The 144,179-nt window shown below is 36.9% G+C and overlaps 1 protein-coding gene across 2 annotated transcripts; it reads left to right on the forward strand.

The window, feature by feature from the left end:
* Positions 1-10,670: 10,670 nt before the first annotated feature.
* ZBBX (zinc finger B-box domain containing) lies at positions 10,671-115,544 on the forward strand (the record flags this gene model as incomplete). 2 transcript variants are annotated; one of them, XM_082839129.1, is made up of 19 exons in its annotated part: positions 10,671-10,738; positions 14,744-14,857; positions 17,522-17,612; positions 24,340-24,388; positions 25,260-25,369; positions 31,202-31,297; positions 61,901-62,059; positions 67,226-67,400; positions 74,965-75,085; positions 84,080-84,189; positions 84,570-84,670; positions 85,861-85,940; positions 87,714-87,853; positions 92,869-93,176; positions 96,849-97,002; positions 97,743-97,859; positions 103,636-103,893; positions 113,002-113,140; positions 114,903-115,544. In XM_082839129.1, 19 exons carry the CDS (start codon positions 10,671-10,673, stop codon positions 115,027-115,029), a joined length of 2,517 nt encoding a protein of 838 aa, XP_082695255.1. In that variant the 3' UTR covers positions 115,030-115,544. The 2 variants fall into 2 exon arrangements, with proteins under 2 accessions (XP_082695255.1, XP_082695256.1); XM_082839130.1 differs by having other exon boundaries at positions 92,872-93,176.
* Positions 115,545-144,179: the final 28,635 nt, after the last annotated feature.

The following is a 144,179-nucleotide window of genomic DNA, read 5'->3' on the forward strand; positions in this document are numbered from 1 at the left end:
GTCTGCCTTGTGTCCCATCTCCCTTCAGAAGAGGAAGGCTTGGTACCTACTATCAAAATATAATTTCAAGAGTTACGAACATGATGTTCTATGAATATAGAATTTACATGTTTCTTTTATTCATTGAGGACGGAACTACCAGGATGGTTCAAAAATCTAGATGCAAATGATGTGGAAATTGTAGTTGAAAAAAACCCTACCGATTAACATGTAACTTCACAGAAACAGAGCTTTATGATTAGTAAAAGATGATCACACAGAGGTACATTTTCCTAGAGGATAAGATAACCTTTGAGTGGGCTCTTAGAGTGTATCTGAAAAGACACGTAATTATTCCTTTAACTTATTTCCAGGTTTTGGATAATGTCTGTTGACAGTCCCTGACTATCATTTCAAGCCTGGTAAGATGTACATCAATGGGTCCCTGCAGCTGGGGACACAGTTGGCTGGTTTTTTACTCCATCTGAGGAGTCAGAAGTGCAATTGTTAGGCTGGTGGGTTGCTGGTGTTTGAGCCAAAGAGAGGTGAGCATGTGGCTGTCCTGCGTTCCCACAGCGTGGCAGGGCAAAGGATGAAAGAGCGTTTCTATAGGTCTGACATGGGACATGCAAAAATGTAAGAGAAAGTGGGTCATTTATAACTCTCTCCAGGAGGACCACTGATATCCTGTAGAGAGAAGTGAGAAGGATCACTTGATGCCTAGGGGCTCATAAGCAAATGTCTGAGGAGAATGTGCCACCTGCATCCAGAGCAATGCTGGTAAGAAGTCCCCACTGGATGGAGTGGACTGGTCTTTAGAGAATGGGCTGCTTTAAACACCTGGGAGGCGCATATCAGGCAAGTTAAGACTGTCCTGTTTTAATCCCCATCCTTTCCTGTGATCCTAACATAGGCAATCAATAAGACTGAAACATGAATGGATGATGAGGAATGAAAACGCAAGCTTTTCTTAATGGTTGCTTGACTCCGGGCTTCCCTGCATTCAGGAGGCCCAACCACTGTGAAACGGAACAGCCTTAATGTTAAGTCACATGCAGAGTTTTGACAATTATGCAGGACTGGACATTTTTATTACTCATCTAAGAACTATTACCTGTGAGTGACTAAAAAGTCCTGAGACCAGCCACAGTTTTCCTCCAGGTAGTGTCTACCAAGTACAAAATAAGGTTACTTGATGAGCTGGGCTTACTTAATGGAAGTGTGTGTGTGTGTGTGTGTGTGTGTGTGTGTGTGTGTTTGTGTGTGTGTGTATGAGAGAGAGAATGTGTCTTTTTAAGCATGACCTTGCAGTTATTTTTTTGAATTCAGTAAGTCTGTGCTCTCAATTTCTTCATGGTTAGTTTTTATCTCTTTAAACTGAATTTCTAGTTCAGAAAACTTGCATTCAGATCTTGTCTTCAGACTGACACAATGAAGCATGGATTTGCCCAAACTCTCAGGAATACTGTCCTCCTGATACAGACGTGGTAACCTGTTTGCACAATTGCTGGTGTGCCAGTTACATGCATTCTGCTTCAGCAGAAAGGATATTTTATCTCTAGAGGTGTTACTGTTTCTACATGTTTCATTTCATTTTGTCACTAATCATGGTTTTGAAAAACAAGCACTTCATATTTTTCACTTTAATATGTAACTTGGCATGGGATTATTTTTTGGCTCTGCTTTGTTTTGCATAAGTATGCATAAACTAAGATATTTCCCTAAATATAAGTATGATAATGTCCATTTAAGGCTTCTGAAAAGTGCCAGAATAATTTATACAATATTTTTATGAGTTTAATTTTCTATTGCGCCAGTCAATGCATTGTAAAAATTCTTCTTTGAAGTAAAAAAAGTGCTGTACAGAAGTGATCAGAGTTTTTATGCAACATACTGCTCTTGATTGAGTCAGAATTGAAGTTTGTTTACTGTTCCCTCTGTCTGGAATGTTCCTTGCTCTGACTGCCCCACGTCTTCCTCTGTCCCTGCATTCAGAGACCTCTCTGATCATCTAACCTAAATTTGGGCTCAATTATTTTCTATTTCTTGATCCTTATTCTTCAAAGCCCCTGACCTATAATTATATGTTTGTTTATTGTCTTTCTGCTGGCAGTAAAATATAAGATGGACAGCAGGAGGGGCTATGTTTTCTTCACTGCAGTATTTTCAGAACCTGGAACAGTGGACTCTCAATAAATATTCATTGAATAAATGAATCAAGGGATGCATACTGGAAATACCATTCCTGATCATTCAAAGAGCACAGCTGTCTGAGAAACACAGTCTTGCACAAGAAACTTCTAGTAGTATTACACATCCACTTGAAAGTTTTCATTGTATTAGATTTAAAGGAAAGACTTGGTGAATTTATACCATGAACAGTAAGGTAACCACCATAGCCTCAAAACCACCATATTTTTCAAATATTTAGCACCTACTGTTGCCCTGGCTTAGTGCCAAAGACTTAACATACATTGTTTCATTTACTCTTCCATGTTACACCATGTGTGAACTAAACGTATCCTTACCTCATTTAACCAATTAAACTGGGTCTTACAGCTTACCCAAGGTCGCACAGTAGGTGATTTGTGGCAGGACCAGGACTCGAACTCAGGTCTGCCTTCATTTCAAAGCCCAGTCATAGCCACATGACTATCATTGTCTTTTCTTATCCATGCTGGTTATAATCTTATATAGCTGACTGCCAAGGGAAAATATTTGATGTGTTCTTAAATGAGTATTGGCAGGCACATTAATGTGGAAAGCAGTGGTGCAAGAGTTAGTGTCATAACGATAATACTTGAGATTATTAGTCCAGTAACAAGATAGATTCAGTGTGGAGAAGCATAGAAATTTTTTTGACTGACTGACTGCAGAACCAACCAGACATCCTACTTGCAGCATATATATAAACAGAGATTAAAAACGACAGCATATTTAGGAAGCCAAAAATAAGTTCACCACAGGTGACACTCTGGAAAAGTTGGAGAAGTGCGAGTTGATATTCTCTTTCTCTCCCCCCTCTCTTTATCTCTTTCTCTCTCAACTCTTAAACTCACATACCCCCATGGGTCCTGTATTTGATATAAGGAAAAGAGAGTTCTAGGCTTGTCAAAGACTTAGATTCTAGTCCTGACTTTGCCTATTGTGACCTTTGATGAGTGACTGAACAGTATATATGTGGGAGTTCTGAACTACTTGGGTTAATTCTTGCGTCTGCCATTTGCTAGCTTTGTAATTTTGGGCTGTTATTCAAACTTTCTGAAATATGGTAGGGGCTCAGTAAGTGTTAGCCAAGTGTTACCCACTCCAGCACAAAGCTTCCGGCACCTGCCCTTTCCTTCTCTTCCTCTCCTCCTCTCCCTCTTCCTGCTTCTCTGCAGGGCTCCCTTGCTCCCTCTGCAGGCCGAGCGCCGCAGTACCAAGCCTTCTGGTTGCTATGGGTACCGAGGTAACGCGGTAACCAAGGAGACCAAGGCGACCAAGGCGGAAGCTCCAGACAGCTCTATGCGGCGGGGATGGTGACGCACACGTTTGGGGGCTCCAGGTGGGTCGGCTGGCTGCGGTGGCGGCGGGCCTCGCAGTCGGCGTAGCGGGCAGCGCGCCGGGTCTGGGTGGTGCGGGGAGCGGGCCGGAAGGCGGGAAAGGATACTGGGCCGCAGGGGAGGTGGGGGCGCCGGCCCAGCGGGTGTTTGTTGAGCTCCTGCCTTGTGCCCGACACAGTACCAGGCCCGCGGGCTGCAGGAAGCGGCCTGGACTGCCGGAGTTGGGAGTCGTCTTTTTTACAAAGCAAAGACTTCCCAGCCCTTAATGCTAATGGAGACATGAACGAGGGTGAACCCTAAACAGTGAAACCGGGCCTTCGTCACATCACTTGTACCCCTTCTACAAGCCAGCCTTTTCGAATTAAGTCTTTTTTTTTTTTTTTTGCGGCCTCTCCCGTTGCGGAGCACAGGCTCCGGACGCGCAGGCCCAGCGGCCATGGCTCACAGGCCCAGCCGCTCCGCGGCATGTGGGATCCTCCCGGACCGGGGGACGAACCTGCGTCCCCTGCATCGACAGGCGGACTCTCAACCACTGCGCCACCAGGGAAACCCTCGAATGAAGTCTTTTTGAGTCTTACTTGAAAAATTTGGTGCCCTGACAAACCATTATCACACCTTTTGTAGCCTTCTTTCTGCCTGGGCGGCCACATGCATACATTTCATTCTAGAATTCCACTCCTCCCTAAAGGTCACGGTGAGGGGTGCAGATTCCTGAGAAATCTGAAGCTGTGGAAGTTTTTTATTCTACCTCCCATCAGCATTAGAGGAGCTTAGATATACTGTATAAGTTCAGTTATGTATATTTTATTTGTGGAATTATCAAGACTCATTAAAAAAAATCCTATAAAGTTGATCGCTACCCAGGATTAAAACTATGTAAACTGTATGCTTATGGAAGATGAGAAAACACACGCAACGCACACACCTCTACTTCCCTTTAGCACCTTATCTTAGAGGCTACTAGAGGTCTGCCCTGACCTCCCATAATATTGCCAGTTGTATTACAAATTAATTATTTGAAAGAATCTCGGTCCTTTATTTCCTTCAAAACATTTAATACTTTCTACAATTATTTTATTTGCTTTTAAATTTTTTCCTACTTCTTCACCAGAGTGTAAGTTTAGTGAGGGTTAGTACTATACCTGTCTGGTTCACCTTGTTCCTCAGTGCTTAACCTGATACCTAGCACATGGAAAAAAGAAAACAAAAAGGTTTGTTGAAGTGGGTGTGTTTGTTTTAAATTCTTTTTTCATGGAGTTGATTATACAGTAAATTCAAAGCAGTAGAAAACTATTAAATGCTAAAACCTAGAACACTATTATTGACAGTACACTATGTGTAGACACTCTACTAATTGCTAGGGATTCAAAGATCAATGGTAGGACTACCCTCAAATATCTGGGATACTTGGGGAAATAACATCTATATAAGCGAAGCAGCAAAAATAACACAAGACAGAATATAGTAGCAAGTGAGTGTAATACACATTATGTCCTTAAAGGAGAGAAGCTCGTTTCTGATGGAAGAAACCTTCATGGTAGAGGTGGCCTTTGAACTGGGCACCGAATAGAATAAAACTTGGTGAGCTGAGAATTGGAAAATAAAGCATAATGGAGAATGGAGAATCTTAAGTACCAAGCTGAGTAGCTGGGTATTTTTTTTCCTGTGTTTAGGGGGAACTATTTAGAGGCAAAATACAGAGCAATCTGACACTCAAAAGGGTTTCAATGGTGTTTAAATAAATTGCTGTAAAATTTAGAAAATAGTTTTGGTAAAAGAGTTCTTACTCTGAATTTCCTTTTTATGATAGGTTAAGAGTATGAAAGCGGGGGAGAATCTGAATGATATGAATTAGTTATTTTAAGTATGTAGAACAATTTAGATTTTAAATCCTAAGAGGAGCTAACAGGACTGAGAATAAAATTGTAATTTCTGGCTTTGTCACCAATCTTGGATGGGTGCCTTAATTTTCCCATGCCTAAAATAGTCACAAGAGAGCACCCAGGATAAGAGTAGATTATATGAGAATGGATGGGAGAAATTAAATATAAAAAAGGACTTAGGTTTCTAAAAGGTATGATTTATAAATTTAAAACTTTTATTTTTATAATCATATATAGTTTTTAGTTGGTACAGAATAATAATTAGATATTACTTTATTATTGTGCCTTTCAAACTTTTTTAAGCTCTAGAAGAGTTTCTTTAAGTCTGACCCAGAGGCTCATTATGTAAAAATAGATGAAATCAGGGCAGCTGTGGGTAAAGCAGAGCCTTGACGCTCCCCTCATTTGCTTCTTAAGGTAGTTTCTAAGCCTGCCCCCTTCTCTAACCCTGAACTCTCTGAAGCCCTTTATAGGCCACGAATCAGAGACCTTTTGTTCAGTATTCTGCAAATTAGCGAGGGGGAGATCCCTACCTTTTTATACTGGATAAACAAATTGAAGCTCAGAGACCCTGAGCTTAAGTTCTTCTGAACTTAAACCCAGCATCTTTTAATATCACTTATCATTTTTATTTTATTTAAAACAATTTTTATTGAAATATAGTTCATTTAAAATGTTGTCTTGGTTTCAGGTGTACAGCAAAGTAATTCAGTTATATATATATATATTCTTTTCCATTATAGGTTATTACAAGATATTGAGTATAGTTCCCTGTGCTATACAGTAGATCCTTGTTGGTTATCTATTTTGTATATAGTAGTGTGTATATTTTAATCCCAAACTCCTAATTTATCCCTTCCCCCACCCTTCCGCCTTTGGTAAACGCAAGTTTGTTTTCAATGTCTGTGAGTCTATTTCTGTTTTGTAAATAAGTTCATTTGTGTCATTTTTTTAGATTCCATATATAAGTGGTATCATATGATATTTGTCTTTCTCTGACTTACTTCACTTAGTATGATAATCTCTACATCAATCCGTGTTGCTACAAATGGCCTTATTTCATTCTTTTTCAGGGCTGAGTAATATTCCATTGTTATTCTTCATGGAACTGCTTATCATTTTTAGTCAGAAATTATCTTAAAAGGATATCTTGCCCCTTGATATTTAAAGCCAAACTTTTTCAGTTGTTCTCAAGGGAACTGGCACATAGAAGGTAAAAAGTGGGTGACTTGGGTACCATTTAGTGCCCTGAAGCAGTGTTTAATTGTCAGATATTTTGGTTGGTTGAAAGATTGAATGCAGCCTGGATGTTAATCTCTGATTTACTTTCAGGGTCTATGGTAGGAGAAAATGACATGTATTTATTTAGTAGGGCACTCAAGTATAAGATGTTATGTTAAGGACCACGTGTCCTTAGATTAGTCCTTTCCTTAGATTAAAATATATATATATATATATATATATATATATATATATATATATATACACACACACATATATATTTAAAATAAGGATTATATGAGGCAGAGAAACTGTTAAAATTCTTTTATCAATTTAACTATTTTTAATTAAATGCATTTTCATTTAACATTTCTTGCTTAGGCCTTTGATTTCTAAATACTATGGTAAATACCCATCCCCAAAAGCTTGCTTATTAGACCCCTTGAAAGTATGTGCTAAAGTAAAGAAAAATCCTTATTTATTGGCTTTTAAGTTTTCAGCTCTAAGATGATCTGGGTTGTTAGAAGAATCAACTAACCTTAGATAAGTTTTCAGTTGTATGAAAACAGTGGTTTCCCAAATATCCCATTCTGCCAATGGTGTGATGATAAATTCTCTGAGCCTAGGGCAGCTCTTGAATACTCTGAGTTTGTAGATTTATAGAGCATAAATTCCTTGTTTCCATTCTGTCGCGGCAGGCCTTGATGCTTGGGTTGCTTTCCCAAAATAGGAACTTATGTAGAAGGATCTTTCAAACCATCATGGGCAGTTCTGGGTCATATTGTGTGTATGTGTCTGGGGAAGAAGAAGGTTGGGCACAAAAATGATGCAGTCTAATAAATCAGGTAACTAGAAAATTTTCCAAATAACTACTGAACTTTTGGTATTCAATTATAAGAAGAAATTTATTGATCAAAGGACACATGGAATTATTAGGTTTGCATAACAGAGAGTATATCTGTATTTCCATGGTTCCATTAAGTGACTAAAGTTTTGTGCCTTGCTATTTTTCCTGCTGACATTGTTATATCCTTGCTGCCCCAAGAACGGTGACTAATTCTCTGTTGGTTTCAGGAAAGGAAACAGGCAGAAGAGCGTGACTCACAATTATAATCTTCCTTTTTTTCTTCATGCAAGAAAATTGGCCTTTGTTTTTGGCTTGATAAAACATTTAATTGAGAAGAAACCTTACTAATTGCATTCAGTGAAGTGAAATGCCCCCTGAATAAGGCTATTTATTGGCTAAATCACATTATCAGCAGAGCTATAAATCTGAATCATCTCATCCTAATGAAATTTACAGATTTTTCTTTCATTCATTTCAGTCCTTGTGTATCAGTTCAGCTTTATGCATAATGTACACACACATATAAAATTGTATATCTCAATGCATAAATGAAGTTAAGGCAATTTAAGTTATTTTAATTAGTCAGACATATTAACTTTGGGGATTCTTTTATTTTAATTTTTTTTTTTTTTTTTTTTTTGCGGTACGCGGGCCTCTCACTGTTGTGGCCTCTCCTGTTGCGGAGCACAGGCTCCGGACGCGCAGGCTCAGCGGCCATGGCTCACGGGCCCAGCCGCTCCGTGGCATGTGGGATCTTCCCAGACCGGGGCACGAACCCGCATCCCCTGCATTGGCAGGCGGACTCTCAACCACTGCGCCACCAGGGAAGCCCTATTTTAATTTTTGATGATAATGGTAATGATAACATTATGGAACTTTTCACGAAAAACTTACTGCCAGTAGATGAGTGTCCAGCTGTTGGATTTCCTGATTTAGATCAAAAAGGGATACATAGACTCTCTGTTACTCTATGTCCTAGAAGTTTTTAAAAGGTGCCTTTTGTAGTCTCTGATAGAAATGAGACAAAGGTTTTACCTATAAAGAAGGGGCAGAAGCAAACCAAATTTTGTATTTCATTCCTGTGGTATCTTTGGTTTTCTTTGACACTGATTTTAGCTTTGAGAGACAGGACTTGGTGGTTGAGAAATGAGTCTGAGTTAGACATCTCCCCTAAGTACTTTCTTCTTTCAGAATGTCGCAAGGTATTGTCTTTATTTGTGTGTTTTCCCCTTGACTGTGAGTCCTTTGAGGGAAGACACCATGTCTTATTTACCATTGTAACTTCAGTACCCACAATAGGGCTCACAAAGGAGCAGCTAAATAACTGTTGACTGAAGGCACAAATATACTTTGTCCTATGATGCAGCCATTACATTACTTACAGTATAAAATTATTTTGTATAATTCCATTTTGGAATTCTCTTCAGAGAATAAATTCCCTTAGAATTTCCTCTAAGGAATTAAAAATCTACCCTTTCAGGCTAAATCTGATTTCTGGAGGTAGAGTAATTTGAAACTAGATTTGAGTGAACAAAGTAGTTGCTTCTGCTGGCCACCATCATTTTTAGTTTTGAATGAGGTATAGCAAAGTAGATTTGTGTGTTTGTTGGATATATGATGGACTCTGCAGACAGTCTCAAAAGAGGCATTCCAAAAATGTTTTGATCAGTGGTTGCATCATTGGAATTGTAAAATAATCTCCCAGAGATTCGATTCATTCGATCGTGTTGACTTTAATGTCACAGTAGACGTACACTTGATTACTCCTGTTCTGATGTCTTCTCTGCTTAAGTCTTTGAGCATACCTTCTAGGCTTATTTCCTGTTCTTCCTTCTAAAAGTTTCAGTGATTCTCATTAGCTACAGAACACATTCCAAATGCTTTAACTTGGGATTTAATGTCACCCATTATTGGGCCGCAGCCTACAAGTTTACACCTACTTTTCCCCCTCCATTCAAGAGCTGTTTTCTTCTAGCAGTGAGGAAAGTTCATCCCATTATATTAACCCCCTTCACCTTAAAGCCCCACTTTAAGTGCTATCCAGCTTGAATTCTCTTCTTTTGCTCCCCTCTTATATCTGTAAGTTTTATAGCCTTTGTAATTCCGACCTTGTTATATGGCTTTGATATATAGGTCTTATATGCCCTATTTGACTCTACACTATTTGAGCCCAGAGAACAGATCTCCTTGGGCCTTGACTCCTTCATGTCTCTCAGTACAGTGCTGTGCATATAGCAGAGCCTTAATAAATATTTATAGGGGTTATGAGCACATGGGAGCACATATATAAAATGACGGTATCAAATGGTTTGGGCATTTATGACTATGGACTCTATTATATTGCCTCATATTTAAGAGTGTTTGGAATTTGGAAATTTTTATTCATGTAAAAATCTAATAGTTGTGCATGTGATTCAGCAGTTCAGCATTACAGAGTAAATTATTGTAGAACCGTGAGTAATTGGGATACTCAGGAAATAGGGTGTTCTGAATAATTTAATTTTCTGGCTAACTTGGAGTTAGGCCAAAAATCTTTTTTGTTTCATTTCTTGTTGAAAAATTCTTTCTAAATATGTTAATTTTTGATCTTAGGCAAAGAGCATCATTAAATTTTTCTTTGATAAATGAGTATACTTGAATGCCTTTGGGTAATTATTGCATACCTTAGTTCTCATTTTACATTACCGTATATGTAAAAAAAAAAAAAAAGGTTTTCGAGTTTGGATTGTGTTTCTAAGGTTCTTTTCACTACCTACCTAGCTTTGGATATTATTTTTGGCTGGGAACAAATACCTGATATATATTGTTATAATCTTAATCATAGAAAGAGCCAGAATATGTGCTCTATTTGTCTTAAGGAATTCATTCTTCACTTTCAGTTTCCACAGTCTTTTGCTATATAATTATTGGTAAAATTTTAGTTCCATCAGATATGTTATAGTTATAACTATATTAGCATGTAAATATTTGTATAACATAATACATTTATCATTTATAATAATTTCTTGTTGTTTAACCATTGATTCGATTTTTTCCCTCATAATGTTTTCTTGTTTAAAAATTTTTCTGAGTTATATGTATTTTCAAATTTGTAACGTTAACCACTTTATGTTGACATAATTCTTTTGCCTTTGTTACTTTTTCAGAAGTTTCCGCAAATCACAATAATTTTTAGATAATACTAAGATAGTAATCATGAACACCAAAGATTTTGTGGTTCTTCCATGGGGAAAAGCTGGAAATTCTGTAAAGCTAAAATATAAGTAAGTGCATATGTGTTTATTACTTAAATAGAATAGTTGCTAAAGTTTCTGTATTTTATAATTTAAAGTATTCTTTTCATATGAGGCTGTTTAGAGTTGAAATAAAATTTTGTGAATTCTCATCTCCATTTTCTTCACATTGCTCTATTTTAAGAGAGTAGGTTTGAAATATTATAAATCTATAATGGTTTAAAAATGAGGACTAAAAATACTTATGACACAAGAATCTATGCGACTTGGGTTCATCAACTATTGAGGCAATACAACAGAAAGTTACAAATATTTTTGTAACACTTATACAAAATTAGAAAAGAATCACCCTGAAGAAACTGAAAGAAATTGAAATTTAGGGAGACTGTTAAAGTGAGAGATGAGACCTTTAAACAGGGAATAGAAATCACTAACTACCCTTGCACTATGCATCTTTAAAGGACTTTATGTTGAATTCACCATTCCCAGGACAGGTATCTTCTGTCCTAGATTGCCTTGGAGATGCATTCGACCTGAGTCAAGCAATTCTGGGTATCCTGGAAATTTCAGGACATGGTAGGGGTACCAGAAGGTTCAATATACCATTTCCCTTTGAGATCATCTAGAGTCACTGGGAATTCCCAAGGCCTTCTTCTCAAATATGATTCAGGGCCAGCCATCATGGGTTGGGGGCAGACTGTCAATGTTTAATTTTAGTTTCTGAGTTCCCTGATCCAGATAAATAGTCCTGCGGGTACTCAGTGTCTTCAGAGCTTTCCTAATTCTCCCTTTACTTTTGAGATACTTTGTGGAAAAGCATTTTGTCAACTGGAAAAAGTTATATGGCATTATCATTATTAGGTTTACTAGTTTTTGGTAGGGAGGGGAGCTATCCAATTGCTAGTATTACTAATTTTACTTTTTTAATGCAAAAAGAGAAGGGACAATGCATTTTGGTGATATGTTTTAAGTCTGTGTGTATATATCTATAAACATTCATCCAACAAACATTTGTTAAGTACACATAGTCTATACACCGTGCTAAGGAACAATGGGTACAAAAGAAGAAAGTCACAATCTTTGCCCTCAGGTAGCTTGTGGAGGATATGAATAAGTAAAATTACATTTACAAAGTAGTGTGAAACATGGTGTGATATTAAAGCACAGGTAGCTATGAGAACATGGCCCAAACTGCTAGACCAGGGGTGAGGAGGTCTCCAAGCTTTGCCTGAAAGATGCAGTTAGTTGGGTAGTTACTGGGTGAAACTTGTTCAAAGGCACACAGACACATAGTCTGGGGACTTTCAGACATATCCAGTTCACTAAGATTTATAGAACAAAATTGGTGAGAATGGCAAGTCATGTAGCTAATAAATTAACTTGCATGCCACACTAAGGAGTTTGGGATTTATCTTGGAGATGAGGGGGAATCACTGTTCCCTGGCCTGCAGGTCTCCCTGGTCCACCCATGAACCACAACCCATAGAAACTAGGGCGGGAACACCCATTCTATGGTAATTGCTCTGGAGTTTCTTTTCTTGCCCTTTCCTTCTTCCAAGTCTTTCTTATTTGACATTGTCTCAGCAATTGTCTTAATGTTGTCTTACGTTTTGGTGTTCTCCAATTCCTCTCTACTCTTTTCCAGCCTCCACACCATTTCTGTGGGCTGTTTCTGCCTCTTGGATTTGTTGTGTTGACATGGTCCCTGTGGGATCAACTTTAGTTGCCCTTCTGGCTCTGTGTCTAAGGATGTCTCCAGGAAGAATCTTTTGTCTTGCTCCAGACCCACGGAATTGCACCATCAACTTGACCACTTGGTCAGTAGGCCAGTTGCTTTTCTTCAGTCGCACCCCCTTCCTCTACCGTAGTGGGGACTTTCAAAACATCAAAAGTTTTGTAAGCAAACAAGTGACACAGTCACATGTGTGCTTTTGAACTCTTCCTCTGGAGGCCATGTGGAAAGTGTTGTGGGTCACTGAGACTTTGGGCCACTAATCCTGAACTGTGTCCCCAGCCCACCCCAGAGTGAATTAGTTCAGGAAGTGGCATCACTGGCCTCCTGGTTGCTCTTGGGATTATCTCAGGTTGCTTCCTTGTCCCTTCCTTGGTCAGTCACCTACTTCTGGTCAATCTCCAACTCCAGTTAATTCTATTTTCTTATATTTCTCAAATGTTCCCATTTTTCTCTCCACTGTCTCTGTCCAGTCAGACCAGCACAGTCTCTCTGTTATTAGGATTACTGAGATAGTCTCCTAACTGGCTGCCTTGCTCTCAGCCTTACACCCTCTGATTAATATTCCATTATACAGCCAGAGTGAACTTTCTAAAGTGCAAGTATTATCAAGTCTCAATTCTCTCAAAACCTTTTAAAAATTCTTATTGCTAATAGAATACAAATCCCAATTCCTCATTATGGCCTACACAGCTCTTCATAATCTGGCCACTGTCCACCTCAGCAGTTCCATTTCTTGCCACTCTCCCCGTCCTGCACTTAATGCCTGGGCACATGGAACTTCTAGTTCCTGGACCCACACATCACTCTTTTCTACTTGTACCCACACTTTTCTTTCTTCCTGGAACACTGCTCTCACCACTTCCCTTTGACTGGCTAAGTCCTTTCATCCCTTGGGACTCAGCTTAGTCTTCACTTCCACCAGGTACTGTTCCTATGGCCCCAGGGGCTGGGTATGTGCCCTTTCTGTGTGCTCAGGTATCTCCCTGTACTTCTCCAATGAAAACACCATTAAACTATACTTCAATTACCTTCACGTTTGTCTACGTTCCTGTCTATAATGGAAGCTCCATTGGGTCTCACATCCTATCACTTACGACAGTGCTTGTTTGTAGTAGGGGCTGAATTACTCCTTGGGGAACAGATACAATGAAAATAATGCCTCTCTCTCTCAGTATCTTCACCAGCTTCTCTGAAGGCTCTAGACAGTTTTCGCCTCCTGTCACTTTCCATATATCTTCCTGGACTGTCCACTTGGGGACATATCTTTGGCCTGCTTGCTCTTTGGTGGATTGCTCACCACCTCTCAATTATTTCCCTCTCTTATCTTCATTATTCTTATTCTGGTTCCTTGCCATGGCACACATACCCAAGTAGCCCACACTACTTGACTATAATAAGACACTAATGAAATAACGAAGGAAGAGATTGAAACTCATGATAGAGAATGAAAGCTAGAGAACTAGGTTGGTTTACTTCTTGAAAGAGAGACTCAGTGACTAATGCTGACAAGGGACCAGAATTGTAGAATGAAGAAAATAGCTTGTGTCAAAAGCTTGATGAACTTCAGATATTATTACGAAAGCTCTTGTACAGGAATCTGTAAGGGGGCTCTGCTCTGTCCTCAGAAACTTTTCTTCTTGTTGCTTTCCTTCAGTGGAAACAATAGGTGATGCTTGGCTCAGTTCCCATTTATCCCTTTGATGGCTCCTGTTCCAAAACCCTTGATAGGTGTTTTCTTCCTAATAGGCTCCAAGCAGGCCCTTCTCTCTCTTTCTCTTTTTGTATTATACATACATGGCATAAAGGTAGAAATTTATCGAAGTTTTCCAAGATGATTAATTTAGCAAAAATGTGTATTCTGCCCATACAGAATAGTTATTTTAAACACTATGATTCAAAGTATTAATACTTGAATCCTTTAAGGACAGTATGAAAATTAGAAAATAATTTTTATTTTATTTTCTATTTGTGTGTCATGGATATTTGTACATATATAAAGACATAGCTCATGTATAACATGAATTATGATTTGAGACCTCTAACAATGTAATAAAACAAAAGTCTAAGATTTGGAGCGATACCTTGCTTCAGGAGAATATTAATTGAAGGCAAATGCTAACTCTAGAAACCATATTTCAAAGACTACAAAGGAAGTAGTTAAAATAGTTGTTCACATATTTATTATTCATAATTTTAATTAAGGGCAAACCATAATATAAACTTACTTTGCCTTTTTTTTTCTTTTTGGGGGGTTTGTTTGTTTACCCCAAATGAACATTTTGCATTTAAATCTTACCCAGAAATGCTCAAGAACTGAGAATGGAGAAAGTGCAGTTAGAGTTGGAGAACCAAGAGATGGAAAAGAAACTACAAGAATTCCAAGCAACAAGGAGCAAAGAAAAGGAAGAAAGAGGGTGGGTGACATTTTTACAGGATTTTAGAGGAATAAAATGAATTTTATTATAAACTGAAGTTCTTATGTCAAGAACTATTTTATCTATTATTGTCATTCCAGTGACTGTCTGTCCTGAATGAATCATTTCTGGCTTTTCCTGATGAACAAGCAATATTAAATTTCCCCTACTTTTTCTATTTGTGTCCCTTTCCTCTGAACCTTATTTGGTCTTACATGTTCTTATTTCTCTTCTTACATTCCTCTTCTGAACCAGTTATAGTCTGGAATGTTGAGGACAGCAATGCAGAACTTGCCCTTTGCTCCCATAAAATTGCCATGAATAGGAGATTGCCAGTTTATGTGTACGGCATTTTTATTTATTAAAAGACTTTTGGGGGGCAGGGGTTAACATACACAGATAAGAATCATTCAGACCCTCACGTATGTTTGAAATATTTTTAGCAAATGTGCTTTAGCTGAAATTTTATTAATGAGACTTCTCTAATATTATGCTTGCATATCTGTACTAATTTTACTGAGCATTTTGCTTTGTTGTAAAAATAATACATAAATATAATTAAAATCAAGTATAACTGATAGTTATATAATGAAAATTATCTCTTCTTCACTTTAGGCTGACTCCCAGCCCATTGTGTAGTACCACTTTTAGCAATTAAAATGTTTCTTCCCACAGATGTCTTGTCTTTGTTCAAGCCTATGTATATATGTGTTTGAATGTGTGTGTGTGTGTGTGTGTGTGTGTGTGTGTAGGTTTGTATCTGACATGTCTTTTACATTTTTCAAATGAGTTCATCTATAAAAGTCTGGATGGATTCACATTCTACTTTTCTACTTGATATATCTTAGTGCTCTTGCCATGTCAGTGCACAGTGATCTCATTCTTTTAGTGGCTGCATAGTATTTCTTTGTGTGGCTATAATAGCATTTATTTTTCATATCTTTATTAAGTTTTCAGTATTTTGTGATTATATATGCTGCCATGAATATTCTTCTACATATATTTTTGCTTACATCTATAATAGTGTCTATGGGATAAATTTCCACCCATGTAATTTTAGGTCAAAGTATATGGCAGTTTACATTTTGGTAGACATTGGAGAACTCCTTTCAAATAGGCTTCAAAAGTGTATAACTTTCTCCTACAGAGAATGAGTGGGCATATTTCATATGCTTTTGGTGGTACTAAATATTACCAGACTCTTTGTGTATTAAATTTGCTTTTGTTTAGTATTCAAAATGATGATTATCAAATATCTATAAAGTACCTTCTGAACCATTAAAGAAAATTCAAAGGTTTATTATAGTTTTAGTAGTGTTTATCTTTAGAGATTAACTCTGTGAAAAAGTATTCATGAGCTATGCACACAACCTTTCTAATAACCAGAGTATTGGTTTAATCAAAGTCATCTCAATGTAGTACATCCTAGGTGACAAAGTTTATTCTGTATCTTGCTGCTCTTATCCTAATGATCCAATGGCCAGTTCTCTTTTTTTATTGTTTTTTTTGGTTTTTCATTTTCTTTCTTATTTTTTTAAAGATTTTTTTTTTTTTTTTTTCTGCGGCACGCGGGCCTCTCACTGCTGTGGCCTCTCCCGCCGCGGAGCACAGGCTCCGGACACGCAGACCCAGCAGCCACGGCCCACGGGCCCAGTGGCTCCACGGCATGTGGGACCCTCCTGGACCGGGGCACGAACCCGCGTCCCCTGCATCGGCAGGCAGACCCCCAACCACTGCGCCACCAGGGAAGCCCTCTTTCTTATTTTTTTAAACCTTCACTAATTTGGATTTAGTTTGGGCTTCTCAGTGGATCATGAATATATCTGTGAATCAGAGTTCCTGAAATCAGCCCCCAAGAGTAAATTTTCATTAGTTGAGGAACCTTTTCTAGATGTTTTCAAAAATGTTCTAAAGCTTGACTGGGTTTTCAGAATAGTTAAATGCTTTTCTAAGGTAACACAGATAGTAAATGTCACAGCCGGAATGAGAACCTGCTAGTCACTGGTCAGGAAGACGGAAAGTCCGGTTATCCAATCTTCGTTTTATGATTTATTATTTCTGTGGCTTTGGGCAAGTTTTTCTCTCATTATTATTTAAAATGGGAATTGGCCTCCCTGCTCTGTTGACTTCAAAAGATTTTGTGAGGCTCAAATAAAAGTACTTTGAAAACTGTAAAACGAAACAGTTTGCCTTCTTTGCAAGCTCTGTTACCTTTTGCTGTGGGAGCTAATTTGAAGTCTTACTAGGAATTCATCACATAGTAGATCTGCTGAATTTTGGGGGGTCTTGTTTTGCTTCCTTTTTCTCTTTGCATTTGTGAACACTTAGCTTTTAAAACTGCATGACAATCTGTAACATTTCCTATAAATCACTAAAGCTATCTTTAGTCATTGTAAATGTCTAAAAAATGAAATTCTTCATCTGTGTTTGGACATTTCACTTTTATTCATTTCTTCTCAAAAGTTCCAAATATAACAGAGCTATATTTTAGAATTACTGAGGATATTGTGGCATTCTTGATATTTCATTTTCATTTTGTGGTGGTCTGTTAAATGTTAACAACTGAATTTCCATTTTCTGAAACAGGGAAAATATATTTGTTTTCATTAAAAGGAGAAATATATTTAGTAATTACATTTTGTCTTCTGTTCATATATATTGAAGGTCAAGTGGATGTCACTGGAAATCTGCACAAGTGGGCAGATTGGGTAATCAATCATGCATGATGTCACGAAATAAAGGAAATGTTATTAAGGTAAGAAAATACCATTTGATTCTTAGGCAGTTTGCTGAGAAGATATAAATTATTTTTTCAGATCTTGCATTCCCTTCCATACTTAAGAACCTCCTATTCTTGTTTTAACAAGTTTGCATGTTATTGGATTTCAATTATATTTTATGGGCTAATATGCAACTTTCACTATTCAGATATGTTTTTGTTTTTCATCTGAAAGTTGATTTTTAAAAATTCATCTTCAGGTGAATTTTCTAAACTGAATTTTTCCATTCAGTTCAGTTCTGGTTTTTAGTATGTGAAATAGAACTATGTAGTTCTATATTAAGGTGAAAGCAAACTTATTTGATATAACAAAGGACAGACTTTTTTCTGCCTTTTTGTTATATCACATTTATTTAATGTATTTATGTTCTGCTGGAATAATAATTATTCATAAACTGTTGATTCCATATGTGAAGATACCCAAGGGAAAATGCTTTAAAATTCCCCAGCCATAGAATTGCTTTATCTTTACTGTGTATTGTAAAATATAACATTACATAATATTTAAGGTTAAAGGCAAATGAGTGTCCTTATGTAAAGAAAACTGTTTTGCTTCTGGATTCTTTAGTACAAAATCTGTGACTTTGTAAGTTTTAACTTCTATAGCTTTTTCTTTTTTATATACCTGTCATTAAACTTTCATTGGGTCAGTTGGCACCTACAGACATCTTGGCACTTCTAACATTTTTGGCTTAGAAAAGACATTTTATTCTTTAGTGTCATTCTCTTACTGAGATATGTTTCTTTAATTTTTGCATTAAAAGTTTTATAATCCACTTTGCATTTTTCATTATCTTTCTGAGACAGTGTTCCATACTTTAGATGTTGTGGTAAATATAATATATTAAAAGTGCTGACTCTGTGATTATTGATTTATTTATTCAATAGCATTTATTAATGCTATTTATTTATTTATTATTTTTTTTTTGCGGTATGTGGGCCTCTCACTGTTGTGGCCTCTCCCGTTGAGGAGCAGCAGGCTCCGGATGCGCAGGCTCAGCGGCCATGGCTCACAGGCCCAGCTGCTCCGCGGCATGTGGGATCTTCCCGTACCGGGGCACGAACCCATGTCCCCTGCATTGGCAGGCGGACTCTCAACCACTGCACCACCAGGGAAGCCCTGCTATTTACTAATAGCATTTATTAATGCTTCTTTGTCTTATACTGAATTATCCTTGTTCTCAAGGATATCCTTACCTAATGTAAAAGATGATGCACATATGAAAATATTTATAGGAAAACTCACTATGTCATTTTTGCCATGTAGTGTATTTGTGCTTGGGAAATAATAGTTTAGCTCTACAAATATTTGAGAGTGTACTAGATATATTTATAAGGAAAAGTGATGAATAAGTCATAGTGCCCATTCCCATAAACCTCATAATTGATGATGAAAGCATGAGGGGTTGGGGAGTTACAGAAGGTGGGAGTAGAAATAAGATTGGGCAGGAGGGTAGGAGGCCTGAATACCAGACTCAGGAGTGTTGACTTTTTCACTGGGTGAATAGAATTCCCTGACAACTTTGAAGCAGGAGAGTAGCAAGTTTAAGGTAATGATGTATGATGGTTGATCTTGTTAATATCCAGTGCATTTGAAGTTTATATAAGTAGAGTTTAGAGCAAATGATATTCAAACTCTTTTGATCATGTACCACAGCAATAAAGAATATATTTTGAGGGCTTCCCTGGTGGTGCAGTGGTTGAGAGTCCGCCTGCTGATGCAGGGGACACGGGTTCGTGCCCCGGTCTGGGAAGATCCCACATGCCGCGGAGCGGCTGGACCTGTGAGCCATGGCCGCTGAGCCTGCGCTCCGCAACGGGAGAGGCCACAACAGTGAGAGGCCCGCGTACCGCAAAAAAAAAAAAAAAAAAAAAAAGAATGTATTTTGAGAATGGACTTTCTATCCATGAATTTTTTATCTACTTATAAATATAATTTATTTATATACATACTAATATGTCATGTTCATTGTAAAACAAAATATAGAAATTAATCAAGGATGATATAAACATGAATAGATGCTTCTTTTCTTCTCTTTGATCTTTTCCGAGCTCCCTCAGGCATGCATACATGCTACTTTGGAGGCCACTGATATAGAAGCAGAGACTATTTATAAGTCTATTAAAAGGTCAGATGAGAAGAGTCTGAATGAGAACGTAGCAGAAGAAATATAAAGGAAACATGGACCCAAAACACAGTGAGAAAGGAAAAGAAGAAGTCAAATATATAACTGGTATTCCAGGATGAATTGCCTAGGAGATAGAAAAATGAAGGAGCTGGAAAGAAAAGTTCTGGTGTTTAGATTTAGAGCTAGATAGTTGGCTCCTCCTTCTCTCCCTCCCTCTACCCTCCTTCTCTTACTTTCTTTTCCCAGCTTTATTGTATAATTGGCAAGTAAAATTGTAAGATATTTAAAGTGTACAACACGGTGATTTGATATACATATACATTGTGAGTGAATTCCCTCTATCGAGTTAATTAACACATCCATATTTACCTTGTTTTTTTTAATAAAAACATTTAAGTTCTACTCTCTTAGCAAATTTCAAAGATTTCAGAGTTTTGTTTGCATTCTCATGTGTTAATTGAAGCTGAGAGGGTAAATGTGCTCTCTAAGAATTTATAAAAAGGATAAGAAAGGTGTAAAGGATAAAGGGCAGGTATGAAGGATAAAGCCCAGAGAATATGGAGGCAAAGAGAACTTGAATATTTATTCACTATCTGTTTTATACCAGTCAACAGTGCTTTTCCTGTTATATCTCATTAAGTGCTTATATCATTCATAAGAGGCAGTTGTTATTTTTTCTAGTTCCACAAATGAAGTAATTTAACATCAAAAAAGTTAAATAACTTGCTCACGTCAAGGGTCAGGGCCAAGATTTGAAATGCAGGCTTTCAGGCTAGTTCTAAGATAATTTGCCAGCTCTCCAGTAAAGGGAGCCTGAGAAGAGAAATAATGGGAGAAATAGAGTCAAAGTAATGTAATTTCATAGGAGATGAAAGTAAAGGAGGACATTTTTAGGAAAAAAATGGAGAAGTCAACCTTGATTGATGTATTCGTAATGAAAAAGTTGGGTTTAGTTTTAGCAGTGTTTCTCAACAGGTGGCAATTTTGTCCTCCAGGAGACATTTGGCAATGTCTGGACACATTTTTAGTTATCACCACTGAGAGGGATTTCTTTGGCTAATGGTGTGTAGTGGCTACAAGCCAGGGGTGCTGCTGAACATTCTACAATGCACTGGGCAGACCCCACGACAAAGAATTATTTGGCCTAAAATGTCAGTGGTACCAAGAACAAGAAACCCTTTGGTAGACTATATAGATTAAAATCCTGACTCATCTCATTAGCTTTGTGATTTTAAACAAATGATGTAACCTTTCTTGGGCTACTGTTACCATATTTGTAAACATGCATAACAGTACTTGCTGACTACTTCACCGAGTTTTGAGCAAGGTGTGAGATAATACGTGTGAAACCAATTGTAATATTAACTGAAAATCACATTAAAATGTTTACGGAGAATGCGAATTTTTAAAAACAATAAATTTGATTTGATGGTTGGATTGTTATCAGATGTAAAAATATATTTCAAGTGGTTGAAAAAGAAAGGCAGGTGGCAATGAGTAAAGGCTAAAGTTTCAGTAAACATGAGAACAGAGGGTGATCTCTCAAGGCTTTAATAGGATCAAGGAGACTTTATATATATAATACAAAAATATATAAACAAATACTATATATACAAATACTGTGTGTGTATATATATATATATATGTGTGTGTGTGTATATATATATATTTAGAATCGGGGGAAGATGTGAGCCAATTTGTAGCTGAGGGATAGATTCACTAGTGGAAGAAAGATTGAAGATTCAAATGAGAGAGGTGCCAGTTGCTGAGGGCTTTGAAGAGGTAGCTCCTTGAGGAGGGCCTGGCCAAGGGAAGGAGGGCACATTTTCTCTGAGACAAGAAAAATGGAAGAGAAAACAGGTGGCAGTAAAGGTACATTTTTAGAGGTTGTTTTTGACAGGCGGTAAGGCAGGAAGCTGTGGAAAAATATTAATAGGAAGACCTTGACATTCTTAGTAAATTTGAAGGCAAGATCATCTGTTCAGATTAAGGAAAGGAAACGGGGTGGATCTGAGGTTTTTGGAATGGAGAAAATTTGGAGTAGCCAGATCATGTGAGAATCATGTTTGAGGTTTAGTAGCAAATGGATGAATGGATTGCTGAAGAGCCATAAGAGCCCACGGGGCTTATTCAGCATGGATTTGTAGGGGACCCAGTTGCTATTATTTCATCACAATGGTTGGTAGATAATGGGAGGTCTAAGAGGAAGGAGGTAAGGAGATTGCAGTTTGCACTGAGAAACTCTGAGTTTGGGATTTTGAAAGTGTGGCCATTCAGATTGTTGCTTAGGTCCAAGGTTTGGTCATAATGGTCAGGTGGCTGAGGAGGCACTTAGATGTTCATAGTAGTCAGCATGTCAGAGGGTTTTCAGCATCAGGATATTAGGTGAACATGGACAGTAAAGTCTCCACGATCATCACCCAGAAATGTGCTGGAGAGAAATACTGAACAGACTGCTGAGGTTTCAGGTGGAAGAGGATCCTGGGTATTGATAAAGGTGGTAAGTGGATGGTGGGGACCTTCAGTAGAGGCAACTTCGCGTATTGGTGAAAGCAGACCAGTATTCTGGAAGCAGCACTGGGGAGCAAACAGGGAGAACATTTTCCTTCTCTCCTGGTGAGTGAAAGGGAGTAGAAATGGAGCTCTTTCCTCTGGAGAGTTCTGTGGAGAAGGTTGAGTGTGAGGAAAGGTGGGTCCAGTTACTGTGAACTTTTGGAAGAGATACTTTAAGGAAATTTTTAAGGCATAAGAGAGTTAAAGGACGCTTTAATAAGGGCTTCATGGAAGGGCAGAGCAGCCTGGACGGAAGGACAAGTAGTGGAGAATGGCAAAGGTTGAGTAGCTAATTGGATTAAGAATGAGGATATTTGAAAAGGTGGCTTGTGGAAGGAGTGTGGGCCCAGCACAGTGGATTAGGACATTAGTGGCAGGATGGAGGCATTTGTGAATGCCAGGGAGGCCGATGAATATAACGTAGTCTGACCCCAAGGGCCCAGATGATATGTCTGTGTGGTAGAGACACTAAGCTGCCCTGACTCCTGATAGGACCCCTTCAGCATCTCCTGGTGGAGTCATAAGTGGGTTAATAAGGTATAGGCTTCAGTATATTGAATTCGTGGTGTTTTATATATACACACATATGCATATCCATATATCTTTATGGTGTTTGCCTGTGTGTGTGTGTATCCCTGGTCCAACCCTACTCCACCCTCATCTCTTTCCCCAACAGATAAAAATCAGACTTAGGAGGAAATTCTATTTGCCTAAAAATAGTAAGCTAGCAGTTTGTTCATTGAAATATTTGTATACAGTTTGATTCATATGAAGTAAATATGGCTATATTCATAGAGCAGAAAAATATTATTCACAGTAACAAGAACAAAGTATAACATGTCCCTAATAATGAATTCATTTTGCTTTGGTATATGCATTCTGCCCAGGTAGCCTATAAACACATAGATCATGTTGCAATTCAGATGTATCATTAAGGTAATAGTATTGGATAATTTGGTTATAAAAAATAGGATTAAATTATCTGTAACTTGTACAACACTGCCAGTTTAAAAATAAAAGTGTGGTTCATATAAAAATTGATTATTTCAATTCTATTCTCTTGTCTGCTGTGTTTGGTACATAGCATTTGAGCAGCTCCTTAAAGAATGGGAACAAACAAATACCCTTTTGAAGCAAAAGCACTAGATTCACTGAAAATAATTAGGCCTAAATTTTCAAAGATGACTGCAGTTGGTACAGCCATAGACATAGAGGCAACCATTATTCTCATATTCTCATGTACAAATTGGGCAATTGAGCATGCAAATTGAAAATTGAAAATGAAGCATGAATTGACAGTGTGTGTATAAGTGTGTGCCATGCTCCGTGAATGTCTGTGTACTTCAGACGTTGGTTTTAATAAGACCAAGACAAGTATGTGCAATTGGAGAGTCTGTTTTGTTTCTTAAATTCTTAAGATCCAAGGATTTTAAGTGATTATTTATTTGAAATACCTATCCATAATTGTTACTTACTCAATTTTTTTGGCTACAACTTGGGAAAGTCAGGGATCACAAATAATATATTTGAAGGTTATGCCTATGATGGTTAAACATGTGGTTCTCTGATTTGGGCAATTAAGATAATAATATTAGCTTCTACAGTTATGTGAGCAGAATAGCTTAGTCAGAATTCAGCTTAGATTCAGTCTACACAAATATTAGGCTTTGTGTGTTTCAGAAAGATCAGAGATAGAAAAGGCTTACTGAGCCTTTACAACATCTGAATGCTAGTGCTTTCCTAAAATCATTTCATGGTGATATGTAATTTTTGTTTAAAGATAATTTGTGACATTAAAAAAAATTGGTTTATATATATTTCCCAAATATATTTTTCTTTTATGAATTTTCTCTTGATTTAATTAAAATTCCTATATATGCATTAAAGATCTCATATTATTCTTTCAAAATGTTTGTTTTGTTCAAGATGCACCAAAATGTTATGGCTTTATAATATTTTTATTAGTAACTTAAACTTTGAGTTTGTATACCTGACATACAATATCTATTTTATTAATATAGCTTTCTGCTGGAAAAGTGAAATTAAAATTACTGAAGGAGCAGCTTCAAGGTAAACAGTTTACCATTGTATTATTAGATGCTAAAGGTATAATTTCTTTTTTTTACATTTGAATTACATAGAAAATTTAAGTGCTAGAACTGTTCATGCAGCATAAAGATTCTAAACCCCAAAATGGTGACTCTTTATCTTTGATACTCAAAATATATTTTATCTGTATTTTGGGGAAGGGTGCTTATTTTATGTCAAAAATCAACTTAGGATATGATCATAATAATAGTATTTTTGAAAAGTGAGGACTTTCATTGCATTGTTCCTTAAACTCTAGGAAGAAAATTTTAGCAGTATAAAATTATAGATTGAAATTTTACTCTGGGAAATTAAAAGAATATTGAAAATTGCTTTATATTTTAGTACATTATTTGAAAATAGCAAAAACCAAAAATAAAATTTGAATTTACAGTACTTCTAAAAGAAATAAGATTTTTAAAATAGAGGATAAACATTTAATTTGGATAGTTAAGATAATTTGATAGAACAAATTATAGAAATATATATAACATTTATTATAGAAGTTGTTCTGTGTGGGCTTTAGTTTGATCCAGAGATGGGGCAGAACACTATGGGAATTCTATCCAAAGCATAGTTTTTAACATTCTGTAATTTTACATGTCTAGTTCAACTGAGTTTACAGCAGAATGGATATGGGTGGATATGTGTGGCCCTGTGGTCACAGTGGGTGGGAGGGGGACTGTGGGCTCCCTAGTCTACTGGGAAGATTAGACTTGGCTACATGCCATTCTTATTGGGCAACTAATATTTATATACTGTTTGAGAATTTAGAAATGTGCATAATTTCCTTTATCAATCAGAAAACTGAACATCGTATTTTAATGTGATTGGTCTTGTTTTTCCCTTTCAGAGCCAGTGAAAAAACCATCTAATTATAAAATGGCAAATTCTTCTGAATATGAAAAACCCAAGATAAAAGGGAAGGTTTGTGGGCAGTGTGAGAACAAAGCCGCTCTGCTAGTATGTACACTGGAGTAAGATCAGACTTTCACACGGGCTCATACACCTGTCCCGACTTAACCTGCTTGGTAGCCATGTCTTTTTCTTCATGATCATTACTAAGGGTGAAGTGTGCAGGCTGCCAGGAAAGGCCAATGCTATATGATGCCCTGAATCTCATCCTCTCATTCTTGTTTAAAGATACCACCTAACTTTTGTCCTCTCTCCCTTGGATCGTGCCTATCAGCACAAGAACATGCAGTATTTCTCGAACCAAAACTGGAACAGAAATTCTTCTTTGATCCCCACATCTCCCCCTGTACCCCTTTTAGTAACATTTCTAAAGAGTTGTCTACACTTGTTGTCATCACATTATCTCCTCCCATTGTCTCTCTCTCTCTCTTTTTTTTATTGAGGTATAATTTACCTACTGTGAAATGGACAAATCTTAAATGTATACACCCCCATCAAGATAATAGAATACCCCAGAAGGTTCCCTGTGCCTTTTCCAATTAACTCCCACTACAAAACCAACTACTATTCTGATTTTTAGCAGCATACATGTAGTGGTGCTAAACCTATTGAAATTTATATAAATGGAATCGTATGGTATGTATTTTTCTGTGTAGGGCTTTGTTGTTTTTCTGTATTCTTGACCCCTTAACGTTGGAGTGCCACAGGGCTTAGTCCTCAGGCCTCTTCTGTAGTCTGTTTATACTTGTTCTTTAGGTAGTTTCATCTACTCTCTTGGCTTTAAAGCCCATCTTTATTTTGATGGTTCCCAAATTTACATCTTTAACTCATATCTCTCCCCTGAACTTTCAACTCAGACTGCCTAATCAACACTTCTACTTGGATTTCTAACCAAAATCACTAATTTAGTGTGTTCAAAATTCAACTCTTAATATTTCCCCATCAAATTTTCTCCCCCCAAGGTCTCCTCATATCAATAAAGGTCAACTCAAACATCGCCTGTCCTAACAGCTCTTTATAAAATAGCAACAGCTGAGATGACTCTCTATAGTTTTGTGAAGCTGCCTCATTCATCTACATAACATTTATCACCCTTTAGTGTATGTTTATTTGTTTATTTTCCACTCACCCACAATGTAAATTTCATGAGAGTAGGGATTTACTTTTGTTCCCTGCTGTGTGCTTACCACCTTGAATTATGCCTGCAATTTAATAGGTACTCAGCAAATGTTTGTTGAATGAGTCATTTCTTTAAAGCGTTTCTGTTATTGAAAACACTGTTATCATTGAAGCTAACTGAAAGGAAGATATCCAATATATTTTGCAATTAAAATATTATACATACCTAGGAAGCAGTTTTCCCCCAAAGAATTTGATTATAACTAATGTTTGTGGATCACTATAATATTTATTAAATTTCAGAGAATTTAGTTATAATCACTTCTGGTGTAAGATTGTATTACTAGCCTTATTTCATGGCAGTTTTAACTGAGCTCAGAGAGTTAGAGTGCTTTAAGTCTAATAAAGCACTAATAATATTAAATGTAAAACCCTGGCTCTTGGTATAATGCTCTTACTTTTACATCATACATCATACTATTTTTCTCCTTACTTGATATGATGGTGGAATTTTAACAAGTTATACCTATCCAGAAAAGTTAAGAAAATATAAACAAACGCTAATATTCCTGGAGTTTGAAGTATGAAAGCTAAAAGGGTCTCATGGCAGAATTGAATTGTTGGATTCCACTGTTCATGATCTGAAAAAGTATTTGCATAGGAGCTATGAGTCAATATTTCTTATTAATCCTCTTCTATGTTGAGCACTTTTTAAAGGCCATGGAATTCAAACAATATGGCATATGTAGATAAGATTTGACTTGGAAATAAAGGATCTGTTTTTCCAGAGAGAAGGAAAAGCAAGCAAAGGACATTCCCGGACAGTATAAGTGGCACGTGCCTTGGCTGGAAAGCAGATGAGAGTGATGAAGTGTGCAGTGATTACAAAACTGATTTGCCTGAAAACTGTTGTAAATAGAAGTCAGGGTTTAGGCCCTAACCATTCTTAAAGAATTTACTAAGATTTTAAGAAAAGATGTTCTTTGATTTGAAATGAAAATAATATCCCATGATACTTGTTAAAAGCACAAAAATTATTTAAAAATTCAAGCTCGGTAGATGTAATGAACTCTATAGTGTTGAACTCTGAGGTTACCTTGTGTTCTTAGCTTCCATCATTCTAGATGGTCATGCTGACTGGATAATCAGAGTCAACCTTTCTATATCTTATGACAGGACCTTAATCAGGGAAAATTGTACAGGAATGGGAGGTAGGGAGTAAGAGCTTGCATTTTGGGGGTTTGAATCTCAACTTTACCTGTTGTTAGCTATGTGAACTTCAGCAAATGACTTAATTCTTTTGTTTCTGTCTTCTCCTTTGTAAAATGGGACAACACGGGTAACAGTAGTATAACGACCTCAGAGTTATTGAGGATAATGGTTAATGCATGTGAAGTGTTTAGCATTGTGCCTAGCACATTGAGAAGAGATAGTAAATTGTATGCCTTTTGTTGTTGGCACATTTTATATATGTTGCATTCATATATGTTGGTGGTAAAAATAAAACCCCAAATTTGCAGATTTCTTATTTTTAAAAGAAATTCCAGTGGCTTTAGGCTGTTTCTACATAACAAAAGTGAAACGGATAGTTAAAAATTACATATTAATTTGGCAAATGTGGATAATTTAATTAAACTCAAATGGATTCTGAAGGCTTAGCATAAGTGATCTAGCCTTGAACAAATTAAAAAGATATTTGCTAAAACAGCACTTTAGTACTCCATCGTCAAAGAAGCATCTGTGGTGGAATGGCGTCCTTATCCACATTTTTAGTATGTTCCTGCCAGTTATACAAACTACCTAAAAAGATTTTCCAGTTGGCGGTCATTTTCACCCAATTTAAATCCAAATATGCTTGTATAACAAAATATATAAGCTTACTCTGTGACTCCAGCTTTGATCTTCCAGTATAACATCTGTTTGGCTACTTTCATTGAAAGTCTATTGTTAGCAAATATTTGGCTTAGAATTATATGCTGAAACTGACTCTCAGTCCTCTATATTACATTGTAAAAATGGTGCCGAACATTTATGAGAAATTCATTAAAATATTAGCTGACATGTTATAGAATACATTTTGAAGTCTACGTTAATACAATAATACTTCCATATGTGTATGTGAAATTATAGCTTTTAATTTTTCACTTAAAAATTATGGATTTAGATAATGTTTGTATCATCATTTCTCTAAGAGACTATAGCTCTTGAAACAGGAGTTGAAAGGCTAGGATTAGTTCCCATACTAGGGATAGTATTTATTTTTCTTCCACTAAAATTATAAATCCAGTTCTGTGTAGCTATAATCACATTTGAAAAATACATTTGGATTTTGATAAATACCAGACCATGCAATCATTTGACATTTTGGATTTATTTTATTGCAGATTTTATGAAGGTTTTCTAATAAATGATTAATACTGAAATTAATGGTCAATGATTATTAGTAATGTGGGTCTTGGGTAAGAGCTTAAGCTTTGAACCAGACTCTGGGGTTGAAATCCTGGCTCCATTAGCTGTATGACTGGACAAATTCTCAATCATTATGTTCCTTTGTTGCCTCATCTTCACAATGGAGGTACAATGGTCATGCTAACCTTATGGGGTTATTGTGAGAATTAAATGAGATGGAACATACGAAGCCCTTAGAACAATGAGTAAGTGCTCCCTGAATGTTGTGGATATTGTTATTGTTATTTGACCCTTCCTTTTTAGTTTCATTTTAGTTATATACAACTTCCTACTCTTTTAACCTATTTTTGGAGTGTTGTCTTAATCATTTCATATTTAATAAACGTGGCTACATTATTGTAGGTAACTGCATCATCATGTGGGAACTTGCAATACAACTTTAAAAAATTAATGAACTCTTATTGGGTTTTATTTAATTTTTATTGAAGTATAGTTGAATTACAATGTTGTGTTAATTTCAGGTATACAGCAAAGTGATAGATATATATATGTATATATATTCTTTTTAAAAAAAATAATTAATTAATTTTTGGCTGTGTTGGGTCTTCGTTTCTGTGCGAGGGCTTTCTCTAGTTGCGGCAAGTGGGGGCCACTCTTCATCGCGGTGTGTGGGCCTCTCATTATCGCGGCCTCTACCGTTGCGGAGCACAGGCTCCAGACGCGCAGGCTCAGTAGTTGTGGCTCACGGGCCCAGTTGCTCCGCGGCATGTGGGGTCTTCCCAGACCAGGGCTCGAACCCGTGTCCCCAGCATTGGCAGGCAGATTCTCAACCACTGCGCCACCAGGGAAGCCTTGTATATATATTCTTTTCCAGATTCTTTTCCCTTATAGGTTATAAAAAAATATTGAGAATAGTTCTCTGTGCTATACAGTAGGTCCTTGTTGGTTATCTGTTTTATATATAGTAGTGTGTATCTGTTAATCCCAAACTCCTAATTTATACCCCCCTAAATTTAGTCTCCTTTTCTTCATCCAATACACTCTAGTGCCTTCTTACTCCCTGTGTGGTCTGCACCCAGCAGCTGCATGGGCATCACCTGGGATCTTATTAGAATGCAAGATCTTGGGTCCCATTCCAGACTTCCCAAACCAGCATGTGCACTGTAAGGAAATCCCAGGAGATTTGTATGCATGGTACAGTTTGAGAAGTGTCACTGAATTGCGCATCAGGTCACCAGTGACCCGTACAAGGCAGAAGAACCTGGTCTGTCTCTCCCCAGTCTGCCCCAGCTGCTTTATGCTTATTATACCCTGAGAGAGGGGAGAGGAAGGAGGGGGAGAAGGGTGGTGGGCACCCTAAAGGGAGAGGAAATGAAAGAGAGCTAAAGGGAGTGTGAGCTCCTTGGCACAGACTTTCTGACACTGTCTCTCCAGGCCTCATGCTTTCTTATTTGTACTACTGGATGTTCTCAACCTAGGCCAAACTCAAGAAAAGGGGGGCTACTAGCCATTTGCACTATTTTTTTTTATCATACTGTAAAGGGTGTTAGAGTGGCTGTACGTCTGCACAGTAGTAATTACTCTTGCAGTAAAAATTCCATTTCCTTTTCTCACTTTCACCCTTGCTTGGCACTATCATAGGTAGAGATATATCACATTTTCCAACTTATCCGCAAATTTAAAGAATGACATTTTAGCACCATAGAGAACTTGCAAGACAAATATACACTTGTCTGTAATCATTTCACCAGTCATAAACATCGCTGACATGTTGATGAAGATCCATCCAGTTTTTTTTCTTACACTTTTTTTCCTTTGAGGAATGTCCTAAGAATGCTTTTAAAACAACATTTTGAGAATCACCAGTGAAGTAGTGCCGTTCAAAGAAGACTGTGGGGAATTTTGGAGACAAATAGTATACACATCCTTTGAAACTAATTGTGTCATGTAAATCAATACAGAAAGATAAAAGAACTCATAATGAAATAGTTTTGACCCAGAGATATTGCTGTTAATTTTTACCAGGTTAAGAAGTTCGATCTGAGGTTGCCGTTTTTTTAGTGATCTATTCAGAAATTGTACATACATACATGCGCCTAACATATATCTAAAACCTACTTACAGCTATTATATTTATTTTGCTATGAGAGTAGTTAAAGTTTATAAGTTATTTTTTCTCAAAGTTACATCTTAACTGAGACAAATGTTGTCCCGTTTCCTTGGGCTTCTCAGTTCGGCCGACATCTAGGTGTGTAATTGGAGAAGTAAAGATGAGAGCAATGAATTTTTTATGCAAGTATTTTCTCAAAGTCATATTTTATAAGATTGTATGATTTTTCAATATCTTTTAAGGTATGCCTTGAATGTGGAGAAGATTATTGTTCAGGATGCTTTGCTAAAATTCATCAAAAGGGGGCACTGAAACTCCATAGAACAACTCTTTTGCAGGTATGACTGTTTAAAACTCTTTACTTGTAGTGTATTTATAAAATGTTTCCACACAAAGACATATAAAACATGTTTAATTATCTAGAATTTAGGATGCTTTGCATTCATTTGTAAAATTCTGTTATCTACAGTCTTTACATATAACTTAAAATTATTTTACTGAATGCTAATCTGGATTTTATTTTGCTGTTTAAACTGTGCTTTAATATAGCTCCTGGAACACTTAGCTTGATTAGAGTTTTTACATTACACATTCTATCTGTGAACTTGACATTTAAAAATTAGACAATATTTTTATCTATTGTGGTTTCAAATGAACACATGATTTAAGTATTACTTCTATCTAGTTTATAAATAGAAATCTCTTGTTTTCTTCTCATGTTTATTTTTTTTAAATTTGTCTTTTATTTGTCCTCCCCCACCATTTTTTATTTTTTTATTGATTTTATTTATTTATTTATTTTGTGGTACGCAGGCCTCTCACTGCTGTGGCCTCTCCCGGTGCGGAGCACAGGCTCCAGACTCGCAGGCTCAGCGGCCATGGCTCACGGGCCCAGCCGCTCTGCGGCATGTGGGATCCTCCCGGACCGGGGCATGAACCCGCATCCCCTGCATCGGCAGGCGGACTCTCAACCACTGTGCCACTAGGGAAGCCCCCCACTATTTTTTAAATAGGCTTATCTCTCAGGTTTCTACTTTCCCTCCTACATATCACAAACTTTTATTTATCCTCATATAGTTGTTTTTTGAAATGCCTAAACTCAAACCCTGTCAGATGGCTTTAAGATTCTAATACTTAAGCAATAATTATGGTTAAATATTGATATAATATTATACCAGTTACGTTTGATGATGCATTGTTTTGTCATAGATTTCATTCATTGTGCAGAGTCAGTGCTAGGCAGTGACCCTACACAGATGAATAACACTAGGATCCTCCTCTTAAGGACCTGGAAATAAAAGTGAGAGTCGAGTACCTTGTATAATGGATTGAAGGGTTAAATATTATCTTGTAAATTTTAATATTGATATCTGTATTTAGAAAGGTCACTGGTAGACTTCAATCTTTACGTGTTGCTTCAACATATATAAATATTGATAGCTCTCACAGATGCTGATGACCCACGTCATGATAACCACAAAGCATAAAACTGACCTTACTTTTTTATCAGTATTTACCGAAGTCTGTTAACTTTTGAGTGGCTAGTCAGTGTTGAGAGCCTTCTGGCAGAAGTGATGGAGGGAAAACAAAAGGAAATCCACCAACTACTCCCCTGCCTCAGGAAGTATCCTAAGATTGGACAGTCACAGGAAATGAAAATTAATGTATACAAAAGTGAGTGTAATTGTTAATATGCAAATAATATAGAATTTAACTAAAGGTACTCCACTGTAAGGGTAAGGAGTGTAATTTCCCACTGTGAATTCTTGTTAGAATTTTCCATTCAATGATTTATTCAGCACATTTTCTGAATTACCGCTCAGTGAATTTAGGCACTGTGCTAGCTGGTGTGGAGGATACAAAGAAGAATCGGACATGGCTCCTTCCCTCAACTTCAGTATTTGACCTTCAAGGTTTATCTAAGTCTGATTCTCTTTTCTCTCTCCCTTCCTTCCCCTTTCTCTTCCAGACCTCTGTCCCTTTCTGCTTCTCTCTCTCAGTCCTCCCCCACCCCCCACATTCAATTTCAAAACACAGTCAGACTTTGCCATGATATGGTTTATTGTAATCCAGAGGCAGATATGACATGGGTCAAATCGTGCTTACTAAAAGTTATGTGACATAGCATATGTATAGTAAACATTGAGTATTTTTCTATTCCATGTTAATGTCATTAAAATGGATATATTAGATATCTTAACATAGAAGATGATTTTTGTAAATTATATTCTTATAAAATTCTAAATGTGGAATTGATGCTGAAGTGAGAGAATTAATACTGAGTGTAAGCTTCATCTCATCCCAGCATCACATTTTCTAGTTTTGGTTGCAGGGGAGGAAAGGTTGGTAAGCCAGAAATAGCAGAATGGTATTTAGGTTCCTAGTGAATTTCTAATTGTAGAAGATGCATTCATCTCTAGAAATTAACATAAATGAATTTCATAATATGTATACAAATCAAAGAACATAGCAAGTAATAATGAATCCTTGAGAGTTTTTTTTCAAACACAGGGATTCTCTTATGTATATATTTTAAAGTTAAATAATGATAAATAGCTATATATCTTCTATATTTATGTTACTCTTCTGGATTGCCCTCTAGTCTGTGGAGACCAAAGTTGCTACTTGGTGCTATCTTGAGGATTTTCCTGGGAAGTTCATTGTCTGCTGGGGAAGTCAGATTGTGAGGCTGACCCTTAGAAAAGAGCAAACAGAGACCACCTGTATTGGGAGCTAAACATACATGGTTACTACTCTCTTTGTATATAACATCATTTTATGTACCCAGATTGCTAAGTAGTGAAATACTTTGAAGGAGCTATCTTTTTTTAGGTAATTCAAGTAAAATTTGAGCCTTTATTTTATTCAACTAAAATTTTAAAATTAAAAAAAGTTTTTTTAAAGGAAGCTATTTCAGAATATATAACCTACTCCCTCCAATCTTAGTAAAGTGTACAGTGGACAGAGTCTCACTATATATTGGTTACTCCTGCCCATTATGTTGACCAGTAGCTGTTATAACAGTTAATAGGAGGTCTCAACTAGCTGATGTAATATGTGTCACTACACATTCATCCTCAGAGATTTGCTTTTCCGGTTAGTACTTTATTTTTGCTCCTCTATCATGGCCTTACCCATTCTCTGCCATCCCATCGTGAATTTAATCCATTGTCCCGTTAGCTATCTGCCATTTTCTTATTATTTCTGTGCACTATTTAACCCTTTTTTTTTTTCAGTCATCTTGCTTTTTTCTTCTTGTTTCCATCATTGTTCCCTGTGCATTAAGGTAAGGTTCTTGATGCTGTTGTGTCTTGGCCTGATGGCCATTGTTCAGCAGCGAGTGGATACCTCTTTCTGTTTAGCCCTCATTAACCAGCCATAGCATTTTTAGTTTTCCACCACTTTGGTAACTGTCAAAGTCATGAGATTTTTTTTTGTACACCTGTAACTTATATAATATTGTACAGCAACTGTATCTCAATTTTAAAAATATGCAAACTGTGAAGACAAAGAAAAAGAAGTCATGAGATTTTTTTTTTGTTGACTGTTGAATTCATACCTAATCTGAGAAGTTAGAGCAGACTTCTTATATCTGAATATTAAGCATTACTGTATAAAAAGCAGGCATTCTAGGCTAATGACTGCTATACTTTATATTATTTAACCTATGTTGGCATTTCTGGTTATTATGAAGAATAGCTTATTTTGAGTGTTGTTAATCATTTCAGCCCCCAGCCTACATACCAGTGAGTCTTTACAAAGTTCACAGTCAGTAGGGACCATTTTGTCCTGGCATATTTTGTTTCACTTAAGAGATAAATCCCTGAAAAATTGAAGACAAACTATTACCATTTCAATGTTGACTAACATAATTTCAAAGGGTCTTTCTTTTTTTTTTTTTGTGGTACGCGGGCCTCTCACTGTTGTGGCCTCTCCCGTTGCGGAGCACAGGCTCCAGACGCGCAGGCTCAGCGGCCATGGCTCACAGGCCCAGCCGCTCTGCAGCATGTGGGATCTTCCCGGACCGGGGCACGAACCCGTGTCCCCTGCATCGGCAGGCGGACTCTCAACCACTGCGCCACCAGGGAAGCCCAGGGTCTTTCTTTTGATTTACGATTGATTAATACTTGGAAGTGATTTCAGCACAAGTTTTTTTTTTTTTTTTTTTAACCTTCTCTAACCTCTGTGAAATAGTTAATGATCTGCAAAATGATGTGTAAATTCATGAGGGGAATTACCAAGGATGAAAATTCTACTTCTGTATTTAGAATGATTTTCAACACTAAGGGTTAAAACAAAAGGTTTTTCACTTGGTAAGCCTCACATTGGTGAAAAATAAGGCCTCAATATATCAGGAATTCCTATTTCCTTTTAACAACAAAAGATCAAAGAAGAGACAAGGTTAATCAGAGATAAGGGAAAACAGGGGGAAAAACAAACAAAAGGCATTTCATTGTGAAGTGTGACATGCGCAAGGGGAGGCTGGATTAAGAAAATCATTAATAGATTCTGGTATATATATTTTCTTAATTAGAATGGAGATTTTCTTAACTGGAAAGGAGAGACCTTGGGAAGAGGGGTGGTTAGTAATGAGAGAAGAGATAACTGAGGTAGACTTTCTATGTTTTCTAATATGAGGCATCTATATGCAGCCTCTTCACTTTTTTAACTACGAAGTAAGGTATACCTACATAAATATGGATTATAAGTGGGAGTATTTGTTTGCTTGAACATACCTACAGGAAAATAATTACCAGGCAGAACCTCAGTTATCCTAATACTATTTATGCTTTCCGACTTTGGTAGAAAAATGTTCGATTTTTTTTCTTTCATTTGACAATGACCAGTATCAGCTTTTAGGCTCACACTACCGTTATTCTGTTAATGTTCAGGATAATACAGTAATTTTAGGCCATAGCTGGTCCTTTGGATAATATCGTGGTTGCTTACTTGGATGATCCTAATGTACCCGTTTTAAATGCTGTGTACACACATAATGTAGATGCTATGTGTGCCACCCAGATCTTCCTCTTTAGAAATGAGACACTACCCTAGCTGCCTGGAATGTTGCCTGCATTTGTATCATAGATGAGCCTCTCCCCTGGAATTGCCTTTGCCCAAAGAGAACTGCCACCTCCAAGCCTACACTCCATCCCTGGAGGCAGCCAATCCTCTGGGCCAATATCTGGTCTGTGTTAGGGTACAAATTCCCAGCTACCTCTTGCCTCAATTGGGGACAACTCTGATGGGCCATCACAGCTCCTCCCTTGGGATTGGCAGTTGCATCAAATTCAACTCTCTTCTTTGCCCAGTTCTGCTTCCTTCACTCGCCCACAGGTGTTCTTCTCAGAGAACTCCCCAGTAAAAGTCAGGCAGGCAAATCTCAGAATTGGTTTCTTGGCCAACCTGACTTGTGACAATATGTAATTCAGAATGAGATTACAGTATAGATAATTGTTGGCCAGTTTCAGAGTGTACTGCAATTTTTGAAGGGCAATATATAACATCTCTTTCTTCACTTTCCATGTTCTAAACCAATTGAGAAATAGGTATTAGAGTCAGAGGGCAGAAATCAAAATATCAGTTTTATTATCGATACAATCAGAATTGGTGGTTGTAGCATGGGTGTTCAGACAGATCACCTTCCTGATATTTCCTGGAACTGAACTTTTTGCCCTCCCCCCTGCCCCAGTGTTATAGACAGGGCAGGACCTACCCAGAAAAACTCCTTAATGGAGATCTAGACTGGAATACATCCCTCTCTGGACAGGTAGCCCTTGGAGAACCCAGAAAGGGCAGAGGTCAGCACACTCACTTTCTTCTCCCAAAGTTTCACAAATAAGATAGAAATATAAGGATGGGGAGTAAATGTTCCCTCAAAAAGGAATTATCGTAAATTCACATGATTTTAGAGTCCAGGTAATGTCAATATCCTAAAAAATTTATAAATTTGCTATTTATAAATATTAGTGTTACACATAAGAAAAAATAAATATTTAAAATATATATAAACAACTGAGTATTGGCATGCTTTTCTTTCTTAAATATAAATAATTCTGTATGATTCAATATGATTATAACTTAGAACTTCTGTCAAAGGATTTTTTAAACTATATTGTTACTGACTTTTTACTCTTTTATCTCTTCTGATAAATTTCAAATCTTGTAAGGAGAGGAACTATTTCTGTCATGTTCATCACTGTATTCTTAGTGCTTAACATTGTACCTGGCATGTAAAAATCTCATTTTTGAATGAGTGAAAGCATGAATAAATCCTGAATGATATGATCAAGCTCGTGAAATAATTTAAAATTACATTTTAAATGGCAAAGTTTATTTCTCTCTAAATTTTGAAAACCAAAGATGGGACAATTAAAAGAATGTATGGTATGTTAATATGTTATGTTGGTGAAGGGTTAAGAAAAGCTTTTCCTCTTGTGTCTGAGAATTTGACCTTTAGTTAACTTTCTAGCTCTTTTCCTGGGAAACAGATAAAGGTCGTAATGTCACCTATGTTCCTAGACAACATATTCACGGTAAACGTGACTCCTCATTGGCAAATTGCATCTAATGGGAGGGCTATAAATACTTGGGGTAAGCCACAGCTCCCTGAACATGGCAAGCTTTGTAGCTGACACGTGGGCTGTGGGGCTCTGGAAACCTGCAGATGGGGATTGACTCTGGTGGGAAATAAGGCTTCTAAAACAGGTCTGTCCCTCATCTATCTGAGCTGTACTTCTGCGTGAACTATTGCAAGACTCCCAAGAATAACAACTGATGCCGTCTCATTGGTAAACTGTTGTTCCTGTTCTTATCCTTGTAAGCAGACTGTTGCCAAGAGTGGTTTACTGACAGCCTGGTGAGTCTGAAAGTTTAGTTTACCCAGGTAGACGCCTTGGAGGGCATTGCAGTTAAGTCTTTGATTAACCAAAATTTCTAAAGACAGAATGATGGCTTACCCAAAAGATAGATCAAGAGCACTTATAGAGGCATCATAGACAAGAATTTTTTAAAAACAGTTTTATTAAGATATAACTCACATACTATACAACTTATCCATTTAAAGTTTATAATTCAATAGATTTTAGTACATTCACGGGTATGTGCAACTATCACCACAGTTAATTGTAGAACATTTTTATCACTTCAAAAAGAAATCCTGTACCATTTTGCTACTATTCCCATCCCCCCTACCATCCTCCCTGTAATCCCCTGGCAATGACCTATCTACTTTCTGTCTCTATGGATTAGCCCATTCTAGATGTTTAATATAAATTGAATCATACAATATGTGGTCTTTTTGACTAGCTGCCTTTACTTAGTATAATGTTTTCAAGTTTCATCCATGTTGTGGCATGTATCTGTGCTTCATTTATTTATGGCCAAATAACATTCCATTGTACGGATATATCACATTTTATTTATCCATTCATTGTCTGATGGACATTTGGCTGTTTCCACCTTTCGGCCATTATGAATAATGCTGCTGTGAATATTTATGGACAGGTTTTTGTGGGCATATGTTTTAATTTTTCGTTGCTATATCTCTAGTAGTGGACTTGCTTGGTTGTATGGTAACTCTAGTATTTAATTGTTTGAGGAACTGCCAGAGTGTTTTCCAAAGTGGCTGCTCCATTTCATACCTATCAACACAATATGAAAGTTCTGATTTCTCTATGCCCTAGCCAACAGTTATTAATCTCACTTTTTGACCTAGTGGGCGTGAAGTAGTATCTCATTACGGTTTTCACTTGCATTTTCCCGATTACTAATTATGTTGAACATCTTTTCATGTGCTTGTGACCATTTTGCAGTGCTAGGGTTTAATGCAGAGGTGGCCTGAATTCATCTCAAAGGGAAAAGAGGGTGTTTCTGTAATATTTATGCTAAAAGAATCTTTAAGATAAAACTCATATATGCAAGCTCAGAAGCTTGCAGAGATGTTGTGAGGATCTGATTAAATGACAACAAATATAAAAGTATTCTGCTCATAGCAGGTGCTCCATGCATTAGGTTTTATTAGTCAGGATATAGTATTTGTAGAAATTCAATGCAGTTCTTAGACCATCTAAATTTAGAGTCTAGAAAACAAAGTATTTTAATGATAATGACTCTAAAGAATTAATGAAATGGTTACTTTTGGTTTTAGGGAGTTTTAAAAAGTGTTATAGTAATACATATTTTGGAAGACTTTTGTGAAAATACAGTGAGGTAAAATTTTAGAAAAATACAGACCTCTTCCTTATCCAAATAGAATATAATAGAAGCTCAATATTAGAGGGGACCATAAAGATCATTAGTCTGAGAACCTGTGACTTGCCAATAGAATGTGACAAAGGTCAAGGGGGTTTGCAGATGTAATTATGGTTCCAAATAAGTTGATTCTGAGTTATCAAAAAGGAGTTGATTCTGGGTGCACCTGGCTTAATCACATGAAAGCTCTTAAAAGGGAGACCGAGGCCCTCCCTGAGGTCAGAGAGATCCTCTAGTTGGCTTTAAAGAAGTAACCTGCCCTGTAGTGAGAGGGCCTGGGAGAGGGAGAGGGCCACATAGCAAGAAAGTGTGGGCAGCCTCTAGGAACTGAGAGCAGCCTCAGGCTGGCAGCAAGCAAGAAAACCGGAACTTCAGTCCTGTAGCCTCAGGAACTGAATTCCGTCAACAACCTTGTGAGCTTGGAAGAGAACCCCAAACTCAGGAAGGAATGCAGCCTGGCCCACACCTTGCCTGCAGCCTTCAGATCTTGAGCAGAGCATCCAGTTAAGCTGGAACTAGATTCTGACTCATGGAACTCATGAGATAATAAATGTGTGTTGTTTAAAAAAAAATCATTAGTCTAACCACATGTCTGACCCTTTAATCAGTCACATTGATGCTGATTATTTGAGGAGTCTTTATAATTTACAGGTGCTACCCATATTATCTTACAGGTTTTTCATGGAGTCTGACAAATTTTACAGTAGTTTTTTCTTTTTTTTTTTTTACTATATTTTATGTTCATTGGTATTTATGGGATAAAAATTGTCAATTGTGATGTACTACTTATACATAGTAGTAGCATTACTATGTATAAGAAAACGAATGAAAAACTATTGATTGTTATTTATTAGTGAGTTTATTCTGCTATGCCTAAAAATCTGTAATTCAAATCATTGCATATTAAATCATTTGTTCTTCATGTATCTCAAATATGTGTAATTGCTAAAAGCAGCTAACTCATCTGGATACATTATACATGTAATATTAGTTGAAAACAGTAGTAAGTACTTGCTAAGATAATTAATATAGTGTATAATTATATGGCATCAAAACTGCAAATAGAAAGCAGATTGCAGGTGTGAATTTCCTAGGTTGTTTTCTTGTTGCTATTCTGGCTCACTTTTAAGAATGCTCTCTAAGTAGAATTTTTGATGTTGCAACAAAATTTGAAAGGCTGAGATCACATTTTGTTATTTTTCTTAATAGCAAGTGATTTAAAAATTTTGACAATATATTATTTTTTAGCTATTACATTTGTATGCTATATTGTCTTATTTTTAAATAGTTTAATGGCATTAAGTGTGTTTTATTTTGTTACTCTCACGTTACTTTATGATAGTACTAAATACTGAGTCCAGATTACTTTTATTTGACATTTACTGTCTATTGAATAGTAAATTGCATTTATTATCTGAGGCCTGTGTCCAGGTACTTGCTTTTTTTTTTTTTATTATCCCTTATGTGTCAAAAAGGAATAATAACACATAAATCTTTGATTAATAAAACCTGTGGTTTCCATTAGACCTTTGGAGGAAAGGTAAATCTAAGGGTCCTTTAAGTTCTACTTAAAGTTATATTGAAATGATGCTGGAATAAGCAATAAACTTCAGTCAAATGAATTTCACACTTCCAGGATTTGATTCCTAACTAGCTTGCAATAAGTAGTTCTTTATACCATTGACATTTTTGTACTACTCATGCAAATTTCGTATCTGTTTTTAGAAATATGATGAGCAGAACTGGATTTGAAATATGATTCTGTTGTGAGTTTCTCTGTTGCAATTTTCTTTCATCCTATAAATATTTAGTTTTCTCCTGCTTCTTCATGTATTTATATGGGGACTTTTAGTCAAACTCTGTTTTTCTTTCTAGTGTCTGCTATATGGAAATTCCTGTCCTTTGTTTCTTTACCTTTCAGCTGGCCTGAAGTTGACTTTTTTCTTTCTTTCTTTTGATCCTAACAGTAGACGAAAACTTTGGTCAAGTCCTTTATTTATGGATACCTTTTACTTCAACTTTCATGGAAAATTCAGAGTTGACCCTATGGTAAAGCCTATTTTTAGGGAATAAATTTGTACTAAGACTATCTGTAAAGGTGGGTTCATCAGAAAAGCAAAATAACAATTTGCTCTAAGAATAGAGTATATATTTTAATAATGTGAAAAAATTGAGAGGTGAAGCTCCATCTTGATCTCAGAGAGACAGCAGCAGGGTCTTAGTTCCCTGCCCAGGAATCGAACCTGGGTGGCCTCAATGAAAACCAGGGCTCAGCTACCTGAGCTACCTGAGCAGATTCCTAGCTACCAGGGGCTAGAGGCTAGAAGCAAAGTTCCCCCGGCTCTTGCCCCATTTGGACAATCAATTTCTTAAGGAGGCAAAAACTGTAAAAACAGGTACAAAGTTTATTATTAGAGACACAGTGCAACATGTGGGGGAGAACACAGAGAAACTGTTTTTTTATTTAAGACAGAAGCAAGGCAGAAATACACACCTGGAGAGAAAGGGTGTGGGCGTCCTCCCTAATGAGGAAGAGTGTAGTAAAGAGATGGTTAAATCATTTGTACAGGGCAGTTAGTCCGGTCTTTGTTTACCTTTGACCAATTATCTCACTTCTCTTCCCACATCTGACCTGTTCTAGGACACTCCTCAACATGCCTGAGCATGTTGAGTTTTACCAAGATGGATTCCAGCACAGAGGCTAGTGGGAGGTTTGACAGCACCTATTATGGGGTGGCACCCCTCCCTTTTGACCCCCAAGGAGCCTTTCTGCACATGTGCAGTCGGGGAGGTCTCCTTGACCTCAAGAGTGGTCATCTTATCTCTTTACTCCAGCAGAGCTCAGCTCCTGTCATTAACTTGGTCCTTGAAGTGTCTAGGGAAAACAAAGCTCCAATATTACTCCGCTTGACAAATACCATCTGTCCAGCCCAGGGGCCCATCCACCTCTTACCTCAGTCTTTTTCATTCTTATTTATTGGGTTAGGATGTTCATAGTTATGTATTTTTATAAATAATTTTTACTCTGCAAAGATAGTTTTACTAGGTGGAAATTTCATGGGCTTATTGCATCTTATCATAGATACATGATAATTTGAGAAAATTTATCTGCTTGGTATGTTTAGTATTCCTTCTTTTCTACGTAGCTTCCAACTCAGAGAGATTTAGTCTGGTTTGTTATTGTTGATTTTAGTTAACGGGATCCTTACATTATCATCATGCACTGTATTTAATATATATATATATATATAAATATATAAATAGAAATATACTAGCAAAATAATCTGTGGAGGTTTCTTTGGATAAATATACCTTGAGCAAATGTTTTGATGAGTTTTAATAAAAAAGTATATTTTACTATAAATTAAAGCACAGTTCTTTAGTGTACATGTATTACTGCTGTAGCAATATACAATTTCTTAAAAACTTCCCATTCTGGATAATCCCCTACCTATCTAATAGGGCTCCAGGAAAAATTAGGGTTAGGGGAAGGCCACTCAAATCCTATGGCACTTTGTAATCAGAGCCCTAAGAAAAACAGTTAACCATCCTTATAAAACCACTGGCACATGTTCATTGAGGACTTGTGTTTCCTTCTCTGTGATATAGGTCCTGGTAGTAATTCACTTCTAATGACATCATTTTTGTCAAAATGAAAACTCTGAATCAAACTGTTGCCTCCTTTCTTAATCCATTGTTTTAAATCAGAGAGTATCTTTATTACTTCTTTATCTGCACTCACATTTTTTCCAGATAGCTTAACTTAGTGGAATGCACGGTCATTAAAGTCATTAAAGTAGTCTGTACTTGCACTGTGGGGAGGCATTTTTATAGATTTTCAGCTTTTTTTTCCCCCTAAGATCTTTATAAATTGCTAAGATTTTGGCTTTAATTGTGAGACAGCTTGCCCCCGATTGCCTCAAAACAGTAATGTGCTGGAAAAGAAAAACTTAAGAATCAATAAAACTCCATAGTTTTATGCTGACATCATTCCCTTATTTACCAATTGCATATGAATTAATTCACATCAAAGAAACCAGAAAAAACTGTACTTGGGAAAATATTCTCTATATGGGAGGGAAGTGTTTTCTCAAAAGTAAGGCCAAAAAACCCTATATACCTACACACACACACACACACACACACACACACACATATATATATATATATACACCTTTTTTAAAAATTCCATTAGTGCATAATTTCATCTTCCTGAAATGATTTTTGTAGTTAACAGCTATCCAAATTCCAACTGTGTTCAACAGTCATTGTAACCAGTGAATTCATAATGTTTCTTGGGTTCTGTGTATATGTAACACAATTTTTTCTGTGTATGTGTATATGTGTACACCTCTGTCTCTACCTCTATTATCTATTTGCCTAGCAAGTACCAATAAAATAACAAAACTCTTCTACAGGAATTAGAGTTTTCCATTTTTTTAAATGTTTATTTATCTTTTTATTTATTTATTTTTTTATTAGTCATCCATTTTATACACATCAGTAGAGTTTTCCACTTTTAATACAAGGCTGTGGTTGCAGTAAATCTCTTCTAAAATTTTGCAACTGGAAAATCAGTGAAAGTTAGGACCATGAAAAGAGACATTTCAACATTTTGTTTCAAACTTAGGAAGTAACGTCGGTCTAAATCACATGTGAACTTCTTTGAGCTGGAACTTCTGGATCATATAAGGATGCATGGTTATGTCAACATGATTATTAATGTTGCTGGATAGCCAGGGTTTGGGATGATGGTGCTAGAGTTTTGAAACACTGACACTACCATAAAGTGTATCATTTTTCTAACTAAACTAGAACTTTTACTGTTGGACCTTAACTTCTATAAGGTGCCATCCATTCCAAAATGCTATAAAATATCAACCCTCTTTACCTTGATTAATGATACATTGTCAGAGTGATGAATTCTTCTAGAGTGTAATTTGAAAGATAATATCATTCTAGGGAGAAAAAAAAAGTTCAGGCAAGAAGTTAGAACAGTTACCTGATGAAATCCTACCATCATGCAGTGTAGTGAAGGCTGTGGGGAACTCTGGAAATGCTGGTAGTAAATCACATTCTTTGGCTTTAGTTTAAGCCTCTCTCTTACAGTGAGATATATGATTTACTATGTGCCCTGAAGGCTGTTTTGTCTTGATTTTTAAACATTTTTGGCATGTAGAGAAGTTGCACAGGTCATTTTATTCAGTTTTAGTCCCCTCTGCCTCCTATTAGTTGCTACCTATGAGTACTGCTATATGTAAATTTTTATGAAGATGGAAATGAAATTATCTTCGAGTTTTTAAAATTTTTTTTTTATTGTGGTAAAAGTCACATAATATAAAACATACTATTTTAACCATATTTAACTGTGCATTTCAGTGGCACTAAGTACATTCACATTGTTGTGCAACTGTCACCATCATCCATCTCCCGAATTTTTAACCTTCCTGAAAGTGAAACTCTGTCCCCTTTAAACACTAACTTCCCATTCTTCCTCCCCAACCCCTCCCCACCCCTACCCCGCGGCCCCTGGCATCGACCAGTGTACTTTCTGACTCTATGAATCTGACTATTCTAGGTACCTCATATAAGTGGAATCAACAGTATTTGTCTGCACCTAATGTATATTGAAATGTATTTCTAAGGTTAACTTAATAAATGTCCTGCAAACAGATTGTACCTTCTTTTTTTTTTTTTTTTCCTGTGCTATACACATTTACCATTGCAACCAAAGAATAAAATACCTAGGAATAAACCTACCTAAGGAGGCAAAAGACCTATATGCAGAAAACTACAAGACACAGATGAAAGAAATCAAATATGACACAAATAGATGGAGAGATATACTATGTTCTTGGATTGGAAGAATCAGCATTATGAAAATGAGTATACTACCCAAAGCAATCTACAGATTCAGTGCAATCCCTATCTAATTACCAATGGCATTCTTTACAGAACTAGAACAAAAAGTTTTACAATTTGTATGGAAACACAAAAGACCCCAAATGGCCAAAGCAATCTGGAGAAAGAAAAATGGAGCTGGAGGAATAAGGCTCCCTGACTTCAGACTATACTACAAAGCTACAGTAATCAAGACAGTATGGTACTGGCACAAAAACAGAAATATAGATCAATGGAACAGGATAGAAAGCCCAGAGATAAACCCATGCACCTACGGTCACCCAATCTATGACAAAGGAAGCAAGAATAAACAAGGAGAAAAGACAGTCTCTTCAGTAAGTGGTGCTGGGAAAACTGGACAGCTACATGTGAAAGAATGAAATTAGGACACTCCTTAACACCATACACAAAAATAAACTCAAAATGGATTAAAGACCTAAATGTAAGGACAGACACTATAAAACTTAGAGGAAAACATAGGCAGAACAGTATTTGACATAAATATTTAAGTTTTAAAATTTGAAAATATCTTATAATACATATCAGTGTTATGACACAACATTTATAGTTATCTATTTTAAATATTTTATAACAATAACCTTTACATTCTTGTTCATTGGTTACTTATTACTTAAAGTGATAGTTGATATATTTTTAAGTGAAAGATAATGTGTTTTGTGTTGAAAACCTAGATGTGTTCTTCTAAGGAAAGACAAAAGGCTGCAGGGATATACACCAAACTGTTAATAGTGGTTACCCCTGAGAAGTAGTATTCATGAATTGGAAGGAACCTCTATTTCTTACTTTTTAGTATGATGGCATGATGATTTATTTTCACTGGGTTTCTGTAATTTTTTTTTAAATGTTGCTAGTGTAAGTCTAGGTCTGTGTTACTATTCCTCAATGGGAATCTCTTGAGTGTTTGGGGCAGGAACTTTACTTGAGGTGGACCATTCCTCACATTTCAGAATATGTATTAAACCTGGTTATCATCCATTAAATGTTAGTAATGCTCTCCAATGCTTGTGAAAACCCAAAACACCTCCCCACTCTTCAGATTTCCTTGCCTCAATTGGGAAGCACTGATCCTTGCATTAGTTAGGACTTTTTACACTAACTTGGTCAAAAAGAGTTTTTTCTTGTTATTAAAGACCTCACAGATGTCTTATTGTATGAGAGTAGGGGTCATGTAGCTGAATCATGGTAAGAACCAGGATTGGATTTTGGAAATTGTTGAAAGACTAGGCAGACTCCTTCTTCCACTTTTATTATTTTTTCCTGTATATCTACTTTTTTTTTCTTGTAATTAACAAATTATGAAGATACATAATAGAGGATCAATGACAGAGAGACCAATGTTGCTTTCTTGATTTCAAATCTAAATCTTCATGAGTTCAACCTGGTGCCCACTTATTGTCCAGTGAACCGTGGCCCAGAGGGCAGAAATATGTTGAGCAGTTGTATTTTCCATGGTGGGGCTGGTGAGGATGAGCACTGCTGTGGGTCAGGAAGAAATTATGATAGAAGGGGACATGACAAGAGACTGAACATTCACCCTAATACAAGTCTCTGCTGCAGTCAGCCTAGTCTTGTCTATTGTTTAGTCTAAATTCCTTTTATTGAGGTTTAATTTACATACTCTGAAATTCACATTATAACTGTACAATTTGATGATTTTAAAAAAATAGATTTATTTATTTTTTTGGCTGCGCTGGGTTTGTTTTTCATTGCTGCACACGGGCTTTCTCTAGTTGCCGTTAGCGAGGGCTACTCTTCATTGCAGTGCGCAGGCTTCTCATTGCGTGGCTTCTCTTGCTGTGGAGCACAGGCTCTAGGCGCATGGGCTTCAGTAGTTGTGGCATTCAGGCTCAGTAGTTGTGGCTAGTGGGCTCTAGACCGCAGGCTCAGTAGTTGTGGTGCACGGGTTTAGTTGCTCCACGGCATGTGGGATCTTCCTGCACCAGGGCTCGAACCCGTGTCCCCTGCATTGGAAGGCGGATTCTTAACCTCTGCGCCACCAGGGAAATACCAATTCAATGATTTTTAAAGTAAATTTACAAACCTGTGCAATAATCACTACAATTGAGTTTTAGAACATTTCTATCACACCAAAAATTTCCTGGTACTTTTTTGCATTCAATCCTTGCTACCACTTCCAGCCCCAGGCAACCACTGCCGTTATCTGTTGCTATAGGTTTGTCTTTTCTAGAAATTTCATTTAAATGGAATCATTCCTATGCAATCTTTTGTGTCTGACTTATTTCACTTAGCATAAGATTCCTGAGGTTCTTCCACAGTGTTGCATGTTCATTGTAGTGGTTCATTGCTTTCCAATGATGAATAATATTCCATTGTATGGATATATCATATTTTGTTTATTCAATCATCAATTGGTGAACATATAGATTTTTTTTAGACTTTTGGCTGTTAGGATAATGATGCTAGGGGTATTTCTTTGTGTACAGGTGCTTGTGAAGACATATTTTTACTGCTCTTGTGTAGGTACCTAGGGGTGGAATCGTTGAGTCCCAAGGTTAGTACTTGTTAACTTTTCAAGAAACTATCGAACTATTTTCCAAAGTGTCTGTGCCATTTAACATTTCTTTTTTGTTTTTTGGGGGGTGCTGTGTTGGGTTTTCATTGCTGCATGCGGGCTTTCTCTAGTTGCTGCGAGCGGGGGCTACTCTTCATTGCGGTGTGTGGGCTTCTCATTGCAGTGGCTTTTCTTGTTGTGGAGCACGGGCTCTAGGGCACGCAGGCTTCAGTAGTTGTGGGACGTGGGCTCAGTAATTATGGCTTGCGGGCTTTATAGCACAGGCTTAGTAGTTGTGGTGTATGGGCTTAGTTGCTCCATGGCATGTGGGATCTTCCCGGACCAGGGCTCAAACAGTGTCCCTTGCATTGGCAGGTGGATTCTTAATCACTGCACAACAGGGGAAGTGTGCCATTTTACATTTCTCACCAGTAACATAGGAGGGTTTTATTTTCTCCACATTTTTGCCAAAGCTTGGTACTGTCAGTATTTTGCATTATAGCTGTTCTACTATGTGTGTAATGATATCTTATTGTGGTTTTAATTTGCATTTCTCTAATGACTAATGAAGTTGAACGTCTTTTTATTTTCTTATTAGCCATTTATGTATCTTTGGTGAAATGTTTATTCATATCTTTTGACCATTTTAAAATTGGGTTATTTGTCTTTGTTTATTGTGGTTTGAGTTCTTTATGTATTCTAGATATATGTCTTTATCAGATATATGATTTTCAAATATATTCTCCTAGTCTATGGCTCAACTTTATTTTTTAATACAAATTGAAAAATTCAAATTCTAGGTCTTTTACATTTCCATATACATTTTAGAATAAGATTGTCAATTTTAGGATAAGGTTGTCAATTACTACAAAAACAAACAAACAAACACAAAACTTGATGGAATTTTGGTATAGAATATATGACATTCTCAGATCAAGTTTCATTGATCAAATTTCATAACAAAGCCTCTATTTATCTTTCTTTCATGGGTCATGTTTTTTTGTGGTTTTTTTTTTGTGGTATGCGGGCCTCTCACTGTTGTGGCCTCTCCTGTTGCAGAGCACAGGCTCTGGACGCGCAGGCCCAGCGGCCACGGCTCACGGGCCCAGCCGCTTTGCGGCATGTGGGATTTTCCCGGACCGGGGCACGAACCTGTGTCCCCTGCATCGGCAGGCGGACTCTCAACCACTGCGCCACCAGGGAGGCCCCTTCATGGGATTTTGCTAAGGATTTTATGGAGTCCACAAATCAATTTGGGGAAAATTGCCACTTAACAATATTGTCTTTCTGTCTATGAACATGATTTTGTTTCATTTATTTAGATCTCATTTAATTTCCTTTGTCAGTGTTTTGTGGTTTTTAGTGTTAAGTTCTTGTGCTTTTCTGTTAAATGTTTTCCCAAGTATTTTATTCATTTTGAAGTTACTGTGTATGTAATTCTTTTCTTAATTTTATTTTCAGGTTGTTCATTGCTAGTATATAGAAATAAAATAGATTTTTGAATGTTGATCCTGAGTTCTGTGACCTTGATGAACTCACTTATTATAATAGTTTTTTTTTAGGTACCTTGGGATTTTCTACATAAAGGATTGTATCCTCTACAAATAAAAGTAGTTTTACTTTTTCCTTTCCAACCTAGATGCCTTTTATTTCTTTTGCTTGTCTTAATGTGTTACCTAGAGCTGCCAGTAAATGTTAAAAAGCAGTAGTGAGTGTTTACTTCCTGGCTTTTTTTCTGATTAAGGGCAAAGCATATAGTCTTTCACCATTAATTCTGATGTTAGTTATAGGTTTTATTGTAGACGCTTTTATCAGTTTGAGGAAGTTCCTTTGTATTTCCTGTTTGTTGTGTGTGTTTCCTGCTCTTACTGAAATAATCATGCTGTTTGTCCTTTATTAACATGGCTTATTACAGTACGTGATCTTCAGATGTTATGACTGCATTACAGGGGTATAATTTCACTTGGTCATGCATAATTTACATGTTGGTGGATTGAATTTGTTAATATTTTGGGAAGGAACTTTGTATCTACATTCATGTGGCATATTAAGCTGTAGATTTGTTTTCCTGAAATATGGTTATCTTCTTTGGTATCAGGGTTGTATTAGCCTTATAAAATTCATTTAGAGGTATTTCCTTGTCTATTTTCTGTAAGTGTTTGTATTGGATTGGTTTAATTTCTTCCTTAAATGTTGGATAGAATTTGCCAGTGAAGCAATCTGAGTCTGGGATTTTTTTCATGGGAAAATGTTCAATTACTAATTCAATTTCTTTACCTTATTATTCTCTTTTCTTCTTTTTCTTGAGTCAATTTTGGTAATTTATGTCTTTCATTGAATTTGTCCATTCAATCTAAGTTGTCCATTTGTTGGCGTAAATGTTTCAAATTCCACTATAATATATTATATTCCAATATAATCCAGAAATTACTGTAGGTCTATAGCGATGTTTCTTATTTCATTATTGATTTGTTAATTTGTATTTTACTCTGTTTTTTTTCTTGGTCAGTTTAGCTAAAAGTTTATAAATTTTTAAGTCTTTCCAATTTTAGTTGCCTTGATTTTTTTGCAGTTGTTTTTATTTCATTGATTCTACTCTGATCCTTATTTTGTGAATTCTACCTCCTTTTGAACTTTTTTCTTTTCTTTTTCTACCTTCTTGAAGTGAAGCTTAGATTATGATTTTAGATTTTTCTTCCTTTCCAAAATAGCACTGAAAGCTATAACTGTCACTTTAACTACTGCTTTTACTGTATACCATACATTTCTATATGTTGTGTTTTTATTTCCAGTCAATTTTCTAATTTTCTTTGTGACTTATTTTTCATCCAAAGGTGATTTAGAAATGGGTTGTTCAACTTCTAAATATTTTATTATTTCCCAAAACTATTTGTTCCTGATTTATATATTTTTGTTGAGATCAGAGAGCATACTTTCTATGATTTCAATTCTTATGAATTTATTAATACTTATTTTATGTGGAGCATATGTCTGTCTTGGAGAATGTTCCATGTGATCTTGAAAAGAATTCGTAATCTGATGTTGTGAGGTTGAGGGTTCTTTAAATGTGATTTAGGTCAAGTTACTTGATGTCGTTAAAGTTTTCCATGGCCTTACTGATTTTCTGCCTAGCTGTTTCATTAATTTCTGAGAAGGAGGTATTGAAATTTCTAATGGAACAGCTAGGCAGAAAATCAGTAAGGCCATAGTGTTAATGATAATGCTAATGATGTTGCTATATATGATTTTATGCTTGTAAAAGAAATTAAGAAAATAAAAGAGAAAATAAATGCTTAAGCATCTTTTCTATTTACTCATGTATTTATGCTTCCAGGCCTCTATCTTTCTTCTGGTAGATTTAAACCTTTCAGCCTTAAAACCTTTCTTTAGTATTTCTTTCAGCCTTAAAACCTTTCTTTAGTATTTCTTGTAAGGCTGATATGCTAGAAATGAATGATCCTCTTTCTGAATATAAAATTATCTTTGGCAGTTTTTCCTTTCAGCACTTTGTATCATTCCATTACCTTCTGGGTCTCTATTTTTTCAGATGTGAAATCAGCTTGTTATTCATACTGATGTAGCCTTATATGTAGTGAGTCATTTTTCCCTTTTTCCTTTCAAATTTTTCTATTTGTCTTTGGCTTTCAGTAATTTGATTACGATATGTTTTGGTGTGGATCTCTCTGTTTATCTTTCTTGGGACCTGTTGAGCTTTGTGGATTTTTGAAGTGATAATTTTTCATCAAATATGAATATTTGGGGCCCTCATTTCTTATAATTTTTATGCTCATTTCTCTCCCTCTGATATTCCCACTAAATGTATGTTGGATGCTTGATGCTGTCCCATAAGTCTTTAAAGCTGTGTTCTTTTTCTTTAATCTTTTACATTTTTCTTTTCAATTTAGATGATTTATCTTGGTCTGTCTTCAAGTTGATTGAATCTTCTTCCTTTCATTTCAAATCTATTGTTAGTTTATATAAGTCATACTCAAGAATTTTCACTTGGGTTTTTTCTGTGATTTCCATTTTTTAATCAGTGCTTATATAGATCTCATTTTCAGGATCATTCCATTAAGTGTTTGTCTGGTCCACTGCTCTTCCCAACTGGGACCAAAACCTCAGGCTGTCAGAACCGAAGGTTTTCCCCATTCATTTATAACCAAATTTTCTAGTTCACTGATAATGCCAATGTAACTTCAAGACTCTGTCCTCCCCTGGCAATCAGGCACACTCCCTGTTCAGCAAGGCCAGTCTTGCCTTAGTAATTGACAGACTTGGGAAGGGACATTTAATATAGGAGTAGCCCCATGCAGGGAAGCCTTACACTTTTACTGCTCTTCATTAATTTCAGCGTAGTTTTTCTTGAATAAATATTTCTTAATTTGTTTGCTTTTGGTTGGTTTCCAGAGTTCTGAAATGGTTTTTAACAAATTTATCCAGTTTAGCATTTGTTTTATGGTGATAGAATTATTTACTGACCTCTTCATTATACCATCGTCAGAGGTCTATTGAGTTTGGCAGGAATTCTATTTTCTGGATATTTAAACTATTTACCTTATTTACAGAGAAATAGTATGCTATCGTGATCTAGATAAAATGATAGCAGTCATTTGAATGCATTTCTTTATGTCATCACTCTGCTAGGTGTTTTTCTTAAAAGATATGTATTCACAACAGCCCTGCAAGGTAGAGATTGTCTTCATTTTACAGGTGTAAACATTTAGGCTTAGAGAGGTAAATGATTTGCCCTTTTGTGCTGTTATTAATAGTGCCACTTATTTTGCCTGTGTTGACATTGACTCAGCTTGGGTATAAGGAATGAATGTTCAAATGGAATTTTTAGTCATTTTTATCTCAGTAAGTCAGTTAAATTAGATTCAACCAATATTTCTCAAGTACTTACCAGCATCAAACAATGTTCTAGTTGCAAAGCATGAAGGACAGGGCTGCAGGGAGGAGAATTTTATATATATGTGTGTGTGTACACATTTATATATATGACATGGTCCCCCTTCTCAAGGAATCAAGGAATTCATCATCACAAAAGAGAAGATAGATATTTTCAAACAACTGTAACACAGCTGACTAAGTGTTCTGACATAGTGATTCTCAAACCTTAATGTATGTTAAATTACATATTAAACTGCAGATTCTGATTCAGTGAGTCTGAGTGGGACATAGATTTCATATTTTTAGCAAGCTTTTAGGTGACGATGATACTGTTGATATATGGATCACACTGAAAAGCAAAGCTCCAGCAAAGATGTAAGCTGGGAGTTATAAGAGCACCCAGAAGACATGAGGTTTTTTTGCTGTGGTTAGTTAAGGAAGAAAACATCATCTCAAAAGGATAAACAGTTTGCTCTTGGAGTGATGTCAACATCATGGTAACATGAGATGCTCTGTCTCTCTCCTTCAGTCTACAACTAGTAAAACATCCATAACCCAGCCAAGCTTCCTCTGTCCAACACACTAGGATGCCAGAGAGTTCCACACATCTGTACATCTGGAAGTGAGTGGACTGGAACACAAAGAAGAGGCAGAACTGTTGGAGCATTGGAGGTGGTACCCATGATCCCAGCCTGCTGACCATGGCAGGTGATCCCACAGCCCCAGATAACCCAGTAGCAGAGCACATAACTCCAGAATCCCAACTGCAGTGGCACCCATGGTCACAGGGGACCAGGCAGCAGTGCTGGCGGCAAGGGCCCACAACCGTGGTCCCTCCATCCTTGGTGGGTGCCTGTGATTCTGGCCTCCCCCTACCTTTGGCAGTGGCATCCTTGAACCTGACAACCCCAGATGCAGCAGGGGTACTCTTGACCCATGCTACTCTCCCCACAATCCGGGTGACCTTGGACGCGGTGGGGTGTCCACTACCCTGGTGTCCCCAGTGGCAATGCTAGCAACAGCAGTGACACTGGCACAGCAAGGCACCAGCAACCCCGGAGACCCAAACAGTGACAACTTGGATACTGAAGACACCTCTGACAGAGGCAGTGGAGGGTGGGAAATGCCCATTCTCAAATATAGCCAGAGGCAGCTCAGGTAAGAGAAACCAAAAACTTGTGCTGTAGTGCCACCTACTGAAAAACAAAAGAAAGGCTTTTAATATATACCAACTGGTTTAACTGTTAGAATCAAAGCTATAAAGCTTTATCTAAATAAGACAGGTGTTTGCTACTTCATATGCGCTGGCAGAGGAACAACTCCTCAAGCACCATGAAAAACCATGATAACACAGTATCACAAAAAGAAAATGACAATTCTCTAGAAATCGAACTTAAAGTCATAGAATAATACAATCTAACTGATAGAGAATTCAAAATAGCTGTCATGATGAAAGTCAGTGAGTTACAAGGAAACTCAGAAAGACCATTCAAATGAGCTCAGGAATAAAATTAATGAACAGAGGGAATACTTTAGCAAAACTGAAACTCTGAAAAACAGAACAAAATCTAGAGCTGAAGAACTCAATAAATGAGATGAAGAGGCATTAGAAAGCACTGGAAATAGAGACCATATGGAAAAAAGAATTAGTGAACTCAAAGATATAAATATAGAAGTGATTCAGGTAGAAGAGAAGAGAGAACTAAGATCTTTTAAAAATGAAGAAATTCTATGAGAACTATCCAGCTCCATTAGGAAAGGCAGCATAAGGATAATGGGTATCCTAGAAGGAGAAAAGAGGGAGAAGGGAGCAGAGAGTTTAAAGAAATAATAGCTGAGAACTTCCCAAATCTGAAGGATCTGGAGATACCAGTCCAGGAAATTAAGAGAACACATTATTATTATCTCAGTGCAAAAAGACCTTCTCTAAGACACATTATATTAGAACTGTCAAAAGGCAATGATAAAGAATTTCTAAGGCAACCAGGAGAAAAAAGATAGTAACTTACAAAGGAACCCCATCAGGCTATCAGCAGAAACTCTACATGCCAGAAGAGAGTGGAATGACATTCTCAAAATATTGAAAGATAAAATCTGTCAGCCAAGAATACTCTACCCAGCGAAGTTATTTTTCAGATATGAAGGAGAAATAAAGCATTTACCAGACAAACAAAAGCTGAGGAAGTTCATCACCATTAGACCTGCCTTACCAAAAATGATAAATTAATTAGGTTTTTAAACAATTATAGCATAGAGGTTAAAGAGGAAAAAGCAGTAAAAATAAGTATAGACACTTCAATTTGGTTACAAACTCACAACATAAAAATGGATAATTTGAGACAACAAAAACATATAAAGGGGAAGAGGACAAGAATGGAACTTGAATAGGCAAATGAAGATAATATGCCATCAGCAGAAAAAGGACTATTTTATCTATGAGACTTTTATATAAACCTCATGGTAACCACAAAACATAAATCTAGAGCAGAGGCATAAAATATAAAACAAGAGGAAACTGAAAAACATTGTAGGAAACTACCAAAGTAAAGTGGCAGACAGAAACACAAGGAAAAAGAAACAATGGAGATATAGAGCAACCAGAAAACAAGATAAAATGGCAGTACTAAGTCCTCATCTGTCAATAATCATCCTAAATGTGAATAGATTGAACTCACCAGTCAAAAGACACAGAATGGCTGGATGGATTATAAAACAAGAACCAACTCCATGTTGCCTCAGGAGACTCATCTCAGCTCTAAAAGCAGACATAAGCTTAAAGTAAAGGGATGGGAGATGATATTCTAAGAAAATGGTAGCCACAGGAAAGTGATTGTGAACATACTCATATCAGTTAAAATAAACCTCAAGCTAAAAAAGTAACAAGAGACAAATATGGACATTATATAATGATAAAGGGAACAATTTATCAAGAATATATAACATTTATTAATATATTTGCACCTAACATAGGAGCACCAAAATATATAAAGCAATTATTAACAGACCTAAAGGGAGGGATTGACAGCAACACAAAAATAGTTAATAGTAGGGAACTTTAACACCCTGCTTACATCAGTGAATAGATCATCCCAGTCAGAAAGTCAACAAGGAAACAGCAACCTTAAATGAAACATTAGACCAGACAAATTTGATAAATTTATACAGAACGTTCCATCCAAATGCAGTGGAGTACACATTCTTCTCAAATGCACATGGAACTTTCTCAAGAATAGACCATACGTTTCGGCACAAAACAAATATCAATAAATTTAAGACAATTGAAATCATGTCAAGCACCTTTTCTGATGACAGTGATATGAAAATAGAAATTAATTATAAGAAGAAAGCTGGAAAAGTCACAAATGTATGAAGACTAAACAGCTTCCCAATGAACAACTGTTGGGTCAATGAAGAAGTCAAAGGAGAAATAAAAAAATACCTGAAGACAAAAATGAAAATACAGCCTACCAAAATCTATGGGATGCAGCAAAAGTGGTACTATGAGAGAAGTCTGTAGCATTACAGGCCTGACTCGAGAAACAAAAAACCTCTCAAACATTCTAACCTTACACCTAAAGGAACTAGCAAAAGAAGAACAAATGAAGCCCAAAGTCAGTAGCAGAAAGGAAATAATAAAAATCAGAGTGGAAATAAATGAAATAGAGACTTTAGGCAATAGAAAAGATCAATTAAACAGAGGTCATTCTTTGAAAAGATACAGTTGACACACTTTTAGCTAGATTCACTAAGAAAAGAGGAGGTTCAGATAAATAAAATTAGAAACAAAAGACTAAAAATCACAATGGATACTACAGAAATACAAAGGATCGTAAGAGAATGTTACAAATAGATATACACCAACAATAGGACAACCTAGCGGAAATGGACAAATTCTTAGAATCAAACAATCTTCCAAGACTGAATCATGAAAAAATAGAAAATCTGAATAGACCAATCACTAGTAAGGAGATTGTAAAAGTAATCACAAACCCTCCAAAAAGCAAAAGTCCAGGCCTAGACAGCTTCATGAGTGAATTCTACCGAACATTCAGAGAAGATTTAATACCTATCCTTCTCAAACTCTTCCAAATATTTGAAGAGGTGGGAATGTTTGTTTTACAAGACCAACATTACCTTGTTACCAAAAACCAAACAAGGACAGCACAAAAAAATAAAATTACAGGCCAATATCTCTGATGAACGTAGATGTGAAAATTCACAACAAAATATTAGCAAACCAGATATAATACATTTAAAGGATCATGCACAATGATCAGGTGGAATTTATTCCAGGGATGCAAAAATGATTCAACAGTCACAAATCAATCAACATGATACACCACATTAACAAAATGAAGGAGAAAACCAAGTAATCATCTCAAAAGATGCAGAAAAAGGACTTGACAATATTCAACACCCATTTATGATAAAAACTCTCAATAAAATATGTAGATAAGTAATATACTTCAAAGTAATAAAGGCCATATATGACAGATTCACAGCTAACATCATACTCAATGATGAAAACCTGAAAGCTATCCCTCTAAGATCAGGAACAAGACAAGGATGCCCACTCTTACTACTCTTATTTAGTATAGTATTGGAAGTCCTAGCCAGAACAATTAGGTAAGAAAAAGAAATAAAAAGCATCTAAATTGGAAAGGAAGAAGTTAAACTGTCACTATTTGTGGATGACATGATTTTATTTACAGAAAACCATAAAGACTTCATTGAAAAGCTATTAGAATAATAAACAAAAACCATAGATTTGCAATCAATATGAAAAAGGTTGTGTTTCTATACACTAGCAACAAATTAGAAGAGAGAAATATTAAGGAAACAATTCATTTACCATTGCAATAAAAAAATAAAATATATAGGAATAAATTTAACCAAGGAGGTGAAAGTCCTGTGCATGAAAACTATTAACAATATTGCTGAAAGAAATTGAAGAAGACACAAACAAATGGAAAGATATTCTGCAATCATTGGAAGAATTAACATTGTTAAAAATAACATATGACAGATATATTTTTCACATATGTAGGAACTTTTAAGTATTATAAAATAGCATGTAATAGTATTGTGGTGAATTTCTAATCTTAATGATTCTGTTAAATTTTATACCTCTTAGGGGATAGATGGCTTAAGTTTGTTGTATAATTCTACTCTTATAGAATACTTTTAACTTTGTTGCTCAAAAGTTTTGTTTTCTCAAAGTTCATGTAGCCCTCCAATTCCCCTCTCTCCTGCAATATGTCGGTGAGATGAGTGAAAGGAGTATCTCTATTCCTCCCTTCAATGTGCTAGTGCTTGGTCAAACATGAAAATAAATAAGCACAATAAATGTAATTAAAAACAAGAACTCAACAATCTAATCTCTGCACAAGCAGTTGTATATATCAATGTTATATATGAAAGTTGTTAAGAGAGTAAATCATAAGAGTTCTCATTATAAGGAAAATTCTTTTTCCTATTTAATTTTGTATCTATATGAGAAATGGATGTTCACTAAACTTATTGTGGTAAACATTCACGATATATATAGTTTTTTTAAATGGAAGGAACAATGTTCATATCCATTATTAGAGATACAATTGAATAATTTTAAGTTTCAGAAAGTCAAAAGTAAAACACATTTTCTGTGTTAACATAATTTGGTAGGGAAAAGGGATTAGGCTGGAAGAAGGAAGACCTTGATTCTAACTCAGGCCGCAGTGTTTTGTATCCACAGTAATGGGGATCACAGTTCTGTTCACTTTCCTTGTAAAATTCTTTTAAGAATGAGAAAAATAGAGTATACATATATACTCTAACAACCAAGAAGAGTAATATTTAAATGTGTTGTGGGAAAAAAAAATTCACATTTATTGGCATTTTATTTATGTTGAATTAATGGAATCTTAAGACATTTAGATATAGGATTCCAATTTATCAGTTATTCATGATATTTATCTTATTTTTTAGCACTAAATTTATTTATTTGTTTGTTTTTGTTTTTGGCTGTGTTGGGTCTTTGTTGCTGAGCATGGGCCTTCTCTGGTTGTGGTGAGCCGGGGCTACTCTTCCTTGCGGTGCGCGGGCTTCTCATTGTCGTGGCTTCTCTTGTTGCAGAGCATGGGTTCTAGACGCTCAGGCTTCAGTAGTTGTGGCATGTGGACTCAGTAGTTGTGGCTTGCAGGCTTTTGAGCACAGGCTCAGTAGTTGTGGCGCACGGACTTAGTTGCTCCACGACATGTGGGATCTTCCCAGGCCAGGGCTCGAACCCATGTCGTTGTATATATCAATGTTATATATGAAAGTTGTTAAGAGAGTAAATCATAAGAGTTCTCATCATAAGGAAAAAATTTTTTCCTATTTCTTTAATTTTGTATCTATTGGCAGGCAGATTCTTAACCACTGCACCACCAGGGAAGCCCACTAAATTTAATTTAAGAATAAAATCTTTTTTTTGGCCATTTAAGGGTCTCTTAATATGCTACGTAAAACTGTTATAAAAATTACAGAATCATTGATAGCAAGATTCATTTTAGGACAGAAATAATCTTTGTTCTGTGCTATTTAAATATGTGTATATATATTTGAATGTTAATTCTATCTTGGTAATTTTATATAAAATACTATTGTTTTTTGATATTTTTAAAAATATAAAATATAAACTAGAAATTTTAACCACCTTTGAAGTCAATAGTACTTTATTCTAGGGAATTTAAAATCAGGTTAAATTGGATTACTTCTCTTAAAAAAATATTTGTTAAAATGCAGATGTTTCTGGAAAAATGAAACATTACCATTGGCTTAATTTCCTTTTTTTTTCTTGATAAATCAAGTTTATTCAGGTTTAATTTATGAACAATAAAATCACACATTATTTCTGTGTCTACATTGTTTAAAAATTGTGGTAAAATACAAAAAAATGTAAACATAACTATCTTAACCATTTTTAAGTTCAGCAGTGATAAGTATGTTCACATTGTTGTGTAAAATGCACTCCTTTGAAGTGTGCAGCTTGATTAGTTCTGAAAATACATTACAGTACACTTGTGTAACGTTCAGCATAAATAAATACACAGTATTTCTATCACTCCCCAAATGTTCCTTTGTGTCTCTTTATAATCTCCACTAACCCCAAACCAAGTAATGTCCTCAAGAAGACAACAGGTGCTGGCAAGGATGTGGTGGAAAGGGAACCCTCATACACTGTTGGTGGGGATGTAAATTGGTGCAGCCACTATGGAAAATAATATGGAGTTTCCTCAAGAAATTAAAAATAGATCTACCATATGATTCAGCAGTTCCAGTTCGGGATATATAGCCAAAGGAAATTAAAACAGGATTTTGAAGAGATAGATACACTCCTATATAGCATCATTCACAATATCTAAGATATGGAAACAACCTAAATGCCCATCAATAGGTGAATGGATAAAAAAGATGTGGTATATATGCACAATGAAATATCATTTAGCCATGAGAAAGAGGATATTCTCTTGCCATTTGTGACAACATGGATCGACCTTGAACACATTATGCTAAGTGAGATATGTCAGACAGAGAAAGACAAATACTGTATGATATCCCTTATATGTGGAATCCAAAATGTCAGACTCATAAAAAACAGCAAAATGGTGTTTACAGGGGATGGGGCCACGAAGGGGATAAGACTGATGTTTAAGGGTACACACTTGCAACAAGTAGTAAATAAGCCATGGAGATCTAATGCACAGTATAATGAGTATAGACAACAATTTTGTATTATAAATATGAATTTCTTATAAAAATAAGGACTGCTTAGGTCTGTAAAGGCTTTTTGATGATCTTTGGGAAAATTTGGAGCAGATGCCATAGGTTTGTATATGGACAGCAATATGTGTGCATAGGTCATTTTAGTCACTTTTCATAGATAAATTTATTAATTCAGTATGAAGTAACACTAGTTAATTTGATGTTCGCTGATTTATTCCAGAATCAGATTGCAGTGAATCTTAATAGATTTACTAAAGATCATAACTGGAAAGTAGTCTTAGCTATTTAAATAGGTAGCTAGATGAAAATTTTAAAATAGGCACATTTTCATGGGAGAGTATAAAATAATCATTTCTGATCCCTGCTGAAGTTTTCCTCTATCTTGAGAACATTTGCTGAGAAGTAAGACCTATTACTTGTGTTCCTAATGTCAGGTTTTCAGAGAGTCTCCGAAGTGTCTGCATCTTCCCTCTGGAGTTTGTTTGGTTCAAGCTCAGATGGGATCCAGAATCCTGCAGGGTCTCCTTGGGCAAACCAGGCTTATTGCTGATGGGAAGTCCTTTAGAAAATAGGGCCTTCCTGAGATTTGCCTCTTCTTTTCCGGCTACTCTGAAGGCACTTGAAAAGGCTTTTTGAATTCTTGTTTCCCAGTTATTTATTTTAATTCTGTAATTCTCCCTCTCCCTCCCCCAACACCTTATTTTTATGTTATTTTGCCATATGCTATTTACCAGGCACTGTGGTAACCACACAAAGATTGAAGAAGACATGATGTTTTCCTTCTGTGAACTTTTATGGTGTAGACAGACATCAAAAGATGATATAAAATCAATACTGTGTGGGCTGGTAGGGATCTCCTCAGTGTAGAAAGAGGGTGCAGAGAATGGGCGCCTCATGCATCTGTGGGAGGGCGGCAGGGAGAGGTGCTTGGACCCATGGGAGTAACTTGGGGTGAATCTAGAAGGAGAGGTAGGAGTGTGCCCAGCAAAGAAGATAATAGAGGAGGGAGGGCCTTCCATGAGCAAAGGCATGGCGAGAAGAACAACTTGGAGTTTGCTAGGGCACTTCTGGATGTGCACTTTTGAGTAGCTGATACCTTCTAAAGATGTTTTATCACCAACAAAATACTCATTACGGCTTATTCAGGCTCCCGTTAGATTATATTTAGTTCTTTAGCGGTGATGTGCGCAAAATAGCACACCTACCTATTTAGGGCTGATATAGTGGAAAGGCTAGGAGTCATTAGAATTATACACACCTGGGGTCACTTCCCAGCTCTGCCACCCACTCACCATGTGACCAAGGGCAAGTTATTTAAACCCTCAAAACTTTCCTTTCTTTATCCCTAAAACAATGATAAAAATAGTTATGCTTTAGAGTTGAGGATTAAATGACATGTTTTTAAGATACTTAGGATAGTATGAGCTCAAACTAGCCCTTCAGTAGATGGCAGCTGTCACTATTATATGGTTGATGTAAATGGCAATTTGTATTTTTAAATATTAAATAAAATGCATTGAATTTTATTAGTCATAGAATAATGAAAACAGGATTTAATATATCTAAATTAGTTAAGCTGACATATTAGGCTTTTTATTCCTATTTTGTTTACTTATAGGCAAAATCTCAAATATTATCCAATGTATTGGATGTTGCCCATCAGTTTATAAAGAACGTTAATCCGGATGAACCCAAAGGGGAGAATCATTCTACAAAAGGGATTAGTGAAAGTCAGCATAAAACCAAATCTCTTCTTCTTCAGGGGAGCAGCTCTGAGGTAAGCTGAGGAAAATATAGTAGACATTTTCTGTCATACATGATCATGGAAACTGTCATTCATATACTCAGCTAGAGCTGTAGAGTTTTGGAGATTATTTGATCACATTGTTGGTTAATATGAATTTGTTTTTTTATTAATCAGAAACACTTTCGCTGTAAAAATCCTTTTAAAGAGATTGCTTTGAGTTCTCTGGCTACTAGTTTTTTGATGAATGATCCTTTGATCATATTGCTTTCCAGGCATTTTCACCACATCAGGAAATGAATATTTGGGAGAAATATAAAAAAAAACCCACAATGCAATATAACAATTTTATATTAATCAGGATCTCAGAGAGGCTAAAAATACAAAACCTTGCCAAGTGTTTTAGGTGACAGGCAATTTCACAGTTATTTAAAATCAGATTTATACCAAATTGTGTGGTCATTCAGATTGATTACTGATCCTATGATGTACTAGATAAGCTTTCATCAGCTCATGTTTGTGTTTTAATAATAGACTTGTTGTATTGATTCTTTAGCAAGAAAGAAACTTCCTCAAATTTTGATCCTTGTAATTAATAATCCTCATTCTTTTAGATGCCACTCGCCTTTTCACTGTAGTTCAGAAATAGTAACTTGGCCAGAGTCACACAGCTTGTTACTTTGTGACAGAATCAGACTTGAACTTCAGTCCCGTGAGTTCCTAACCTTTGCTCAGAGAACATGAAAGAAAACAGGCTCTATGGTAGTAGGCCCTCTTTACAGTGGAGAAACTATACTTGAATTGTCCAGGAAGGTTAGCAGTTTGGCATGAATTTCACTAATAGACCTGCCAAGGGTGCTTGTGAATAATCACTGAATGAGTCTTATTAGAATAATAATGTACTGAGGACCGACTATGTGCCAGACACCATCCTACATATTTTACGTGTATTATCTCTTTTTACCCTTTTAAAATTTTTTTCTTTTTTTTCGGATGAGAAAATAGTGGCAAAGCGTTTTTTTTTAATTGCCCAAGATATCATTGATAGTGGAACTTCAGTTTGAACCCAGGCCTTATGACCCCCAAATTACCTGCTTTTAACCATTACCCAGAGGCTGTGGTTTTAAGGATTTCTCCTTCATGCCTGCCATTTTATCTAATTTTTTTTTCATTTTATCTAATTTATCCTACCAATAAAAATAGTGATAAATCAACAGCTAACATTTATTAAACACTGTATGCTAGGCTTAATCCTTTAATTGCTTTATCTTATCCAGTAATCAAAATAACCATATAAGTTTTACATTATTATCTCACTTAACAGATGAGAAAACCAGAGAGGATTTAAGTAACTAGCTCTACTAGAAAGCTATAGAGCTACTCTTTTGCCTGCTCTTTTAATCCCTAAAATAAATGCTGCCTCTTGTCCCCATTGGTAACTGTGTATGCTGTATAGACCCTCCACCCCTGGTCTTAACTTAAAGCCATTAATTCAGTGGTTTCATCCAGGAATGCACATTATAATCAACTGGAGAAACACACATGACTGAGTTTAGCATCTCTCTGGGTGGGTCCAGACGTGTGGTTTTAACACCTGCTCAGTCATTCTGGTGAGTAGTCCTGGCTGGGCATCCCTGCTGTCGACCCTCAGGTGTGCACCTGTACACAGTGCACACACTAAAGAAATATCCCCCTCATATGCTTGGTACTACTCTGTGCTGAAGAGCAGAGGTTCTCCAACTGCAATAAGCATCAGAATCACTGGGTAAGTTTGTAAAAAATGTGCATTCCTGGCCTGCCACTCAAACTTCGATGTTTTTTACATCTAGATTGCACCCAGGAATCTGATTTTTAATTGGCTTATCAAGCAATTTGCATGCCTGGAAGAGTCAAAATGGTGCTAAAGCCTGATATCTGTCTTAGGACTTTTCTTATGGATTCAAGCCAGTGGATATCCTTGGAAATGGGTGCAGTTCATGAAAGAACTTTCATTTTAGAGACTGAAACTTGGGTTTGAAATCCTGACTCTGGTTTTCTAGCTTTGTAACATCGGGCAGTTTACTTTAGCCTTTTGATCCTCTGTTTCCTTTTCTGGAAAGTGGGGATATTAAAATGTATTTTGTGGGGTATCATGTAGCCTACAGGGGTAATGGATGCACAGCATTGGATTCCATGTGCTTCTTCAAATTTCCTAGCCCCTGTAGAATCAGGCAGGGTCCTGATGTGCTCTGAGTGGAAGTGAAATATGACAGTTCTGAGCTGAAACATTTAAGAGCCAATGTACTATCCTCTGGCTTTTTCCTATCCTGCCACCGCAGCGTGGAAGCCAAGTATTCCATAGGCATAGCTGTAAAATGCAAATGTCTCTGATTCATTGCTTAGAAAGGAGCTGCCCTGGAAAGCTGCTAGAATCACCAGAATACTTGACTCATTTTGTATTAAGCACTGAGTTTTCAGTGCATCTTCATGAGTGCAGCATACATATACACACGCATTCACATATTGCTTACTGAGTACCTGTAAATACCTTCCCACATACTTCTAAGACAGAGGTATTTCCAAACGAAATTCATCATGTCTTCTCCAAAACCTATGGATGTTACTGTTGGTGGCAGCCTCTCTTCTAGCTTTCCAAGCCAGCAGGAGCATTTCTTTTCTTTTCTTTTCTTTTTTTTTTTTTTTTTTTTTGGTACGCGGGCCTCTCACTGTTGTGGCCTCTCCCGTTGCGGAGCACAGGCTCCGGATGCGCAGGCCCAGCGGCCATGGCTCACGGGCCCAGCCGCTCCGCGGCATGTGGGATCTTCCCTTACTGGGGCACGACGAACCCGCGTCCCCTGCATCGGCAGGCGGACTCTCAACCACTGCGCCACCAGGGAAGCCCAGGAACATTTATTTTCTACAGTCATTTCTCTTTCTCCTTTGCATATTCAATCAGTTACCACATCTCATCTTAAAACCGTCTGAAAACTCTTGAATATTTGGTCACTTCTATTCTTATTGTTATTCCAAATACTGAAATTAGCTTTTGCTTAAAGTGCAAAAGTTCTATAAAGTGAAAAGTGCATTTTCTTCTCTCCCCTTCTAGAAGCTAATGATTATTCTACTTTTGTATGTATGTATTTCTTAACACAAATATTAGTATGTTGCATACTGCTCTGCAAACATGCTTTTTACACTAAACAGTAGTTTTGCTATCCATATACGTGTATTCCACAGCTTTCTCATTCTATATAGTGGTTGTAAAATACTCCATGTATTGGATATAAAATAACTTTTAAACTATGTTTTCTCTTATCAGCATTTATACTGTTTTGTCTTTTGCCAGTATAAACTATAGTATAAAAATAATTTTGAAAAATATTGTTTTGCATATATGAGTATATCCATATGATAAAATCCTAAAATTCTTAGGTGAAGAGGGTTATGCATTTGTAATGTTGATAGATATTGAGAAATGGATGTAAATTTTAATTGGTTTCCTTGCATCCAAACTCACTGTTCTCCAATTTCTTTCTCTCCCACACTACTGTGTGGGACTGTTCAGTAGCTACTGGGTGGGGCTCTTCAGTAGGTTTGCATTTCCAATATGTTTAAGTGTAATTTTCTCTGGATGGCAGGCAGGATCCTTTACAATCTGCCCCTACTTGTCTTTCCACCCTTTATATTTTCTCATATCCCACTTTTTGCTATAGCAACACAACTGCATACAGTTCCATGCCACTGTGTTCTTTAACTCCATGCCTTAACATATATACCATTCTCTCACTCCGGAATACTGACCCTGCCACTTTTTTGTCCATAGGATTCTTGTTTGTCTGAGTTAAATTCCTGCTCTTTGCTTCTATTTCTATTTCTGTGTTTCTGTGTCAACGACTAGCATAGTGTCTGTAGGTTCCAGATGCTTTTTGTTTATACTGAATTTTATATATGCATACATTTAACGATTTTCTCTCAATTGTCCTCTGACAATCTGCCTGGTTTTTTGCAATTAAGGGCTGAACACAGAGGATTCTACTGTTGTATCTAGAAGATACACATGGAGATTTAGCAATTTCATCAGTGTAGGTAATCCACATTTGATAATTCAGCATTGGTGAGGAACTTATTTTGCTTTAGTTTCCTAATTTGGCTGTTTTCTCTGATTCACTGGATAACTGCCAATTCCTACCTTTATTTTCTTCTGTGTGTTCACAGTGGATCTATATTTTGTACGGAATTCATCCTTTCCCCCCGTCATTACATTGAGAAGCAGGCAGTGTTTCATCTGCATTCATTAATTTGTCCATTCATTCAGCTAACTTTTAATGAGCACCTACTTTGTGCCAGGCACTACTCTTGGCACTGAGGAAACAGACAACATTCCTGATCCTATTAACATTCTAATGGGGAGAGACCAGCAATAAACAAACATGTAGAGTAAATTCCCATGGAGATAGGTTATTGAGAGAAAAATAAAGCAGATAAGAGATTGGAAAGTTGGGGAGAAAGGGGCTTTGTTTTTAGGGTCATCAGTAGCGTCATCACCTATTCTCTGAGTAGGTGATGTTTGAGCCAAGACCGAGTTAAATGAGTGGAATGGCTGTGTGAAGATATGAAGAGGGACCATTCCAGACACTGGATATAGCTAGCACAAGGCCCTCGAGTGGAATATGCTTGATGATTTCCTAGAACTGAAAGAAGATAAGTTTAGCTGGAGCAGAGTGAATGAAGGGGAGAATTAAAGGAAGTGAAGTGAAAGGCAGGGGCGTGCAAGGTTGTGTACAGCCTTGTAAGTCCTAGTAGGAACTGAGGGTTTCACAGGGAGTCATTGGAGGGTTTGGAGCAGAGAAGTGACATCAGATTTACATGTTAAGAAACTGTTCTTTCTGCTGTGGGGAGGTTGCAGGGAACAGGCGACTGGAGAAGTAGGATTAGATACAAGGTTATCACTGCTTTCCAGGGAAAACACTGGTGGATAACTTAATGATAAACCCTCAGTCCTGTAGGCTCTAGTTTTAGTACTTTCTGAAGAGACCGTTTAAAACTGTCTATAGTTTTAAAGAAATCAGTAAAGCACATAAATAAGTACAACTTAAAAACATTCTATTCTAAGTTTAAAAATAATGTGTGATTCACAGTGCTCAGTAATTAATGCTACCTGTATTGTAAGATAGAAAACATTTAGTAAAGCATACTTAGATACACTATTAATTGTTTTAGGTAGAACTTTCAACAACAAAAAAAGAAGAATGTACAAATACAGGAGATAGGCCCTTGTGTGAAGGGCCATTTGTTGAACAAGCTTCTGCCCAATCCTTTCAAGAAGTTCTAAAGCAATGGAGAACTGGGCATCATGATGACAATGAGAAACAGAAGTTACATGCAGCAAAACCAGGTACCGCTTTTTTTTTTTAAAATAAAATGAATGCTTTAAAATAAAGCTGAATTTATTTTATCTCCATTCTCCATGAATATAAATGCAGTGTTCAGAAACACTGAAACATTGGGATAGTAGTTTGATATAACTCTTCAAAGGAGTAGTCACTCTGTGACCATCGGTTTAGTGGTTTAATATTTATAACCCCCTGAATTGGGCATTGGGGATATATTTGCCTTTGTTTCCTACATAAATTCAGGCTGTCAAATGAATAGAGAATTCGATTCTTTCAGCTCCTCTTCTAGCAGAAAGTTTTGTCAGAACAACTATTCCTATATTGAACTGTAATCACAACACATAAAACAGGACGATCTATGAGATGAGACGAATAGAGAATTTTCTTGTATGTGTCTTGAGAAATATATTTCAGGGACTGCTGTGAAGTTCAGGGGGATAATTAATTTGTCTTTTGTTTTTCTTTCTTTTTGAAGAAATATTTGTTTTTATTTTTCCGTGGTAATTTTCACACCCATATTCTAGACATTGAAGATCTGGATGACCGAAGTGTACAGTGTCTTCTCTTTGTTTCCCAGTACCTTTTGGGGGAAATCATACCTTTAGAAGAATTCAATTTATTAATTTTATCACTCAGAATCTTGTTGAGGCTTCCAATTGCTTTTCATTAAAAATAAAGTATTAGATAATAAACTTAAATCATGTAACTTAGTTGACAGCATTCAATTTTATGATTTTTATTTCATTTTTTTCCCAGTAAGGACCTCTCCTGATTAGTCCTCTTTTGTAACATAGTGTAGTTCCTAATGTCAAGATATCACACACCTTATTCCCAAATAAAATCTGATTTTTTACTAAATAATGTTCTCTCTTTCAAATATTTTTCCTACATTTGTTCATGATACATCAATTTTGTTAATACTTCCAAGACTTTATTTGTATACCCTGTTTTAGCATGTACATCAACATAACTCTCATTGACTATGTTATTTTATGTGCTCTTTTATTTGTGCTTTCACATTCTGATGTATTTTTTACTTTTTTACTCTGAAAAGGATTAAGTCTTCTATAGAAATACCTTTCTGATTGTCCACTTTGAAGACATAGTATTTAAAAATAATAGAAGAACTGATATGTTGTAGCTTTCCTCTGTAGCCTGAAGATTGTGGATAAAGATGCTTAAATGGAATTGAACTGCCTGATTTCAAAGGAATCATGGAAACCTGGAATAGTAGAGGCCAGATGTTGGCATATAATTATCAAAGTTATAGTGGAAAAATTACCAAAATAAGGGGCAAGGAAGACTAGTAATTAGATTGTTTCAGTTCACAGAGATCTGTGGTACTAATTGGAGTACATAAGAATGAAAAAGTTTGTATAGACTCCTGTTTTTCCTATCTGAGTAGAAAATTTCCATCCTGATGCACAGAGACCCAACTTGAGCTACCATACTGGGGATTCAGAGTTTATTATAAAGTTCTCAGCCCTAAGCCACACCACAAATCTAAAGCCCCTTGAGGTAGAGGCTGGGTCCTTTTGCAGGATTTTGTAGTGTGGTCACAGGGTACACTATGAATCTTCCTCTAAGCTTTCACTACAGAACTTATGGCTATTTACCAGGATAAACATGCACCGAGGAAAGGCAATGCCCAGACTTTCAGAGGGGTTATTAGATTCTGGGTCTGAACTGACAGTTAGACACCCTGGAGACCCTAAGTACCACCATAATCCACCAGTCAGTCTTAGAGATTTATGGAAGTGGAATGATAGATAAAATCTTGTCTTTATTCTGTCTCATAGTGCATTGGAACTGTGGGACCATTATGTGGTTATTTTTCCAGTCTTGATTCTTGGAAACGGATATACTTAGTAACAGGAATAATGCCTGTGTTGATGGTCTGACCTGTGGCATGAAGGTTGTTATGGTAGTACATAAGTAGAAGACCCTAGAACTGTCTCCCTCCCTTGCCAATGTCCATGCTAATAAAATACCATGCCAGAAGCAATACCTGGGGATTGCAAAGATTAATGCCAGCATCAAAGACCTGAAAGATGCAGGAATACTGCTTTTTATTATATTTCCATTTACCTTACTTATTTGGTACAAAAGCCAATGATCTTGGAAAATGACTACAGATTAGAGTAAACTTGATCCGATGATGATGATACAGGTCACAGTCGCTTTTCTGGATGTAGTGTCTTTGCTGGAGAAAACCAACACATTCTCCATGGTTGGAGGAGGGAGACAGCTATTGACCTGGCCTAGGGGTTGATTTTTCTGTAAAGTGACACATAGTAAATATTTTAAGCTTTGAGGGCCATTCAGAAGGGCCATACAACTTTGCCACTGTATCATGAAAGACAATATATAAACAAACGAGTGTGACTATTTTCTAATAAAACCTTGTTTATGGATACAAATTTGAATTTTACATAATTTTCACATGTCACAATATATTATCCTTCTTTTGATGTTTTTCAGCCATTAAAATATGTAGAAACCATTCTTAGCTTGAAAGCCATACAAAAGCAGTGGGCCAGATTTGGCCCAAGGGCTATAGTTTACTGCTCCTTGACATATCAGATGTATTCTTTTTTATTTCTATTAATAAATATAGCCAGAGATCGTTTGATATCATATGGGTTACAGTATACCTTCACAGTCTTGCTTCAGACCTACATTAGCTCTCCAGCTTTCTAGCATTATATAGTCCCAAAGAACCTTGATTGTCTTGCTATTGCACAAAAGCTATTGCCCATTAGATTGATGGCATGATGCTAAGTGGATCTTGTGAACAGGGAGTATCTGTTACAGAATGATTATATTGGACCCTTTCCATCATGGGTAGGGCAGTAATTTGTCCTCATGGGAAAAGCCACATATTTCAGAAAAGGATTTGCCTTCTCTTCCTGTAGTGTATCTGCCAGCAGCTTTATTTGTCACTGTGGTGTCTTACACAATGAGTGTCTTAGATCAAGACACTCATTTTATTATGAAAAAGGTATAGGAATAAGCTCATACTCATGGAATTCACTCATCTTACAATGTGCAGCACTATCCAGCTAGCTTGATAGTTTTGTGGAATGGCCTGCTGAAGGTTCAGTATGGGTTCCAGCTGAGAAACAACATCTTGTGAGTTTGGGGTGCTTTTCCTACAAGGGACTCTATATTACATGAAACTCCGGCAAAACTTCTATTAAACTGGAAGCTGAGACTACCCACTGCCATTTGGGGCTCATCAGCACTGAGTTAATAGTCAGGAAGGGTCACTGTACTGACCATGTTGTTTGAGCACAAGTATGAAGGAACAATTAGATTGTTATCATACAATAAAGAAAAGATAGACTTCATCTGCAAACCATTCAGTGGCATACTTAATTTTTCTGTGTCCAGTAATAATGTTCATTGGAAAAATGTGGCAAGCCAATGAAAAGAGGGCTTCTATGGTCTTGAATCTTTTGAGAATGAAGATTTTAGTCACTCTACCAGGTAAAAGGGGTTGGCAGACAGTAAGGTAAACAGAATGGGTGGTGAGAGAAGGAGGCTATGGTAAACAAATCAAGGTAGGCTTCAAAACCAGCTACAAAACGAAGAACCATGGCAGCTAAGTTTTATATTGAGTAATTGTTTTTTTTCTCCTCTCTTTTTCCTGATACCTAATATGACACATACTACTGGTATCTAACATTTAAATTTAGTTGGGAGTATCACTAAATTGAAATCTCCCTCTGATGCATAGTGGCTGTAGAACTTTGTGTTCCCTGTGCTTCAGACATGAGTTAGTTTTGTTTTGTTTTGTTTTGTTTTGTTTTCAGAGGAAGAGACAGACAGACAAATGGATGCTTAGATGCAAACTAAGTAGACTCTGTCTCTCCAGATCCATTCTTTCCCATTTCTGCCCTACTCTGTGCCCCTAGAAGTTGATCCTTGGAGGCTGCATCACATGAACTCCCTTGTTCTCTGGCTTCTGGTTGGGTTTGACCAGTTGGAGACACTAGCAGAACATTGAAGGGTGAGAAGAAAGAGGTAGAGGTATTCACTCTCCCTCTCCTTTATGTGCTGAGATTTTGCAGTTACTGCTTTGTCTGCATATATCATTAGCTCCACTCAGATGACCTTTCATCCACAGCCATTGCTTTCCATGACTACTTACAACACTTGCCTTACTTTGTCCTCTCAAGCCTAGGGTTGATAACAGTTCTTCACTATTTTTAGTCTCTGAGTGCTTCAACATCACTTGTTCCCTTAACCTTAACATGATTATAAGTTAGTCCCTTCATTTGATCTTCTTCAAATTACCCCTTTGAGTTTTTTCTTTCCTGTTAGAACCTTGACTGATAATTAAAAAGGGATTTCTAAGAAGCCAAGATTCAAGTTGAAGGCTAGAAAATGAGTTGGAGAGTGGAGACAAATTAGAATGTACAAAGGCTCCATGGTGAAGAGAGCATATCGTGTTAATGGAACTGAAGGTAGATGTGCATGGCTGGACCTCAGAGAGCAAGGTTGTAACACAACAAGCTAGAGAGGAATTACATTTAGTGGCTTGGAAAGACAAGGCTACAAACAAGACAAAGTGTGGCATAGATATAGGAGGAAAGTTGGTAAAGTGTATTATCATAAAAACCCATGGAGGACAGTGTTTTTAAGTAAAGAAATGAGGTCAACAGTGTGGTTGCCATGGAGAAATCATTAAGATGAGGACTTCTGTTGATATAATATGTGATTTTATTTTGCCTCAGAGTATTATAAATGTGATTGTTTATGTGCGTGTATATTATATGTATGTGTTTGTAAATATTTTCCTTTCCCTAAGATATTAAGTAGATAAAAAGAACATTTATAAAATTTATATACCTTATGGAGAAAAACAAAACAATAAGAACCTGTTCTCTTCCTCTTCCCTCCCCTCTAAGTGATTATCACTAGCCTGGATTTGTATTTTTTCATTCCCTTGATTTCCTTGCAGTTTACTGCATGTGTGTATCTCTAAACAATATATTGTTAAATTTGCATGTATTTAAACATTGTGTAAATGGAAAACTAGTATATGTACTCTTTTTCAACCTGTTTAACTTATTCAACATAATTTACTGAGATTTACCCATAAAGATGTGCATAGTTGTATTTCATTCATTTTCCCTGCTTAAGAGTCTTATGCTTCAAAGTCTTCTTTATATGACTACACCACTGTTTACCTGTTTAAATATTGATGTTTGTTTAGGTTGATTCCCATTTGGGGTAAGAAAGAGGTAGAAGTACTTACTTTTCCTCTCCTTGATGTGCTGAGATTTTGCAGTGACTGCATTTTCTACTTATGTTACAGAGCAGCACTTAGATGACCTTTCATCCACAGCCCTTGCTTTCAATGACTTCTTACAAATTTCTCCTACTTTGTCCTCTCAAGCCTAGGGTTGGTAACAGCTTTCCATTATTTTTAGTTTCTGAGTGCTTCAACATCACTTATTCCCTTAACCCTACCCAGCAAACACTGCTGTTTTGAATATTCTTGCACAGGTGTCCTAATACACATGTGTACACATTTCTAGGTGTCTCTTCCTGGGAGCAGAATAGCTGGGTCATAGGGTGTCTGTGTCTTTAACTATACTAGGTTAACCTGAATTTTTTTTACCAGAGTATTTGTGTTAGTTTATACTCCTCTCTGCAGTATATAAATGGTTTGACTGCTTCCCATTATCACCAACACTTTAACTGTGTTTTTAAAAATTTTTGCTGGTCTGATAGAGATGAAATTGTGTATTTCATTTGTGTACCTCATTACAAATGACATTGAGTATGTTTTCCTGTGTTTCTTGGCCATTAGCTTTGAATTTTCAAGTGTTCTAGTGATTCTGTTATTGATTTCTAACTTGATTACGTTTTAGTGAACTGTAATTTCATTTCCTTCAGTGTGAAAGGCAAATACTTACAATGGCCTAGAAGGTTCAATGTAATCTGAAGTCCCTATCTCTGTGATCTCACTTCCTATTACTCTCTCCCTGGCTTGTTCTGTTTCAGCCACACTGGCCTCCTGGCTGTTCCTTAAATACCTTGGGCAAATTTACCTTAAGACTTTTAAAAGCATTGTCTATTAAGGAAAATACCCATCATCCCTTCAATATGAACAATGGGACGTCTTACACAACTTCACACAAAAGGTAGCTAGAGAACCATTAAACAAGGGAGCAAACCAGAACCTCAGTTCCATAGCTTGTGTGGCATTGTTCAGGGAGACATGACTCATGAATCCACGTGTTCTAGATTTGTTTTATGTAAGCAATTTGAAACAAAGCTTATCCTGCTGAATGCATTACGTAGCTAAAGTCTCTCTTTCTAGAAAATATCATTAATCTGTTTGCCAGAAAGTCTAGTTATTAGCATATTCACAAGCAAGTTAACCCAGGCTACCTGCCATCTTTATTTCCTGGGAATGTGCCATTGGTGATGGGAGAAGAGTGAGTCCCAGGTCAGCTGCTTCATTTCCTTCCTCCTCATCACCCTTCTAGACTTGGGGGTTATCTCTCAAGCCAAGCGACTCTTCTCCATGACCTGGACAGAAAAAAAAGTGAGTCCTCATTTTTTTTCTCTTTCGGCTTCCCTGCTGGGAAATATTTTGTTTTCTTATGAAAAAGAGGACTCACAGTGGAGGGCTCTCCTTTTTTCTATGACTTGCACTTGTCCTTGACTCCTACTCTTTCAGTTCATGCGTTCTGATGGTGGTTCCCAGAACATCCTCCAGTTGCTTTCTTCAGCACTGCTCTACACTTTGGGAGGAATAGGAGTGGGTGACTTACATTCTTTTGGTTTATTTCTATTGCTGGCATTTGGCTGTTTCTAAAAGCTATTTATTAAAGGCTGCAGTATGAGCTTGGGATTATTCTCTAGTTTCAGTCTATAAAAAAATAATTGTTTCCCTCTTTACGACTTCTCTATCTTCTCCCACATTTTTCCTCCTGTTGTGGTCATTATGGAGAGAGGGCTAATATCTAGGAGGGTGGAGAGACTAGTAACTCTGTATTTATGCTGCTTTCTTTCCCAGAAATCTCCATCAGTTTTAAATATCTTTGAATGATGGTTTTAATTTAGTAGTACTTCAGAAACACCTTAAGCATCTGGAAGTAAGTTGCCATGTAGATATAAATTCATGAGGACAGTTGTCTCCTCCAGGTGCCATTTTGAGTCATTTATTTTCTGTTTCCCATAATGTGTAAATATTATTGTCAGTGGCTCTAACACATACCTTTATGTGTGTGTGCATTTATAGAATATATAATGAATCCATTTGTATTTATCTTTATCGTGTAAAATAATTAGTTGCTTTAAAAAACCTTGTGAATCATAAGATTTTTTTCATTTCAAGAAATTATTGAAGAAAACTATCTATACAGTAATATAATAAATCACCAATATTTAACACTTTTGCATCATTTAAGCCTAGAACTATTGATTATACAGACAAATATCAAAGCACATTTGCCTCAAAAATGGTGAGTTCTGTATCTTGAGAGAAGATGTGGTAATTTGTAGACTAGGTTACCTTAATTATGCATATTATGTTTATTTTTATAGAGTCATTGGAAGAATGTGAAGTACAAACTAATCTGAGAATTTGGACAGCACCACTTATGATTGAATTTAAAGAAGATAGTCTATCCTACATGGAAAAATTATGGCTTAAAAAACACAGAAGGTATTTTCTGATTTTTTGCATTATTAATAAGAAATGTAAAAGCTATTTACGATCCGTGTGTGACATGCTTTTTTGTAGCAATGTTATTTATGCACTTCACATTTGCATAAATAATTTTAAAGCAATATTAAATCCCTGTGAAGCTTCTACCGTTCTGATAAGAATTTTAATTCTATTTATGTATGTAATGTGTGATTGATTTAGGGTTTGCCTTGAGAAGTGGAAATGTGTATGTGGGAAACAAGGCACAAATATGGTATAGAGTTTAAAAATAATAGCAAAAATAATGTGATAAATGAAAGCTTAGTTTGAAGAGGTAATTTTTGAGCTGTACTCTTCAGAAACTTTTAAGTTACTTTTAAAGTTACTTTTAAGTTAAGCAGACCTTTGATTTTATAGTTTTATTAATAGTATTCAAATATATTTTATTCAAAGGCTATATCATTAGATGTAGCATTTCATAAGTGGTTTAAAAGTTAAATATCAAACCAAATTGATGACTGAGTACATGTTGGAGTCATGCATAATTTTACCATGATATAAGAACCACATTGGGAGGTACCTTCAAAGGCCATGGTCTCAGTTTCCCCTATAGCAGTGCTACTCACACTTCATTGTGCCTATGAATCAGCTAGAGACTATGGCAAAATACAGATTCTTCTTCAGTAGGTATGGGTGGAACCTGAGATTTTGCATTTCTGAATTTCTGATAGCTCCCATGTGATACTGCCGTGGGTAATGCTAGTCTCTGAACCACATTTTGAGGAGCAGGGTGTTAGAAAACCTGTCTAGAATGTACCTGAGGAGTGGTTTTCGAGCCCTTGCTTCATTCACTTCCAGTCATACAAAACCATCTCCCGAGATGACCCACTCCATCCTTGGAACATTCTGTCTCCTATGATATCTCCTAGTGAGCTGCAATTTTTTCTGACTAGTTGCTAACTTGGTCCTAATTCTACCAATTAAACCAATACTGAGCCAATTGAATCTCTCCTCTTCATGGTATCCCTTCATATTTTTAAAAATCAGCCCTCATGACTTCCTTGAAGCTTCTGTTTGACAGGTTACCATCTGCCCCCACACCCCTTCAGCTGTTTTCATGGGCAGATTTCTTTTCTTTTAATTTTTTTTTAAATTTTGAAATAAGACATGCAATCAAGAGTTGCAAAACAACAAGAAGAATTTCCACTTGCCATTCATTCAGGTTTTCTAATGGTAACATCTTATATAATCATAGTGCATGTATCAACACCAAGAAATTAACATTAGTACAATATAAATCACTAAACTACACACTTTATTTGGATTTCACCAGTTTTTGTCACTAACGTCCTTATTCTGTTTCAGGATTCAATTCAGGATCTCACATTGCAGTTTTGTCCTATCTCCTTATCCATTGCAATTCCTCAGTCTTCCCTTGTCTTCATGACCTGGACATGAGTACTTGCTGGGTATTTCATAGAATATACTCAGTGTGGGTCTATCCGGTGTTTTTTTCGTAATTAGATTGAGGTTGTGCATTTTGAGGAAGAATGCCACAGAGAGGGTGCACCCTTCTCAGTGCATGATATCACCCGATCATACTATCAGTATATCTCATCACCTGGATGTTAACCTTGAACACGTGGTTAATGTGGTACTCACCAAGGTTCCCTGCTGCAAAACTACTCTTTTCCTTTCATAATTAACATTGTGGTCTGTTCAAGCTGTCAGAATACCATAGACTGGGTGGCTTATAAACAACACACATTTATTTTTCACAGTTCTTAAGGGTGGGAAGTTAAGATCAAGGTGCCAGCAGACTTGGTGACTGGAGAGACCCAGCTTCCTGGTTCATAGAGGGCTGTCTTCTCACTGTGTCCTCACAGGGCAGAAGGGGTGAGAGGTCTCTCTTGGGGAGAGACTAATCCCATTCATGGGGGTGCTACCCTCTTGACCTAATCACCTCCCAAAGGCTCACCACCTAATACCATCATCTTGGAGGTTAGAATTTCAACATATGAATTTTGTGGGGACACAAACATTCAGAAGAGAGCTTTCTGCTCCTTGCCCTCCACCAGTTTATGTCCTGCTCGCATGCAAAATATGTTCATTCTATCCCAATAGCTCCAAAAGTCTTAACTCCTTCCATCATCAACTCAAAATTCTGAAGTCTTAATTCTAAAGTCTTATCTAAGTATCATCTAAATCAGATATGGGTGAGATTCAATGTCTGATTCATTCTGAGACAAATTGCTCTCTAACTGTGAACGTATGAAATCAAACACGTTCTGTGCTTCCAAAATACAAAAGTGGGACAGGCATAGGATAGATATTCCCATTCTAAAAGGGAAAAATTGGAAATAAAAAAGAAGTAACAGGTCCTGAGCAAGTCTGAAACCTAACGGGGCAAATGCTATTAGACCTTAAATCTTGAGAGTATCCTCTGCTGTCCAGGCCCACTGGGATAGAAGCCCCACTTCTGGACACACTGAGGCAGCAGTTCTGCCCCGAGCTTTGCCTGGCAGGGGCTGGGCCCCTAAGGCTCTGGTTGGCTCTGCCCTGTGGCTTTGAGTGGCCCCATTCCTAAGATGGCTCTGAGCTCTGTGACTCCCTGGGCTTGAATTGTGTGGCTGGTCTAGTCTGGGGTCACAAGGGCAGCCTTGCCCCCAGGGATTTACTGGGCTGTTGCTCTAACGGGGCTCTCTGTGATGGGAGAGATATTAGCCCTGATGACTTCTGAATTGCCTTTGGGATCATTCTTCCATTGTCTTGGATAATAGGTCATATCTTCTGTTTAGATGGCTAACTGATCTCCCTGTGAGATGATCCTTTGGCCATATACTTCCTATTCTCTCCTGTATAGGTTGTGTCATACTTTTCAATATAAATATAAATAGGCTGAGAATGTTCCAAATCTTTAAGTTTTGCTTCTCTTTTGATTAATTCTGTCTTTAATTCATTCCTCTCTTCCTTGCATTTTGTTATGAGCAGTCATGAGAAACCAGGCCTCTCCTTCAACACTTTGCTTAGAAATTAATTGCCTTGGCCATATGTCTAATTTCATTACTCACAAGTTCTACCTTCCATAAAACACTAGGACATGAATGCAATTCAGCTAAGCTCTTTGCCACTTTATTAGCAAGGATTGCCTTTCCTCCATTGTATGATAAATTGTTCCTTACTTCCATCTGATACCTCATCAAAATGGCATTTACCATCCATATTACTACTGACATTCTATTCAGGATTACTTCGGTATTCTTTAAGACTATTGAAGCTTTTTCTACAGCTCTCTCTTTTTTTTTGAGCCCTTACCAGAATTGTCTTTAAAGGTCTATTAATAGCAATGTAGCCTTTTCCTAGCGTGAACTTCAGACCTCTTCCAGCCTTTACTAATTAGCCAGCTCCAAAGCTGCTTTCACATTTTAAGGAATTTTATAGCAGCACCCCACTTCTGGTACCCATTTCTGTCTTTGTCCATTTGGGATGTTATAACAGAATACCATAGACTGGGTGGCTTATAAAAAGCAAACATTTATTTCTCAGTGTTCCTGCGGTTAGGAAGTCCCAGATCAAGATACCAGCAGATTCAGAGTCTGGTGATGGCCTGCTTCCTGGTTCATAGGAGAAATCTTTTCATGGTGTCTTCGCAGGGCTCTCATGAGCCTCTTCTATAAAGGTGCTCATCCCATGTGGGGACTCTGCCTTCACGACTTAATCACCTCCCAAAGGCCTCATCTCTTAATGCCATCACACTGAGTGTTAGAATTTCAACATATGAATGTGGTGGGGGGGGGGACTTAATCACATCACAGTAATAAATATTTTAGGGGAGATACTTTGAGTTGATGCAAAATTCTGTTTTTCTTTAAACTTTCATCTACTAATTTTAGCATTTGTCAGTGGATTTTGCCTGTAGCAGTTATTACTCTGCTGCTCTAGTGGGGATTTTCTATTTCCTCTATTCCTTCTACATTTATTAATTGGAATTCTTCAAGGAAGAATATCTCTTTTCCCACTTTGGTTTATTTATTCAATTGTTTATTTATGTGGACTCATGGATATTTATTTTATTTTGGATTAATAGCCAATACGATTGTCATTTATTTTTTGACTCAAGTTCCTGCTTTGATCATTGAGAACTCCTTCAGGTTGACTTCTCGCTCCTTTCAATACGTTCTTGCCATTTTTTGTTTGTTGATTGGTTTGAGTTGAACATCTCTTTATTTTTCTAGCGCCCGAGATGAATTTTCCTGTCCTAACCCGGGAATCATTTTTCCAAGGAAACCTGATTCCTTTTACTGGAGACTGTTATTCAGAAACCAAGATCTCAACTTAGGTGTGCACCTTGCTACTCAGGAGTCACAGATCCTAGGTTTTCTCAGAGAACATCTAGGAGATACATGTATATATACTAACCCAGGCTACACACACAACTAAATTTACTTCTGTACCTATCTACCTGGATATCTATTAAAGTAAACATGAGTTCATATTCATACATCCAAGCCAACATCAACTGGTTCATTTACATTCTCCCTTTGCTTATTTGTGGTTTCTTTCACCTGCAGTGAGAATCGTGGCTCTCAGTATCTATAATATATTTATTAATTTATCACCCTTAATATATGTGTAAAGTAGTTTCAGAATCTCTAACTAATTTCACTGTGAGAGACAAATTTACCAATTAGAGTACACTGTGTATAGTGCTTTCTACAGTATCCAGTCAAAATCTTGTTTTCCAAAGTTGCTTAGGCCATGGCACTCATTACTTTCCCATCTCCTTTAGAGTGGTTCTACCATTCTTTGGGGTATGCCCATATCCTGAGTACTTTTTAAAATTTGAATAAACTTGTGTACAGTTCTGTGGGCTTTTGCCAATGCCTAGAGCCATGTGTTCACCACAGTACTGAAGAATACAGTTCCATCACCCCATAATCCCTCATGCTTCCTCTTTCTTTAGTCAACCCTTCTTCCTCAACCCATGACAACTGTTGGTCTGTTACCATCCTTATACATTTGCCTTTTTCTGAATGTCATGTAAATTAAATCATAAAATATGTAGCTTTTTGCATCCTTCATTTAGCAAAATGCATTTAAGATTCAACCATGTTCTTAAGTGAATCAAAGTCTGTTCCTTTTTATGGTAGAGTAGTATTTCATAATCATGGTATATATTTTATCCATTCATCTGTTAAACAACATCCTGCTGGTTTCTACTTTGGGGCAATTATGACTAAATCTATTATAAACATTTGCATATAGGTTTTTCTTTGAATATAAGTTTTTATTTCCCTGGGTAAATACCTGGACCAGGATGGCTGAGTTATATGGTAAATATATGTTTATCTTGATGAGAAACTGCCGAACTGTTTCCAAAGTGACTGAATAGTTTTGCCTTTTTTTCTGTAATGTGTGAGAGAGTTCCAGTTGCTCCACATCCTTGCCAGTGCCTGGTATTCTCAGGTTATTTTTTCTTTTGATGGTTGTTTTAACATGTGTGTAGTTATATCCCATTGTGGTTTACGTGGCAGGGTTTTAAGTTCATACATAGACTATTCTGGTTATTCCTATGTAACTATTGTCCAAGTGGTCTGTATCTCTTTTAAAGTATTATGTCCATAACAGTCTTTCAGGTGTGAAACTTAGTAGTGTATATCTGTCAATTGCCTCTTTCTAGTTCAGGAATTAGTACATAAAAGTAATCTCAAGGTTGCTTATCTTTTTTAGTGGCTGCCTTTCAAGGCCCTTCACACTGAGTTTCCTATACAGTAAAAGAAGAACACTTTTGTTAAATGACTGACTTCATTTCTGCCTATAATTTTCATATTTTATAAAAGGCTTAACAGGCTTATAAATATATGTTCTATTGCATTTTGTTTTTATATCACTTTTCTGATTTGGATAGTAATGATTTTTGTATATTACCTGCCAATATGTAAGTGTTGATACACCTTAATAGCAATCTTAATATCTCCAGTGGTTCTTTTTGTTGTAGTTGAGATAACATTGGTTTATAACATTATATATATGTTTCATGTGTGCAGATTATATTTCACACTGCAACCTGCTCACGACCAAAAGTTTAGTTTCCATTCGTTACTGTGCAGTTGACCACCTTTACTCATTTTGCCCTCTTCTGCTCCCCTTCCCCTCTGGTAACCACTAATCTGTTCTCTGTATTAATGTGTTTGTTTTTGTTTTGTTTTGTTTGTTTATTTTTGATTTTTTTATATTTCACTTATGAGTGAAATCATTTGTCTTTCTCTGACATTTTTCACTTATACTATCAAGGTCTATCTATGTTGTCACAAATGTCAAGATTTTATGTTTGCTTATAGCTAAGTAATATTCCATAGTGTGTGTGTGTGTGTGTGTGTGTGTGTGTGTGTGTGTGTGTGTGTGTGTATATATAACCACATTTTTATCCATTCATCTGTTGCTGGGCACTTAGGTTGTTTCCATATCCTGGCTACAAAGGGATACATATATCTTTTCAAATTATTATTTTCATTTTCTTCAGATAAATACCCAGAAATGGAATAGCTAGATCATATGGTAGTTCTATTCTTAATTTTTTGAGGAATCTCCATACTGTTTTCCATAGTGGCTACACCAAATTACATTTCCACTAACAGTGTATAAAGTTCCCTTTTCTCCATATCTTCTCCAACATTTGCTATTCCTTTGTGACGATGGCCATTCTAGCAGGTGTGAGGTGATATCTCATTGTGGTTTTCATTTGCATTTCCCTAATAATTAGTGATGTTGAACACCTTTTCATGTGCCTGTTGGCCATCGGTATGTCTTCTTTGGAAAAATGTCTATTCAGATCCTCTGCCGATTTTTAATTGGGTTCTTTGGGATTTTTGTTGTTGATTTATATATCTTAGATATTACTTAGATTTTAGTTCCTTATTAAATATATGATTTGCAAATATCTTCTCATTTGGTAGGCTGTCTTTTCATCTTGTTGATGGTCTCCTTTGCTGTGCAGACGCTTTTTAGTTTGATGTAGTCCCACTGGTTTATTTTCTCTTCTGTTTTTAGTGGATCTTCTAAATGCTAGGAAAGTTTCATGAAAGAGATCATACAATTTGGATTTAGAGTATTTTAAGGGTGGATATTTAAAAATTAGCTGGTATTTCTACTCCAGTTCCCCTACTCTTTTTATTATATGTACTTCTCAGTTCTAGCTGATCATCAGAAGCATAGGGGGAGGTTTTTAGAATGCTGATTTCTCCTCCTGGCCCCAGACAGACCTAAAAATCAGTGTTTTTAAGGATGGGTATGAGACTCTGCATTCAAAAAGATCTTCTCTGGTGATTCTGATGCAAACAGCCTAACACTGATTCACAGTGTTAGAACCATTCATCACAAGAATGATTTGGTCAATTTGGTTTCCCCAAATGAATTGGTCAATGCTTAATACATATTTGTTTAAATTTTAAAAGAGGAAAATCTGGTGAGGTAATCCTATTCTAAAGCATATGTCATCTTTTATTTATGTGGCATGATCTTTTGACAAAGCAGTTGTGTTAGGGTCCCAATCCAGAATGTAGAGTTAGTTTATTGACTAACTAGTTGTTTGTTCATGGGCAAATCACTTTAATTCTCTTGGTCCAAATTTTATCACCTGAAAAACATTGAGTTTGGAATAAATAATCTAAGGGACCCCTTCAGCTCCAGTGCTCTATTAACTAGACTCTCTAAGTCTTTGGTTCAGGGCTTTCCTCCTAAAAGTAGGTAAGTTTTCACTTCATGAAGGAGTATCTGGATATTAGTACATTTATGTGTATCAGTGATTGAATTTTTAGTACAGTATATCTATGTCAAACTGGAAAGAGGCTGGTGACCAGATGCCAGTTTGTCTTTGAACTTTACTCTTTAATATTTTCCATCATTTAATTAAATTTTGGATGTAAGATGACATGCTCTTCAAAGCTGGATAATATATAAATATTTTGGAGTGTTCTGATATATACATTACATATACTGGGGAAATGCACATAGTCACAGTTTGCCAGGAGATCATTAAATTTTTAGTACCTTTGCAAATTGTGAGAGAGGCAATATAGAGTAATGATTAAGAACATGGGCTTAGGGAGGCAGACTGCTTGAGTTCAAATTGTCTTTGCTGCATTTACTACCTGAATGACAGAACAAGTTGGTTTACTTCTTTGTGCTTTAATTTTCTCATCACACTTAGATAACATTAGCACCTATTTAATATTCCTGTTAAGATTCAGTACCCCAAATTGTTTAGAACATAGCCTGGTACATTTTTTGTATTATTGTCACCAGCTAATATTATTAAGAAGGCCCTGACTTTTATATGGGGACTCAATGAGCATGCATAATCTAGAAGAGCTGTGCGGTTTAAGGGCAGTTAAAAAGTGACTCCCTTCCCCATTGTTTGGGACTATCCTTTGGAACCAAATGCACAAGGCCTCTAAGAATTCCTGTGCTTCATTGCCTTATATGTGAGACAGGCTACATCAGACCTCATTGTTAATTAGATAATAGATGCTACAGCCGGAACACCTCACATTCTTATTGTGGAAGCCTATTTTATTACGTGACTGGCTTGGTGGAAGTTCAGAAAAATGTCTTCAGTTCTCTTAGAACTTATCAACATAATGCCAAGTCTGTGAGATACACCACACATTTGTAAATTAGCTTTTTAAACAGTGTGATATGTTTCATGGATTCCATGTGTTTTTTTGCAAAAATACCGAATTCTATCATAACTTTGATTTTCATCCTAAAGGAAAAACAATAAGATATGAAATTAAAAACGTTGTGTGATGTTAATTTGATTTACAAAATTATTTTAGTAGATTAAGATTATGTTATACAGTTGTACTTTTCTTCTGTGAATTAGAGGTATGGCTATGGTTTTCATTATTAATTTTGTAGACTCACTTGTTTGTGAAATAAATCAAGATCTTGTCTGGAGAAATTTCAGATAATGTACTTTAGGCTTTTAATTGCTTCTTTCTTGTTTTGTAGAACTCCACAGGAGCAACTTCAAAACATGCTAGTGGACACCTTTATACCTCAGTGTAAAACCGGTAGTGAGGCACAGTGTTCTCAGAATGAAAATGATGAAGATAGTGATGGTTAGTTCAGCCTTAATTAGATATTTTCAAATTTACTATTTCAAATTATATACACTGAGCATTAATCAGCATCTGCTTTTCATTTTCTTTACTGTATCATTCTCAACTGCACTGTGTACACTTTATCTCCAGATCAAAATCATGCACACTCTCCTTGCCATTCTCTAGATTTACTTTGCCTTAGTTTAACTAGTTTCTTTTAAAAATCGAATGTTAAGTAAATGTGTATTTTACTTGAACTGGGAAAATTGACAGTATTTATTCCTTTGTGTGGATGCACAGGAGAACATTCTTCTTCTATTGTTGCCTATGTTATTTGAAGATGAATTATCAGGTAAGGTATATGCTTTGATGATATTATTTTTAATCTTATTTTCTAGTTGAAGATATCAAAATACAACCCCCAGCTCTTTTTCTGCCAGTAGAAGAATTAAACATAGAGAGACCTGAACCATCTCTAAAAATAGTCGAACTGGATGATGTAAGTTCATAATGACCACTCATATTACTTAACAAACAGGAAATTCATAACATACAGTTACAACTACATGTTATTTTCAACAAGATTTCTTGTTGAAATAAATTTACAAGTATATAACAAGTATTATAAATTTACAAGTATTTGAATTTAAATATGCTGACAGGAATACAACAGACTATTATTTTAATGTAGACAGTAAATTTGTGACCTAAATTGGTATTGTGTCATAGTATGGGAGATGAGAAGACGTTTCACTCTTTTAACTTGTAGAAATGTAGTTTAGTGTTTGTTTTATTTAGTTCTCTGTGTTATCAGGCTTTTTAACAAAGACTATTCTCATTATATGATATTTATTTAATAAAATTTGTATAAATTTAGTTTGTTGAATGTCATTTAATATTTTCTATTTAAAGGAAAAATAGTATTAAGATTTAAGGGATTTAGTATAATAATAAATTGAATACAAACCTCTAGAAGACACCAGGTAGAATAAGCTGCAGCTAGGGCCAGTCAGAGCTAGAGCTCCAGGCTGAAGGGTTAAGTTGTGATAAACTCAGTGCATTTCTGACTTTCTAGTCCTCTAGTAGCTGAGTATACCCCCTGTCCTCAATGTTGCTCTTACTATGGTTGTCACAGAGAAGGACTACAATGAGGAAGTACCTTTCTAAGTACTACTTTCTTCTTGAGGTTAATAGCTTCTGCTGTGTGTGTGTGTGTGTGTGTGTGTGTGTGTGTGTGTGTGTGTGTATGTATGCCTGGCAACATTTTTATTTCTGCTCTGGATAAATTGAAGATTCTGAACAAATAAATACATACAGGCATGTGTATTTGTGTGTGCTCTTCATTAAATTGTTGATGCATATGATATGACATGCTGGCCAGAGAATGAAAAACATCTTAATCACTGATCTACTTGGCACTTAGTAGTTACAAAATAAAACCTAAGTTGTTATATTTGGTTCTGGGTGTGATAGTAGTGATAAATGTACTGACACAGCAAAAGCCCTCAGCAAATATCTGTTGAATTTGTTTAGTTCTCCTAGAACTAATGCTCTATGGCATATAGTCAGAGAGCTCATGACATTTCTTTGTGAGAAAAAAAATTCTCTAAATATTATGCACAAATTAGCTGGTTAATGTATTATGAATTTGTTGAACATACTAATATTATACAACATGCGTTTAATAAGACTGATGAAGCAGAATCTGAAGAACCGGGAAATGTTGTGCCTTATAAAGTTGAGTTAGCAGATGCAGACAGTCAACAAAGGTAAGATCTTTCTAATTCACTTTTGATACTTATTAAAAACTCACCAAAAATTAACTATCTCTTGAGAAATTCACAACATAAAAAAAATGTGACTTTAATGTTAGAATATATTTTATTTAAGCCATGTTTAAATTTAGGTACAATATTGCTAATATTTATCAGCATTCAGTAATTAGAAAATTATCTATAATGATATGTTTATACTCTTACCTAATATCTGGATTATTTAATAGATGCTTCTGTATTTAGGAATTGTTATTATTTGAAATGGCCTCCCAAGTCATATATTTCATATGAACTTCCTTACTTTCTCCAAAGATACTCTTTGGATTTTTCTTCAGTTTCTTATGAACCCTAAATAAAAACAGGTACGTTAATAAGTTGAGAGACAAGAAAATCCCCCAAACTATAGATTACTTCCTAGGTAGATTTTACTGTGTGATAAATTAAATAATGAATTATAATGATTCAGCTTGTAAATTTTTTTTAGAATTTTGTCATTTCCAAATGAAAAATAATATCTAGCTGTATCTGTTAGTAATGCTAAAAATTATTCTAAGTCCTCTTTGCTGTTGAAACTTTAGCTAGGATTTCACATGTTTTGACTACAAAGCATTAAGTTGGGTAAACAGCAGAACGAAGTTCCTATTAAGTAGCCCCTACACCGATTCTTTGTTTATATGTTCAGATCACCTTAGGCCCCTGTCAGCACTTTGGAGCAACAGTGGGCCTAAGTGATGCCCTCAGACCCGAAAAGCCCCACGTTTGGACACATAGACCCAGATATTTAGCAGCAAATGTGCTTTTGGCAGGAGACAACCTTATGGTCAGTATACAAGAGGTTTATATGCACTACTGTATCCCTAAGGAAATGGATTTCTACTCTCAAACTTGATTCTTTTATATATCTTATCACAAGTCTTTGCTTTGACCTCCATGTTAGACAAGGCAGAGAAAGTTACTGATTACAGTTTGGCAATAGTTTTGCATCTTGGGTTTGGAGGTGCCCACAGAGCGTCTTTTCTAAGAGTCATAAAGCATCATAAGTGACACAAGAGGTTAAGCATAATCCATGAGTTTTTATGATGGTACTATGTAGAGCTTACATAAGGCTATGTAAGGCTTTTGAACCTACACCACATAAGGCTTTTGAACTCGTATAATTCATGATGAACAAATAAAAAGTTTATTTAAGCAATAAAACCTTGATTTCATGAGCTTGATGAGATTGAAAGATAACTCTCCATTTTTAGAAGAAAGACCATGAGAAACCAAACTTATTTCAGAATATTTTTTTTTTTTTTTTGTGGTACGCGGGCCTCTCACAGTTGTGGCCTCTCCCGTTGCGGAGCACAGGCTCCGGACGTGCAGGCTCAGCGGCCATGGCTCACGGACCCAGCCACTCCGCGGCATGTGGGATCCTCCCGGACTGGGGCACGAACCCGTGTCCCCTGCATCGGCAGGCAGACTCTCAACCACTGCACCACCAGGGAAGCCCCTATTTCAGAATATTTTTAACAAGAAACTGTCAATTAAAAATTTGTAGTTAAATCAGGTTTGTCCCAGTTGCCTATTTCCTTTAAATTCATAATACTGTTTAGTTACTTGTAGTTCAGAATTGTCCACAGTACGTTGAAGCAAATATTAAATTAATGTGAATAACCCTATACCCTTAAGGTTTTACTGTATTTATTTTAATAAGCTGGGTCTTTTAACTTTTTTATATATAATTTCTTTCAACTCTATTCTTTTGCTTGTCCCTAAACATGAAAGTTGCACATTTCATGATTATCAGAATACTTTTCTATATGAAAATGACATCCATCAACATCATATTTTCACCAAGGGAGAAACACACCTCTTACATCTTCATCTGAGCAACAACACTTCTTATGGTAAAGATAACTCAAAAGGTAACTTTTTTTGTTGTTGCTTAATATTATTAATGGTGAATGTTAGTAACTTAATAAAACCAATAGGTATTGCAGTATGTAAAAGCTTTGCCTATTTTGCTGTTCATTTTAAACCCAGAAGATTTAGTCCTCAGGAGAAAATTGGTTGAAAATACATAATTTTCTATCAAATACTCTTTTTGGTCAATGGACAATGGTATTTGTATTCAGAGGAAAAAGCAGCCGGTATAGGACTACTCTAAAAGTTATTATGGACTGAGCTAGCATTTAAAGGATTACATAGATGGGCTTTTAGTGACAAAAGTCTGATTGACACTCTTTTGTCCTCCCTCCCTTGCACTAAATCTTTTCCTAAAATATTTAAGTTTGTGTAAAGTTTCACATTAGTGATAAAACCAAAACAAATCATCTGTTTATATATCTACATTGTTATTACTAGTAGTACCCTTGGGATCTATAGATTAGAATACTGTGTGCTAATGTCTGGTTTTAATTTCTAGATGCTGAGATCATCATTTAAAGCCAGTCATAGCAAAGTATCCTGGCCTGCGAGTCAGGTTTTGTTTTCATTTCTGCCTTAAATTGCTGTGTGACCTTGAACATGTCACTTCCTTTCTTAGATCTCACTTTCCGAAACTAAAATATGGGAACTAGATTATTTCTAATCTGCTTTTATCTACTTAGGATTTTATATTATCTACTTAGGATTTTCAGAAAAACCAATAAATATATCTTATGTGAAGAATTTTAGAGATGCCAGAGATCATTATTTAAAGTGACTAGTTGTAAAACTGATGATTACCTTTTCATTGGGAAACAGATGGTAGAGAGCAGTGATTTGTAGTCATCATGCTGGTTTTAACGTTTTCAGCTACGAAGCCTCTAAATCATATGACAATGAACGATACCCACATGGGAATTTAGGACTTTACAGGGCTCCAGGTCTAAGCCAGAAGGTATTTTTAACCTACCTGGAGCATGGAGTTCCAACTGCCTTTGGGAAAATGCTGAATACAAATGCCCATTAAGTGTTACTTTAAAGATACTTAATTTATTTGAATAGACTTTATTTTTTAGAGCAGTTTTAGGTTCATAGGAAAATTGAGCATAAAGTACAGAGTTCCCATATACCCTCAGACTCCACAAACTCATATCTTCTTCCACTATCAGCATCCCAAACCAGAGTAGTACAAATTACTTAACAATACTTTGTTAAAATCAATGAACATAGACACATCATTTTTACCCAGAATCCACAGTTTACATTAGGGTACACTCTTGGTGTTGTACGTTCTCTGGGTTTGGACAAATGTATAATGACTTGTATCCAACATTATAGAATAATACAAAGTAGGTTCAGTGCCCGAAAAATCCTCTGTGCTCTGCCTTTTCACACAAACTTCCCTGCTAACCCTTGGCAATCACCGATCTTTTTACTGTCTCCACTTTTGCCTTTTCCAGAATGTCATATAGCTGAAATCATACAATAGTCTTTTCAGATTGGCTTCTTTTACTTAATAATATGTATTTAAAGGTGCCCCTATGTGTTTTCATGGCTTGGATAGCTCACTTCTTTTTAGTGCTGAATAATATTCCATTGTCTGAATGTACCACAATTTATTTATACATTCACTTATTAAAGAACATCGTGGTTGCTTTCAAGTTTTGGCAATTATGAATAAAGCTGTTATAAAAATCCATGTTTGAGTTTTTGTTTGGACATAAGTTTTTAACTCATTTCGGTAAATACCAAGGAGCACAATTGTTGGTAAGAGTATGTTTAATTTTGCAAGAAACCACCAAACTGTCTTTCAAATTGACTTTACCACTTTTCATTCCCACCAACAGCAAATGAGTCTTCCTGTTTTTCAAACCCTTGCCAATATTTGGCATTGTCGGTGTTTTGGATTTTTGCCATCCTAATAATTGTATAGTGGTATCTCGTTTTAATTTGAAATTCTCTAATGACGTATAATGTTGAGCATCTTTTCATATGCTTATTTGCCATATATATCTTCTTTGATGAGGTGTCTGTTAAGGCCTTTTGCCCATTTTTTAATTGGGTTGTCTGTTTTCTTACTGTTGAAAATTTTAGAGTTCTTTTGTATATTTTGGATAATAGTATTTTTATGTATGTGTTTTGCAAATATTTTCTCCAAATATTTGGCTTGTCTTCTCATTCTCTTAGCAGTGTCTTTCACAGAACAGAGGTCTTTAATTTTAATGAAGTCCAGCTTATCAATTATTTCTTCCATGGATCCTGCCTTTTGTGTTGTATTTTAAAATGTCATTACCATAACCAAGATTGTCTGGATTTTCTCCTATCTTCTAGGCGTTTTATAGTTTTGCATTTTACATTTAGGTTTATCATTCATTTTGAGTTAATTTTTGTGAAGAGTGTAAGGTCTGTGTCCAGATTTATTTGGGGACGTGTGGATGTCCACTTGTTCCAACACCATTTGTTGAAAAGACTATCTTTTCTCCACTGTATTGCTTTTACTCTTTTGTCAAGGATCAGTTGCCTATATTTAAGTGAATCTGTTTATGGATTCTCCATTCTGTTCCATTGATCTATTTTTATATTTTTGCTAATACCACTTTGTCTGGATTACTATAGCTGTGTGATAATTTTCAAAGTTGGATAGTGTCAATCATTCAGTATTGTGTTGCCTTTTCTGGGTCTTTGCCTCTCCATATAAATTTTAAAATCACTTTGTCAATATATACAAAATAACTTGCTGGGATTTTGATAGGGATTGCATTGAATCTTTAGATGAAATTGGGAAGAACTGACATCTTGACAAATTGAGTCTTCTTATCCATGAATATGAACTAGCCCTTCACTTATTTAGTTTTTTGATTTCTTTCATCAGAGGTTTCTAGTTTTCCTCATGTAGATCTTACATTTTTTTAAGATTTATACCTAAGTATTTCAATTTTTTGTGTGCTAATGTAAATGGTATTGTGTTATTAATTTTAAATTCTACTTGTTCATGTTGGTGTGTAGGAAAGCAATTGACTTTTGTATGTTGACCTTATATCCTGCAACCATTCAATAATCACTTAATAATTCCAGAAGTTTTTGGTCAACTCTTTTGGATCTATACATAGACAGTCATCTAATCTGTGAACAAAATCAGATTTATTTCTTCCTTCCCAATCTGTACACCTTTTACTTCCTTTTCTTGTCTTACTGAATTAGCTAGGGCTTCCAGTACAATGTTGAAAAGAAGTGGTAAGAGTGGACATCTTTACTCGTTCCTGATATTAGAGATAAAGCTTTTAGTTTCTTATCATTAATTATGATATTAACTGTAGTTTTTTTTTTAGGTAGTCTTTATTAAGTTGAGGAAATTCCCCTTTATTTATAGTATGCTGAGAGTTTTTATCATGAATGAGTGTTGGATTTTGTTGAATGCTTTTTCTGCATCTATTGATATGATCCTGTGATTTTTCTTCTTTATCCTGTTGATGTGACAGGTTAGAATAATTGATTTTTGAACGTTGAACCAAGACATCTATTTTTTATGACTTAAAAGGGCTTCTAATGAGACTAAATTAAACCATATCTGTACTTTCTGTATTGCATTTTAAACATTATTAAAAGGCTGTGTTCTCACCTTTTTAGCAGCAATAAATCCTAATAATGGAATTTTACAATCTTGCAAAAATATTGTAGAGGTTCGTTGTAGACATTTATACGTAGGAAATGGCAGCTCTATCCGCAAAAATATTAGATTCAGATAATTTCTTTTCAAGTTTAGTAGGAAAGTACAGCATTACCATGAAAGTTTCATTAAATTGAGTAGCTTTTATAAAGTTTTTCTATAAAATATTTCTCTGACATACAACTTATTGCATTTCTCACAGTACTTGTGCAATTTAAGAGGTGATATTGGAAGTGGAAGTTCTAAGTACTGTGTGTAATTGCTGAATTGTATAAACATTTGATTGCAACAAGTAAGTCCTTTGGACTGTAAGGCAGAGTTTGTATCACTGGAGACTATTTTAGTCATAGCCTCTACTATTTTCACAGTCTGTTTATAGAGATAAGACATGTATATTGGAAAGAGAATACGGGATAATCAGATGAAGCTGTATTCAGCCTGGATAAATGTGTGTGTGTGTGTGTGTGTGTGTGTGTGTGTGTGTGTGTGTGTGTGAGAGAGAGAGAGAGAGAGAGAGATAATGAAAGCAATATGGTACAAAGCTTTTTAAAGAATTTTTATTCTTAAGAAAATCTAGAACAATGTTTCATAATCCTGGTTGCACATTATAATCACCTGCAGAACTTGGTGGAGGGGGAAAAAAACAAAAAACAGTGCTTAAGTTCCACTGTCAGTGTTTGATTTAATAGCTTGGGGTCAGGCCCATACGCTGACGGTTTTAAACAGTACCTTCAGATGATTCCATTGTGTAGCCAGGTTGGAAACCAGTGATCTAAACCAAGTGATTTTTTAAAGCAGACATAATGAGGTGGGTGACTAATATAATTTTGCTCATTTTTTAGTTTTTCAGAGGCAGGTGTCCCAGCTTAAACATTTCTGTGCCCCTAAATGCTGCTGTTCTTTCATCTGGCAGACTTCCCTTTGTCCTCTCCTCATTACTAGTCATGCTAAGCAAAAGAGGTAAAATGTGGGAAATAAGGTTCCCTCTGTATTATTTCTCATAAGTTGCTGATATAAAACTTGAGTGGGAGAGAGGGTAGGAAAGTGGGAATTGAACCACAGGCTGAAATAAAAATTTGCATCAATTTCAAGATTGCTTTAGAAAACAATATCTTGTCCCCCTCCATTACTCTAAATAATTTAGGCTTGAATATATATATAATTATCATTTATGAACATAAGCCATGTAAAAGTATTTTAACACTGAGAACTCAGTAAAGAAACATTGGTTAAAAAAATAGTGTTTAATGATAAAGGTTTATAGCACAGAATTTTTGGTTAGTGAACAGTTTAATCAATTTATTTGTTTATATTTATTTAACTTTTGTAAATATGTGTTTTCAACAGCAGGAACTTCAAGTGCAGATTTTGGTGACATTGTGAATCCTGATGCTTACTCTCCTGCTGTTGAAAAATTAGAGGAAAACAGCTTTTTTGAGAGAAATTTCAAAGAGGACAGCATAGATATAGAAAGTAGTCAAAAGTATGACGATTCCTGCATATCACTTGAGAGCAAGGATTCTTTGCCAAGTACAGATTTAGAAAAAGCCTCCTTTAAGGGGAAATTATCTCAAGAGGACAAGGAATCCTTGGAATTTAGCAATCTGCATGAGAGGCCAAACTCTGAAGATTCTAAAACTACAGAGTCACCACTGGTAAATATCAATTATGTTTATTGTATTACAAATTTTATAATAAACATAAAAAATTCATATTGACACAATATATTCTTAAAGGTTACTTCCTATTGAATTTAAAATGTGTGACCTTATAGTTGAAGAGTAACTCACATGGGAAAGAATATAAATGACTTGCAGAACAAATTCTAATATGGTAAATGCCATTATAACAAGTGATTTTCTATGACAAATAATTTAAGGCCCACCTCATGCACCATAGTAAGAGTGCTGTTACTTTTCTAAATGAAATTCATTATTATGAATAATTTACTGTAATAAATCCTTTCTAGCTTTCTACTCTATAGTCACTGGTTAAAATGAGAAAAAAAATGCAGTTTTGTAGATAAAACCAGTTTTTGTGCCTTAATGTAAATATAAGGTTGAAAAGGTAATTCTTCAGGAATATGGCTAATAAAGAAATAGGGGTGTAGTTTTTGTTTCTTCTTAGAGAAAAAAAGATAAAGCAGTTCATTATTGCATTATTGCCAAATTTAAAAACTATATTTGAATCTCTGTTCTATGTACTAAAAATCTTAAGTAATTATGATTATTAATAATAAGTTATTTAGAAATTGGACAAGTCAAATGTTAAATTATTTGGAAATTGAGGAAGTCAAGCACTTTAACAAGACTTTACAGTCATTTGTAATGAATCTCCATGGTGCCTAAACTGAAGGAGGGACCAAAAAAGTTGAAGAATGAATATTGAGTTGCTGCTACTTCTGCTTAGGAGTTTGGATTTCTTTGCCCACTTAGTGACAGGTCTTTTTCCTTTTCAAAGTGAGAAATTAGAATTGAGACCTCTGCAAAAACCTTAGATCCCTAAAAGTCTGCTCAGTCTCTGAAGGAATACACAAGGAGACATACTCACAGGTACAACAAGATGAAAGGAAACTGATTTTTGCAGGGGATCTGGCCCAAGTCAATAAATATCTTATCTGAAAAATGGAAATCTTGGACTTTAATCCAGCTTCGGTTTAGAGTTTGAATGTACATTTCTTACTTGGAATCTGCAAGCCAATAAATTAACACTAATGTTGATCCATGTCTATTGATGCCCTGATGTATCTGGCAAAAGTTAAACCCCAATCCCTTCTAGGAAGACATTCCCACAATTTAGCCAATAACAGATTCCCCAAATCAATGCCCACGGCAGCTGAGCTTCTCCCTTTCCCCCAGTGAAGAAAACAATTAATCATAGAATGAATTTCTGCAAACAGAACAAACAAGGACTCTGATTTTCCAGTTTCCACAGGGCATCATGCGGAGGACTAGGTGACACCTGCCTATGCTGTGTGCTGTGTTATAAGAGAGGAATTCTGAGCATATAGAACCCAATTCTTTTATACTGGGCATCAGCCTGTCTGACCTCTGCCCTGGGGGGGACATTATTTTCTGTAACCTAATAAAAGACATTTGGCAAAACTCACAGATACATAATCTGTGGTAATTCACATAATGGAAAACAATGTAACAATTAAAATGAATGAAACATAGCTACTTTTATTAACGTGGATACATTCTCAAAAATGTGATGTTAAAGTTTAAATATGAAAGGATACATAGAGTAAATATAAGTCTGATAGCATTTTTGGAAACATTTAAGATAATTGGAACTTTTTATGGATACACTCAGATGAAATAATAGTCAAAAACTTACATTGTAATAGTGTATGTCAACTTCAATACAATAATATAATAAATTCTACTTATAAAGTCTAATATATATATTTTTGGTATAGATATTTGAAGCAAGTCTTTTAAATTACTGATATTGTGTGAGAAAGTTATATTATGTGTTGTACATATCTATATATTTAAAGTATTTCATCATTAAAATTGAAATGTTAAAAAACTACTAATTTTGATCTCTTATACTACTGTTGTAAAAAAAATAAGTGGCAAATGATTATATCATAGAACCACAGTGCTTTACACTTAGTGGTAGAATCTACTTTCTTTTCATCCCTAATGACTCTACATGAACTGCTTTTACTCTTCCCCTGCCCTAGTAGAAACCATTCCCTGAGCAGAAACTATTTAGAAATCAGTTCTGCTCCAGTAGAAAATTCAGGAGTGGACAGTAGGGGCAATTTTAAGCAGTGGCATTACTTGACTTCAAAATGGAGTATAAGACAGTACATTTTGCACTTCAGTTTCCAGAAATTGAGTTCTTCATAAAGGTGTGGAATTGAGTACTAGGTTGTAAAGCAGCAGCAGTGAGGTAGGGGCATGTGCCAGGAAGAACATGGACTAGTTGGGGGCTCTTGGTTTTGAATCTGAAACCTCCAATAGTTAACTTGGTGACATTGGGCAAACAAGCAAATTCACTCTCATTGTTCTCTGTTAGCCTAGGCTTTAAAAGAAACGTCCATATTTTCAATTGTCTAATCCAAATATGAGCTCCACTAGAGCTGAAGGGGTCCTGTGAATTTATTTTTCTTCTTCTTTTTTTTTGCGGTACGCGGGCCTCTCACTGTTGTGGCCTCTCCCGTTGCGGAGCACAGGCTCCGGACGCGCAGGCTCAGCGGCCATGGCTCACAGGCCCAGCCGCTCCGCGGCATGTGGGAATCTTCCCGGACCGGGGCACGAACCCGTGTCCCCCGCATCGGCAGGCGGACTCCCAGCCACTTCGTCACCAGGGAAGCCCATTCCTGTGAATTTTTGATCAGTGTCTGGGAGAGCCAGTGAAGGCGTCATGAGTAGGGTGGACTTGGACTTGTCTTTGAAGGAAGTGCTTTATTGGTCACTAGCTTGGTTTTGTAATATCATTTATATGATTTATACATTTGAGTAGAGTTATCGTAATTTTCTTTGTGTGATTACCACCTTGAAACAGACGGCATCTGGGCATTAGTTAGATACATTAGGGAACTGTTAAATACTGATAGCCCCTCTGATTGTATTTTAAGTCCATCCAGAGCTCTCACTGGTACATCTCCAATCTGTTTCCTACTAGACCCATGTACTTTTTAAATCCCATATTTATATTCTTCCCTAGGATGAAAGCATAACAAAATATGAATTCATAGGGTGGTGGAGTAAGCCTAGGCTTCAGATCAGCCAGATCTATATATTCAAAATCTAGGTCTGCTAGTTTCTACCTGTATGAACTTGACAAATTGCTTAGCTCACCCTTGCCTCAGTTTCCTACTGGTATATTTTATTCATGGTGAATGTTTTGTTAACTTGGATTTTCTCTGTGACCATGATCAGATCAGATTTGTTTCCAACGGTATTTTACTTTCGTCTCTGAATTTATTTTATGTATAGACAAAGACACTACTAATACAAAAGCACAGCATATGAAACTCTATTTTCCAGAGTAATTTATGTGCAAAGACGCTGAGGGAAGAAAATAAAGGAAAGGAAAGAGATAGGAAAACTTTACTTTTTTTTTCGTGAACTTCTGTCCTCCTTAGATTTGATGGCAACTTTCAGATTATTACTGTAATTGTGGTTTATGCATTTTTCCGAATTTACTCTATATAAATGTTGTGTTATTACTTATGTCTCCACAACTAGAACCTAAACTCGATGTGGGCAGAATCCATGCCAAGAACATAGTAGGCGCTCAGTGAATGAACGTGCTGGTTTGTGTGGATGAGATGAAATAAACTTAACTTTGTTGAATATTTTGTTTCCTAGTTATTGCAAGAAATAGCCCTCAGAAGTAAGCCCGTAACTGAACAATATCAAGGACTTGAAAGATTCTTTGTTTTCGATAAAAATGAAAGACTCAACTTACTTCCTTCTCATAGCTTAGAATGCAGCTATTCCAGTACTAGGATTACAATTGCAGGTAAATTCAGACATAAAATCAGACAGCCTGTGGACCAAGCTAACAGTTTTCTGACACCTTTTTTTAAAACAGTTTGTCAGCATCTTAGGAAATACTGGGCAATTCTGTTCAACAAATAAATCATTTTCTTCTTTTCTGGCTGGAATTATTAACCCTGTGTGAGTTGCCATATATTTATATTTAAGGCTACTGTCAGAAAACATGGCTATAATGAGACTGAGAGAGATTATTTTTGTATTTTAGAAGTGTGGCCCTTAATAAATTAATAGTAATTCTTCAAATCACTTGATTGACTATCAATCAATCAATGTTAAGTATTGTACGATAATTCTTAAATGCCATCTTAAAATCTTAGGATCTGTGAGATTTCTGAGACATATCCATAATTTTCTTTTAAAGCCATGTCTTGGTGTCGCCTGTATTCTTAAATTTCCTATGTATTCAAATATATTTTTTCACATACAAATGATTATATTTTATGTTATATTGCTGTATACTTTTAAAAATATTTGTTTCTGTTCAAACTTGTATGTGTGTGTGTGTGCAATATCTTTGAAATTTAGAATTTTTCCTTTTGTTGTATAATTATGAGATTTTCTTTCATAATATATACCTCACTGTTATAAATGTTTTTTATTTAGCTAAATATTATTCAGTAAGGCAATACATATAATAAAGCAACAATATGGATGTCTCCTCTTTGTCAACTTTATATAATTTTACCACTTTTCCATTTTTAGGAGACAGAGAATGGATCCCAGACCATAGCGTAAGTGCCTATGCTGATAATGCAGTTGCCTTGGGTGTTCTGAAGAGAGCCCAGAGCGCATCATCAAGGAGAACACAGCAAAAGACTGGTAAGATTGGCTGTAAGGCTGCAGTGCCATATTGGTGGCTCACTTCATTTATTAGTTTGTCTCTTAGCAGTTTACTAGGCACCTGAAAATTAGTTTTTGCCGTTACTTAATTTAAACTTACTCATTTAAACTGTCCTGGACTTTTCTTCCAAAACCAAAAAACCAAGAGTAGTCTTTATTCTTCTCAAAAACATAAATTTTGGGCTTCCCTGGTGGTGCAGTGGTTGAGAGTCTGCCTGCCGATGCAGGGGACACGGGTTCGTGCCCTGGTCCGGGAAGATCCCACATGCTGCGGAGCGGCTGGGCTCAGCCATGGCTGCTGAGCCTGCGCGTCCGGAGCCTGTGCTCTGCAACGCGAGAGGCCACAACAGTGAGAGACCCGTGTACGCAAAAAAAAACAAAAACAAAAACAACATAAATTTTACAGTCTTAGCTCCTTTCTGTAACAATGTATTAGAGATTAATATTTTTAAAATGTAGCTCATTCAGGATATGGCATATATTTTGAACAACGCTTATAAAATACATGCTGGGTTTCATTACACTTTCAGGAAAGAGTATATCTATACTAGATTTTGCATACTCCTCTTCTTGATTCGTATTATGATCACACAAAGCCATAAGATTGCTACTTGCTGCTCTGGTTAAGAAACCTCTGCTTTAAACCTGATGCTTAATATGTTGGCCCTGGAATCTTGATTTCAGTTCATTAACTCTATCTTCTAGCCAAAATAATTTCAAGATTTTCTATAGGATAACTCTTTCGACATATTGAATGCTCATTGCAGTATTTTCCTAGTGAGGGTATGCAGAGAATTTTGGCATGATTAAAATCAATAGTATTATTAGATCATTATTGTTATCCTAAAATACCTTCTGAAGTAGGTTTGCTTTGTGCTGAATTTCATATGAAGTTGTAATAGATGACTGAGGAATTAAGGCAATTCAATACACGTGTTGAGTATGACAGCACTGTGCCGGGCCCTGGGGGAAAATGGTTGCATAAGGCACGTTCCCTGATCTTTGGGAGAAACACTTGACAAAGGGGACTGTTTGCCTTCGTCTAAAGGCCATCTTCAAGCTAGAAATTTAATTACATATGATTTGTCCAAATATGTAAGGTTTATATGTCTCTCTTGCCCTAAATCCTATGATTAAAACTACTTGGCTAGCTTAGATTCTTTCCATGTGCATTTATGTTGAGAACCTGTCAGATTTTAAAAGGTATTTTTTTTAGTGGAAAATCCATTCATTTATGATAAATGTTTTTTGGCTCTATAATTAGAAACCTATTCTCACATCAAAGTCTAGGGCAGCTTTAAATATTCTGGCTGCTTCCTTCTGAGGCAGTCAAAGATACTTCTTAAAGTCACTATATATTGATTAAAAACAAATTCACATGCATGCTATGAGAATTTGTTACTAAGACAAAATTTTTTTTTTTTTGAAGATGTTGGGGGTAGGAGTTTATTAATTAATTTATTTATTTTTGCTGTGTTGGGTCTTCGTTTCTGTGCGAGGGCTTTCTCAAGTTGTGGCAAGCGGGGGCCACTCTTCATCGCTGTGCGCAGGCCTCTCACTGTCGCAGCCTTTCTTGCTGCGGAGCACAGGCTCCAGACATGCAGGCTCAGTAGTTGTGGCTCACGGGCCTAGTTGCTCCATGGCATGTGGGATCTTCCCAGACCAGGGCTCGAACCCATGTTCCCCGCATTGGCAGGCGGACTCTCAACCACTGCGCCACCAGCGAAGCCCAAGACAAATCTTTATATGTAAGTAGCCAAATGCCTTTAAGTATCAACTTAGAGTGATCAGTTGAAATCAATAATTTACTATAAAAAACATTTGAAGGAGCACCTACTTGAGGCCTGGTGCTGGTGATATAAAATAAACCTTCTTCCCAGAAGCCCGAAAGCTTAGAGTCCAGTTCAAAGGCTCTTGAATGTGAGCATGAACATAATCACCTGGGAAACCTGTTGCAATGAGGATTTTTCATTGTCACTCTTAGAGATTCTGATTCATTAAGGCTGAGATAAGGTCCAGGAATTTGCATTTATTTTATCAACAATTCCATGTCATGCTGATGTAGATAGTCCAAAAATCATACTTGGAGAAAACTGCTGTTTAGACATGTAAATACATAAATTGTACCATATGTATTAATAATAAAAGGTTTATGAAAGAACCACGAGTAACATGCTTCTGGAGACTGATAGGTAACTAATAATAGTACATATGATCAGTTATAATAGAGGTAGATGCATGTGCAGTCTTTTAGGAATGGAGATAGTAAAATGATTGCTTTGCCATTGAAACATGTTGATATTTAAGATGTTAGAGAGTAGGTGACATTTCAGCCAAACCTTAAAGCATTATTAAGACTTCCCAGTTAGAGGTGGAAAGAGATGCCTTTCTGGACAGAGATAGTGGCCTGAAATAAAAATGAAATTTTCCTGACTGTGCCACAAGTTACAGAAATCTTATGTTCTGAACTGATGCCAGTATATAAAGGAATTCCTCTTTCTGTAAGATTTTTAAGTTTGTGAATGTAAAAACATGATAGCTATGAAATACATGTGTGTTGAGCAGGAAGTCCATTGCTTCTCCCCACCTGCTGCCCAAACCTACTGCTCCCCAACTCCGACTTCTATCTATGTAATCTGAGGAAATTATAGATTAACACTGATCACAGTTATACTATAAATATAACAGAAGAAATTGTCCCTGGTATTAGCTCAATAATATAGGCTATGATTACTAATAAGACCAGTGAAATATTGGGAAAATAATGTAAAATGGTGCTTTGGGTTACATTAATGGGCATAAGAATGCCGATATATAAAAAATATTAATCACTCACTGAAGAGTCTTTAATACAATAGTAATTATTACTATTCTAAATAAAACATTAGAAGTGGATGAAACATAAGCAGAGCACCATGCTTTTTGCATACTGTTTCAATAACAAGTAGCATTCTGACCAAAGGACTCAATATTTTTTCCCTGGATAAAGGTCGCAAAACATTATTGTCTTTTGATATTCTTGCTCCACTGTGTAAATTACTGATAATTTATACATTAAAAAAATGTATTTTCTAAGAGTTCCTGAAACATATATGGGAATATTATTTACATTGCCAATGATAGCATAAGTTATTTCCAAAAGGAATTTCTTATGTTTTATAATCTACAAATTGGACTTTAAAAAAAAATATGGGATGATCCCTTTAGTTGTGGCATTTTTCATTAGTGCCCGTCTTAACTGGTTCTCTAATCTTAACCCTAGCAATAACACTAATAAGCTTATACAGGAAACACCAGAGGAAATGACATACCTAAATGAACAAAATAAAATCAAGGACCAACCTGAAGCCTCACTGTCTTTCTATGTTTTAGGTACTTTAAATTACACTTTGAGTATATGTCCAGTAAGAAAGATGGTCTGTCTCTTTGCTGTGTGCTAAGCATAAGTCTGATCCAACCCCAGTGTACTTGTTTTTTCTCAGCTGGGATCAATTAACCTCTAATACTGTAGCAGCCAGATGTTGTTATAAGAGTTCAGCAAGCGTTTGTACTCTCCTGAATTTTCTGAAGGGCATCTACATTATGTTAAATTTTTCTCACCTCATGTTTGCCTGTGTTGGCAGAAGTCCAGTTCTTCCTAATAACTTCTTTTGTTTGTTTATTTTTTAATATTTATTTATTTTTTCTTATTAGTCATCCATGTTATACACATCAGTGTATACATGTCAATCCCAATCTCCCAATTCATCCCACCACCACCACCACCCCCCCCCGCCGATTTCCCCCCTTGGTGTCCTTGTTTGTTTATTTTAACGAGTTTTAAATTCCTTTTAATTTTGACTGAGACATAGCACAATACAAATAGAAGGGTGTGGTTTTCTCCATAGATCTAGAAGTTTCTATTTATATAGCTGAATTACTGTTATACTCTCTGACCTTTACTTCCACCATTACTGTTCCTACTTCACTCTTGGGAATGGCAAGTTTGTTTTTCTTGACGGCTATAAATAAAATATTGATTCCTTACATATTACAGGTAAAATCATTTCCAAATTCTAGTCATTAAAATAAATCTTAGGGATATTTACATTTATTTTTTAAAAAACGTAGGCACGTTTTTGTCAGTTATTTTTCTTCAGAATTGTCTCTGAGCACAAATAGACACAAAAAGGTCAGAATCTTAATTTATTCACAATTTCACTCCCACACAAATTGTTTTCAAAATTGATTTCTGAAATGTTCATTAAAATTGGTGCCCTTTGGGACTTACCTTAGTCAGTTTTAATTGCTTAAATAATTACATACTGCATTAAGATTCTTCTTAGGGTAGTAGCTATCTTCAAAATAGATCTTTTAAGTTAAAAATAAAAGACAAACTCCATAATCATTAACCGTTTAATACATGACAATTGCCTGTAGCCACCCTTCTAAATCTTACATTTTCCTTTGAGTCAATAGAGTGGGCATAATGTTATATGGCATATGTTAAGTCAAATCATGACTTTTATGATAATGACAATAGCACTTCTTTAAAGAATCCAATATTTTACACAAAGGCAATTTATATTAAGGGAATGCAAGATTATCTTATAAATTATTTACATTTAATATATATATATTTTACATCTTTATTGGCATATAATTGCTTTATATATACTTTATTGGAGTATAATTGCTTTACAATGGTGTGTTAGTTTCTGCTTTATAACAAAGTGAATCAGTTATACATATACATATGTTCCCATATCTCTTCCCTCTTGCATATCCCTCCCTCCCACCCTCCCTATCCCACCCCTCCAGGCGGTCACAAAGCACCGAGCTGATCTCCCTATGCTATGCGGCTGCTTCCCACTAGCTAGCTATATTTATCTAAATCAGAACAATGATTCAGGATATTAAGAATATACCTGCACTATGCATTTCCAAATTTATGCCTTGAATATTCATTCCCTTGGCCTTTTTTAAAGAACCTTGTGAGCAGTACCAAATGATATATAGTTATGTTCTGTTAGTATGTTTTGAATGGATTATGTTTTCCACTATGAAAGAAACACACATATTGAAGAAACCAACTAAGTCAACCTTTGAAATAGATCAAGATAAAGTGGTCACTACCCTACTGGAACAAAGTGATAATCCGACTCAGATCTGTGCTTCTGGAACTTTTCCACTGAAGCACCCTATAAAGTGGCTGAGAGTGAACTCATGTTTAGCAAAATTAGAGATGTGTTCTCAATTTCTTTAAAGCCTGTGTTTTTCTAAAAGATTTTGCATACTGGTCTATTTTGTCTCCGTATCTGTTTTAATAGAAGAATGTTACACACCATGAAATAAAATTGGTCCACTAGGAAGTGATACCATGTTTATCCTATCCTCTTACAAGGCACAGTGTGGCATTGTCCTAGAATTGAAGATACAGGGCACAGTGGTTGGCTATGGGATAGATGATAAGATTGGGGTGTTGAATTGTTGTGGAATTGACTGGGTTTACGATGTTTTGTTTTAGTTAATATTAAAATTAGCTTGCCTTTCTCTGAATGTAGAAACAATTTGGGAAGAATAACCCACAAGTGTTCTTTATGACATAGGGAAAGTAATTGAGGTAAACCAAAATGGATGATAATCTAAAGTTCATTTTCTCATAAACTCTGTTGCATGAATTTAGCTGTTCTAAGTTCAGGGGAATGGTCTTTTTTATCTTTAAGCACTCATTCAGAATTTTAAAAACAGTTGATTTAAATTTTTTTTATTTTAGGCTGGACATCACAGAGACCTTCAACAGCAAATTTACCACTTTGCAACTCTGTGAAAAGAAGTTCCAGCCGCCTTTCCTCTTCTCATCCCTGGTCAAGAAATACAGCTGCTCGATCACTCTCTAGAGCTGCTTCTGAAATTTCAGAAATTGAATATATTGATGATACTGACCATGACGAGCCTTTCTTAGACGACACTGCTGATCAACAAACCTTAGACAGTTTGGAAAAAGAATTAAATGCACTGAGAAATCCTGCAGGTAATGCTATTTTTTCACCATAGACAACATTAACTCTGCCTTCCACCTGATTCTTCATATCATCCTCCAAGAAAACAAGCCTTTCCCTTCTCTTTTAACCATCAACCTTTGTGTCTGTTTTCTTGACTATCCCCCGATGTCACCCTGAAAATGTTATAAAACATGTGGGTGCCCAGCCATATCAGAGGTAGTCCCCTTAGCTCACATAATACACAGTTAAATTGTGGCTTAAGGACCTTCATCCTTCATGCGGACATAAAAAAATTATTTTTTCTCCTTCCTACAAACTCAGTGAGTGGCTAATCTCTGTTGCTTTATAAAAGCTGTTGCCCAACACACTTTGAGAAGTGAGCTGTTCAATCTTTTTTTTTTTTTTTTTTCCCAGTACGTGGGCCTCTCACTGTCGTGGCCTCTCCCGTTGCGGAGCACAGGCTCCGGACGCACAGGCTCAGCGGCCATGGCTTACGGGCCCAGCCACTCTGCGGCACGTGGGATCTTCCCGGACCAGGGCACGAACCCGTGTCCCCTGCATCGGCAGGCGGACTCTCAACCACTGTGCCACCAGGGAAGCCCTGTTAGATCTTTTGAAGCAGTGTTTCTCAAGTTTCAATGTGTACGCAGATCCCCCGGTGGTCTTGTTAAAATGCAGATTCTGATTCTTATGTCTGGGATGGGGCCTGAGATTCTGCATTTTTATAAGACTTCCCAATTTTGAACCTTTTATTTTGATTCTTTTCTAGAAGTTTTGATTGTGGTATTCTGGAGAATGTCTGAGTTTTATCTTTATGGTCAATTGGCAAGTTAGCTAGATTAATTTAGTGGATCACAGTTCTTTTCCTCTGCGCTCAGTAGACATTTCTCCAGTGTCTTCTGTCCCTGGATATGGTACTAGTTAGTCCTTTGGCATGGTTTTTCCATTTAAATTTTGTTTGGTTGAATTTAATTGTCAAATACTTCTTTCCCTCTGGTAGAGCTCATGGTAGCTCTATTACTGGAGTCCTGTCATGTTTGAGAATGCCTGCTACCTTTGTATTTGAATGGCAAATTGACTGCGGGTAATTTCCTTGGGTCACTTTTCTCTTCAACCTTGAACATACTGATTCATTGTCTCCTGGGTCTGAATTTGCTGTGAAATAGTCTGAGGTCTCCAATTTTTTACTTCACCCTCTCTCTTGCATGTGACTTGCTTCTTTCCTGACTGGATGTTAGAAGAACGTCTTAATCTTTGAAATTCAGTTACCGGACCAGGATTATATTTCAGTGTCAGTAATTCAGCATTTTTTTTTTTTTTTTTTTGCAGTATATGGGCCTCTCACTGTTGTGGCCTCTCCCGTTGCGGAGCACAGGCTCCGGACGCGCAGGCTCAGTGGCCATGGCTCACGGGCCCAGCCGCTCTGCGGCATGTGAGATCTTCCCGGACCGGGGCACGAACCCATGTCCCCTGCATCAGCAGGCGGATTCTCAACCACTGCGCCACCAGGGAAGCCCAGTTATTCAGCATTCTTAAAGCGCTTAAGTTCCTCCTTATTTTCAGAGAAATTGTCTGCTATTGTATATTTGAGTTGCTTTTCTGTTCCATTTGGCTTTCTCCTGCTGAGACCTGTTTTGTCTATGTTGGATCTTCTTACATTTTCTTCAACTGTTTTAACCTGTTTCTATCTTCCTTTGCATTTACTGACATCTTCTATGTCAGAATTTCAATTTTCAGCTGGTTTTAGTCCATTCTTTATTGATTGACTTAATAAATTAGCCCTTTACAGGTATTGCTTTGACTATTTTTGGTAATTTTTACTTTGATATAATTTCAGATTTACAGATAGTTTGCAAGAACACAAGAATAGTACAAGGAACTGCCATATACACTTTACCCAGTTTACCACCTGTTTGTCTCTTACCTCATTTGCGTATATGTACACACAAACACAACAATGTTTCTGAACCATCTGAGAAGTTATAAACATCATGACCCTTTTCTAAAAAATACTTCAGTGTATTTTCCACGAACAACAACATTTTCTTATATAACCATGGTACAATGATCAAAATCAGGAAATCTAACAATGATACACTATAATTCTCTAATCCACAGTGCGTATCTAATGTTTTCAAATTGTCTCAGTGATGTTCATTATAGCTTGTTTTTTTCTGGTGCAAGATCCAGTCCAGGAACAAGTGATCATTTAATTTATTATCCTTTTTGATGTCTGACATGTTGTTGTTTGATCTTTGATATTAGTTTTATTCTTTTTAAAAATGTCATTTTCATTATTTCTTCTGTAGCCCCAGGACTTATGGGGGAATTTTGTTATGGTCTTGGTCTGTCATCTACCAGATTGGTCTTCCATTTAATCATTCTTTGTGTGCTGTGGATTCTTGGATTCCAGTTTGTTTGCATAACTAGTTGCTGTCAGTTCCATGTATCTTACTTGCTCACATGCATTGTGGGTGGCTTTGCTCGTATCTTCTGTCTTTTCTGATATAGTGAGACTGCATTCTCCCTGAAACTCCCTCCACCTGTACTGAGATGTGTTAATCTTCTCTTTGGAGCTACTATTTGGGGGTTGGCTGTTGCACTCTTTTCTGTATCCTGCTGGCTCAAAGGCACAGGAAGGATACATGAAGGACTGGGGAGTTTAACCTCTTTTGTTGGAGGATCTGGGCTCTTTTGTCTTTTTTTCTGGATTTTATTAAACACCAGACTTTACTGGACCTGATTTCAAGTGTGTTCTGTCCCTGGGGGGATACCTGCAAGTTTGCAATTTTCTTGCCTCTGCTGAGATCTTCTGGTGGATGTTTTAGGGCTTAAAAATATTTATAATGTTTTCTCCTTACTTCCCCTTCACCCGCTTTTCTCTAAATCCGTGTGGTATTAGTGAGACTTGTCAGCACCTTAGATGACTCTCCTTTTCCTGTTACTAGTTTGTGTGCTTACTGGGTGGGGAGGGGAGGGGGTGGACAGCAGTAGCCCCCAGCTATACCTGAATGAATCTTCTGTTTATTCCTTTGGTTGTCCCTTGTCAAAGTTTATTATGTGAACTTGTGCCTCTTTCTTTGGTTCTTTTTATGATTTTATTTTATTTTTTATTTTTCTGCTTTTTCCATGCATTTCATTAGGGGTTGGGGGAGGAGAGATTGTGGTCCATCTTTACCTGTCATTCATTTGCCTGACTCCACATTACTAAGAATCAAATGGAAATATCCTTGGAGGTAATTCTCACATTAAAAGCCAATTCTAAAATGAAGCATGTCAGGTCTGAACTGGATCAAAAGGATAATCATACAATTTTAAATCAGAAGGTGAAAGGTTTTTTATTTTGATAAATTGATAAGTTCTATTATTTACAAATGAAATATTTTAAAAACAGTAGTCTTTCTTTGTTTCTAACCTCTCAGCTTTTCCATTTCCTCTGTCAGGTTTGTCCTTACATGCTTCACTTTTGCTCCGTGTCACTCATTTCCTCGTACTCCAACACCAATATTTTCACTAGAATACATAACTTTTCATATATAAAAGCAAGCACCCACTATGTAGCCTGTGAACCGCCAGGGCTTTCTGATAGTTCAGGAGCAGAATGCAATCACTTATACACACTCTACCCAGGAACAGCTCTCTTTCTATCTGGGAAGATTGGCCTTGGATGAGTGCACAGCTTTGGAGACACTCACCTGGAGCTGAGGAAGGAAGAGGACAGCACATCAGCTGAATCGTCCCAACAGTCAGTGAGGGGATAGATGCTATGGTGCAATCAGGCCTTACTCTAGAAAATTCACTGATTCAGCACAGGCTTTTGTGTTCTGTTCAGCATCACTGGGCAGAAAAATTCCACCTACATGTCACTACCCATGGTGCATTCTGGAAAAACTTCATGAGGTCTGGTGTCACACAGACACAGCTACACAATTGGACTCTTAAGCAAATATATATGAGTTCGCACCCCTGTGAAACCTGCCTTTTTGTGAGCAGCGGACCTTCTGACTTGTTTTCTGTTAGCTCTAGGATAGATACATCCACTTCCTCTAAGTTCTAGGAAAAGAGCCAAGGAGCCTGGAGAAGAAAAGACACAAAATAACTATAATACATTGAGTAGTTTCTCCTTTGACTCTGATTGCTGAAGCTGACAGTAGAGCCATTTCAAAAGGAGGTGGGGCCGGCAGGGGGCTAAGGATGTGCGCGCGCACGCGCACATGTGTGTTTGTGTTTGTGCACACATGTATGCAGGTTGCAGATACAACTTCCTGCTGAATCAGGAGACAAGGGGCAGCCAGGCAGGTGGTTGAGAATCAGGCTCTGGGGCCAGGGGTCCAGCTCTGAAACTCTGAAATTCCTACCTTCTTGACATTGGGCAAATTACTTTCTTAAACTCACGCTGCATCTGTTTCCATGTATGAAAGATGAGTATGATAATAGGCCCTATCATAAAATTGTTCAGTGATTGAATTTGAGTACAGGTATATATTAAATATTATATTTATAAAAATTTTCTCTCTCCACACACACACATGCACACACACATGCATTTTAACATTTAAGTGCCCAGCACATAGTCTGTCCTGAAAATACTGTTAAATTATATAAGAAACCAATGGGTGGCGCTTTTGACATACAGTAAGGTATGGTGCACTTGACAAGTCCAGTTTTTAGTCAAAAACATATAAAAGCTGTTTCTATTCTAGAACTATGTTTTTTTCTGGGCACTTTGAGGATTATAGTTAGCTGTAGTTCAGGCCGTATTTTTACTCCCTTCACACATATCTTTGTAAATAACACTATAGTCACTTCCTTAATGAACTCAACCTACCAGTATAATTTACTTACCAAGGCACTTTTTCAGTTTTGGGATATTGTTATAGCCTGAAGAATTTGGAAATATCAGAAGATATGCATTACGAGAAAGTATCAGTAATAATACACAGTAAAGCATTCATCTTTTCAATAGTTAAAAATGATTCATTTGTTTTAAACTCATTCTGATTTGTGGTTTAAGAGTTTTTGTGGGGCTTCCCTGGTGGCGCAGTGGTTGAGAGTCCGCCTGCTGATGCAGAGGACACGGGTTCGTGCCCCGGTCCGGGAAGATCCCACATGCTGCGGAGCGGCTGGGCCTGTGAGCCATGGCCACTGAGCCTGCGCGTCCGGAGCCTGTGCTCCGCAATGGGAGAGGCCACAACAGTGAGAGGCCTGCGTAACGCAAAAAAAAAAAAAAAAAGTTTTTGTGGTCCTTACATTTCCATGACAATCTTATGCTTCTACAAGCCCAAAGGTACTGAGCCAAGTAATTAAAGAGAGGAAGGAAAAGACTTTCTTAAACAAGAAAGAATAAAAATCTACCTGATACTAGCAGATGTAGCCATACTGCCTGTGAAGTAAAAGAGTCAGGCAGTAGTTTCCTGAGTAATTAGAAGGTTGACCATCAAGTAAGATATTAAACTGTAAAAGGGCTAATCAGGATTTATAGTTAGCTAATTAACTAGATAACCCTTGTAAAGACAGTCAGGTTAAGTTGGGTTAGAATGGCAATCTGTTTGCTTTAGGGCATCTGAATTTTGGAAAAAAAAAAATTGAGTGACACATAAAAGTGAAAGTCAACATATTAAATACATTCTGATGTAAGGAATATGAAACCATTCAGTGAGTAGTAATAATCACTGTTTATTCTTCCATGAAATGTTGCTCCATTTGATCTTCACAGCTACCCCGTGAGGTAGATGGGGCCGGTGCTGCTTTTAGTCCCCCCTGTGTGGCTACAGTAACTGAGGCTCTGGATGGCGCAGTAACTGCCTCCCCTGGGTGCTCAGAAGCCCCCAGGCACAAACCCAGGCAAGTCTGCCCCACATTCCTTTGTCTTACCACCAGACCACAGTGCCACTTAAACAGTGTGAAATCCTTCCTTCAAATCACTATTGTGATCACTTGAGAGGGAGAGGGTGTGGGCAGAGTGAAGGCAAAGGAGAGAAGGGGTGGAGGATAAAGAAGGCAAGACAGTGGGTGAGGAGGAAGACGCTGGCGGGCTGGGCACAGGCTCACAGGTTACAGGGCGAGGGTCCTGGTTGTCACACCTCCCGAACATTGGGGTGTCCTTTGTATGTGTATCTAGTTCTTGTTTTTGTTGTTGGTGGTGAATTCCTTATTGGGAAATAGCCTGTCTGCTTTGTTTTTGTTCTTTGAAGTTTTTAACCTGTTTCTTTGGTCCTGCCTTTCTTCTTTACTTCTTTTTTTTTTTTAACAGCTTTATTGGAGTATAATTGCTTTACATTGTTGTGTTAGTTGCTGCTGTATAACAAAGTGAATCAGCTATATGTATACATATATCCCCATATTCATATATGTTTATTTCCCCGTAGAATAAAGTTTTATGTACATGTTTTAAATGACCTGAGTTTTAGAAATACACTGTAGAACTTCGTATTTAGTCAATTTTCCTCCTTGGCCGTTCTTTATTATTGCATTTAAGAGATTCTTCAGTGATCAGAGAACATACACTCTTACTCCAGGGATAGAAAAGATTTAATTTCAGTCCACTCCTCAACAATCAGCTGACTTGACCGTTATAAAGTAAAATCTCCAATGTAAGCATCAATGCAGTCTTCCTTGGTCCTGTATGAGGAAAATCAGAAGACTTAGGTTTTTGTACGGTTGACCTCTTAGGTTTTAACGCTAACCTGCAGTAGGGTTTTTGTTAGCAGTTTTATTTTTCTCTGCCTTGAAAGTCAAGTGATGTCACCTTTGTTCCTGCTAACTTCACAAGGTATTCTGAAATATAATTTTGAGAATGAATAATTTTACAAAAATAGTCTCATCCTATTTGCACAATTTGAATTAGCTCTGCACTCATTCAGTTAGGACTCAAATGCCTAACAGAGGTTGAATATCTCTCCTGGTGGGATTCCTTAGATCTAAGTATCACCATTGGGTTTTAGCACTGTGGTTCTACCAATTCCAAATTCTGAATTGACTGCTTTCCCACGGGTAACATTCTCTATCACCGGGGTATGTGAAGGGACCTTGCCTGCCTGTTTTCTTTCATCTTGTGGAAAAACAGGAGAGAAGATAGTAGCCTAATGCTAAAGAATTAGATTCTGGAACATAGTGATTTATTATTTCGGTGAGCTAAAAGAGCTTAGGTTGAGTTCCAGTTCTTCTGTTATGTAGTTACATGACTTTGAATAAGTTATCAATCCCCGGTGGGCCCTCAATTTCCTAATCTCCAGCAAGTGGGGATGGGACAAAAATTTTAGCTGAGGAATCTTTCGTTTTTCTCAAAGTTAATCTTATAGAGAGTTCCCAAACATAAACGAGACCAGGGAAAGCTGTCCTGCTTGCTTTGGGGCGGCGGTGGGAGCCGCAGCCTTATCCCTCAGCCTACTGAATTTCTCCACGTATTGTAATTTAGAAGTCACTGGGATTTTAAGGACACTTTCAGTCGTAAATGTATTGAGCTCTATCTTGCAGGAGGAATAATCTAAGTTACCTTCTGTAGGGGAAGCTCTGCTTGCTTAAAAACTTCAAGTTGGGCTTCCCTGGTGGCACAGTTGTTGAGAGTCCACCTGCCGATGCAGGGGATGCGGGTTCGTGCCCCGGTCTGGGAGGATCCCACGTGCCGCGGAGCGGCTGGGCCCATGAGCCATGGCCTCTGAGACTGCGCGTCCGGAGGCTGTGCTCCGCAACAGGAGAGGCCACAACAGTGAGAGGCCCGCGTACAACAACAACAAAAACACAAAAAACTTCAAGTTATTTCTAACCAGCCCCCCACCACAAAAGTATCTTTTGTCAAGTGTATAATACTCGTAGTTTGGTGTTTGGTCCTTCTGATCTTGGTGCTTTCATAAGAGTGAAGGGAGGAAGAGCAGCCAGTAGTTTTAAGTTTTAAAAGTCTCCATAACATAACCTCATGTATAAGTTAGATGGCTCTTACAACTTTATCAATGACAAAACGAGGGCATTATGACCTAACATAGCAATTGTATTTATTTCTATACTTGACTTTTTGGTAGTTCATATAAGGATATGTTTGCTTATTTAGCTTGTACTATTTGTCCTTACTCAGGCTGAATCACTGGCCAGATTCATGAAAATGAAGAAGATTTAAGGCTTCACCCCTTTCACATACACATGGCTATTACCTACCCAAACAAAGCAAGGAAGTCTAAAAAGAAAGGGTAGCTTTTCCAAGACTAACCATTGCCTCAGACTGTGTGTGGGCAAACCTTTTAATTCTTAGAAGATAAAAAGATATAATAAAGTATTTAACATTCAGGCAAGCTTAGGAGTTGCCCAGTATTGTAACTTTAAAGAGGCTCACTTGATTTTCTTTGGAATTTTGGGAATTTTCAGGGCATTTGACACTTAAAATGTCAAAAAATCAAAATTCGTATACTAAAAATCAATGTGGCTGGGTAAAGTAAGTCAGATAGAGGAAGGCAAATACTGTCTATACTACACTATCCAAAACTATACAAATATCACTTCTATGTGGACCCAGAAAAAGCCAAAATCATAGAAACAGAGAAAAGTGGTGGTTACCAGGAGAGGAGAGTGGGAGAAATGGGGAGATGTTAGTCAAACAGTATAAACTTATAAGATGAATAAGTTACAAGATGAATAACTTCTGGGCATCTAATGTACAGCATAGTGATTATAGTTAGTAATACTGTATTGTATACTTGAAAGTTGCTAGGAGAGAAGACCTTAAATGTTCTCACCACAAAAGAGAAATGGGAGTTATGTGGAATGATGGAGGTATAAACTAACACTATGGTGGTAATCATTTTACAATATATGTGTCTCTAATCAACACATTGTTGTATACCTTAAACTTACACAATGTTACATGTCAATTGTATCTCAAAAAAGCTGAAAAAATTGGGAAATTTGCTAAAAATAAATTAGTGTGATTAACATGACGATACCCATGCCGTCATTTGGAATCTCAAATCAAACATACCTCACATTCAGCCCACCCCACCAATACTAAAAAATTGAGATGATTGAAAATCTGTACTGACCGTCTTTGTACTGCTTGTAGTTTACTTTGAGTAAACTTCCAGCACCATATGCTGTACCTGTGTTTCTTGAATTTATGTGTTGACAATGCATGAAATAAAATATTTCAGATCCTTCAGAAAAACTTTACAGCCTAACCTCAGAAGAGTTACCAGCCTTCAACAACCATTCGCTGAATACAAGTCAGACTACCCAGAATTTCCGTAAGAGCTCACGTGCGAGGGACCCATGTGGAGTTGAGGAACAGAGGTAGGTTAAATCTGCAGCTTATATGTACAGACAGTGCATAATAAAATTTTTGACAAGCCCCACCTCGTTATCTTTACTACAAAAAGAAAGATTGTCCTCATGTGTGTACTTTATATGTCCATTCTTTGTAAAATGTTTAGGTCCTTTGCTGACCTATTATCAGGATTTAGTGAAAGGCTTATGAGGTTCTTACTTTAACGTGAAGAGATAATTCTCTGCTACACAATGTGTGTCAGGAAAATGAAAAAACATTTGGAATTTAATAATCCGTCAGCATTTCTTCTTATATTGAAAAACAGTTGCCTTGCTTGCATTCATTAACTTACTGAATTTCAACACTTGGCGTTAATAGCCTCTTACTCAATGTATAGAATGGAATATTGAGAAGTCTCCTTGAAATCAAGCCTAGATCATTAATGATAGCATATTTTAATCTGTATAACTTCATTGTTTCCTTACATAAGAACATTTATTTAGAGATGGTGATCTGTTTATAAGGAACATGGGTTATACTAATAAATCTTCAGAAAAGTAGTGTATCATATCAGGCTACTTTTGACATACTGGAATTCCCTGAAAAAGGAAGAGGGATTCTTCTAAAAAGACTGAGATAAATGTAAAATAAAAATCCTTTGAACTGTAAATTCCTTTGATTGGTTGAAGTCTAATATTGCAGTAAAAGGGAATCAAGAGTCCATTACTTTGTCTTTCTGAAGGAGGAAATCATTTAGCTGTGGTCCGAGGATTTTTGCATTTCTAACACCACGAATATATTTTTTTAAGGGATCAATGTAAAGTTGCTATTTTTTCCCTAAAAAAGTCATTAAGAACAAAGTAACTAAACCAACTTCATGCTCTCACCACCATTTCATAAAAGGAAAGACATTTAGTACTAAATATAAAGAGAATATACTAATAGAATAAAGCACAGTTCTTTAAAATGAAAAATTTCATGAAAAAGTTATTACCTTGTCCTTTTCTCAGGCCAGTGAAAACTTTTTTTTTTTTTTTTTTTAATCACAGTTAGATATGAACTGGTCCACCAACAAGAGTTTAGGAAATGCTGGTTTAGCCTGTGTTGGGCATAAAATCCAAAGAAGAGTTCTATCTGTCACAGGGTGAACTATTATATATTATTTAGTAGCATACATCGGCTGAAATTCTAGATAACTTGGACCAAAATATCTGAACTATGCAGGCTCCTCTCTGTTCCCCCATTCTACATCTTTCCCCAAATTTCAGACAGCAGCACACTAGAGTTTCCACGAGTTCCTTTCCACCATAAAATAAAATAACTATATAATTGCTGTTCTGAATTTTGGCTTTGGCATATCTTGACTGGCTATCCACATAGTCCTCATTTACCGTACCCAAAAGAGGTGATCTATCTGGCAGCCTATTCACTGGGATTCTGTTAAAGAGCCAATGTAATGATGAACGTTCTTAACGATGACCCGGAGGCTCTGTAAGTTTGTGAAGTACCTTCTGAATCATCAATGAACGACACAACAAGAGACCATAAAATCTTCTCTCCTTGGTTCCACTGTGGCTTTATTTCTTGGGAGAGGGAGAATGATGGGGATCTCTCACTACAAGGAGGCTTGGTGTATTGGGCACATCGAAAATTATGGTCTCAGTCTAAGACAGCCCCCTCACGTCTGCCTGCCTCCGATGACTTCAGCGTGTATAGTATTGATCAGAAGATAAATGAGTTGAAACCTGGTTCTGTATATTGTGTATTGATCTTTTCATGTATTTCCAGCTCTTCTGAAAAAGATACTGAAATCCAGTCCTTGCTGACAGTTTCTGAAAGCAGTACGGATGAGGAGGAAGAAGATTTTCTTGACGAGCAACATGTCATTACACTCTCGTGGTCAAAGAGTACCTAATGATCATTTGTTCATTACTTTTTCCATTTTGCACCCAGAATAAAGCGAACAACTGAAAAAAGTAATCAAGTGATTACGTGTCCAGGTGCTGGAGATTTTTTTTTTTTTTTTGCCGTACGCGGGCCTCTCACTGTAGTGGCCTCTCCCGTTGCGGAGCACAGGCTCCCCACGCGCAGGCTCAGTGGCCATGGCTCACGGGCCCAACCGCTCCGCGGCATGTAGGATCTTCCCGGACCGGGGCACGAACCGAACCCGTGTCCCCTGCATCGGCAGGCGGACTCTCAACCACTGTGCCACCAGGGAAGCCCTGGAGATTTTGATGATTGTCTCTGATACTTCAAGGTTTGCAGACTAATAAAAGTTAGTGAAATTACAAGTTTAAGGGCTTTTTCTTCCAAATGGTATATTGTATGTCAAATACTAATCTATATCGCAGATCATATTAGTAAAATTTAGTGAAATTTAAAAAGTAAGTGGCGGGGGGTGGCGGTGGTGTGATGAATTGGGAGATTGGGGTTGACATATATACACTAATATGTATAAAATAGATAACTAATAACCTGCTGTATAAAAAAATAAATAAAATTAAATTAAAAAAAGGAAATTGATAAAAAGTAAGTTATAACTATGTCTCTAAGAACTTATCATAAGATGATACATGATTATATTATTAAAATTAATTAACTAATTATTTTTATTGAAGTACATTTGATATATAATATTATATAAATTAGTAAATGATTATCTTTAAAGTAACACTAATTGTTAAATTACATTTTAAATAATTATGTCATCAATGTACATTTGATGGCCAAGTTATACTTGGTAGTATCATTAATTGAGCCTGGAATCCATTTTTTACTTTGGTGATTACAGCTTTTTTTTTTTTTTCTATTGGTGTTTTTGACATTTATAGAAGTTCTGGTAACATCAAAAGTTTCTCCTGGAAGAGAAAAAGGGGACCTAAAATAAAGTGGACATAATACTTGCCATTCTCTGTTCTAGTAAAACACAGAAAAGATTCCCTAAGTATCTTATTTGCGGAGGGTCAGTGTGAAGGTTAATTTTTTGTGTCAACTTGGCCAGGCTAAGGTACTCAGATATTTGGTCACATTTTATTTTAGATGTTTCTATGAAGGTATTTTTTAGATGAGATTAACACTTAAATCAATAGATTTTGAGTAAAGCAAGTTACCATCCATAGTGTGTGTGGGTCTCACCCAATCGTTTGAAAGTCTTAAGAGAAAGAAGACTGAAATCCTCTAAGGAAGAGAGAATTCTGCCTTCAGACTGATTTCAGGTTCAAGCTGCGACATCAGCTCTTCCCTGGCCTCCAGCCTGCCAGCCTGCCCTATAGATTTTGAATTTGCTAGCCATCACAATTGGTTCTCTTTCTCTGGAGAACCCTGACTAATTCAAACATAGTTTGAAGGACTGTTGTGGTAGCCAAAGAAAATAACACATTTGGAAGTGTTTTGCTAGTCTTGAGTGGTAGTGGATCTTGCAGTTGGTAGGTGTTCAAGGTTTTACGTAATTTTATAATACAAGGGCTTAAAAAAGAGCAGAAGACGACATGGGAGGATAGTTTTATGGATGTCCCTTTGTGACAGTTTAGGACACTTTCCCCTTAAGGAGTCTGTTGACCTATCAGAAGAACATCCCTACAGGTTGGTTATGCTATCACCACAGCATAGTCATATCTCGGGGTTCAAACCCTTCTGAGTAGTACTCCAAGATTCTAAATTCTGAGATTCTGGGTAGAAATCCCTTACACAAGACTGATGTTTGTTTAGTGTAAATTGATCTTGGATACTTTTTTCACAGCATCAAAAAATTGTACTGGCATTCACAAACATCATCTACTGACAGGATAGAAAATGATGGTGAAGAGAACCTATAGCCCTTTCTATGTCTTTTAGCATAAAAATGCCATTTATTAAAAGTGATTAACATAAGTGAACAATAAGTAATCAGGGAAGCCAATCATAGTATCAGACTAAAATTTTTCAGAAGAAATATCTTAAAATTAACAGCGTGACTCCTCTGTAATTGTTACTGTTCTCTTAGTACTTCTACTGCAATCCCATAGAGAGACAGCAGTGAGTCACCCTTGAATCTTTGTCATTTGTGTCAAAAGTCCTTCTGGCATCTTATCCTGAGGCTGCTAGCTTTCTGAATATTAGTATCTAAGTTTAAATGGAGATTTCCTCTTCATCTGTTCAGAAAGGAAAAGATACTGTTTTTCTTTTTAACATGTCTGCTCAGGTTTAAAGTTTCTTGGCTTCCCCTCTCCTCCTTTGTTCTAAGACATCTTCCTTTTCCCTTTTGATGGAAAAGAAAATTGTTCCTCTGGGTGCAATTTATAAAACTCCAATGTTTTTTCTCAGACAAAATGACAGGAGAGGTTGTCTTATTCTCATTAGGAAAGTAGAACCACTACTATCCCTTCTGTGTATTTGGCCATAGCTTGAGTTTTTTTATAAACTAGCTCAGAAGGAGATTTTATAAGATGCCATTACCTTTTACAATATAAGAATTTTGAAATAAAAATTAAGCTGGTAATTGGTTGTCGTCAGTACATTTCTGGCCAGAATTTGAAATAAGGAGTGTACCAGTGACTTTGTCATTTGACTTTTAATACGACATTGAAATTAAACATGAGGGTCCTCTGGGGCAGAGCAGACCCCCTCCTGCCTTTATTTGCTTCCCATAACCAGACATTTAGAAAAGTTCCTTAATTCATTTGCCATTAGTCTAATGAGGAAATAAAAACTAAATAAGATTAAGGCCTTTGCCCGAAGCAGCTTCAATGTGCTCTCTCATCTTGGAGATCAAGCTTAAAAATCACTGTGAAAGGCATGCGCCTAGTTCTGACTGTGGAATTGAGAGAGTGACAGACATTCTAGAAGAATCACAACCATATTCCTAATTCTAGAGTTAGTATTGTGTGCTTCTAGCAACTATTGGACAAATGATCATATGATTTTCCATGCATGTTAGGATTTAGCAGTTTATATGCAGATTTGCCTCTGGTGTATAGCCATAGGAAATTCTGTAAATTTGTAACTCTGGCCATACACATGATGGAAACAAATTGAAATTACATTATATTTGATAGTTTTAATATGCTGTTTGATATTCATTGAAGTCATTCACATCTGGTGCACTCTGAGTGTGTCACACAACACAGGCAAGTGGCACACCCCACCCTTAAGACCACCTAATTCTGTGTTTTATATGTGAGGTACACAAAATTTTTCTTAAACACATGAATGTTACACAGTGGCTCCATCTCTGAAATAATGTGCTCAAATATTTTGAATAATGCCTTGATTCAGAAAAACCACTTCTCTTTGTCCCTATGATTCAGTTGTTGGAAAGATCTTGAGCAATGATTAGCTCATCTTGGTTGTGGGCACATGCAATTTCTCATCTCCAAGGTCTCAGAATGTCCCTTCTCAAGAGACTCTCTAACGTCTATCTAAATTAATTCCCCTTGTTCCTTTTATTCTTTCTCACAGCATCCTACTTTTTCCTTGTAGCACTTATAATTATTAATATATTTGTGTGGGTTTTTTTGATGTATGTCTCTCAACTAGATGATACAGTTCTATAGAACATGGATTATATCTGTTTTGTTCACCACTCTATTAGCTTAGCCCCTATCATGTGCCTGGCTGAGATTGGGTGGTCATTAGTAACGAATGAATGAATGAAAGAATGTGCAGGATCCAACTGATAAGCTGTCTCAGTCCCTAACTTTTCCTGAGGGGAGGCAGCATGATATATGTAGTGCGAGAAACACAGGTTATCAGGTTACACTGTTTACTAGATGGCAGATCACTTATTTGAATGTGTTTCTTCATGAATTGGAGAAAAAGACTGTCTTGACTTAGCTCAAAAGATGGTGTGGGGACTTCCCTGGCAGTCCAGTGGTTAAGACTCCGTGCTTCCATTGCAGGGGGCACAGGTTCGATCCCCGGTCGGAAAACTAGGCTTCCACATGCCGCGTGGCACAGATAAAAAAAAAAAAAAGATGGTGTGAGTATAAAGTGCAGTAATGAGTGTAGAATCCCTTTGGGAACTGTAAAGGGCTCTACCATGCTTATTATCATTTCTCATGAGTTTACCCTACAATCATGGAATATACAGACAAATTAGAGGATGGATTAGTGAATTTAGAACCAAGTTGACATAAATGATCCATAAAAATAACTCACTATCAAAAGTGAAGAATGCATTCAGTGAGTTGGACAATTAGATTGAATATTGTATAAAGCTGGTGTTTTTGTTAAAATCGAAATATCTAATTTTGTTAAAAATCTTTCTGAAACGTTATTTCCCTGTGTTTATAGATTTCTTCTATCATGCAAATTCAGAGTTTTTGAGTATTATAATTGCACTGGTACTTTATAAACACCCTGTGCATCATACTTCCAGAAAGGAGAAATTTAAAAAACATACTATTTATACCTCCCCAAATCTGTTTTTATAGAGTATTCTGTTTCATCATAATTTTCATCCCTGTTATTTATTACTAGCCACATTTGCATGAAAACAATCTTTATTTCCTCAGAGTTCATCTGTGCCTGTAGTTTATCCCCTACCTAAAGTCATAATTCTTTGTTAGTGACACCCTGATTGTTTGCTGGGTAAATGATTATGATGTTGCAAACAGGATTATGGCTTTAGCTGGGGAATAACCAGCAGGCATAGATGAACTCTAAGGAAATAAAGATCCTCTTCTTTTAATGCAAATGTCTTGCATATTAAGAAAAAGGAGAGAATCTTCTTAATATTCTCCACGAGGTGACAGTTATGTTTAAAATGAAAAGAATTAATTGATTGATGGGATTATCTTGTGGGTTTTTTTTTTTTTTGCAGATACATATACTATACAATAACAGTTATGGAAACATCGGTGTGAAAGTGCTCTCTATATGCCCTTATTTCTCCCAGAAGTAAGCAATATGTGAACTGTTTTCTATCCAGAAAACAAATACACATTATTCTACATACAAATGCTTAGAAAGATTTCTAAGAGGGGAAATGTATTTCATCCCTATTTACAATTAACTAAACCTTATATATTCAAAATTAGTTAAGTATGAGAGAGATGTTTTAAGGTGAGTTTGGATATAATTTCACATTATTTAGGTAAATATAATACTTTTATAGGATAACATTTTGTTGTTTATTCAAACGATGGCAGAGTTCTTAAACAGCTTCTGTACTTAAAAGAAGAGAGCTGCAAGTAGAGGCATGAGATAAACGGATGCACATTTTATTCTTCAAAAGTAATCATCACATCTACTTTCTCCTCTGACCTCCTATGCTGTAGCCCTGGAAGAATATCTTGTAAGTTAGACTACTGAATCAATTAGGATTTGGTTTAATTTTATATTATAGGTAACATCAAAGAACAGTGGAATAACATGGAGTGTGTTCCCCTTGTATGTCAAGTGTGGGATTAGGCACTCAAGAGCTCCTCGGGCAGTACATCTCACTACGTTGTTTCCATCCTCAAGGTCCCCTCGTCATAGGAGAAGGTTGTAGATCTTTGGCCATCACAATCTGAGTTTGAGGCACCGAGAGGGGCGGCAGTGGGGAGAGAAAGATAGGCACCTCCTCGCTGAGGCAACTTGCTTGAAACCAGCCTTTCTGGAAATCTCACACAACACTTCTGCTTACATCTTATTGGCCAGAACTTAGCCATGTCTAGACGCAAGGGAGCTTGGTGGTCCCTAAGTGGTCACATTGCTGCTCAAAATAAAACTGGGGCTGTGTTGCTAGGGAAGATGGGGAGAGTGGATACTGGGGCAACTGGCCTCTCTGTTAGAGAATGTTATTCTCATCACTGATCCACAGCTTCTTGCTTTCAGAATATATGGATTTTGAAGTTAATGTGGTTTGAAATATGTGGTAGAAACCACCTTTTGAGATTTAAATAAGTCAAATTTAAGAGACACTGCTATGCTTATATCATTCAGTTTCTTACAGAAACCGTACCTCTTTTTTAGTCTGAAAGACATACTTGAGTTACACAAAACAGAGACGTCATCGTTGTTCAGCTTCAAGTTTTCACCTTAGGGCTTCTTGAAACACATTCCACATCTCCTAAAAGTTCAGTCTTTGGGCTGGTGCCCAAATCCAATCTGCTTTAGCAAAGACTTTCAGTGCATTCTGTTAAAAATACTGTGATAGGAAATATTTGTCTCAGATGAATGTTCCAATATTAGGCTATTTTGAAACCTATGATGTTGGAAATTTTCACAAGAACACATAGAGAACAAATATAAAATAATTTCTTCTTATAGGACTGCTGAATATTTGTACAGTAGAGCCAGAGATTACAGATGGTTTCAGAGGTAAAGCCTTGTGTTTATGTTCCCATAGGGCAGTGCTTAAATCCTTTATAGTCCAGATATAAAATGAGAGGTTAATTGCTTTCAAACTGAGTTCTGGGGACTGTTAGGGTTTCTTGATCTGGTGGGGGAGTATCAAGGGGATGCCCAACAAATGCCCAACTACAGATGCATCTGTAGTTGGATATTTTTTTTATATAAAGAGGTTTTTTGTAAAACTGAAGAAAGAATTCTATGAGAAAAGTTAGAGATCCTTGGCCTAGTGTCCTAGGAGGTCTCTGGGCCCTCTCTCAGGCTGGTATTCTGAGATTTATGTTGTCACAGAATGTTAAATGTTGTTAAGATATGTGACTGGATTTTTATATCTTTGGTTTAAAACCAGACCCCAGAGAACCACAGAGAGAAGATAGTTTCTCCTCCTCAGTTCTTTGGAAGGTATCCAAACATTATCCAACCTTAGCTGCCTGTATTGCCAACTGAATTCTAGTTAGAATTTTTTCCTCATGTATGGAAACCACTCAAAATACTTAAAGTGGGCTTATTTTAATGAGAAGTGGAATTGTATGGAAATCCAAGAACAGGAACTATAGAAGAGTTGGCCTCACAGGGATTTAGGGTTCCTGGACCTGAGACAGTTCTCCACCAGGATGGTCGTGGACACACATGGGTCCTTGATTTTCGGGGGCAAGTTAGTTCTGTTTCTCCCTACTGACGGACTTCCTACGTTCACTCGTCCTTTCTGCTTATGCACAGGGATTTAATTTATTAATGTTCATGCAGGCCTCTCATTCTGCTCACAGCCTCCCTCTCAGCACTACTCAGACAGCTAACAGTCTCAGTCTCTTGAGTTGGTTTTTCAGTTCCAAGTCTAGAGAGAGAAGCTAGATTGTTCCAGTTTATATTTGCAAACCAGGTAACGTGGTTGCCTAAGGAGGGCCCAGGGCTGGGTCAGGCTCAAACAATTGTTGCCAGGCCATGGTGAGGGAGTGGATAGAGGGAAGGGCAACTTGTTACATGGCCTTTGCATCTCAACAGGCCCAGGGCTATGATTTAAGGCAGTTTTAAAAAGTGAAGTGGGTCTGGTATGCTACAGACCTCCCTGAAAGACCCACAGGGAAGGAGCACAAAGTCAAGGAGAGGAGGTTTGTAGGACCGAGCTGTGAAAACGTTGGGGTGGGTGTGAGGAGAGGGTATGAAGGAGAGGGTATGAAGGGTTGGTGGCATGTCAGGATCACCCTGACGTATGGGGACAGTGCAGGTGGTACCTCGTCTCAGACAGCATCAACGTGAAGTGCAGGTGCTCTAGGCCTCCTCCAGGCCATCCTCCCCCACGTGACTGGAGTGTAAATATTACTCTATTCTCAAAAAGCCGTTGCTGGAAATGAGTAACCTGGAGCTTCATTCTAACTTTGTTCCATAATGTCCTCATCACAGACACTTTTTCATTTCCAGGACTGATCTGCTTGACAAATATGAAAGGAAATTTCACACCAAATTCCCCTTGGGGCAGAGTAGTCTCTGGAGGTCCCAGCGGACTCTCAAAAGCAATGGTACAAATGTGGCAGGCGCCTCCCGTTGGCTTGCCTGCCATCCAGGGCCAGGTGAGTCTGACAGCCTGTCTCACACAGATTCCCCTTTGTTGGTTTTTTATTTTATTTATTTTATTTTATTATTATTATTTTTTTGCGGTACGCGGGCCTCTCACTGTTGTGGCCTCTCCCGTTGCGGAGCACAGGCTCCGGACGCACAGGCTCAGCGGTCATGGTTCACGGGCCCAGCCGCTCGGCGGCATGTGGGATCTTCCCGGACCGGGGCACAAACCCGTGTCCCCTGCATCGGCAGGCGGACCCTCAACCACTGCTCCACCAGGGAAGCCCTATTGGTTTTTTAAATGGCCCCATTTTCTTCTTTATAGAGGAGGAATGAAACCTCAACCAGATGCTTGTGATTAAAATAAGGAATAATGATGACAGAACTTTTACCAAGGATATGTCTCCTCCTGCTATCAGCTAAATACCAAGGTGAAAATGAGCCATTTATCCACAAATAAACATTGCACTAGGGGTAAATGGTTTATTTTCCAAGTTTGAGACAATTATACTTTGACAGCATCACTCTCCTCTCAAGATTTTAGGTTTATTATAACATCATTAAAAACACATTTAGTTGGTATTAGTGAAACGGTTCATTGCACTGTTATGTAAAAGACAAATTTGACATAAAGCTAGTTAAAAAGGTCTCAATTTAACTTTTCATATTTCCAAAAAATATTTCCTATCTTTTCATAAATTAAAGTATCTGACTCACTGAGACTTCTTTGAATAGATAAAATTTTATTTTATTTTTCCATAAACAAGAACGATAGATTACAATCGTACCAAATGGTCAAATTTTCACTGTATGGTATTTTCTGGTCTAGAAATAGAAGTGCTTCAGTTTTTCAATTGGATTTAGAGAAATTATTATACTTGTTTATACAATACCAGTCAACATAAATTATACTTCAGAAGAAGTGTTTTTGCATTGTCTTCATGGAATCCAACTGTACAAAGTTTAAATCCAGTTGAAGCATCTATTTTTTTTTTTTTTTTGGAATGAATACCCTTTTCAATACCCACCACAGATTTGGTGTGAGATTTGTTAATAAAGGAGATAGAATTCATCCCATCTCTTGCTCAATCCAAAAAGTTCTTTTTAGAGAGGGGACAGCATATTGTTGTGAGTTCCATTGAAAAATAGATTTCTTTGAACCCATATCCTCATTAGCCATTCCCCTCACTATCACTTTTGCTCCCTCTGTAGTAAAATTTCTAGAGAAAGATGTCTATACACACTTCCATTTCCTCACGCCCTGCGTTCTCTTTGACCCATGAAATTAGGCTCTTGTTCTCACCATCTGATCATAGTGTTCTTGTCCATAGTAACCTCCATATCTCTCAGAGCTCACCTTAGCCTCTCAGCACCGTTTGATGTGGTTGACTCCTCCATCCTCTATGAAACTCTTCTTCACATATCCTTGGGGACACAACATTCTCATGATTTTTCTTTCCAGACTGCAGCTTTACAGTGTTGTCTGAAATTCCTTCTCCTTTTCTCAGTTTCTGAATATCGATGTGCTCAGGGAACAATCTTGTGACCTCCTATATCGATATTCTCTCTAAGTGATCCTTTCCAACTCGAAATACATAACTTCACCTTAAAAATCACCCCTTTGGGCTTCCCTGGTGGCGCAGTGAGAATCCGGCTGCCGATGCAGGGGACACGGGTTCGTGCCCCGGTCCGGGAAGATCCCACGTGCCGCGGAGGGGACGCGGCCTGCCTACAAAGCAATTCTGTGAGGCACCTCATTTATATCAGTAGTCAGTATTATCCACTTAATAAACATTTTTGACAATCCATTATGTGCTAGGCCCTGAAGTAGGCTCTGGGGCTAAATGAATAAAGTGTGAATCCTGCCTCAAGGAATGTATGGTCTGATCAGGAGGATACACACATGAATAATTGCACTAATGAATGCAGATTGACCTCACCTCTCTGAGACTTGTGTTAAGGACATCTTCACAGATGAAGTGATCTTCAGTTTGGGTCTTGAGAATGATTTAGGTTTTGTCATCTCAACCAAGATAGTTGGGTAGAAGTTGAAAAGCAGTCTTGGACAAACTTGTGTGACAGAAATAGCCCCCAATAGAGAGGGCAACAGTTGCCTTTTGGGGTTTCTCATTAATAAGTTCAGGAATTATCATTCTGTATTCAGACAACTTATGAAGATGGAAGATTCTGAATTTTGAAGATGGAAGATTCTGAATTTTCATGTGCTAAGGTTATCTTAAGTTTTGACATCAGGGATCAGTAGTATATTCTTCTAAGCTCTAGGGATTTGACATTCTGTCCTAAAGGGACAGGAAACAATGGAGTCTATTTTTCAATTTATACATTAAGTAGTGATGACAGGATGGAAAAAGAGCAAGGGGACCTCCACTGATACATGGGGACAAGCTGAAGCCAGCCATACATGGCAGGAGTATGTCATTCAGCAGAACAGCAATGCACTGATTTGCCGTCTTGAATTCCTGGAAAAATAGTCATCACCGGGAAAATCTAGCAAAATGATTGACAGTGTCATGGGCTGTCTTCCTTTCTTTATTTTGTGGAAGATGGGAAGCATTATCTGTACTCTTTATTGAGATATTTATCTCCTGTACTGTCATATGCAGCTTAGATTCAACAAAGCAGAAAATATTTTATGTCAATATGCTTCAAACTCTGCTCCACAGAGCGCTGGTGGTTCTAAGAAGACCTCTCAGGGTGGAGGGCATCAGGGGGCAGGGTCACAACCCCTATCTACGCTTCAGTTCAGAAACTCTACTTCTGTCTCCTCCCTATCACTTTTTTGTGTAAGATTTTTCTCCACCAAAGATTTCTCATCTAAAATATTTAAATAGCACTGTTCAATCCTAAGTGTGCTGTAATGAGAAAGGAGCCCTTCTAATGGGTGCTATTCTAATTGAGTGGAATAGTACTGTGTACATGCTTAGGGCAGCATAATGCACAAATCCATAAGACAGACTGCAGAGCGCCTTGTTTTGGAAAAACTCAGCTTGACACAGAAGCTGAGTCATTGTTCTGATGATGTACTTTTATCAATTTAAAAAGCACTTTAACTCTGTAGCCTCTGGTTCTGCTGAAAGGAGTTTAAGAGATAACCTCTTAATGTGTGAAGTGACTCTACAACCTATTTTTATTCATTTATAGTTATAAGGAACTGAACAAATAAGAGAGATTTTAAAAGTCTTTTCATTTAAGAGATATTCAATTTCAGAGGATTTTTTTTTCTACTTTTAGAGTGTTTGAAAGTGTTTTCGGGATGGACCTGAAGAGATTGGAAAGGTCCAGGACCTAGACTAAAAACATATTCCCTTGGTGGGACATGCACGGGGTCTCAGGGAAGGTACCATTATCCATCTATAGGTAAGGACAATGGTCCAGCCTTACAGAAGATGCACTGGAAATAAAGGGGAGGAGCAATTAGCCCAGCCCCTGCCACCCACCTGGTATTCAGGAGAGTAAACAGAGTAAGATCAAGGCAGAACCCCAGCAAGAGAAGATGCAGGGTGTTGAATAGATCATCAAAACAGAGCTCAGGGGCTTCCCTGGTGGCGCAGTGGTTGAGAGTCCGCCTGCCGATGCAGGGGACATGGGTTCGTGTCCCGGTCCGCGAAGATCCCACATGCCGCGGAGCGGCTGGGCCCGTGAGCCGTGGCCGCTGAGCCTGCGCGTCCGGAGCCTGTGCTCTGCAACGGGAGAGGCCACAACAGCGAGAGGCCCGCGAACCGCAACAAAACAAAACAAAACAAAACAAAACAAAACAAAAAACAACCAGAGCTCAGAAACAATGGGATACGTGGAGGCTTGATCAGATTGAAGTCCATTTCTTACCTGAGGTCTCTGGAAATATGGGGAAGGAGTCCCTGAAGAAGCTTCAGGGAGTTTGTGAATCGTATGAAATTGTAAACTTGCATGATTTTGTACTGTGGAAAGAGTCCATGTGAAAAAGTTTGTATGGTGTATGGTACCCAAGGATAGATTGGACTGAGGTAAAGGTAGACTTGAGGATGAGATATCTGAATAACAAACTGCTTCCCAAAAGGACAGGGAAGGACCCAGAATGTGTGTAGGAGTCAGCCTACCAAAAGGGTTAGCTGGCCTCTGCTTTGAGAGGAGGTAGGGGAAATTAGGCAAAGTGCAGCTCTGTCTGTCCTGCAGATTCTTTCTAGCCAGATTTAGGGCAGTTAACAAAGACTACCACTCCCAGCTCATCAGGGGAGAGATCTGTATGCTTCCTTTCCAGTGAGCAGCATCTCCCAGGACCTAGGTTCTCTCCTGCATTCATCAAATGCTTATTTAGCACTACAATGTAATCCACCCTGTGTAGGCATATAACGGGTTCCAGCTCTCATGAAACTTATATTCTAGTAGGGTAGTCCAACTATAAAGATAATAATTAATTATAGATTGTGGTTAGAGAGAGAAAGGAAATAAGTAGGGTTCTGAGATTGCATTAGTTAGGACAGACTGAGTTATGCTGCAATAGCAAACATCCCCCTAAAATGAGTGGATTAATACAACTCATGCCATGTGTCCATTGCTGGTTCACTGAGGCTTTACTCTACATCACTGTGGTATGAAGAGTAAGCTGATGACATCTCTCCCATCTGGGACATTATCAGTTACTATGGCACAGGGAAAGAGGATGAGGCAATCAGATATTCCCTCTTTAAACTTTTGACCAGAAGTGACACATGTCACTTCCATTCATATTTCCTTGGTTAAAGAAACATAAAGAATGATTGGGGGGGCTACTTTAGATTAAGTAGTCAAGAAAGTCCTTTATGAAGAGGTGATATATGTGTTGAGATCTGAAGGATAAGGAAAAAGCTAGCTATTTGTATAAGACAATGAAACGAGGAAGGGACGTAAGTTCTAGTCAGAGAGAACAACGTACATGGATAAGAGTGAACTTGGAGTTTTCTAGTGTCACCTACAAATTGGCACTTGCCATCTACCTCTACAGTATCAAATTATGAGCCGCTGCATCTACTGACCTTCAGCACCCTCTGAAAGGTGCTCAGGGTGGAGATCAGGAATGAGGCACACTGTGCTCTGAGAAAAACTGGCAGAACAGGTCTTCAGATAGATATTTTCAGGAGAAGATTTTATGAACCCAATTTTTGCACCTACTCATATCTAGAAAAGCACTAAAATCTTTCATGGTGACGTCTGCTCCTCATGACTAGAAGTAGCCTTCTGCGAAAAATATGTGCTTGATTGCATATAATCCTTCTTCACCAAAATCAGATATATACTGACCTACCCCCCTTTCTCTTTGGAGCAATTTCTCAGAGCTATCTGAAATGCTGTCTCCTGGGTTATAGTCCTCATTTTGCCCCAAATAAAATTTAACGTATAACTCTCACGTTGTATATAGTTTTTTTTCAGTTGACACTAGGGACATACACAAGATTGGTGTCACCAGAAAATAACAGAATAGAAGAGAATGGTTGAAAATGAGGCTGAAAAAGTGGGCTGGTAGTTGCCTTTCATTTTAATTGCAGTAGGAGGCCATTGGAGGCCTTTAAGGAGTCAGGTGACATGATTGAATTTAGGGTTCAAAAAGCTCACTCTTGCTTCTCTGTGGAGAATTTATTATCATGGGGCAAAACTAAGTGAGGAAGAGTGGTTTAGAGTCTTTTTCCTGGACTAGTTTAGATATATAGACTCTAAACCTCTTGACTTCTTAAAACCCTCTGTGGGGCAGGAAGGGGGATAGAAGTTTTATGGAGGATGTTATAACTCTGGTGGTGGAAAGAAGGTAATATTAGGCTGGACTGGCAATAACATGGATGTCATGGATAAGAGAAAGTAATGGAAGGTGACTCTCAAGTTTTAAGTCAAATTGGGAGATGGTGCTGACATTTACAGGAATGTTATGACAAGTGACACACTTCAAAAGGAACATTTCATATAATTATATATTCCTATATTTAATCAACTATATATTTAATCTATACCATAACATTTCTCAAATATATATTTTTGGTCAGAGTTAGAACTACCTACTCCCACATTTAATGATGATTTTTAACTTTTATAAACCATGAAATTAGATTAATTTGAGATTCACACTGTTTTCTTCTGTGGTTTGATAGCATTCAGAAGTGATATCTATCGTATCTGCAGAACAGCAAAACCTTTGGTATACCAGTTGATCAAAAATACATTGAATTAAACAAATATGAATCAATTTACTTATGAGAAGTCTGAAAATAATATAGTAAATATCTTCAATTGATTTACATGGAATGTGATGGCTGGTTAATTCAGAGGCTTTTTGGGAAACCAATCTAGCCCTGATGTGGAGATAATGGACTGCTAATTGGCATACATTTGAGCCTGTTAATATTTTGTTTCCCACCCGCTATGTTCCCTCCTGTTGGCATGTCTGCCGAAACAGATCAACCTGAGCGGTTGGAGAAGCTTAAAGTGCTTAAGGCATTAAAATCTCCAGCCATTTCACTTTCATCTACTAAAATATTTTTTAGTACTTCATAAAAGAAACGTTGGAACAATTAGCTATCATAGAGAAATCATTCTCTTTTAATGTCACATAGTTTAGGTAGAGCTACTAGTTATAAGGATATACAAGTTTGATCATGGGGCTAGCTAAGAACACATTTGGCAAGAATAACAGAATAGAAGTTGTGAATTCTCAAGGGCTATAAATATTTGATCTTGGACCAAGAAAACAAAAAATAATGATTTAAAGGCAGACATTTTCCTGAATTTTCAAGTTGAACTATTTTCAATAGGTTGTAAGGTGTGTTTGGTCATTAATCATATTTCTGACAGAGAAGAAAGAGTGTTAATAGAAAGTTAAAGCAAAAATTGTCCTGAAAGATCAATTTAACCCAAACCAATGATTTTATAAGGGAAACTTGAAGACCAGAAAAGGTTAAGTAACTTGCCTAAAGTCATGGAGTAAGTTACAATCAGAGCTAAAACTAAATTTTATCTCTGGATTCTCATACAAAATCTCTTCCAGGATGTATGACTTATGGTTTCCAAACATATCTCTCTCAAGAAAAATCCATTTGGTTTTTTTATTCCTTCATTGAAAACACATTTTTATTGAGGACCTACTGTTTTCCTAGCATTTTGCTGGACATTTTGGAATTAGGAACCAATAAGCTCTTGGCTTCAAGGGGCTTACATACAAGTAGGGCTGGGAGGATGGTATAGAGTGTGGTGAACTCAAGCAGAATTCCAGATTTGGGCATGCTGTGAGGAGTCTGAGGGGAAGGACATATTAGGGGTGGAGAGGGAGTTTACTGATGAGTAGATGATCGTTAGGTTGAGAAGAGGAGGAAGTGGGACCTACTCTGGATGACAAGCACCTTTGTGTAAAGTTTCAAAAGATGTCCTCCTTGGGAAGATGCAGCCCAATGGGCACATAGTTTGAATAATGGCTGGAGGACTGGATTTCAGCCACAATTCCTCCCTGCACCTAAATTCTTATGTCAGGCACAATCTCCACAATGTAAGCAGAAGAATGTTCCATGCCAAGGGATCATACTAGGAAAAACTCTATGACCTCACATCTGTGAGGGCATTATTAATTTAAGAGAGATGGGATAAATCCTACACAATTTTCCCACTCTTTCTTTTCCTAACTCTAACTCCCCAATCTGTCTAAATGCCAGAGAGCGATACCTTGTATTGCTTGCAATATACTTTAATTTACATAAATTATTATTCTGGGCTATAATAGTGTATTTATTACAGCTTTTGAATCCTGGCTCCACCAATTACTTATTAGCTCTGTGAACTAGGGCAAGTGACTTCTGTCCTATAAAATGCAGACGAAGCTTGCAGTAGGAACTTTCTAACATTCTTGTGAGTGCTTAAAGGGTTAAAAATATCTAGAGTGCTCCTCAAAGTGCTTGGCATACAGTAAGTTGTGTATAAATGTTAACTATTATCATCTTATTTGATTAACACAGTCATTTTATAAAGTCAGCAGTAGCACATGATTATCCCATTTAACATATGACCCACATATCGCTTGAGATCTCAAAACCACTTAAGATCTTCATGAGATTGATCATGGGCTGTGGAAGCCCAACACTCTTCTAAAAGTTTTTTTGCAGTCACCGTGGCTCGCCTTCTCATGGTTGCCTTTGCTCCTTCGCTCTTCTCTTGAGGAGGACTCACCCTTTCTCATTGAGTCACCCCTTCTCCCTCCATGTCCCCTACTATTTACCATCAACTATCAATATACTGTAACTATATTACTCTTCAGTGTAATAGAACTTCCACTGAAATTTGAAAATTTTGACAAGTGGTCAAATTGGACCTTACACAGCTAACAACTTAAAATAGTATATTATTCCATGCTCCTGCCTCGCTGCAGAAATTTCCCAGGCTTGTGATATCTTATATTGTCCCCAGACTCTTGCCATCTTGCTGTCATCTTTCTCTCCTTCTAGTTCCTCCTTGATTTTTCTTCCTCTTCTTACTGTCCCTTTAAAAGTAAGAACCAAATATATCTCATTTTCTCATGTAAAGAAACAACTAAGCCGTCTTTTTTTTTTTTTTTTTTTGTCTTGGTTCCTGTTCTCAGGACCTTATTTCTATTTCAAGTGCCTTATCACAGACTTTTTCTAAATAAAGGCAATTCTCTCCCTGGACCTAGACCACCTGTTAAGAAAACTGATTTTTCTTCTGCATTACCACCCCATGAGGAAACTAAAACTCAGAGAACTTATGTGGATTGAAGAGAGTTACCCATATGATATGCAACAGAACAAGGACTTGAACTGAATTGCTTGCATTTAAATCCAATACATTTTCTGTTGTCTTCTTATTTAAGAAATAGCTATGAGATACTTCAGTGTCTTGTCTTTTGATATATTTATTGAGTATGTGTTCAGATGAAGGCACTATGCTACGGATTAAAAGCTTTCAAAGATGAATAAGATTTAGTCTATGCTCTTAAAGTACTTAAAAATTTACTGTGGGCAACAGAATTCTTTATAGGTTATGAAGAAAATGGCCTTGCATTAACTAGAGTAGTTTTGCTTTTTCCAATATTACACCTTGGGTGACTGTCTAAGACTTTTGCTGAAGAAATAATTTATAGTTTAAAAAAAGGAAAAGGAAAGAAAAGAAAAGAGAAAAAGATAATCACTGACATAGATTAGTGTAGAAGTCCTTTGGTTCACCACTGTAATACTTCCTTAAGGAGATGCCCTGATATTTCATGACTAATAATTTGGTTCCTTTCTCTTTAAATAAACATGCATTGTTTTAAAATTTAGAAGAATATAAGGATGAAAATAAAATTAACCTCATTTACCCTACTTATTTATTTCTGTTAACATTTTGTCATATTTCTTTTTTGTTTTTGTCATAACATATACATACATTTAGCCAGAGGAAAATCGTTCTGCATATGATTGGTGTAATGGACTAAATTATGTCCCCTCAAAATTCATATGATGAAGTCCCAAAGCCCAGTATCTCAGTATGTGACCTTATTTAGAGATAGCTTTTTTTTTTTTTTTTTGCGTTACGCGGGCCTCTCACTGTTGTGGCCTCTCCCGTTGCGGAGCACAGGCTCCGGATGTGCAGGCTCAGCGGCCATGGCTCACGGGCCCAGCCGCTCCGCGGCATGTGGGGTCTTCCTGGACTGGGGCACGAACCCGTGTCCCCTGCATCAGCAGGTGGACTCTCAACCACTGCGCCACCAGGGAAGCCCTAGAGATAGCTTTTAAAGAGGTGGTTAAGTAAAAATGAAGCTGTTAGGATGGGACCCTAATTCAATATGACTGGTGTCCTTATAAGCAGAGGAAGAGACACCAGGAGCCAGCATGCACAGAAGAAAGGCCAGGTGAGGAGGTAGCCATCTGCAATCCCAGGAGAGAGGCCCCAGGAGAAACCAGCTGCCAATATTTTGATCTTGGACTTCTACCCTCTAGAACAGTGAGAAAATTAATTTCTGTTGTTTAAGCCACCCAGCCTGTGGTATTTTGTTAAGGCAGCCCTCACAAGCTAATTCAATTGATATCTTTTCCACAATTAATATTATATCATGAGCATTTTGCCATGTCAATAAAAATTCTTGATGAGCTAATATGCCACTAAAGGGAAACGTCATGTTTTAATTAACTGTTCCTTATTGTTGGATATTCAGCTTTTGTTCCTGTTTGCTAAGGAAATTTCAAAGTTCAGAATTAATGAAACCATGGGTCCCTTAAGATGATGTGAATAGGAAGTTATTGGGTTGATTTTCTGGGGTATAATAACACTGACGGTTATTTCAACTAAGAATGGTAAAATAGGCATCCCACTTTCCACCACAAAAAATGTTGGTTGACTACAGAGGCACCTCCTTATTGCTAAAACAGTTGAAGTCCTGTCATATGAACCTCCATTTTCTGGGTTTTAATGGCTATTAAGACTTTATTTGAAATGAAACTCTGCAGAATCAATTTTCACATTTTCTTTTATAAACCCTTCATTTCTGAGCTTTCATTGTGACTTGGTTTGAATTTCATTAAAATGATAAAGGGGATTACGAGCAGAAGCTTACTAATTTCAGATTTTATCTTTGGATTCTTTAATCTAACAGCTTTGCTTTAAAATAGAATTTCATAGACCATTACTTGATCATGTTGATTAGTTCAGCTTACTAAGTTATTTTAAAACAAAACCACAGAGACATTAAATTCTAATAAATGTTGCATATCTCCAATAGCTGCTTCTCAGCTATTTAACCCACATCCTGATAATACTTCTCACAAATCTGAGTCGAAGAGACCAGTTGCCCATTCTCTGCTCTGGTACATTATTTCATGAGGATAAGCTTTTCTTGAAACAGTTTGGAACGTCCTAGCACGATAGGAAGACCACCAGACTGTTAGTCAGGGTTGTGAATCAGGTTCAACCCTGCTTCTCTCACTAAGGAGCCATGCGACCATGGCTATCTCCAGGACATCCTTAAGCCTCACACTGATTACCTGTATGATAGATGTAGCGCTGACAGTAGCCCTTGTCCCTCCTCACCCACCACAACTGTTAGGGACCACATGCCACCAAGCGAGCCCAGGTGCTTCACCAATCACAAACGTCATTTATAATTGTTAACTAGTATGTAGATGAGAACTATGTTGACCTTTTCAAAGAGGTAATACATAATTTGTGCTTGGTGCTTAAAATGCGAGGCCTTCCTAAAACAAGGAGAACCAGATGTTTCCTTGTTAAAGACCTTAAGCATTTTTCATACTGTCAGGGAACATCTCTCTAGAAGTTCACGTTCCTATGTGGAGAGTTGCATATTTTTTCTGTTTTGATAAGTTCTTTTTTTTTTTTTTAAATTATACACATTATTTGAAATGCAGAGACACAGCAAGCTACAGTCTGCATTTCCTGGAGTTTGACTCACACTGTTATTTTTAGTTATTTAAACTGTTATTTTCAGACAACTATTTTGGTGGTTTACATGAAAAATTAGCCATTTCCTTTATTTTAGTGCAATTTTTACCTTAGGATCTCCTGACTCGTTTATACAGTAACATAAAATAAATCACCAACTAGTATAGTTTTGTTCATGTTTAGAACTGAGAACATCCAGTCTTCATTTTATGTTACTAATTGGAAATCATTAGTAATGGGGCATTTACAAATTAGTTTGGAATGTGAATTATTCTTTGACTTCGTTTAATGAGGAATGAGTAATATTTCAGAATGGGTGGGATAGCAACGAGTTCAAGTTCCTTCCACTTTGCTTACACATCTTAGGCGGTACATGCTCTGTCTTGCAGCACTTATGGGGGAGGTGTCTTCTCATCACTAGAACTAACTTGTAGGTTCTCTGGGGACAGGGAGCACATATTAATTCTCTTCTTCTATCATCTGACTGAGGGCCCATACTCATTTTTCACATGTATTGTGAATAACTCAATAGATATTTATTAGGAAGCATTCATCAAGAATTTAGACTTCAAGAGAAAATGTGACAAAAGAAGAGGAAGGTCACTTATGAAAATATGTCGATAAAGTGGATTAAAATTCAAGTGCAGCTGAGTCTCTTCAAAAGACTGGTAGAAATCAGGTGATGCTGAAAAGCCTGGATACCCTCCAGGAGTATTTTTTCCAGATAAAATATAGAATATCCAATTAAATTTTAATTTCAAGTAGACAAGTAATTTTTAGTGTGAGTATGCTTCCTGCAACATTTTGGGGCAATATTCATTGTTTATCTGAAATTCAACTTTAACTGGGTGTACTGAGTTACATTGTGTCTCCCCAAAATTTGTGCCACCTGGAACCCGTGAATATGATCTTGTTTGGAAATAGGGTCGTTGCAGGTGTAGTCAAGTCAAGATGAGGTCCTATTGGAGGAGGGTGGACCTTAAATCCAATCACTGATATCCTTGTAAGGAGAAACAGACACACAGACGCAGAGGGAAGAAGGCCAAGTGAAGAAGGAGGCAGAGATTGGAGTGATATATCTACAGGCCAAGGAACACCAAGGAGTACCAGCAACCACTAGAAACTGGAAGAATCAAGAAAGGATCCTTCCCTAGAGCCTGCAGAGGTAGCCTGGCCCTGCTGATACTGTGATTATAAACTTCTAGTCTCCTAACTGTGAGACAATACATTTTGGTTGCTTGAAGGTGCCCAGGTTGTGGCACTTTGTTATGGCTGCTGAGAAAGCAAATACACTGGGTGTCCCATATTTTTATTTGCCAAATCTTGCAACCCTGTGGAGGATCTCTTCAGCCTCCTAAGAATATTCATTTGGTCATATTACCCATCTCATGATAGCAGGATGTGTTGTGATTATAGCTATATATTTGTAAAACAAATATAATAGACCATAGTTTCAATGGAAATTTGAATTGATTATAGGAAAAGATGACTTTTTGGTAAACTCTAACACATCAAAAAAATCCACTGGTTTCATCCATAATCATAATCATATGCATATAACAAAACCTTTTGGAAATTTTACTGTTAGCATTCCTCTACTCACTGTGAGAGGCATGATGAAAGAATGTGTCTCTACATGTGATTCCCCGGGTCAAAGGGCATAGCAGAGGGCATCAGTGCCCCACTCTTGTCCTCTTTGCCTACCCAGGAGGTCACCTGCATACAATTCCTATACAGCCTGATGGTTTCCTGAGTTCTTCTGCTTTAAAGTATTATCTGAATGCTGTAGTTAGCCTACTTGGCAACATAAGGCCAGATGAACCAGAAAGTTCATGTCCTTGAAGTGACCTTCAATCAACAAAGGATGAGAGTTGGTGGATAGATCTTCCAGCTCCATCATTTCTCAGTGGTACAATCATGAGGTGTGTTTTATAGTCTCTCAGATGGTCCCCAGTGGGTTTGGGACCAAGTTATCCACAGAGGTAACCTGCTCATCAACTCACCCTTCATTGGCTTCCCCTGCTTCCTTGTCCTGCTTCCCCTGAAATCACATGCCAATTTATTTGTTTTTTCTTTCTCTTTCTGCTTTTAGAAAACTCCAAATAAAAACAAAGTGAATGAACATGTTAAAAGGTTTATGTTTAAAAATAAATACCATTAAATTGCTTTCCAGAAGGATTAAATCTGCATGCATTCCTACTAAGTGGGCTTTACTTTCATTTTTTCAAAACCAAATTAAAGACTTGCCCAAACTTCTGAATCCTGTGTAACAAAGATAACCCTTGGCTGCCTGACAGGTATAGGGCACTTTTGAAGGTACGTTATGTCATTAACAAGTCCAGCAGCTGAAATTTTAATGAGTTGCTCAAAATGCCTAAGTCAAAAACCAGTTATGTTTTTGCCCAGTTGTTTTTAAAGCTTTGTGTTTCCATTCAGACCTGATAAGTATTTTTATCTCTATCATGTGGCTGGAAACCTGTCATAATTATAAACTGGACCATTTACATAAGACCCTTTCCATTTAATCTTTCACCTCCTAAAACACAGCCTCACTATTTTATGGCTTTCATTTTTTTAAATTTTCTTCTTTTGAAATAGTCACAGGATCTATGCTAACAACTTTTTAATTGACCTTTAAAAGAGCTATGCCACCTTCAAATGTAGTACTGTTGATTTTCTTGTCTTCACAACACTAAATATGTTTCAAGAGTATTATAAATAAATTTTTACATTATTATATTAGATACTCATGTGTCTGTGACAATAAAATAGAAAAGGAAACAGAGGCCTTTTTAGGGTTAATAAAGCCCTTATACAAACTCTACCCACATTCATTGACACATGTTAAAAAATACAGCAAACCGAAAGGGGAAAGTATAGGGATGATTCTGAGAAATCATTTCTGTAATGCTACATATAGACTACCAGGACATTCCTCTTCAAATAACTAAAATGCTTGGAGAGGGTTATTATGTTTTCCTTCCCTCTTGGGTCTTGGCTAATTCTCAAATAATATGATAGAAAAATCAATGTCAATCTTCTAGAAGAGATTGTTCAAATGGCCCTGTTTTTATCAAGCAATGAATCCTGGGAATAATTCCTTCAGTGTTGATTAATGAGATTTTTCTAAAATAGCCTGTAAGTACAATGGTACTTAACGTGGTACTTACAGACTGAGCTGCAAGACTTGTATCATGAACACACACATTTACCTTGGTCCAGCTCCAGCAGTCCTGGAGAATGAGTAAAGATTAACTCTTGTAAAAATGACAATGACAAAGAGGTAAAGGCAGAGAAACATCTAGTTTATATGTGTGTTTGTGTGTGTATGCTCAAGGGTGTGTAGTTATATATATCTTGTAAAGTCAGCTCAGTCTGGGTAAAGATGATTGAGGCAAATATTGAGATACCATTTGATTAGTAATTCAGTAGGACTGATTAGGGTAACAACAAAGAATGACATGTTGAGAGATGGAAAGATGAACATTTTTATTACTTATTTCATCCAACAATATGAACATTTTTATTATTTATTTCATCCAACAATGTACCTTGCCTTTGTAGACTGCTTTAGATAAATGAGCCTTGACCGTGATAGCTCAGGCAAGATTTCTTCTGTTAAAAATGTCTTTAATTGTGGTAAAAGCAGTTCTATTAGAAATAATGATGTGTAGAAAACCATAACATATTTATAAGACTCAAGAAGTTTTTTTTTTAAGAGATCAGATTTATGGTTACCAGAGGTGCGGATGTGGGATGGGGGAATTGGATGAAGGCAGTCAAAAGGTAGAAACTTCCAGTTATAAAATAAATATGTACTAGGGGTGTAATGAACAACATGATGACTATTGTTAACATTGCTGTATGGTATATTTGAAAGTTGCTAAGAGAGTAGATCCTAAAAATTCTCATCACAAGGAAAAAAATTTATTTATTTTCTTTTTCTTGTATCTCTATGATGGATGTTAACTAAAGTTATTGTGGTAATCATTTTATGATATATGTAAGTCAAGTCATTGTGCTGTCATTAGATGTATACAGTGCTATATGTCAATTATATCTCAATAAAAACTGAAAGAAAAAAATATTAAATAAAAATATAGTGGAAAATAAATTTAAAAAAAGGTGGAAAACAGACAATTAGCTAGAATGATGGTTCAAGATCAAGAAATGAAATTAATCATGATTAACAATATTTCCCTACATATATACTAAAAGAATTAACCATTTCATAGACGTAGCTGAGATAAACTTGAAAATAGCAGCTCATATAAAAAAAACAAAAACTCTAGTGTTATTACTTGACTCCCTTGTATATCATAAGGCTGTCAAAGAAAATAATGGTATAAAAAAAGAAATTTTTGGAGGAGTCCAAGGTGGCAACAAAGGAAGACTCTGTAACCACCTCCTCCCATGGACACACTGGATCTATACCTACATAGAGAGCAGTTTTTCCTGAAGGAGACCTGAGGGCTGATTGAACAGATTATGAACACAGAGGGACCACACAGAAATGAATAGGAAAGATGTAGACATGGTATCCACAGGAAACCCACCCCTGCCACAGTGTTCTGCAGTAAGAGGAGTATAACTGAAGGGCCCAAGTGCAGACTTGCCTACTCTGGGATATAGTGAAAAAATAGCAGTTGAAAGGGCACCTAGACTATATGGAAAGGAAATCCAATTACTAAGCTTAAAATATTTGTCAAAATGCACGAGGAACTGCTGGGACTCTCTCCAAGGTTGGAGGCACCAGGCAAGTGCCATTGTTTGAGTACCACTTGGACTGATCCCATCCTGTGCCCACCCCAGCTCCAGCCATCCTGCCAAACTGGCCTAGGTGTAGCACACCTTGGACTCCCTCTGGTCACACCCACTCTAGCTCCAGTCATCCCGACAAGGTGACCACAGCAAGGAGCACCCCAAGACTCTCCTGCAGCCCAGGCCCACTCTAGAACTAGCTGGCTGGCCAAAGCCACCCAGTACACGCATGCAGTCTACACAGGGGAGGCTCCCAAAGAAGCCTACTCTTTTAAGACTGGGAGAGGTAGCTGTTTCACCTAATTCACAGAAACCAAACAGAAAGTCTAACAAAATGAGGAGACAAAGGAATATGTTCCAAACAAAAAACCAAAATACAACTCCAGAAAAAAATCCAAATGAAATGGAGATAAGTAATTTACCTAATAAAGAGTTCAAAGCAATGGTCATAAGGAGGCTCAGCAAACTTGGGAGAAGAATGGATGAACTCCATTAGTACTTTGAGTTAGAAACTGTAAGAAAGAACCCATCAGAGCTGAAGAATACAGTAACTGATGTCGTGGGGAAGAATGTATAGCAGCCATAGTAACTTTAACAACAATGGGGCAAGAAATGATTGAAGAATGGCTTTACTGCTTTCAGACAGACCACGAGAGTTGCAGTGTGCATGTACCATTTTTTAATGATTGCATATACTGTGCAATCCCAAAATGAGCTAATCTAGAGAGAGTGAAACTCCTGAACTTCAATGTTAAGTGAAGACTTGGGTTTATGGGATACCAGATGGTGTAAAGTCCTGTGACAGCTCTTGATTAGTTTATATTGGAAACCACTGCTTTAGATTCTTCGAAATGTAGAGATAGCTGGAGGCTCTCTGTAGGCCATTATAAACATTGGAATTGATGCATTTAAAGGGTACCAACGAGGCTTCAATTTTAACAGCATACATGGTGATTTTGTTCTCTAAGAAATCTCCAAAATATTATTGTCACAGCAGATGGTATGACTCTCAATATAAGAATTACTACATATACCAGGAAGAAAATTTGTTTTATTAATTGTTAGTCTGATTAAGACTGATGCTGATTAAATGTATACTTTCAACAGTACCATGTGACTTGAATTTCTATGTAAAATATTATTTGGAAAAGTATTAGTTTGGCATGTGTTTTGTCTCCAGGTTATTTAGAATATTCATGATTCTTTTGAGGATTCTTCATATTATTTTACTCTAGATAGGAAGGAAAGCTCTCAGTTCATAGTTACTCAAAAGCAGATTGACTAACACTAATCTCTTATTGCCAGGCTCCATGTCAATTTGAATGATTAACCTAAGAGTTAAGAATGAATTTGCATTCAATGATATTGATGAACTTTATTCTTAACAGATTTCTTTTCTCATTAGGAAAATAATGCTCTGTTAGACAGGAAAAATAGATGGGAGGAGGAAAAGGAGTTGTCAGATTGTCCTTTAGCATAGGGAAATACACTCTGATTTAATCCATCCCAAGATTACCCAATTTCAGGCAGAATTCAAAGGCAAATGTACAAAAGAGGAAAACCATTCACCTAAGAGCCACTGACCTCACATAACAACTACCATCTGGGACTTTAATGGTAAATTTTGAGAATCTGGTACTCCATATTCTTGTATGGTGGATTAAAAATGTCTACAAATTATTTGTCACTCTTTCTATTGAGAGGTTGACTAGAGTTCCCCTTCCAATATGGCAGAAGTGGTGCTGTGCTAGTTCCAGGCCTAGCCTTTATGAAGACTGGACATTTCTGCTTTCTTAATCTTAGAATGTCACTTTCAGGATGCTCCTTAGACTCTGAACACCACACTGAGAACTCAGAACACACAGAGAGCCTTCGTGAAGGAGCTCTGGTTGATAAGCCAGCCAGGTGAGCTGCTAGTTGGTGCCCATGGGATGAGCCATCTCAATGGTCCAGTCTAAGCAAGCTCTCCTAGGACTAGAGTCCAGCCCACATTTCCTGGCACAAAAGAATCACTCAGTTGGCCCAGTAAACCCACAGAGGTGTGAAAGATAAAATGATTATTAAGCCATGAAAAAATAAATCAAAGCAAACTATAAATTTTAAAAGGTTGACAAAATCACAACTGCCACAAATCAGTATAATGACATATTTATTAACTACTTGGTACATCTCTAAAATATAATTTTTACACTATTTGTCATATGTATGATTGCCTCTTCATCTGACAATGCTTTTTTAAAATATTGTTTTCAATATTGAGAAGAGAAGTAAATTTATTATTGCTTGGTTAATCAAAATGTGTTTATTATCATTTTCATATCTCATTATTGGTAATCCCACGTTTGTAACTTCTGTAGTTGGTTGCTGGGGGTTCTTGACCAGGGCAAACCTTCAGGAAACTTCAGGCCTTCACTATTCGTTGGAACTACCTCTGATTCTACAACTGGTCCAGCTCAGCCAGGTCCTTGTTGCTGGTAACTCTCTCAACACCATCACCTCCTCATCTTGGGTCATTCTTTAGGGAGGAGGTTGCCATGGAACAAACAGCATCTAATTCACATTCTATTCCTTGGGGTCAAAGATAGAATCTGGTTGCTCAAAGAGGTCTTCAGGGACAGGTTGTTGCTGGGAACTGAGTAGAGATAATGCTAGAAGCTTGTTGACCCTTCCTATTGCCCAGTACCTTAAAGGATAATCTCCAGGAAGTCAGGAGTGTCCCATAATTCTGGTGCTTGTCCAGGGTCATTGGTTCCTCCCAGTGTTTCAGAAAGAGAAGCCACTGAAACCTTGGGAAGTGCGAGGGAATGAGCTTCATTAGCTCCACAGTGAACTTGCCTCTAGTCTTAAAGATTAGACTCAGTTTCCCTTAAATCTTTCCTACCTAAGATCAGTCGTGGTTGCTCTGTGGAGCCCAAGCCAACAGTTAAAATAGTAAAAAATGTCCACTTGAAGGAAATGAGTGCTGGAGGCTACATGGAAACTAGTCAAGTCCGATAATGATGTCATTGCCTTTCTTCGGCTTCAGCCTAAACAATGTGGCCATTGACAGCTCCCTGGCTGATCATTGCCACACTCTTTGTGTTTGTTCAGTTTCATACACATCTCACTCATTTCCAAATTCTGAACCAGATGAGAAATTACACACAAGAGTCTAAGACCAAAACATCCCTTTTATTCTACCAAGTATTTTGGGGAAGCAACCTTGGACTTGAGATCAAAAGGGGTCCTGTTTCCTTTTCCATGAATTGATTCACTCACACAGTCATAGGCAGAGAAGGCAGAGAACTCAGGTCTCTCTCTCACTGCTGCACAAGCTACTCACAGTGTGGAGGAGTGAACAATACATGTGGCCTGTGGACAGACTGGATCTTAAGGAAAGGCAGTGTGGACTGGGCTTGCTCTGCCCTGTGCTCCATGTGCCAGTTTCACCAATCAAAAGACCACACCTTCTCTCTTGGGGAGAGGTAAATGCAGACCTTCACAACAAGATCACAAGATCTCTTCCCAATATTGCTGAGATGGAGGAAGATGGAGGAGTGTGGTGATGGGGAGGGAAAGGCTCTATTAGAGTGGCACAGCCCATGCAGGGTCCTAATTTATACATTTTCTATCTCCTCTGCAGGAATCACACACAGCCTGAATTAGTATGTGTTTTCTTGTCAGCAAATGCAGCCTCTTTCTCTTTTTTCTTCAGAGACTGGATGTGACAAAATCTGTTTGAGCTCCCCTTACCCCTTACTTCTAGGGGAGACACTTCTAGATCTCTGGATTGGGTTTTCTATTTTAATAACTTAGTTGGAAAAAAACAGCAGACCTCTTTAAGGCTGCTGCCTTTCAGGATTTGTCACATTGGAACCACCATATTTATTTTGGCAGCCACATCTTCTAGCACAATCTGAGAGCTGTCTAACGCTTCCTGTTGCCTACTCTGCTTTCAAACTGAGCCATGCCTTCATGAAGAGAAGTACAGTTCCCAATTCCTGTTCCCAATCTAGGAACCTCCAGTAAACTCTTTGCACCAGGATGTTCTGAAGTTCACTTCAAAGGCTGACCAGCTCACTGGCATCCTCCTTTCCCTATTCTGCATCCCCACCCCAAATCTTTTTGGTGTGAATTTCAATGAATAGCCTTGCTTCAAGATAAGTGATAACAACTGACAAGTTGATATTCTAACAACTGCACAAAACCTCTAGCAATAAAACCATGTGCATTATTTTCACTTTCAAAAGTAAACTTTATATATGTCATTCTAGCTTCAGCATCCTGTGAAGAGATTATCATTACCACCAATTTATTGATGATGAAACTATAGTTTCACTTGGTCAAAGTTGTTTAAATTGCAAATGATGTAACTGTAATTGAAAGCAAAATATTTATGGTTCCAAAGACAATGATCCTTTTACTGTACTACCTAGATGTTATACATATGATCTCCAGAACTTTGTACATGAAATGGTAATACATATGAGCAAGAATATTTATTGTACCCTTTTTGTGATAAAAAATGTAGACCAAAAAACTAAATGTTTATCAGCAAAGTATTTCTAATTAAAGTACAGATGTTCATGAAATTCTATAATGTTATCAGAATGTAAGGTGGATCTATATGGACCTAAACAGATATTTAGTGAAAAAGGAAATTACAGATGACTATGTAAAATAAGAAAATATCATAAATGTATCTGTCTGTTATAATAATGGACACATGTCATTATACATTTGTCTAAACTCATAGCATGTACAAGAGTGAACTCTAATTCAAGAGTAAACCATGGACTTTGGAGTATACCTGGGAACTCTCTATACCTTATGCTCAATTTTTCTGTGAACCTAAAACTGCTCTAAAATATAAAGTCTTTTTTTAAAAAAAGTGTTTTCAAATATTTATATATCATTACATATATATCTATATAAAATGGACAATATTCTGGAAATATTTGTACCTACTTATAATTATTACTCTGGGTTGTAGAATTCAGGGGGATTTGGTATGGGTGTGTATGTGGCTGGCATTTGCTTATTAGTATACTTCAA

Source organism: Leucopleurus acutus (genome assembly GCF_964270905.1).
Source record: "Leucopleurus acutus genome assembly, chromosome: 5".
In the NCBI taxonomy this organism is placed as follows: domain Eukaryota; kingdom Metazoa; phylum Chordata; class Mammalia; order Artiodactyla; family Delphinidae; genus Leucopleurus; species Leucopleurus acutus.